General features: G+C 43.1%; 1 protein-coding gene across 6 annotated transcripts; it reads right to left on the reverse strand.

The window, feature by feature from the left end:
- Positions 1-27,422: 27,422 nt before the first annotated feature.
- Positions 27,423-120,934, reverse strand: LOC130297034 (NXPE family member 1-like). Of its 6 annotated transcripts, none has more exons than XM_056549202.1 (7): positions 120,906-120,934; positions 120,118-120,407; positions 77,094-77,196; positions 76,292-77,013; positions 73,518-73,582; positions 70,769-70,990; positions 55,669-57,301 (listed from the first exon to the last, which is right to left on the reverse strand). In XM_056549202.1, the coding sequence occupies exons 2-7, from the start codon at positions 120,120-120,122 to the stop codon at positions 56,766-56,768; spliced, it is 1,653 nt and encodes a 550-aa protein (XP_056405177.1). In that variant the 5' UTR covers positions 120,123-120,407; positions 120,906-120,934; the 3' UTR covers positions 55,669-56,765. The 6 variants fall into 6 exon arrangements, with proteins under 6 accessions (XP_056405175.1, XP_056405179.1, XP_056405180.1 ...); XM_056549201.1 differs by having other exon boundaries at positions 120,112-120,407; XM_056549200.1 differs by lacking the exons at positions 70,769-70,990; positions 73,518-73,582; positions 76,292-77,013; ... (1 more) ...; positions 120,118-120,407; positions 120,906-120,934 and adding exons at positions 27,423-27,971; positions 32,709-32,927; positions 35,462-35,523; positions 38,620-39,332; positions 40,062-40,162 and having other exon boundaries at positions 56,673-56,888.
- Positions 120,935-122,462: the final 1,528 nt, after the last annotated feature.

Genomic DNA, 122,462 nt, shown 5'->3' on the forward strand with positions numbered 1-122,462 from the left:
CATTCAGTAGCTCTGCCTTCTCTTGATCGCCTGTGACAACCTCCCCATTATCATTATTAAGGGGTCCTACATGCTCTGTCCTTGGTTTTTTTGCATTTATATATCTAAAAAAATATTTAGGATTAGTTTTGCTTTCTTTGGCCACCTGTCTCTCATTTTGAATTTTTGCTGTTTTTATTACATTTTTACAGATTTTATTAAGCTCCTTGTACTGTTTAAATGTTATAGCTGACCCATCAGATTTGTATTTTTTGAAGGCTATTTTTTTGTTGTTTATTGCGCTTTTAACATCATGTGTCAGCCATGTAGGATTTAGTTTTAATCGTTTATATTTGTTCCCCTTTGGTATATATTTAGCTGTATAGTTATTTAGAGTTGATTTAAAGATGTCCCATTTACCTTCTGTATCAGTATTTGACAACACCACCCCCCAGTCTATGTCCTGTAGTGCAGCCCTCAGCCCAGGGAAATTTGCCTTTTTAAAGTTATATGTTTTTGCCTTCCCCGCCTGTCTTTGTTTTCTACATTTTAAGTCAAAAGTAACTATATTGTGGTCGCTATTACCAAGGTTTTCCCGCACAGTTACATTACCAACCAGCTCTGCGTTGTTGGAAATGATCAGATCCAACAAGGCATCACTTCTTGTTGGGTCCTCCACAAACTGGCCCATAAAATTATCCTGCAAAAAATTTAGGAATTGTCGCCCCTTTGTAGTTTTAGCCAACCCCGGACCCCAATCTATATCTGGATAGTTAAAATCTCCCATTATTACCACTGTACCTGCCCGGGCGGCCCTCTCTATTTGTTTATGAAGCTGAACTTCTATCTCTTCAGTGATATTAGGGGGTCTGTAGATTACACCAAATACTATTTTTTCAGTATTTCCCTCCTTTTGTAATTCTACCCACAATGATTCCACATCCTCAGAATCATCACACACTATGGCATCGTTCACACTGACTTTCATACCACTTCTTACATACAGACAGACTCCACCACCTTTTCTGTTCATTCTATCCTTGCGAAACAATGTAAACCCCTGCAGATTGACAGCCCAGTCATGCGAGGAGTCCAGCCATGTCTCAGTGACCCCAACTATATCAATATGTTCCTCCAGTATCAAGGCCTCAAGCTCCCCCATTTTATTTGCTAGGCTTCTGGCATTTGTGAACATACACTTTACATTTCCATCCTTTATGTTATTGGGGTTAATGGGATTCAAGGGTGTAAGTTTTATTTTCCTATGAAGCTTATTCCTATTAACTATTCTAACCCCTCCCTCCGCTCCACCCCCAGGTACATTTATAATTCCCACCTCTCTATCTACACTATCTTCCCCCTCTTTGCTGTAGGTTCCCTCCCCCCAAGTCCCTAGTTTAAACACTCCTCCACCCTTCTAGCCATCTTCTCCCCAAGCAAAGCTGCACCCTCCCCATTGAGGTGCAGCCCGTCCCTACGGTAGAGCCGGTAACCGACAGCGAAGTCTGCCCAGTTCTCCATGAACCCAAACCCTTCCTTCCTACACCAGCTTCTGAGCCACTTGTTTACCTCCCTGATCTCCCGCTGCCTCTCTGGTGCGGCTCGTGGTACTGGTTATATTTCAGAAAAGACTACCTTGGAGGTCCTTGCCTTAAGCTTGCGGCCTAAGTCCCTGAAATCATTTTTAAGGACACTCCACCTACCTCTTACTTTGTCATTGGTGCCAATATGTACCATGACTGCTGGGTCCTCTCCAGCCCCGCCCAACAACCTGTCAACCCGATCCGCGATGTGCCGAACTCGTGCGCCAGGCAGACAACACACTGTTCGGCGATCCAGGTCTTTGTGACAGATTGCCCTGTCTGTCCCCCTAATAATTGAGTCCCCCACCACTAGCACCTGTCTGGCCTGCCCTGTACTCCTCTCTCCCTCCTTACTGGAGCAGACACCCCCCTGGCGGTCAGAGGCGGTATCTTGCTGCAGTTCTGCTAGCTCTGTAATGGCATTCCCTCATCTGCCAAGCGGGCAAACTTGTTGGGGTGTGCCAGTTCAGGACTAGCCTCCCTGACACTTTTTCCCCTACCCCTCTTTCTAACTGTAACCCAGCTAACTGCCTGACTGTCCTGCAACTCCGTCCCACTGTCCTCCCCCACCTCTATTCCCGAGAGTGCCTGCTCAGTGAGCAGGAGACTCCTCTCCATGTTGTTAATGCTTCTCATTGTTGCCAGTCGCTCCTCTAGATGCAGGATCTGGGCTTCCAAACGGACAACTAGCACACATCTCGCACAACAATATGCACCCTCAAACTGTTGTTCAAGGATTGCATACATTGAACAGGATGTACATTGGACTGCATTTTCCAACATGGAGGCCATCTAGTTATGGGGATTTCACAAATGTATAGGAAAAAACAGACAGTCAAAATTACACTTAAAATTTTTTGTAGACCTTGCGGGTTCAAAAATTAACACTCACAGCAATCTCAACCTCCTGCTTTCAAACTCCAGTTTTTTAAACTCCTCTTTCACGCCCCCTCTTACACAGCAACACTCAGAAAGAGCAAGCTCTCAATAAGAGTCCCAAGCTAAGATTTATTCCGATGCTTGTTCTTCCCTTGTACATACATATATACAATTGTTTATAGTCTTTTGTGGCTTTTTTTATTTTCTAATAAAGTGTCAATAATTTGCAGTCACATTGCAGTCAGCATATCGCCGGCCGCAGCGATGCCCCGCCTCGGCCAATGATAAACTGAGTGAACTGTCATGTAAGGAGCCTGGGCAAAATGGAAGGTAAAAGTTTTGTGCCACATTTCTCCTTTAAAGCTTGTGTACGGTTATCCATTGCTAATATGTACAGTAACTGTTGTTTTTTGCAAAATAGATGTGGGACCAGGCAAACCCAGAATCCCTGCCTTCATCTCCTCGGCTCCTATGTGTTTGCCCACCTCGTGCTCACATACACAAAGGTCCATGAATATTCATGAGGTAGGCAGGCATATAGGAGCAGATGTGATGGAGGCAAGAAAGCTGGGTATGTCTCTCTCATCCCAATCTGACAAATATTACCAATATTACCAGTATACAAGAAGGAAATATTACCACCATAGATATTACGATTAGTGTTGCTCGCGAATATTCGCAATTCGAATATTATTCGCGAATATCGCATATTCGCGAATTCGCGAATTTCGCGAATATAGCGCTATATATTCGTAATTACGAATATTCGTTTTTTTTTTCACAGTACACATCACAGTGATCATCCCTCTCCGCTTCCAGCTTGTGTGGTGTAAAGAAGGCTGTAATACTACTGTGTGAGACTGGCCCGCGAAAATTCGCATATGCGAAAATTAGCATATGTTAATTTTCGCATATGCGAATTTCCACATATGCTAATTTTCGCATATGCGAATTTCCACATAAGCTAATTTTCGCATGCGTGTATTTTCGCATACGCGAAGATAAAACGAAATTATAACGAATATGCGAATATACGCAAATATATGGCGAATATTCGTCCATATATTCGCGAATATTCGCGAATTCGAATATGGCCTATGCCGCTCAACACTAATTACGATCATACTGTTACTGATAAAATCCTGTATACTAAGACCAATATTACCAATAATACCAGTATACAAGGAGGAATATTACCCCCATACATATTACCATCATACTGTTACTGATTAAATCCTCTATACTGAGACCAAAATTATTATTTTTTTATAATAGTATTATCTTTTAATAACAGCATAATTTTTTTTTTACAATACTGTTACTGATCAAAACCAGTATACTGAGACCAATATTACATAAAACATCAGTATCCCCTTAAGGACGCAGGGGGCGAAATGTATGCATTGCGCATGCTCCTGTTCTATGAGGTTCACTCAGTGCATGTCACAGCTTAATGTACAAGGGAAGAACAAGCATCGAAAAAATGTGCTGTAATTGGATATGCAGATACGTAATAAAATAAGTATCTATAACAATGGGTCAAATTATAGCAGCAAGACATGTATTGCACATATTGTAAAAACAGTAGTGGGCAACTGAGGGTATGAACAATACCTGAATCCCTCAGAAAAAATATTGCACAGCCCAAATATTACAAAGAGTTATAACCAAATGCTGAATGCTATATAGTGCGACATACAAGAGTGCAAACTATGCAGACCAAAAGGATGAAGACAAGTAACTAAGTACAGGGACCAGGACAGCACCACTCTAATGCAAGTTTCGGTACGTCACACCTTCTGGGATGTTTAATTTTAGTTAATAGTAAATTTACCTGTAACAACCAGTATCAGGCAGCTGCTGCCAAGGCAAATAAAATCATGGGGGACATCAATAGGGGCATAGATGCCCACGAAAAGGAAATAATTCTACCGCTGTACAAATCACTAGTCAGACCACACATGGAATACTGTGTACAGTACTGGTCAGACCACACATGGAATACTGTGTACAGTACTGCTCAGACCACACATAGAATACTGTGTACAGTACTGGTCAGACCACACATGGAATACTGTGTACAGTACTGGTCAGACCACACATAGAATACTGTGTACAGTACTGGTCAGACCACACATGGAATACTGTGTACAGTACTGGGCACCAGTGCACAAGAAAGATATAGTGGAGCTGGAGAGGGTTCATAGACGGGCAACCAGAGTAATACGGGGAATGGGAGGGCTACAGTACCCAGAAAGATTATCAGAATTAGGGTTATTTAGTTTAGAAAAAGACGACTTAGGGGAGACCTAATAACTATGTATAAATATATCAGGGGACAGTACAGTGATCTTTTACATGATCTATTTATACCCAGGACTGTATCTATAACAAGGGGGCATCCTCTACGTTTAGAGGAAAGAAGGTTTCTACACCAGCACAGACGGGGGTTCTTTACTGTAAGAGCAGTGAGACTGTGGAATTCTCTACCAGAGAAAGTAGTCATGGCGAACACAATAAAAGAGTTCAAAACAGGCCTGGATGCATTTCTGGAGAATAATAACATTTCAGGTTATGGACACTAGATTCATGGGGATAGAACGTTGATCCAGGGATTTATGCTGACAAAGTAGGCACACCATAAGCAAAGAAAAAATTACTTCAATATACTGTGCATCTGCTTTAGGCAAATTAAGAAATACAGACTCTTTTCCCTTTAGGTTATGTCTACAAGTGCGATTTCCAGCATTTCTGTGTTTTATCTGGAGTGTTTGGAAATGCCAATTTTTCAGTTGCCTTGTAAGAAGTGTAAGAAGGTAATAGTGATGCCAAGCATGAGCTGAACCTACAACTGTATAGCTGTGGGAACAGCTCAGCCCCAACAGTTGCAGGGACAGTATGCAGCACTGAGTAGAGTATGGCTGCATCACTACTGTACTTACCTTCGTAGATGCTAAAATGGTAGTGTTTTTGGGTCAGACCAGACTGAATTTGTTGTCTGTCTGGTCAGACCTTCTGCCTGCACCTTCACTATTCTTCTGACTTGCTGATTTAGTACTTTGCGGCTGTAAAGGTTGCTTGACTTTCTTGTTTCCTGACATTGCCTTTGCCTCGTATCATTGTACCTCTGCCCCATCCTGGTTTTAATTCTAGCCTGTCTGACTTTGCTTTATTTGTCTGTTTGTTAGTTTGCTGCATACCTGTTTTGTGTTCCCTGGTTTCTTGGTTAATGCTTTGTGTCCAGACCTTTATACTGTGTTGTTTGTTTCTTTCACCTCGCTACTCCCTCCACATTAGTAGTGTAGGGATTAGCACCATGGTTAAGCACGGTGACCATGGTTAGCACCCTATTAAGAAGGTGGTCACCCCAAAAGGCTGGGACCGAAAGTGTGAATCAGCTTTGGGCTGCAGGTATCCCTGCCAGACATGAAACAGATACTTAAAAGGTATTTGACCTCATGACATACATTGCATCCTAAAAAAAACAATTTTCTATGAACAGTGAATGGTATTTTCTGCACAGATTTCTGCACAATTAAAAACCATAAAAAAAAATTGTGTAATATCAATAGCTAAAAAATGGGTGATATAGTAAAAACATACATTGGGTTCTGCAGTAGATCTAAAAGATGGCATAAAACTTTGAATCCAAACTGGAAATCAAATATCTATATTAATTAATATAGGGCAATGTAAAAAAAAAAAAAGTTAGAATTTTTTGGAACTAGAAAATCATTAAGAATCTATGTAAATTGGGTTCTATTATAATCCTACTGATGTGAAAAATCAAGGTAACATGTCTGTTTTGACCAAATGGTGAATGTTGTAAAAAAGAAGAAAAAAAAAACTCAGCAAAACAAAATAAAATGCAGAGAAAACAGTTATAAATATGTCTTGCTTGTTAAAGAGACCTTTTTTTGAGGAGAAGGTGGAAAGTCTTACCTAGGAGACAATGTTTGTACCTGTAGGTATTAGTTATCAGCCGCATTTGTTACGGGAGACCATCCAGTGTCCGGAAGTATGGTGTTTCGGTAATCTTGCTACTCCATCTAGCTGTCAATCATGCTCCCCGCTTACGGTTGTGCAATGAAAACTTGGCCAGCTTGCATGGACCTTTAGGGCTGTGGTCTTCAGATCGTGGAGCAGTTGGCGGAGATTGTTGTTTGTCTATGTAGTAGATGATTACTTCAAGCTGGTAGTTGGTATAATAGACATTTAGCTGTAGACTCTATGTTTTCTCTGTATTATTTTCATTTCCTCACTGTGCCAGATGCGCATAGAACTCTTAGCCTCTTCCTCAGTAGCAATAAATGAGCGAACTAGATTTATTCTCTGCCTGCTATTTATCAGAGTTAACAGGATATGACACCTAAGACGTGGACTACAGTTGTACTAGCTTGTGGTTGGAAGGATGAAGCATAAACAGTAGAAGTGTTGTAAGAATAGAATATAGAGACTATTTAACCTCAGACTACACAGGACCTACGTGTACGCCCAGGTGGTGATTGGGGTGCATAAAGCATGCTTACATGCTGAGCATGCTTCATACACGGTAAAACCTGGCTGACATCAGCATCGGGGATATACCGCTAATGCTGGACAACATCAGTGAACTCAATGTATGGCAGTAACCCTTTAGATGCCACGATCAAAGTTTTTTCCGACACCTGATGTGGTTAAAATAACATTACCGATCCTTTGGTAGGGCTGATCAGGATCTCCCCAATCAGTCCGTATGAGGCTGGAGGGTCCCTACCCGTCTCCTCGATCTTATTCTGTAGCCTACTTATACAGGCAGGAGAAGCAGACTGCCAAATATAGACAACAAAAGAGCACTGAAGGCAATGGTAAATGTCCCCCTATGATTCTACTTAAAGTGGTACTACCGTGGAAAACTTTTTTTTTTTAAATCAACTGGTGCCAGAAAGTTAAACAGATTTGTAAATCACTTCTTTTAAAAAATCTTAATCCTTCCAATACTTTTTAGAGGCTGTATACTAAAGAGAAATCCAAAAAAGAAATGCATTTCCTCTGATGTCATGACCACAGTGCTCTCTGCTGACCTCTGCTGTCCATTTTAGGAACTGTCCAGAGAAGCATATGTTTGCTATGGGGATTTTCTCCAGTTCCTAAAATGCAGAGGTCAGCAGAGAGCACTGTGGTCAGGACATCATAGGAAATTCATTTCTTTTTGGATTTCTCTTTAGTATACAGCCCCTAAAAAGTACTGGAAGGATTAAGATTTTTTAATAGAGGTGATTTACAAATCTGTTTAACTTTCTGGCGCCAGTTGATTTAAAAACAAATAAATAAAGTTTTCCACGGTAGTACCCCTTTAAGCACACAGAGTGGCCTGGCTACAACTGGCACTAGTCCACCACTCTTGCTGCCTGCTGGCTACTTGGCCTACCATCTGACTATCACTCCTGCTGTCCGCTGGCTACTACAACTACCACCAGTCCACTACTGCCTGCCGCTTTGTGCATTGGCTTCCCTATATGGACTAAAAAAATAGTTTAAAAATGTTAAAAAGGCCTTTAACCCCTTGGGGACTCAGGGTTTTTCCGTTTTTGCACTTTAGCTTTTTTTTCTCCTCATCTTTTAAAAATCATAAACCTTTCAATTTTACACCTACAGACCCAAATGGTGGCTTATTGCTTGCGCCAACAATTCTACTTTGTACAGTAATGACATCAGTCATTTTACCCAAAAATCTATGGTGAAACAAAAACAAATTATTGTGCGACAAAATGGAAGAAATAACTCCATTTTGTAATTTTGGGGGCTTCTGTTTCTACGCAGTAGATTTTTCAATAAAAATGACACCTTATCATTATTCTGTAGGTCCATACAATTAAAATGATCCCCTACTTATATAGGTTTGATTTTGTCGCACTTCTGTAAAAAATCATAACTACATGCAGGAAAATGTATACATTTAAAATTGTCATTTTCTGACCCCTATAACTTTTTTATTTTTCTGTGTAGGGGGCGATGTCATTTTTCGTGCCATGATGCGAAATTTTTATCGGTACAATTTTTGTTTTGATAGGACTTTTTGATCGCTTTTTATTCATTTTATATATGGTATAAAAAGTGACCAAAAATACACTATTTTGGACTTTGAAATTTTTCTCTGCATATGCCATTGACCGTGCGGTTAATTAACAATATATTTTTATAGTTCGGACATTTACGCATGCAGCGATACTACATTTTTATATTTATTTTTATTTACATGTTTTTTTTTTCTTATAAATGGGAAAAGGGGGGTGGTTTATTAGGGAAGGGGTTAAATCACATTCCTGGACGTCCTACGGCAGCACAGAATGGGGTTAAGTTCGTCCTCCCGAACTTGTCAGAAGAGGTAATCAGCATATAATTAAACAAATTAACATAATTAACAACCCCTCCCACCAGGTATAAGTAGGTACATAGGAACTCAGACCACAGAGTTTTTTTCTTCTGATCTTAGAAGGGGTAATGTTTGGACGGGGTTTTTAACTTATTCCCTGTCTCATTTTGTTTCTTTCAGAGTTAGTATGAAATCCTGGGAGGTACTGTGAAGTCCTCTGCAACAGGCCGATTTATTAGACACTGTGAAGTCTCTATTTTTTTATCTCAAGGGCTACTGTGAAGTGCCCTTTTTTTGTGGACAGCAGGGTTGGAGCGAGATCGCTGATGTTATGGCCCTTCCCTCCTCCAGAAGATCCACGGTGGACGATGGGGTCACAGTTACTGGAATGATTTGCTGGTTACTCATGTTTATCTGCATCCCTAGCTGCAGCAGGATACGGTACAAGGTCCGCCAGCCGGTGAGTCAGCGCTACTCGCGGAGCTTTACTTCCGGCGGCGTTCCACGTGCAGTTGTTTACTGCACACGCAGACCGGAAGTACGTCACATTCAAGCAAGGGGCGGTACGGGCGGTGATTCGCGCCAGAAACCCTTCATAAACTGCTCCCGGCCCGTCCCTGCTGCCGCATACACTGTACTCGGGGCAGCAGGGCTATTGGAGCTTAAAAGTAAGTGCTTGTTTGTAGGTGTGATTAATATTTATGCTGGGCAGATTATTGGGACTACTGTGAAGTGTCCTATTGCGCCTCCTTCTAGGAATACTGTGGGATACCAGGTTACTGTGAAGTACCTAGGTTTTTTGCCTGTTTTTTCCGCTGCCTGTCTTTCCAACATTCAATATGTGCGCTTTATGTGTCAAGTGATCATCTCACTTATAATTTATTATTTGACCTCTTTTTTTCCTCAGATGTCTGAGGATTCTCACACAAGGGTCAAAAAGTCAAGAAAGACGAAACACCGACTGTGTGTATCATGTTCCCAGCCTTTGGCAGACGATATAGAAGGAGACACTTGTGGCATGTGTTCCCCACAACAACATCCAGTTCAAGAGGAAACATTTGGTGACGAGGCTTCTTTATTTTTTTCTTGGTTTAAGAAACGTATTTCTGCCATATTACCCGAGGAAGGTTCCTGTGCAAAAAAACGCAAAATTCAACACAGAACGACCTCTCCTCCTGACTCGGAGGATTCCGGTCCAGGCTCCTCTATTGAATCACAAGATTCTCCGGAAGATTACTATATTTTCCACAAAGACGACATGCATACCCTGATAAAATCAGTGAAGCATGTACTAGAAACAGACCGATCCACTGAAGATAAGCCTCCCAGGGAAAGTCTATATTACTTTCCAGCTTCTAAAGATAGGGTGTTACCCTCTCATCCAGCCATTACTAAATGGTTCAGGTCCAACTGGGATAAGCCTGAAAAGAGAGTGGACGTCGGTTCCAGATTTAGGTCTATATACAAATTGTCTTCTGAGGCTACAGGTTCTTGGTTCAATCCACCTAAAGTGGATTTATCAGTAGCCAAGCTTGTTAAAAAATCGTATTTTCCTTCCGAAGAGTCATCGGTGTTATCCAACCCCATGGATAGAAAGGCGGAGTCTCTATCTAAAAAAGCGTTCTCCACAGGAGCAGCGATTTCAAAGGTAGCGATGGCCTCTGTTCCAGTGGCTAGAGCCCTTCGTGTTTGGATAAGTCAATTATCCAGAGACCTGAGTGATGGAGTTTCCAGGGAGGACATCATCAAGAGAATCCCTGTTATGAAATCCGCGGCAGAATTTCTGTGCGATGCGGGGATATACCGCTAATGCTGGACAACATCAGTGAACTCAATGTATGGCAGTAACCCTTTAGATGCCACGATCAAAGTTTTTTCCGACACCTGATGTGGTTAAAATAACATTACCGATCCTTTGGTAGGGCTGATCAGGATCTCCCCAATCAGTCCGTATGAGGCTGGAGGGTCCCTACCCGTCTCCTCGATCTTATTCTGTAGCCTACTTATACAGGCAGGAGAAGCAGACTGCCAAATATAGACAACAAAAGAGCACTGAAGGCAATGGTAAATGTCCCCCTATGATTCTACTTAAAGTGGTACTACCGTGGAAAACTTTTTTTTTTTAAATCAACTGGTGCCAGAAAGTTAAACAGATTTGTAAATCACTTCTTTTAAAAAATCTTAATCCTTCCAATACTTTTTAGAGGCTGTATACTAAAGAGAAATCCAAAAAAGAAATGCATTTCCTCTGATGTCATGACCACAGTGCTCTCTGCTGACCTCTGCTGTCCATTTTAGGAACTGTCCAGAGAAGCATATGTTTGCTATGGGGATTTTCTCCAGTTCCTAAAATGCAGAGGTCAGCAGAGAGCACTGTGGTCAGGACATCATAGGAAATTCATTTCTTTTTGGATTTCTCTTTAGTATACAGCCCCTAAAAAGTACTGGAAGGATTAAGATTTTTTAATAGAGGTGATTTACAAATCTGTTTAACTTTCTGGCGCCAGTTGATTTAAAAACAAATAAATAAAGTTTTCCACGGTAGTACCCCTTTAAGCACACAGAGTGGCCTGGCTACAACTGGCACTAGTCCACCACTCTTGCTGCCTGCTGGCTACTTGGCCTACCATCTGACTATCACTCCTGCTGTCCGCTGGCTACTACAACTACCACCAGTCCACTACTGCCTGCCGCTTTGTGCATTGGCTTCCCTATATGGACTAAAAAAATAGTTTAAAAATGTTAAAAAGGCCTTTAACCCCTTGGGGACTCAGGGTTTTTCCGTTTTTGCACTTTAGCTTTTTTTTCTCCTCATCTTTTAAAAATCATAAACCTTTCAATTTTACACCTACAGACCCAAATGGTGGCTTATTGCTTGCGCCAACAATTCTACTTTGTACAGTAATGACATCAGTCATTTTACCCAAAAATCTATGGTGAAACAAAAACAAATTATTGTGCGACAAAATGGAAGAAATAACTCCATTTTGTAATTTTGGGGGCTTCTGTTTCTACGCAGTAGATTTTTCAATAAAAATGACACCTTATCATTATTCTGTAGGTCCATACAATTAAAATGATCCCCTACTTATATAGGTTTGATTTTGTCGCACTTCTGTAAAAAATCATAACTACATGCAGGAAAATGTATACATTTAAAATTGTCATTTTCTGACCCCTATAACTTTTTTATTTTTCTGTGTAGGGGGCGATGTCATTTTTCGTGCCATGATGCGAAATTTTTATCGGTACAATTTTTGTTTTGATAGGACTTTTTGATCGCTTTTTATTCATTTTATATATGGTATAAAAAGTGACCAAAAATACACTATTTTGGACTTTGAAATTTTTCTCTGCATATGCCATTGACCGTGCGGTTAATTAACAATATATTTTTATAGTTCGGACATTTACGCATGCAGCGATACTACATTTTTATATTTATTTTTATTTACATGTTTTTTTTTTCTTATAAATGGGAAAAGGGGGGTGGTTTATTAGGGAAGGGGTTAAATCACATTCCTGGACGTCCTACGGCAGCACAGAATGGGGTTAAGTTCGTCCTCCCGAACTTGTCAGAAGAGGTAATCAGCATATAATTAAACAAATTAACATAATTAACAACCCCTCCCACCAGGTATAAGTAGGTACATAGGAACTCAGACCACAGAGTTTTTTTCTTCTGATCTTAGAAGGGGTAATGTTTGGACGGGGTTTTTAACTTATTCCCTGTCTCATTTTGTTTCTTTCAGAGTTAGTATGAAATCCTGGGAGGTACTGTGAAGTCCTCTGCAACAGGCCGATTTATTAGACACTGTGAAGTCTCTATTTTTTTATCTCAAGGGCTACTGTGAAGTGCCCTTTTTTTGTGGACAGCAGGGTTGGAGCGAGATCGCTGATGTTATGGCCCTTCCCTCCTCCAGAAGATCCACGGTGGACGATGGGGTCACAGTTACTGGAATGATTTGCTGGTTACTCATGTTTATCTGCATCCCTAGCTGCAGCAGGATACGGTACAAGGTCCGCCAGCCGGTGAGTCAGCGCTACTCGCGGAGCTTTACTTCCGGCGGCGTTCCACGTGCAGTTGTTTACTGCACACGCAGACCGGAAGTACGTCACATTCAAGCAAGGGGCGGTACGGGCGGTGATTCGCGCCAGAAACCCTTCATAAACTGCTCCCGGCCCGTCCCTGCTGCCGCATACACTGTACTCGGGGCAGCAGGGCTATTGGAGCTTAAAAGTAAGTGCTTGTTTGTAGGTGTGATTAATATTTATGCTGGGCAGATTATTGGGACTACTGTGAAGTGTCCTATTGCGCCTCCTTCTAGGAATACTGTGGGATACCAGGTTACTGTGAAGTACCTAGGTTTTTTGCCTGTTTTTTCCGCTGCCTGTCTTTCCAACATTCAATATGTGCGCTTTATGTGTCAAGTGATCATCTCACTTATAATTTATTATTTGACCTCTTTTTTTCCTCAGATGTCTGAGGATTCTCACACAAGGGTCAAAAAGTCAAGAAAGACGAAACACCGACTGTGTGTATCATGTTCCCAGCCTTTGGCAGACGATATAGAAGGAGACACTTGTGGCATGTGTTCCCCACAACAACATCCAGTTCAAGAGGAAACATTTGGTGACGAGGCTTCTTTATTTTTTTCTTGGTTTAAGAAACGTATTTCTGCCATATTACCCGAGGAAGGTTCCTGTGCAAAAAAACGCAAAATTCAACACAGAACGACCTCTCCTCCTGACTCGGAGGATTCCGGTCCAGGCTCCTCTATTGAATCACAAGATTCTCCGGAAGATTACTATATTTTCCACAAAGACGACATGCATACCCTGATAAAATCAGTGAAGCATGTACTAGAAACAGACCGATCCACTGAAGATAAGCCTCCCAGGGAAAGTCTATATTACTTTCCAGCTTCTAAAGATAGGGTGTTACCCTCTCATCCAGCCATTACTAAATGGTTCAGGTCCAACTGGGATAAGCCTGAAAAGAGAGTGGACGTCGGTTCCAGATTTAGGTCTATATACAAATTGTCTTCTGAGGCTACAGGTTCTTGGTTCAATCCACCTAAAGTGGATTTATCAGTAGCCAAGCTTGTTAAAAAATCGTATTTTCCTTCCGAAGAGTCATCGGTGTTATCCAACCCCATGGATAGAAAGGCGGAGTCTCTATCTAAAAAAGCGTTCTCCACAGGAGCAGCGATTTCAAAGGTAGCGATGGCCTCTGTTCCAGTGGCTAGAGCCCTTCGTGTTTGGATAAGTCAATTATCCAGAGACCTGAGTGATGGAGTTTCCAGGGAGGACATCATCAAGAGAATCCCTGTTATGAAATCCGCGGCAGAATTTCTGTGCGATGCACCACTGGATACAATGCGATTATCAGCTCAGAACATGGCGGAATCTAACTCCATTAGGAGAGCGCTATGGATCAAGAATTGGAGTAAAGGAGATGTAGCAGCAAAGAATAATCTCTGCTCCCTTCCATTCTCTCCAGAGTCTCTTTTCGGACCTAGTCTGAAAAGCATTCTCAAAGATATGAACGATGAGAATGACGCATTTCCAGGTACATCTAAGAAGGACGCATCAAAGGATCGCCCGAAATGGAGAAGATCACCCAAGTTCCAAAGGAGGAATTTTCAGTCGGGCCAATATAACAAGCCTAGATTTAATCGGCAGAGGAAGAACACAGGCTTTAATCCTGCATCTAAGAACAAGCCACCAACCAAAAAGAAGGACTTATGACGCCAGCTTAGTACCCCTAAAAGTTGGTGGAAGATTAGAAGCATTTTTTCCTGCCTGGGCACAGACGACGGAGGACAAGTGGGTACTCTCAGTAGTAGAGAAAGGATATCGTCTCGAGCTTCTCAGTGCTCCTCAGGAGATGTATTTTGTCAACTCGAACCAGGACCAGAACGTACTGTCTCTGGTCAAGGATTTTCTGGAGAAGAATGCTGTCGAGTGGGTACCCCCTCAAGAGCAATCATCAGGAATTTATTCAAGGATTTTCGCAGTACCGAAATCCAACGGCAAATGGAGGTTGGTCATAGACCTCACATACCTGAACAAGTTCATGGCCAGAAGGCATTTCAAGATGGAGACCATCAGGTCAGTACTCCCCATTCTGAATCAGGGGGACTTCATGGCCACATTAGATCTATCGGACGCATATCTACATGTACCAATTCATCCGTCCTACAGGAAATTCCTGAGGTTTGCAGTGTTGGTAGGACACTCAACATGGCACCTCCAGTTCAGGTGCCTCCCCTTCGGTCTGAGCTCAGCACCAAGGGTGTTTACAAAGCTGGTGGTGGTTCTTTCAGCAGCCCTGCGGCTTCAAGGTATGACGATAGTACCATATTTGGACGACTGGTGGATAAAGGCGGGATCACAACCAGAATTGAGTCGGCATGTAAAGCAGACAATAAAGTTTCTAGAACATCATGGATTTATAATCAATCTGAAGAAATCCCACTTAGCCCCATCACAACAAATCATTTTCTTGGGATTCCGAGTGGATTCTCTATCAATGAAAATTTCGATTTCTCAGGAAAGGGAAATGAAGTTGAGGAAGCAAATAAAGTTCCTCATAAGAGCCAGATCAGTGTCCATTCGGTTAGCCATGAAAGTACTAGGCAGCCTCACATCAACAATAAATGCAGTACCTTGGGCGAAGGCCCACATCCGCAGTCTACAGTCAAGAGTTCTGTCGTATTGGAACAGATCGAGGACGGGTTTAGAAACATCCATCTGGATTCCGTCGATCCTCTGCAAAGAACTGAAATGGTGGCTCGCACGAAACAGGTTCTCGGAAGGAAGGTCCTTGCTTCCGGCCCGACAAGTGGTCGTTACAACCGATGCGTCAGCTCATGGATGGGGAGCATTCATTGGGGACCACTGGGCCAGGGGCCTCTGGTCCCATTCAGAGAAAACTCTGTCCTCAAACATGAAAGAACTAAGGGCAGTACGTCTGGCCCTGCTTCATTTTTCCCCCTGCTTGTCAAACAAGGATGTTCTAGTGAGGTCAGACAATCTTCCCACAGTCTTTTACTTGAACAAGCAGGGGGGGACCAGGTGTCATTCATTAATGACGGAGTGTGCCAAAATCTTCAAATGGGCAGAAACCAATATCAAGAACTTGGCGGCTGTACATCTACAGGGGACACTGAATGTCAAGGCAGATCTCCTCAGTGGAAAATCCCTACATCCGGGAGAATGGGAGCTGAATGAAGAAGTCTTCGAGCAGGTGACCAGACGTTTCGGGACACCGGAGATAGATGTATTCGCAACAAGGAAAAATTCCAAACTGCAAAAGTTTTGTTCCCTTTCCAGCCTGGACCACCCGCAGCATGTGGACGGCCTGTCATTCTCTTGGAGAATGAAATTTCTGTATCTATTTCCACCTCCGGCCTTGATACAGAGAACCTTACTGAAGGTCAAGAGAGAGAACCCTCGGGCGATTCTAATTCTTCCATACTGGCCCAGGAGAGCATGGTTCTCCATGATAAGAGAGATATCGGACAACCAATTCTGGCATCTGCCCAAGAGAATGGATCTATTGTCACAACACGGGATCTATCATCAGGATCTAGACCCATTACACCTAACTGCATGGAGGGTGAACTGAGTTTACTTAAGGACAAGGGTCTATCGGGTGAGGTGTTATCGACACTGGAGAAATCAAGCAGACCAGGGACAAAGAAGTGCTACACCAGGGTATGGAATCTATTCAAGTCCATGACCCCTAATAGGGATCCTACAGTCATCGATATCTTGAATTTTTTGCAAAAGGGGTTGAACAAGGGTCTCAAGCAGTCTACACTGAAAGTACAGTTTGCGGCTATAAATTTCTTCTTAGCGGGGAAATTCGCTAAAGACCCTTTGGTTAAGAGATTCTTTAAAGGAGTCAATAATCTATGTCCAAAGGTCAGTAAACCTATACCTTCATGTCTCGCTTCAGACCCATTTGAGCCTATACATTCCATTGATATTAAGTTTCTCACGTGGAAAACCTGTTTCCTGGTAGCCATCGCATCAACTCGAAGAATCAGCGAAATACAGGCCTTGTCTTGCCGGGAACCTTACCTGCGGGACCTGGGGGATGCGTTAGTCCTTCGAACCCTGCCAGGTTTTATTCCTAAGGTTCATTCGGTTAATAACCTGCAACATGAAATTGTCTTGCCGGCTTTGGCGGAAAACCAAGAAGTCTCAAAACTGGATGTGAGGCGATCAGTTCTGGAATATTTGTCTAGAACAGCATCCTTTAGATGCTCGGAGCATCTATTCGTGCAATTTGGGGCCAAGTCTAAGGGCTCGAAAGCAGCCAAACCTACTATTGCCAACTGGATTAAGAAGACGATCAGTTTTTGCTTTCAGAAGGAAGGCTTGGAGCCCCCGAAGGATCTCAAAGCCCACTCAACTAGGGCGACATCTGCATCCTGGGCAGAAGCTTCTCATGTGTCTCTTCTAGAGATTTGCAGAGCTGCAACGTGGGCAACTCCGATGACGTTCATTCAGCACTATCGCCTAGACATATCCAATAGCTCAGCCCTGGGTAAGACGGTGTTGGAAGAAGCGTTTAGGAAGTAATGCCCGCCCTTTTTTGTTTTTTGCTACTTAAATCCCATTCTGTGCTGCCGTAGGACGTCCAGGAATGAATTAAATTTTGCTTACCTGAAAATTTCAATTCCTGGAGTCCGTAGGCAGCACAGAGGACCCTCCCTAAATAAATATTGCTATAAAAATACTCTGTGGTCTGAGTTCCTATGTACCTACTTATACCTGGTGGGAGGGGTTGTTAATTATGTTAATTTGTTTAATTATATGCTGATTACCTCTTCTGACAAGTTCGGGAGGACGAACTTAACCCCATTCTGTGCTGCCTACGGACTCCAGGAATTGAATTTTTTTTTTTTTGCAATGTTATAGCCCCCATAGGTCCGCCCCAAAAGGGCATGGAATGACGTCATAGATAATAAAAAAAATAAAAAAAAAGAAAGGAACATCATAGATAAAAGAAGAAAATTCTTAAAAATATCATGCATGTACAAATACTTATTGAAATGTGAGGGATTGAGCCTCTATCATTATAGTTCTATAGCAGAGATGCGAAGTTAGAGTGAAGGAGTGGACCGAGTGGATGTTCTGGTGATCATCGCGCCGTAGGTTGCCATCTATCTTTGCCTGGTGGTTCACGCTGTAATAACCGGAAAATTTTTCAACTTTACTACTTCAAATAAAAAAACATGGTCACTGGCGTAAACCTAAAAAACTGAGAAGTGCTAACTTTTTTCACTTCATATACCAGAAAAAAAAGCGATAAAATTCTCCCATGAAAACAAAAATAATGCTGATAAAAACTACAGATCACAGCGCAAAAAATGAACCCTCATACAGTCCCATATACGAAAAAATTTAAGTGTTATAGGGTCAGAATAGGACAATTTTTACACACACTTATTTTTTTAAATACATTTATTTTTTCCCATTTAAACTATGTAATATTGGTATCCTTTTAATTGTATGGACCCACAGGATAAACATTACATGGCAGCTTTAGCGTAAAGTACACTACATAAAAACAAACCCTCACTCTAAAAGTTGCAAAAGTGTGTGTGCGTTTTTTTTTTTTTTTATCCCTCCCTCCCCCATGATTTTTTTTTTTTTTTTGCTTTGCCATATATTTTATTGTAAAATAAAAGGTTTCAATGCAAAGTAGAAATTGGTCCCACAAAAAACAAGCCCTCAAGAACTGCATTGTTGCTTTTCCTTTCTCACAAGGCTTAGGTGGGAAGACCGGGCAATATTGTGTACTATTACAGTGATAATATTACAGAAAGTAAACAATAAATAGAAGCTATAAATCACGAAATGAGGATGGTGTAATATAAAAAAAGATTAAAGAGTACCTGTCACTATCTATAAAAAAAATTCCCTAATCCCCTCCCTGCCTTTAAAAAAAAAAATTCTAGCTGTAAAAATGTGTTTTTATTTTATTTTTTTTTACTTACCTTATTGCTCACTATGGCCGAAGCTTCAAACCGAGGAAGAGGGCGTTACCCAGCAGGCACAACATCACTGAAGCCTGCTGGTGGCCTTTTCCACCCTGTTCTCATCTATGCTTCGCTCCCAATCGGGAACGCCCATAGATGAGCGGCCAATAGCACAGCAGGCTGCTCTGGGGTCTCCACCTCCCTGTTTAGTACTGCATATGCTATCCAGGGAGGAGGAGCATAGAAGCATCACAGGACCGGCCCGCTGCGCTTCTGCCAAGACCCGGGACCAATCTATATAAAGAAAATGGTGGGTTTTGTAAAAAAGTAATTTAATAAAATGTCCCAGTATGCCCCAGTGTTCCCCATTATGTCTGATTGGCAGGCAGGGAGTGGGGCTGTGCTTATCAGTGTCCCGGCTGCACTGTCAGAGTTCGAACTCATGCCAGGCCAGCATAAGTCCGAACTCCATAGGAGACTTGCAGCTGGGACATCTAGGGAGAACCCTAGTGGTCATTTCAAAGAAAGCTACAAAAAAATAAAAAATAGACATATTCTTACAGAAATGTAAAAGCTGTTTATTACAATGTAATGAACAACATATGAAAATATTTTTTGGTGACAGGTACTCTTTAAAGCTTACTGATACAGAGTCTGAATAGCGATGAGCAATAAGGACAGAAATAAAAATGGAAATGGAAATGTAACATAATTAAGTACATTTATATTGTTAACCCCTTAAGCACACAGCTAGCTTTATTTTTACATTTTTTTTCCTTGCCTTCTAAGAGGCATAACTCTGCAATATTTTACAATATTTTAGCTTTTTTTAATTCTTTTTTTCCCCCATCTTCACGCAGTACACTGGTAAAACTGACATGTCAAACTTTTTTTTAACAAAAGCAATATGTTTAAAATCGATCTCCAGTTGGTGCGGAGTCAGCCACTGGTCCACCTGTGCGTTCAGGGCCGACAGGAGCGCTGGTGCGGTGTGACTCTCCGCTTTGAGGCAAGTCAACCCCAAGGTGGAGTGACACTGCCGTATCCGGGATGTGGAATAGCACCTGGGGAGCTGGGGGGGGGGGGTCGGTGATGTGGAGCAAGACGCAGAAGTGGAAGAGGACTCGGCCGAGGATGTTATGGAAGAGGATGGAGTAGGAGGAGTAGAGGAGGTGGCCACAGGCCTGCCTGCAAGTCGTGGCGGTGTCACCAACTCCTCTGCAGAGCCACGCATTCCATGCTTGGCAGCCGTGCTAGGGGGTGACTTTGAGACATTGTCTTTTTACGCTCAAACATCTCCTTGACAGACACCTGACTGTGTGCAGACGAGCAGGAACTGCTCAAGGCGAGAGACGGATGGTTGAGAGGGGGCAAGGAGGGCAGCAGTGGTTTACCTGGCTGAAGATGCTGGACCAGGAAGAGGATGGCGGCTTTGACTTTGTGTGCTGCTTGTACTGACGTGTTGATCCCACAGGCGTTTGTGATGTGACATCATGTGCCTTCGCAAAGCAGTTGTGCCTAGGTGGGTGTTGGACTTCCCACAACTCAGTTTCTTCTGGCACCGGTTGCAAATGGCCTCGCTGTTGTCAGAGGCAGACACACAAAAAAAATGCCACACTGCTGAGCTCTGCGATGACGGCATTCTGTTGGTGGCAACAGCATGCGTTAATTGGCGTCCCGTCTGGCTGACCCGGGTGCCGATGCATGCTGTCTGACCGTGCCACTAGCTCCTTGTGACGACCTCCCCCAGCTTCCAACTCGTCTCCTCCTCCTCTCTGTCTCCCCATCTGAACTTTCCCCCTCTTCTTCTCTTCTAGCGGGCACCCACGTGGCATCCACGGACACATCGTCATCATCAACGCCTTCACCGCTATCTGACACCTCAAGAAAGGAAGCAGCAGCGGGTACAACATCATCATCACGTGTGTAATGCTGCCTGACTGAGACATATCCCTGTTAACTACATCCTCTGGCAATAATGGTTGCGCATCACTCATGTCTTCAAACTGATGTGTAAATAACTCCTCTGACAGATCAAGTAAAGCTGCTAGTGTTGGTGGTGGCGGCAGGCGGGCAAGTGGTAGCATCAGAGGTGCCCGAAGCTAAGCTAGAGGAGGAGAAGGACGGTGTGTCAAGGTTTCGAGCGGAAGCTTTAGTAGTAGATTGGGTGTCTTGTGATAGCCAGTCAACTAAGTCCTCAGAACTTTGGGGGTTCAGGGTACGTGGCCTCTGAACACTGGCCATTCTAGGGCCAAAGGGAATACCAGCACCACAACGGCCCCTGCGGGGTGGCCTTCCTCTGCCTGTCATTTTTTTTGGTTAAATTAGCACAAGTGTCACACCTAATGTGATTTGCACTAGGGTGACACAATTTGACCTGCAGGCAAAAAAAATGGCAACTGTGACGTGAAATGACAGTGACGACTGATTTTATTTAACAGGCAAAAAAGGTATTTTTTTAAAAAAAATTTGCACAACTGTCACACCTAATGTGATTTGCACTAGGGTGACACAATTTGCCCTGCAGGCAGGAAAAATGGCAACTGTGACGTGAACTGACAGTGACGACTGATTTTATTTAAGAGCCAAAAAAGGTTTTCTTTTTTATTTGCACAACTGTCACACCTAATGTGATTTGCACTAGTGGGACAATGAGCAAAAAAGCTTGCCAGCGGAGTTCCCTTTTATGCAGTGGTCCCCAACCAGGGTGCCTCCAGCTGTTGCAAAACACACGGACTGATATATTTCAGCCCTTTGAATACTGTAGTAGTTAGTTGCTTTAAAGAAAAAAAGCTTGCCAGCGGAGTTCCCTTTTTAAGCAGTGGTCTCCAACCAGGGTGCCTACAGCTGTTGCAAAACATACTGACTGATATCTTTCAGCCCTTTGAATACTGTAGTAGATAGTTGCTTGAAGGAACTTAAGTTTGATTCTGGAGTACCCCTTTTAACCAGCGGTTCCCTCCCAACCAGGACTGATATCTTTCAGCCCTAAAAAGGGCTTTTTTGGGTGCTGTCCTTAAAGCAGATGTTACACTAGTGCTTTAGGAGTAAACTGGACCCAGAATACACCACCTAGCAGCAACCTAGCTACCGCTTTCCCTATACAGCAGGAGCAGCTTCTCTAACCCTCCACTTCCTAAGCCTGACACATGCTGAATGAGGCTAAAATGGCATCCGTGCAAGAGGTAGGAGGGTCTGGAAGGGAGGGACTGCTGCTGATTGGCTGTAATGTGTCTGCTGACTCTGACTCACAGGGTCAAAGTTTACTGCAATGTTAAAGTATAGGGGGCGGATCGAACTTCACATATGTTCGCCCGGCGATGCGAATGCGAACATGCGAAATTGGCTGGGAACTGTTCGCCGGCGAACAAGTCGCGACATCTCTACTGAATAACAGTTATATTTCACTAACCCAGCACACACCCTATGCGCTTTACAGCAAGGCAAAGTGTTCTACATCCCTATTGAGGCTCTCTGCAGGCCAGAAATAGCAATTCGCCATGAATAAATTTGGACCGAACCATCCGGCGAATTGGCCGAATCGAATTTTGCTAAAATTTGCTCATCTCTAGTTCCGACAATTACGCACGCACCAATACCAAATAAAGGGGGGATTTTTTTAAATATATTTTTGTAAACATTTATTTATTTATTTTTTACAACTTTTTTTGCCTCCCTAGGGGCCTATCATAAGACATCAGTAGATGGCTTACATAGATCAATGTAATGCTATTGCATTACATTGATTAACATCATCAGCACTTGATTGCTAAGGGCTGCCTAAGGAAGCCTTAAATAGTACCTGTCACCAAATAAACCTTTTAATATAGTGTTCCTTTTGAAATTAGCAGAAACTTTCCTATCCACTTGCTTTTAAAATTATCAACAAAAATATGAGCTTGATTGACAGCTGCACAGAAAGCCACACAGACTGACAGCTGAAGGAGAGCCTCACTGTTAGCAACACAGACTGAAACATGCACAGAGCCTGATGTCTTCTATTCATCACAGCACTGCAACCATGTGAGGGTGGAAATGGTCCCCCAGCAGGCTTCAGTGGAGTCATGCCTGCTGGGAAACGCCCACTTTCTCCTGCTGGGAGATTACACTATGGGGGAGATTTATCAAAACCTGTACAGAGGAAAAGCTGCCCAGTTGCCCATAGCAACCAATCAGATCACTTCTTTCATTTTTAACAAGGCCTCTGCAAAATGAAAGAAGCGATCTGATTGGTTGCTATGGGCAACTGGGCAACTTTTCCTCTGCACAGGTTTTGATAAATCTCCCCCTATGTGAGCAAGAATAAAGGTAGGATACATAGCTTTTTAAAGCTCTGACATTTTTTTAAGGGCAGGTGGGGTGTTAGGAGTAGTTAGGGAACATAGCCTGAGTTTGTTGAGAACAGTTTATTTGGTACTTTTTAAGCAATTGCCGATTCACTGGGAAGGGTAAGTTCCCGTTCTTCTACAGCAATCCATCAGCATCCCACAATTACATTGTGGAGCTGTAGATAGGTCCCCTAGACACCAGGGATTACCAGCATGTGATGTTTAAAGGGGTACTCCTGTGGAAAACAATTTATTAATCAACTGATTTGCACAGGTTTGTAAATTACTTCTATGAAACAAATCTTAATCCTTCCAGTACTTATCAGCTGCTATTTACTACAGAGAAAGTTCTTTTCTTTTTGAATTTCTTTTCTGTCTGTCCACAGTGCTCTCTGCTGACACCTCTGTCCATGTCAGGAACTGTCCAGAGCAGGAGAGGTTTGCTATGGTGATTTGCTCCTGCTCTGGACAATTCCTGGCATGAACAGAGGTGCCTGCAAAGAGCACTGTGGTCAGACTGGAAAGGACTACACAACTTCCTCTGTAGTATGCAGCAGCTAATAAGTACTTAAAAGGATTAAGATATTTTTATAGAAGTAATTTACAAATCTGTATAACTTTCTGGCACTCGTTGATTTAAAATAAGTAGTTTTCCATCGGTGTACCCCTTTAAATGCTGTGATCGCTATTGATCATGGCCTTTAACTCCTTAAAGAAATATTCCAGTCCAAAGGATAGGGGATTAGTTATGGATCGCGGGGGGTCCGAGCGCTGGGGCCCCTGGGATCTCCTGGACAGGGCCACAGCAGTCTGCAGGAAGTGAAGTTTCTTCCCCAGTAAAAAGCCCCGGCAGACACGCCCCCTCCATGTATCTCTATTGGGGACATGGAGGGGGCATGTCGGCCGCTGCGCCATGCGGAGACGGAACGCCCCCTTTCCAGCATACTGCCGCGGCCCTGTCCAGGAGATCCTGGGGGCCCCAGCACTCGGACACTCCGCGACCTATAGCTTAAGTTATATTGCACTACAGATGTCATTTAAGGACACAGGGTGTACCTGTGTGCCCTGCGCCCGCTCCCTTTCTATAACATGGGTTCATTAGCGGGCATCACTGATCGGGGTGACACGCACTATTAACCCTTTAGACATGGCGATCAAAGTCGATCGCCGCATCTAAAGTTACAAAAATGCACTCCCGGCAGCTCAGTCGGGCTGAACCGCAGTGTCCCAATCAGCTAGGACGCACAAGGAGGGTCAATTACCTTCCTCCACATCATCTGATCTCCGTATGACTGCTCCGTGCCTGAGATCCCGGCCAGAGCAGTCAAGCGGCGATAACACTGATCAACGATATTCTATGACAGGCTATAACATTGCAACAAAAAAAAGTGGGAAAAAAAGTTAATAAATGTGATTTCACCCCTTCCCTAATAAAAGTTTGAATCATCCCCTTTTCCCATTTAAAAAAAACTGTAAATAAAAAAATATATAAAACATGTGGTATCGCCACATGCATAAATGTCCGAAATATAAAAATATATTGTTAATAAAACCGCACGGTCAATCGCGTATGCACAAAAAAATTTCAAAGTCCAAAATAGCGTATTTTTGGTCACTTTTTATACCTTAAAAAAATGAATAAAAAGCGTCAGATGAATAAAAAGTCAGATCAAAGCAAAAAATTTTATTGATAAAATCTTCAGATCACAGTGCAAAAAATGAGCCCTGATACCGGCCCATACGCAGAAAAATAAAAAAGTTATAGGGGTCAGAGGATAGCAGTTTTAAACGTATAAATTTTTGTGCATGTAGTTATGATTTTTTCTACAAGTAAAACAAAATCAAACCTATATAAGTAGGGGATCATTTTAATCGTATGGACCTACAGAATAAATATATGCTGTCATTTTCACATTTTTCAATCTATTTATATAAAGATATATTACTCTACATGACTATGAATTCATTATTTTATGTTATTTATAGTAAAGGAAAATATTTTATACTAATTTACTGCTCAAAAAAATAAAGGGAACACTTCAGCAACACAATGTAACTCCAAGTCAATGACACATCTGTGAAATCACACTGTCCACTCAGGAACAACACTGATTGACAATCAATTTCACATGCTGTTGTGCAAATGGAACAGACAACAGGTTGAAATTATAGGAAATTAGCAAGACACCCCCAATAAAGGAGCGGTTCTGCAGGTGGTGACCCCAGACCACTTCTCAGTTCCTATGCTTCCTGACTGATGTTTTGGGCACTTTTGAATGCTGGTGGTGCTTTCACTCGAGTGGCAGCATGAGACGGAGTCTACAACCTACACAAGTGGCTCAGGTAGTGCAGCTCATCCAGGATGGCACATCAATGCGAGCGGTGGCAAGAAGGTTTGCTGTGTCTGTCAGCATAGTACCCAGAGCATGGAGGCACTACCAGGAGACAGACCAGTACATCAGGAGACATGGAGGAGGCCGTAGGAGGGCAACAACCCAGCAGCAGAACTGCTACCTCTGCCTTTGTGCAAGGAGGAGCAGGAGGAGCACTGCCAGAGCCCTGCAAAATGACCTCCAGCAGGCCACAAATGTGCATGTGTCCACTCAAACAGTCAGAAACAGACTCCATGAGGGGGGTATGAGGGCCCGATGTTCACAGGTGGGGGTTGTGCTTACAGCCCAACACCGTACAGGACGTTTGGCATTTGCCAGAGAACACCAAGATTGGCAAATTCACCACTGGCGCCGTGTGCTCTTCACAGATGAAAGCAGGTTCACACTGAGCACATGTGACAGACGTGACAGAGTCTGGAGACGCCATGGAGAATGTTCTGCTGCCTGCAACATCCTCCAGCATGACCAATTTGGCGGTGGGTCAGCAATGGTGTTTGGTGGCATTTCTTTGGGGGGCCGCACAGCCCTCCATGTGCCTACCAGAGGTAGCCTGACTACCATTAGATACCGAGATGAGATCGTCAGACCCTTTGTGAGACCATATGCTGGTGCGGTTGGTCCTGGGTTCCTTCTAATGCAAGACAATGCTAGACCTCATGTGGCTGGAGTGTGTCAGCAGTTCCTGCAAGAGGAAGGCATTGATGCTATGGACTGGCCGCCCGTTCCCCAGATCTGAATCTGATTGAGCACATCTGGGACATCATGTCTCGCTCCATCCATAATGTCACGTTGCACCACAGACTGTCCAGGAGTTGGTGGATGGTCTCCTGAGGGCTGTCCTCCCTGACCTGGGCTAAAGCATCCACAGCCTCATCAGGATCATGCCCAGGCGTTGTAGGGAGGTCATATGGGCACACACTCTACTGAGCCTCATTGTGACTTGTATTAAGGACATTACATAAAGTTGGATCAGCCTGTAGTGGGGGTTTCCACTGTGATTTTGAGTGTGACTCCATATCCAGACCTCCATGGGTTGACGCATTTGATTTCCATTCATAATTTTTGTGTGATTGTTGTCAGCACATTCAACAATGTAAAGACGAAAGTATTTCTTACGATTAGTTTATTCATTCAGATCTAGGATGTGTTATCTTAGTGTTCCCTTTATTTTTTTGAGCAGTGTATATATCATATATCAATTATAAGTACAACTTTACAGTTTGTTGGTTATCGGATTGGCCCCTGTGGCAAGATTTGTATCCATCCAGCTAAGCACATATAAGGAAGAATCTGATCTTATTTACCCTCCTTCACTTAGTATTGTGTGTCCTTTTTAAAAATGGAGGCCTTATGTGTATGGGTTAGGTTAGGTGTAGAATGTCACACCTTAGCAAGACCTCCACCTTTAGCCAGATCCATAACAGCTTCCTATATGATAAATAAACCTAGAATTAGATTCTTAGATTTTCCCAAAAAAATGTTTCATTCTTCACCTTTAAGTATGTCTTTCATCCCAGCTACCGATCTGCTTAAAGGGGTACTCCGTCCCTAGACATCTTATCCCCTATCCAGTTTAGAGCGTCGGATGCACGCCGGGGCGCTGGAGGCCCCTGACATCATGGCCGTGCCACACTCATGACGTCATAGCCACGCTCCCTCAATGCAAGTCTATGGGAGTTATGGCCGTCATGCCCCCTCCCATAGACTTGAATTGAGGGGGCATGGCCGTGACATCACGAGCCTCCGCCCGGAATCTCATCGGATGTCTGGGGTGCCGCAGCTGAAATCGCGGGGGTCCGCAATAAGATGTTTAGGGGCGGAGTACCCCTTTAAACCCCAAGATACCAGTTACATCTAACAAAGGATTTATGGTAGAAGACAACTAGCAAAAGATAAACATTAGATGTTTCCTCAGTAAAATTAACAAATATATGTTAGAAACATGTCTATCTGACTCTGGATGACATGTTCTGGAGGATGAACATCATGTGTATTGTAAGCAATGGTCATATCCCAAGCATCAACTACAGCAACAGGAAGATTTCTGAAGACGTCTTTCACTATTACATTTTGGATATAACCATAAAAGTCACTGAATCTCTCTACATCATTACTTTCCTCTCCGATATTTTCGGTTTTGATGATGACTTTTGTATCGGGACTCCTCAAAAAGAGACGATTTAAAGCTTTCTGTACATTAAGAATTCTCTTAATGAAAAGCTGGACTGGGAAAAGTCTGAAGTGTTGACCCAAACATATGGCAATGACAAAATTGGGGCCTCCGGATAGTCGGTCGATCTGCTCATGGACATAAGCATCATCGTTGATCAAGTAGGAAGAATGTGCAACAATTGGATGACTGTGCTTTTTCCATTGTAAATGAATATTTCTTTCTTGATCTACAGCTACCATCAGTGTCTCCATTCCAGCTCTGTGTAGATTGAAGGTCTTGAGACCTGTTGAAAGAGGTAGTACACAGAAATATTACTACAATACTGAAATACTACTGTCAAATTGGAAGAGAAGTATATTGGCTTCGGTACAATGTCAGGGATTTGCCAAAGGCCATGCTGGATTATGATGAATGCAAAAGAAGCAAATGCCTTAGTGCCTCTATTACACTTAAGCTCCCACTATGCTTGTAACATACATTATGGTGCTGTGTTTTTATTTGAAAGCTTTATTGTAATAATTGAGTACTAAGACATTGGGGTTTATTTACTAACGTGATCCTGACTCTTTTTTGTCGGGTTTTGCGCCCAAATTGTGTTGCACGTCCCTTGCGACACAATTTGCGACCAAAAAAAAACCCTCCATTTTACAAGAAAACCCTGAAAAGGGGGCATGGCCACTGGATACAGTGGGCATGGTCCAGACAAAAGGGGCGTGGCCCCGACAGTTTTGGAAAATCCCAACATATTTACTAAGGTTTCCACCGGAAAAGTGGTGTATTTGAGCTGAGAAAAACCCGACAGATCAGAACAGTTTTAAAAAAAAGCAAAATGTAGGGAAACCTTAGTAAATACCTTGGGAAAATACCAGTGGGAAATCAAAACCCACAAAGAAACCTACACTCCACTCTTAGTAAATAAACCCCATTATGCTTGTAACGTACATTATGGTGCTGTGTTTTTATTCGAAAGCTTTATTGTAATAATTGAGTACTAAGATATTTATGGACATTTATCAACGGGTTTAGTCAGGTTTTCTTTACTATAATTGTCGCAAAATTGTCGCAACTGCGACTATGCAATTTTTCCTGCGACATTTTGACTGGAAAGCGAGAAAAGCAAGTTTTCCAAAAATTAACTACGTAGTAATAATTTTAAAATGGACTACGGGTAGTCAGGTGTTTATTAACTGCGACAGTCGCAACTGCGCAAAAAAAAACAACAAGGTTAAAAATTTACTAAATTTACTCCAGCTCAAACATGGAGCAGAAAAAGCTACTACCAAAGTAAAAAGGGAAAAATTGCTTACGTGAAAGAAAATTATCAACAGGCTGAAAGCAGTTGATAAATAAGTCCCACATAAGCAATAAAAAGGTAAGGAAAAAATGACAAAAAAAAAAAGAATACATAAGCAAACATTGATAAATGCCCCTCATAGTGTCTATCTATGACTCTGGAATCATGTACTTTCCAACAAATGGCATGTGATATTTTTGGACATGGATGCAGTGAAGAAGGATGACGGAGCAACAGCTCTCTGCTCCACGATTCCTCTTACAGGCATCACGCAATTTTAGACCTACAGCCCATGGGCCACAAGGATGCTGCTATCTCTACAGTGGCCAGTGGGATCATAAGATGTCATCATGCCTGCCAGAGTTCCCATCTCTACGGCTCATACCCTGCAGGACTGGAGAGATAAAACTGACTATTCATCATAGAAACTAGGACATGGTAGGTTTTGAGGTCACATGTGGCACTATTACTGTATAAGGGCACATGATTAATTATACTAATTATTACTACTGTCAGGAACCGGACTGTAAGGGGGTAGTGGATCCTCTGTGTTAGTGAGGCAATGGCTTGGGCTGTACCAGGGGACCGGTTCTAAGAAGTTACTGGTCTTCACCAGAGCCCGCCGCAAGGCGGGATGGACTTGCTGCTGCGGTAACTCCCAGGTTGTATCCGCCGATAGCGACTCAACCTCACTAACAGCTGAGATAGGGGTAGTACATAAGGACAAGGCAAGGTTGGACGTAGTAAGAGGTCAAGGCAGGCGGCAAAGGTTCGTAGTCAGGGGCAACGGCAAGGGTCTGGATACACAGGCTTGGGAACACACAGAACGCTTTCTCAGGGCACCAGGGCAACAAGATCCGGCAAGGACAGGAAGGGAAAGTGGGTTTTTATAATGTGGGAAGTGATTGGTACTGATTGGGCCAGGCACCAATTAATGGTGCACTGGCCCTTTAAATTTCAGAGAGCCGGAGCGCACACGCCGGGACAGGACAGCAGGAGGACGGGGCAGGTGAGAAGATTGGGATGCGACCCACGGGCGGGCGCGTCCCACTAGGCGGATCGCATCCCCGCCGGTGATGACAGAGCAGCGCTCCCGGTCAGCGGGTCTGACCGGGGCGCTGCACGCTGAAGAATGCCGCGAGCGCTCCGGGGAGGAGCAGGGACCCGGAGCGCTCGGCGTAACAACTATTACCATTACTGTATAGAGGTTTAGGGGTCACTTACTTTATGGGGAAAACAAGGCATTATAACTATCTCTATACCATAATAGTGTCTGTGTGACCCAAAAACAGCAGCATTATTAATGAGTGGGTATACTGTTGGGGCATTCTTTTTCTTTGTAAATCAGATAAAAGTGGGGCATTATTATTGAGTGGGGGCACAGTGGGTGCATTATTAGTAAGGACATCATTACCATATGGTACACTAATACAGTGACCCCCCGACCTACGATGGCCCCGACATATGAGGAAATCGACATACGATGGCCTCTCAGAGGCCATTGCATGTCGATGTCAGCATCGACATACGATGCTTTTTTATGTCGGGGCAATCGCATTAAGTGCTATCCGGCAGCGCCAAATGCTTAAGCTGCTGCCGGATAGCAGCTTTATGTTCCCCGTGTCGTGTCGTATTACTTACCCCTCCACGATGCTCCAGGGTGCCCTCCGGGTCCAGCGCTGGTCTTCCGGTGTCTTCTCGGCCCTCTCCGATGACGTCAATACGCTGCTGCGCACGTCATCCAATAGGAATGGCGTACGCAGTGGCGTAATGACGTCGCTACGCAGGCCCAGTAAGGCCTTGCGCAAGACAGAAGAGGACCGGAGAAGACAGCGGAGAGCCCAGAGGAGGCCGGGGTCACCATCGGGAGTGGCGGGGACACCATATCGAGTGGCGGGGACAGGTGAGTACAGCTTCCTATACTTTACATTACACGAATCCCTCAACATACGATGGATTCGATAAACGATGGCTCGTTTGGAACGAATTACCATCGTATGTTGAGGGACCACTGTACTCTGCAGAGACTAGTCACATTTCAGAAAAGTCTTCATGGCTGTCTGAGTCCGAGAAGAACCGAAGAGAAAAAAAACTACTCTGATCAGAGAAGACGTCACCTCTAAGTCACTGGATGTAACTGTAATCACTTTAACGGGCTGCAGACCTTCTATATAATACTACATGTAAAGTATATACCACTATATGGGCACTATATGGGGTTAATATTGGTTATATTGGTCTTTGCAGAAGACACATTCTCGTGACCAAGATCTTTTTAGATCCAACAATGCACCTGCTCCAAACTCTACCTTTTTAAGTGAATCTGACACATTATTCACCTGAACTAAAACCAATAAACAGGGTTAAAGTGTGGGTGAATCAGATTAAAAAGCAGTATAACAGGTTCTGGAGATCCAGGCTGTATACAGGCATCACTGCTAATATCCCCTGTGCAATGGAGGCGGGAGGCGGTATACGGAGCTTCCCTGCCCCATCCTCTCTGCTCTCATATGCCCGCCCACCTCATAAATATTCATAGATCTTTCACTCATGTGAGCACAAGATGGACGGGCATATGAACAAGGTGTCAGTTTCCCTTAAATTGACAATTATATATTGTCACGTCGGGCAGGGATAGAGTGCAGCCCTGAACTTGCCCACTCCCTCTGTTCCTTCATACTTGTGTACCTGCCCTAGGAAGCGGGTCCTCAACCATGGTGCCGGTCCCTTCGTAAATAAGTGATGGACAGTCACTGGTCAATACAATAAACTACAAAAATTAACAAAGTACATACACTAGCAGCCATGAAAACATATACTTAGAATCCTACACAATTAGTAAATTCAAACATACGAAGAAGAAGCGTGTACAGATCCAGATGTAAGATATCAAAAATATTTTATTTTACATAAATGCAGAAATAGACATACATTGAAAATCACTAAAATAATATGAATACGACTCAGCAGCAACAGAGGCAAAAGAAGAGGAGGCTCTGGTAAGTGTCAGTTGCTAAAGTACATATGGCTATAGCAAAGTATATAATAGGACACCAACAGTGTATGAGTTGCCCAAAGTACAAAAGATATAGTCATTAGAAAACATAACTTAAAGCCCTGATAGAAGTGTTAATAATAGAAAGGGTATCCTAGTGATTAAATCATATAGCGCCAAAGATAGACAACTACACAAACACAAATGTGTAAACAATATTACCAAGTGGACCAGGTTACAGTGTGTGCCAGACCTCCGTCACCCAATGTTTCACCAATGAAGGCTTTTTCCGGGGCGTCAAAAATTGACAAAGGTTGGGAACAGCTGGAGGCACACAAAACTAACAGAAATAAACCTAAAAGACACACACACTGAAGCAAAGTCAGCGAGCCAAGTCAAAGCCATGAGGGAATGGAGTACTGAAACCAAAGAGAGGAAGAGGTCAAGAGCCGAGCCAAATCAGAAACCAGAATTCAGAATACAGACACTATAAACGCTAGTTCTTAGAAGAAAGTTCTTCCACAGGCAAGGCATGACTGAGAAAGACTTCCTTATATATCCCTGTGCAGCTAGCAGGAGGATTCTCATTGGCTCAGCAAGCTGAACCACACCCGGAAACAAAAAACAACAACAGGGATAGAAAGCATTAACCCTACGGGTTCTGGCAGAACCGGTCATCACATATATACTATGCAAATCCATTATGGAATTTATTATGACTTGACAGTTACCTTTAAAGGTATGTACTAGATATGTACTCCATTGTTGTATGGTTGAATCTCCCATGACGTAGATCATTTTGTCACTTAAACATTTGTACTTGTGCTCAAGAGAAGTAAAGTTGGAGATGCTACAAAACACAGGTTTCCATCTATTTTGTAGCACAAAACCACTGGGAAAGGGAGACTCCATTCCAATCTTACAGTGTTCCCGAGTCAATGAGGAGGACACTAGTGGAATGACAAGACAAAAACATCAACGGGCATTCAATGGGACATTAACATCATAGAAATAAATTTACATTAGGTTTTTACATATAGACATATTTTTTAAGATACAGAAGCTGTGGCCAGGCAATTAACACCGGAAGCCCATTGGGTATGGCCAATAGTGAAAGTAGCACCCAAAGAGACTCAATAGAGGAAGGAACAATGATGCTTTACCATGAAGAGAAAGGGTTACCATGGTTATATAGGTTCTCAGGTCTACCATAAGCATTCCTCAGTTGTAGTAAATTGGTAGTAAATAATTCATTGGAATGCTAAATATATGAAGGCATTGTGTGAGTGATTGCAGCTTCAAGTGCAAAAACATTAAATCAAGTATGAGATACAAAATCAAATGGTGGAACAACCAGTCTAAGGAGCATTTCTTTTTTATTTCTTTTTTGTATATCAGCTTCTAGGTTAAAGGGGTTATCCAGACAAAACCTTTTTTTTATATATATCAACTGGCTCCAGAAAGTTAAACAGATTTGTAAATTACTTCTATTAAAAAATCTTAATCCTTTCAGTACTTATGAGCTTCTGAAGTTAAGGTTGTTCTTTTCTGTCTAAGTCCTCTCTGATGACACCTGTCTCAGGAAACGCCCAGTTTAGAAGCAAATCCCCATAGCAAACCTCTTCTAAACTGGGTGTTTCCCGAGAGACGTGTCATCAGAGAGCACTTAGACAGAAAAGAACAACCTTAACTTCAGAAGCTCATAAGTACTGAAAGGATTAAGATTTTTTTAATAGAAGTAATTTACAAATCTGTAACTTTCTGGAGCCAGTTGATATATATAAAAAAGTTTTTGCCTGGAATACCCCTTTAACCCCTTAAGGACCAAGGACGTACCGGTACGTCCTTGGTCCTGCTCTCCCGATATATCGCGGGGTTACACAGTAACCCTGCGTCATATCATGGCCGGCCTGGCGTCATAGTGAAGCCGGGACCCGCCTCTAATAGTGTGCAGCGCCGATCGCGGCGCTGCGCGCTATTAACCCTTTAAAAGTGAAAGTGAAAGTAGCCGGCTAGCTCAGTCGGGCTGTTCGGGATAGCCACAGCTAATCGCGGCATCCCGAACAGCTGACAGGACAGCGGGAGGGCCCCTACCTGCCTCCTCGCTGTCCGATCGCCGAATGACTGCTCAGTGCCTGAGATCCAGGCATGAGCAGTAATGCGGCAGAATCGTTGATCACTGGTTTCTTATGAGAAACCAGTGATCAGCATAGGAGATCAGTGTGTGCAGTGTTATTGGTCCCTATGGGACCTATAACACTGCAAAAAAAAGTGAAAAAAAAAAGCGAATAAAGATCATCTAACTCCTCCCCTATTAAAAGTTTGAATCACCCCCCTTTTCCAATAAAAAAAAAAACACAGTGTAAATAAAAATAAAAATAAACATATATGGTATCACCGCGTGTGGAAATGCCCGAATTATAAAAATATATCATTAATTAAACCTCTCGGTCAATGGCGTGCGCGCAAAAAAATTCCAAAGTCCAAAATAGTGCATTTTTGGTCACTTTTTATATCATTTAAAAATGAATAAAAAGCGATCAATAAGTCCTATCAATGCAAAACTTCAGATCACGGCGCAAAAAATGAGCCCTCATACCGCCCCATACACGGAAAAATAAAAAAGTTATAGGGGTCAGAAGATGACAATTTTAAACGTATTAATTTTCCTGCATGTAGTTATGATTTTTTCCAGAAGTCCGACAAAATCAAACCTATATAAGTAGGGTATCATTTTAATCGTATGGACCTACAGAATAAAGATAAGGTGTCATTTTTACCGAAAAATTTACTACGTAGAAACGGAAGCCCCCAAAAGTTACAAAACTGCGTTTTTTTCAATTTTGTCGCACAATGATTTTTTTTCCCGTTTCACCGTAGATTTTTGGGCAAAATGACTGATGTTATTACAAAGTAGAATTGGTGGCGCAAAAAATAAGCCATCATATGGATTTTTAGGTGCAAAATTGAAAGAGTTATGATTTTTTAAAGGCAAGGAGCAAAAAACGAAAATGCAAAAACGGAAAAAACCCTGGTCCTTAAGGGGTTAAAGGTGTCAAGTGGTAAGAAATGTCTGATCACGAGGGGTCCGACCACTAGGAACCCCTGCAATCTTCCGTATGTGCCCCAACTCTGCGTTGCTAGTGCACGTTTCGTACCCAGCATGTCAGCTGGTTGAAACACGCCTCCTCCATTCATCTCTATTGGAGAGGCAGAGACACAAGAATGCTGCGTCTCCACTTCTCCCATAGAGATGAATTGAGGGGGAGTGTTTGTACCAGCTGATCTGCTGTGTGCGAATCGTCACACACAGCATCTCAGCCAGGGCCGAGTCTGGGTCAGTACGGGAAATTGTGTGATCAGACATTTCTTAGCACTAGACATCTTCTTTAAGGAACACTTGGCAGTCAGATGTTTTTTTAAGTTAACAAAACACAACTTTTTGCTTGAAACAACAACAAAGAAAAATGAAATAGATACTTACTGTTACACTTCTGCACATCAATATATAGAGGGTTCGAGGGAATTTCTATGGCAACGTTTTCTCTGGAGGAAAAAAAAAACGACCATCTAATTATCATAACGCTTTAAAGTTTCTACCTACAAACCCATATTAGGGCTTGTGTTTTGCGCCGCCAATTGTACTTTGTAACAACATAAATAATTTTACCACAAAATTGAAAAAAAAAAAACATAAAAAAAACTATTTTGTAACTTTTGGGGGCTTCCGTTCCTCTTTACTCTGTAGGTCCACAACACTACCAAATATATAAACATTTTTATTTTGTTTTGCTACTTTCCAAATTTTTTTTTTTTTTTTTACCCCTATGACTTTTTTATTTTTCCATTTATTTATTCAATGATCTTACAAAGGGACCAAAAAAATAAGCAATTTGGGGCTTTGGTGTTTTTTTTACATATTTGCCATTAACTGTGCTGTTCAGCTAACATTAGATTTTATTAGTTAGGACATTTACGCACACGGCGATACCACATATGTTTATGTTTATTTTTGATTACATAATTTTATTTAAAAAATGGGAAAAGGAGGATGATATTTTATTAGTTTTATTAGGGAATCGGTTAGTTCACATTTATTTAAAAAAAAAAAAATTTTACCTTTTTTTTTAATTCCCCAGAGGAGACTATTGCATGCAATCTTCAGCTTGTAAGCATTGAACAATACTATACCACTGCACAGCATTGATCAGTGTTATCAGCACTCCATCGTTCCAGACTGCTATGGCTTCCTTCAGCATTGGAGCACCAATAAGATGGTGAGGTGGCAGGTAAGGGCCCTCCTGCCATCCTCTCAGCTGATTGGGACCCCATGGTTTCACTAAGGGTGTCCCAACAGCACTGCTGAGCAGCTGGCATTAGTTTTTTTTTTTACATTTTAGACACTGCAATCAACTTTGATTTTGGCATCTCAAGGGTTAATGTTGGGAATTACACCGATTAGTGATGTCGGATATGGGTCTTGGCTGCTGATAGCCCGCACCATCCCACTGTGACGCACGCTTAGCTTCTAAGAGTGAGTCATAGAACAGGAGCGCTCTGCATCCTTAAAGAGGTATTCCAGGATTTATTTTTTTTATTTGACTATGCTACAGGGGCGGTAAAGTTAGTGTAGTTCATAATATAGTGCCTGTACCTGTGTGTGACGGTTTTCTCACAATTTTTCTGTGATTTTCACTCCAATATTTATTTTTACCAGCATACAAAATGACTGTTGTCTCAGATTTTTCCCAGGTTGCAATGCGACCGAGACCTGACTCACTAGTCAGCTGATGACAGGGAGCCTGTCTGCTTCAATGGGTGGAGCGATCGCTTGGTGGGAGAGAGATCAATCTGCAACTAATGCAACAGCTGTAGGCATCCTGATTGAAAACCACAGGTCTTTTGAATGGATGCAGCTCATTTATGTTTCAATGGGTGGGGTGGCTGATGTGTTGGAGGGAGGAAATGGAATTGTGGGATTTGTAGTCAAAAAAATAAAAGTCAAACTGGAAATACCAGTTCACAAAAAGCTATCCACAGTGTTATGGTAATCTCCCAACATAGCCATTAAGCCCCAAGACAAGCGCAGATCCTTCCTAAGCATGTCCATTACTGTCTGCCAGGTACGTACTAAAATCACCTTATGGTGGAGAACCCCTTTAAAGGTAGGGTCACACATAGCATATATGCAGTGTATTTCACACTGCAAAAAATGCACTGCACAGCACTGCATATTCTCCTATGAGCAGACACACAGGGCTACCTGAAACAGCCCTGTGTATGCACGCTGATATGACTGTGCCCACCTCCAAACCTCACTGCACACACAGGGCTGCCATGGGAATTTTTTTTTTTTTTTTTATGAACTGGTGCCAGAAAGTTAAACAGATTTGTAAATTTTTTCTATTTGAAAATCTTTATCCTTTTCAGTACTTATTAGTATCTGTATGCTTTTTTTGTCTTGTCCACAGTGCTCTCTGCTGATACCTCTGTTCGTGTCAGGAACTGTCCAGAGTAGCACAGGTTTGCTATGGGAATTTTCTCCTGCTCTAGACAGTTCCTGATACGGGCATCAGATGTCAGCAGAGAGCACTGTGGACAAGACAAAAAAGAAATTAAAAAAGAAAATAATTTCCTCTGTAGCATACAGCTGCTAAAAAGTACTGGAAGGGTAAAGAGTTTTTTAATAGCAGTCATTTACAAATCTGTTTAACTTTCTGGCACCAGTTGATTTAAAATAAATAAATAATAATAATAATGTTTTCCACCGGAGTATCCCTTTCAAAAAGGAGGGGGTGGGCACCGGAACAGGAAAAACTGCCAAATGAAAAAACGCAATTTCCGCACAAACGGGGGAAAAAACAGTAAAAAAAAAAAATGTTGGAAAATGCAGTGTCTCTTTTTTTTTTTTAAGGTATTTTCTTCTGGCAAAAAAAACAAGAGGAAAACTTGCTTAAGTCTTGGTTTCCCCTTTTTTGTGGCAGAAATGACACAGAGGTTAGTTGGGAGCCAGTAGGGAACTTTGACGTGGCAAACCCACTTGGTGTTTTTAGCTCTGGCATTTTTTCAATCCTTATTGGTGATTTTTATTTTTTTTAAATGCATGCTTAGACTGGTGTTTTATCACAGAATTTTGATGTGTTTTTTTCCACCCATAGACTTCTATGGGAGGAAAAAACACTGAAACTATAACCCACTATTTAAAAACAAAAATGCCACAAATATTGCATCTTGGGAGTGCAAAATGAGAGTATGGATGTTTTTGTGGCAAAAATGCAAAAAAAAGTTGTATGAATATTAGTTTTTCATTGACAGGCAATGTATTAGGTCATGCCTCTGCCACAACCTAATGCTCACATAGCTATAGCAGGCCTGGGGTCCAAAACGACCAGTTCCACCCATGATCGCATTAGTGGGGAGCAGTTTGTTAAAATCCCTTACATGCCGTGGTTGCTTTTGACTGAGGCATTTAAGGGGTTAAACTTTAACTGACCATCTACATAGATCCTAGAACTAGGGATACAAGCACCTCTAGAAAAAAAAAATTAAAAACAGAGCATACTGGATGACTTCACTTGAACATTGAATATATCGAATATTTCATTTCAAATAAATATTGGAAGAAAAACAACACATTGTTACCTTTTAAGTAGAATCTTTTCAAGTGGTGTAAGGAATGAGAGATCCCTATTGGAGGACTGTAGAAAAGCTAAAGACTCACAGCTCACAGAATCGGGTTTGTAGCAGTAAAAGGCTTCACGGTCTTTCTTATTGCCATATTCACATATGTTTTTATCAAAATTCAGCTTGAATCCACATTCACTTTGGACTTGTTGATCTCCATTCACAAAGGTCCCAGTGAAGTATACAAGACCGTAGTCCTTGTTCCTCGCTCTCCACAGAGCGGCAACCCCTTCACTTGGGTGGTAGAGCACAATAGAAATATAAACTCTCCCCTCCCAAAACAAGGTGAAATGGACATGATAAGTTCCATTGTTAAAATCTTCAACTTTTCCTGATGCTGCTGCTTTGAGATGGGGTGTGGAGATTCTTGCTTTCAAGAAGTCTCCTCCATAGGTTTTCTTGTTACCCAAATAGTCAAACATGTCAATCTGGACAATTAAATTGTCTCCAACACAATAGCCGGACTTTGGATGGATTATGGTTCCTCTGCTTCTCCTGGCACTAGATGCTTTGTCAAGGTCAGTCAAGATCAAGTTAGGAATCATGGCAGATATTCTCTGGAAGATTTCTGAAAGTTGAACGTCATCTTTTGAAGGAGTTATGGTGGTCGTAGGAAAATCGACATGTCTGTAGCTACACAGATTGTGACCTTGACATAATGCTATTTTAATCTGAAAAACAACATGTTGAAGTCATCAGAAAAGTACTGTGTGATATAGATTATTCCCAACTATTTTATGGCTTTACATTTTCTAATTTGTATGGGATTGTGATGGGCCAACCATAGATATCTCCGTCCCTACTGAACCTATCTGAGATTTCGTCATGTTCGCAGGTCATAATATTAATGTTGCTTCTAGCAATCCTAGTAAAGCTGTACTTACTTTTTAGAAGAATTTTATTAGTTTTAATGAATATAAATGGTACACCAAAAACGTATGAAAAGCACGATACAATATATCGGCAAAATCAGCATGAGGGTATCCGATAACAAGGATGACAATGATTCCCAGGTACGTATAAGCAGTAACAAATGCAAAACTTATCGTAAAGAAGCATCTCCACTAACCGTAGGTTATAAAAAGGCAGGAATCAGGAGCACGGAGAGTGGGGAATAGAGAAAGAGGGAAGGAAAGATGAAGAAGAGAAAAAGGGGGTGAAAGTAAGACCGATTATTGTCGGCAACATTTTCTACAGATCCTACGCTCATCTTATTTAGAGGCAGAAGAGCCACTGAAGGTCCACGTTTTACAGCTGTACTACATATCCTAAGGTGTGGTTGTATCATAGACATAGGAAGCAAGCAAGATGTTAGGAACAAAATGTACCCCGATGTTTTCTGAAACAAAACAGGATATGGAACAATGAAGGTAAAAAAAAATAAGGCAACAAAAACATACCTCCAAAAAATGATACCAAACAAAAATAATCACAGTGACTGGTATGATGACTCTCAGAAAGATCTTGTTGAATGCAGAAATCATCTTCTCTGTTATACAACCTGGGAAAAAAAATTAAATCTTGTAATAATCTTAACACACAAAGATTTTTGCTTGTTAGATTTTCTTGGAACTTGAACTATATGCAACATTAAAAGGGTAATCCATTGCCCCAACTTCCGTAACATTTAATTCTGAATTCTGGGTACGGGTTGCAGGGGTTGTGATGTCATGGCCATGCCTCTCGTGACATCACATCACGCCCCTCGTGACGTCATGCCACGCCCCCTCAATGCAAGTCCAGACTTGCATTGAGGGGGCATGGCAGGAAATGACGTCACGTCACGCAGCCTGCACCCCACTCGTGACGTCACGCAGCCTGCACCCAGCGTTCGGAACTAAATGTTCCGGACGCTGGGGCAGTGGAATACCCCTTTAACCCCTTAAGGACCGAGGGTTTTTCCGTTTTTGCATTTTCGTTTTTCCTCCTTGCATTTAAATAATCATAACTCTTTCAATTTTGCACCTAAAAATCCATATGATGGCTTATTTTTTTTGACACCAATTCTACTTTGTAATGACAGCAGTCATTTTGCCCAAAAATCTATGGCCAAATGGGAAAAAAAATCATTGTGAGACAAAATTGGAAAAAAAACGCCGTTTTGTAAATTTTGGGGGCTTCCGTTTCCAGATAGTAAATTTTTCAGTAAAAATGACACCTTATCTTTATTCTGTAGGTCCATACGATTAAAATGATATCCTACTTATATAGGTTTGATTTTGTCGTACTTCTGGAAAAAATCATAACTACATGCAGGAAAATTAATACGTTTAAAATTGTCATCTTCTGACCCCTATAACTTTTAATTTTTGCGCATATGGGGCGGTATGAGGGCTAATTTTTTGCGCCGTGATCTGAAGTTTTTAGCAGTACCATTTTTGCATTGATAGGACTTATTGATCGCTTTTTATTCATTTTTTCATGATATAAAAAGTGACCAAAAATGCACTATTTTGGACTTTGGAATTTTTTTGCGCATACGCCATTGACCGTGCGGTGTAATTAACAATATATTTTTATAATTCGGACATTTCCGCACGCGGCGATACCACATATGTTTATTTTTATTTACACTGTGTTTTTTTTTTATGGGAAAAGGGGGGTGATTCAAACTTTTAATAGGGAAGGGGTTAAATTATATTTATTCACTTTTTTTCACTTTTTTTTTTTGCAGTGTTATAGCTCCCATAGGGACCTATAACACTGTACACACTGATCTTTCATACTGATCATTGTTATCCCATAGGGACCTATAACACTGCACACACTGATCTCTTATACTGATCATTGTTATCCCATAGGGACCTATAACACTGCACACACTGATCTCTTATACTGATCATTGTTATCTCATAGGGACCTATAACACTGCACACACTGATCATTGTTATCCCATAGGGACCTATAACACTGCACACACTGATCTTTTACATTGATCACTGGTTTCTCATAGGAAACCAGTGATCGATGATTCTGCCGCTTGACTGCTCATGCCTGGATCTCAGGCACTCAGCAGTCATTCCGTGATCGGACAGTGAGGAGGCAGGTAGGGGCCCTCCGGCTGTCCTGTAAGCTGTTTGGGATGCCGCGATTTCGCCGCGGCGATCCCGAACAGCCCCCTGAGCTAACCCGCATACTTTCACTTTCAGTTTAGACGTGGCGTTCAACTTTGAACGCCGCGTCTAAAAGGTTAATAGCGTGCGGCACCGCGATCAATGCCGCGTGCTATTAGCCACGGGTCCCGGCCATTGTTAGAGGCCGGGCCCGACCCGCTATGACGCGGGGCCACACCGTGGCCCCGCGTTATAGATTGGGAGCGGACACATGACGTTCCAGTACGTCATGTGTCCTTAAGGAGTTAAGGCTTGGTTTCCACACGTTTTATTCTGGTGTTTTTTGGAAAACAGCCACTGTAGTTTTTGAGCCAAAGCCAGAAGTGTATCCAAAAGAAATAGAAAATATAAAGGAAGGACTGATTCTTCTCCTTCCTACTGGATGCACTTTTGATTTTGGCTGTACCCAGATATGAACTCTCCTTTAGGGCTTTCCCCTATCAATCATTTAACTCATATGGTGCAGAGGGGCAGATGGGCCGATGTAACTGCAGACTCATTTTGCAGTTTATAAGATGAAATAATGTTCATAAAAAGTTGAAAACATTTCTACATACATATATGTTTTTCTCACCTAGACTCAAAATCTCAATGTGAAGCTAATGACCCTAGTGCAAAAAGCCGATATTAAAGGAGTAGTCCAGTGGTGACTCAGTGGTGAACAACTTATCCCGTATCTAAAGGATAGGGGATAAGTTGCAGATCGTGGGGGGTCCGACCGCTGGGGCCCCCTGCGATCTCCTGTACGGAGCCCCGACAGCCCACGGGAAGGGGGAGTGTCGACCTCCGCACGAAGCGGCGGCCGACACGCCCCCTCAATACAACTCTATGGCAGAGCCGAAGCGCTGCCTTCGGCAATCTCCGGCTCTGCCATTGAGATGTATTGAGGGGGCGTGTCGGCCGCCACTTCATGCGGGGGTCGACACCCGCTATCTGGCCGGAGAGCCGGGGCCCTGTACAGAGAGATCGCAGGGGGCCCCAGTGGTCGGACCCCCGCGATCTCAAACTTATCCCCTATCCTTAGGATAGGGGATACGTTTTTCACCACTGGACTACCCCTTTAAGACCCCCAACTAGGACAGGTCAATGAAAGTGCTGTGTTTCCTATGAGGAGAAAAAAATAAAATAAAATAAAATAAAAAAAGACATGCCTGCACATCCACATGTTTTACACTGATCTCTAGTTTTTCAGTAAAGTTTAAAAAACACTAACTCAAAGTAGTAATGCAAATTTTTATCAACTTAATACTTGTTACTTTACGGCTACCTCTTTTAAGTGGGTTTCTAACCTGAAAGGCATAGCACTGAGCAACGATCCCCACCGCCGCAATAGCACAGAAAGAACCCCATTGCTGCCAGATAAACTTTTTATTTGTTCCCAGGCAGAAGATTGAGAAGATTGGTAGTTTCCCTTATACTAGTTACTAGTTAAAAACACCAGTGCCCAATGGGTCAGAGCAAAATGCAAAAGAGAGGGGACAGAATCTACAATGCAAATCAATGAAGGGAAAAAAAAGTCATGGCCACACATCTACAGCTTCTCTGCAAAATTTACAAAAACCAACAGATGGTTGTTAAAAGTAAATATTTTTGCTCAAATTGCATAAGCCCGCTAGCTAGTTCACCGACACCTCATTCAAGTGGATCCCTAAACTAAAAGGTTAGTATTGCAACAAGCCCCCGGTGAAGCGACCAAGCAATCCAGAAACCCAATTGCTGAGAAGCTGTAAATCCACGTGGATGTAGATGTGTGGCCATTACTTTTTCTAAAAATTTGTGGTAAAGGGCTGCATCCTCTTATGGGGCATAGGGACCCACTTAAGCATGAGGTGCAACCATTAGCTTTGCTTAAAGGGGTACTCTGTCCCTAGACATCTTTTGGATAGGGGATAAGATGTCTGATCTCGGTGCCCCAGAAAGCAAACTTCACTCTGTGCTGGATAACTGGTGATGCGGGGCGGAGGCTTATGACGTCACGGCCACGCCTGCTCGTGATGTCATGGCCATGCCCCCTCAATGCAAGTCTATGGGAGGGGGCTTGGGGGATGTCACACCCCCTCCCATAGACTTGCATTGAGGAAGTGTGGCGTGGCCGTGACATCACGTGCCTCCGGCGTTGCACCCGACGCCCTAAATGAACGCTGAGTGCAGCAGGGAGATTGTGTCTAGGGACGGAGTACCCCTTTACTCATTATGTTTAAGTTACAGTTAGGCATATTTAAAAGAATATTACAAGTCAATTGGTGGGGATCCTACCTCTAAGACCCCTACCAATCCCAAGAATGAGGAGAAGAGTGTCCATAGAATAAATGGAACACACTACATGTGCACAGCCAGCCATCCTTTCAATCTCTATGGGGGAAAAGAGAATAAATAGAGAGTTGACCATGGAGGTGAGCGACATTCATTCTCAAGGTTATGTCACCTCCATTCTCAAGATCAGTGAGCACCCCATTGGTGAGACCATGACACTTAAGATGGAAATTCCCTTTAATCCAAGAAGCAAATCACATTGTAGTGTATTATACTTGACACAGAAACATACACACATTTTTTTTTTACCTACATAGAATTAGGTTTTTGTATAGACATATGCAAATCATTCACATAAAAGTCTATCTTACTTTAAAATAAAGAATCGCTCAAATATTTTATCTTTGTGGCAACTCCATCACAGAGGTGTTCCAGTTTAGAGAATCTTATGGTGGGGCTGTGCAGTGACCATCAGCTTTAAAGGGGTACTCCACTGGAAAACATTTTTTTTTTTAAATCAACTGGTGCCAGAAAGTTAAACAGATTTGTAAATTAGTCCTCAGCACACTCCTATATAAAAATAGTATTGGACGGATGTTTGTTGTCTCAGAGAAAAGGAAAAGAATATAGTTATATATTAAACATCAGTTCTTTATTAAAAAATGTTAAGATTAAATAGGATAGATATTTTCATGCACTTACCGCAGGGCCCTGCGGAAGTGCTTTGTGAAAATTCTTACAATATTAGATACCGTGTAGTATACATATATATTCCCAAGTAAAAAATTATAAAATCCATAAAATAATATAAAAATTGCAAGGAATAACGTGGATAGTGATTGTTATTATTCCAATATTGCTAGAATGACTTCTGGAAACATTAAATCCTGAAAAAATATCCTAATAAATGGATATTATCTTTGTGGTTGTCCGTAGCAACCACCTATGAAGTCAATCTAATTACCAAACAAAATTCATTAATCCTGTAAAATTAGATTCTCATAAAAGAAAATGTCCTGCAAAGAAAAATCCTGTATGTGAAAAAGTCCTGTTCCATACACAGGACTTTTTCACATACAGGATTTTTCTTTGCAGGACATTTTCTTTTATGAGAATCTAATTTTACAGGATTAATGAATTTTGTTTGGTAATTAGATTGACTTCATAGGTGGTTGCTACGGACAACCACAAAGATAATATCCATTTATTAGGATAATTTTTCAGGATTTAATGTTTCCAGAAGTCATTCTAGCAATATTGGAATAATAACAATCACTATCCACGTTATTCCTTGCAATTTTTATATTATTTTATGGATTTTATAATTTTTTACTTGGGAATATATATGTATACTACACGGTATCTAATATTGTAAGAATTTTCACAAAGCACTTCCACAGGGCCCTGCGGTAAGTGCATGAAAATATCTATCCTATTTAATCTTCCCATTTTTTAATAAAGAACTGTTGTTTAATATAACTACCGTATTTATCGGCGTATAACACGCAATTTTTAGGCAAAATTTTTTTGCCTAAAGTCTATGTGCGTGTTATACGCCGATACCGCCCCAGGAAAGACAGGGGGAGAGAGGCCGTCGCTGCCCGCTTCTCTCCCCCTGCCTTCCCTGGGGTCTAGAGCCCTGCTGCTGGCCCTTCTCACCCCTGGCTATCGGCGCCGCTGCCCGTTCTGTCCCCCTGACTATCGGTACCGGCGCCGATAGCCAGGGGGAGAGAAGGGGCAGCGGCACCCATTGCCGGCGCCACTGCCCCGTTGCCTCCCCCATCCCCGGTGGCATAATTACCTGGGTCGGGTCCGCGCTGCTGCAGACCTCCGGCGTGCGTCCCCTTCGTCGTTGCTATGCGCTGCACGGCGCGGCGCATGACGTCAGTGCGCCGCGCCGTGCATAGCAACGATGCAGGGGACGCACGCCGGAGGCCTGCAGCAGCGCGGACCCGACTCAGGTAATTATGCCACCGGGGATGGGGGGAGGCAACGGGGCAGCAGTGCCGGCAATGGGTGCCGCTGCCCCTTTTCTCCCCCTGGCTGTCGGCGCCGCTTCTCTCCCCCTGGCTATCGGCGCCGGCAGTGGGGCGCCAGTACCGATAGTCAGGGGGACAGAACGGGCAGCGGCGCCGATAGCCAGGGGGAGAGAAGGGCCAGCAGCAGCGCTCTAGACCCCAGGAAAGGCAGGGGGAGAGAAGCGGGCAGCGACGGCCTCTCTCCCCCTGCCTTTCCTGGAGATGTATCGGGGTATACACGCGCACACACGCACCCTCATTTTACCATGGAGATTTGGGTAAAAAACTTTTTTTACCCAAATATCCTTGGTAAAATGAGGGTGCGTGTTATAGGCCGGTGCGTGGTATACCCCGATAAATACGGTATATTCTTTTCCTTTTCTCTGAGACAACAAACATCCGTCCAATACTATTTTTATATAGGAGTGTGCTGAGGACTGAAACCCTGTCCCTTATAAAACATTTGTTATATTTATTCTCTGTGGGTGAGAATATTCAGTTAACCTCGCACGCCCGACACTGTGAGCTGCACAGATTGTATTTTTTCTCAGATTTGTAAATTACTTCTATTTAAAAATCTTAACCCTTCCAATACTTATCAGTTGCTGTATGCTCCACAGGAAGTTATTTTCCTTTTGAATTTCCTGTCTGTCTGACCACAGTGCTCTCTGCTGACACCTCTGTTCATTTTAGGAACTGTCCGGAGCAGGATAGGTTTGCTATGGGGATTTGCTTGTACTCTGGACAGTTCCTAAAATGGACAGAGGTGTCAGCAGAGAGCACTGTGGTCAGACAGAAAGGAAAGAACTTCCTGTGGAGCATGCAGCAGCTAAGTACTGGAAGGGTTAAGACCTTTAAATACAAAAAACACAAGAAATCCAAAAAAAGAAAAGCATTTCCTCTGATGTCATGACCACAGTGCTCTCTGCTGACCTCTACTGTCCATTTAACTGTTTAACTTTCTGGCAGCAGTTGATAAAAAAAAAACATGTTTTGCAGTGGAGTACCCCTTTAAAAAAAAAAAAACATAGGCTGTCTACGTGTGACTAAGGTTGGTCTGTGTTATGCTGGTATATGTTTTATTTGCAGGAGACAACAGCATGGTAGACTAGACTTTTGTATCCCACAAATAAATAATATACCAAGGTAAAACGGACCGATGTAGTTACCAATAGGTGATATTTGGTCTATTGTAGTCTATGATAGCACCAACGACATGCTAAAGTATACCATACATCAGAATATCTTTTTGACAGCATTGCAAAGAATACACACAGTGAACAAACAAAAGTTGACTTGAATGACTTCTAAGAGAGTTGTTTGTCCAATAATAAATAGAATAAATAGGAAATACATTAATTTCTAATGTACAGATAAACAGCACCACCCACCCAAGTTCCAGTGTTTCAAATGCAAACGTAAAAGAAAAAAAAAGTTCACCTAGGAAAAGTCAGTTCATCCAGAAAATGCCCGCTGCAGCCCAGACAGACATGGAAAGGCGTCTTTAAAGGGGTACTCCTGTGGAAAACTTTTTTTCTTAAATCAACTGGTGCCAGAAAGTTAAACAGATTTGTAAATCACTTCTATTGAAAAATCTTAATTCTTCCAGTACTTTTTAGGGGCTGTATACTAAAGAGAAATCCAAAAAAAGAAAAGCATTTCCTCTGATGTCATGACCACAGTGCTCTCTGCTGACCTCTACTGTCCATTTTAGGAACTGTCCAGAGCAGCATATGTTTGCTATGGGGATTTTCTCCTGCTCTGGACAGTTCCTAAAATGGACAGCAGAGGTCAGCAAAGAGCACTGTGGTCAGGACATAAGAGGAAATGCATTTATTTTTTGGATTTCTCTTTAGTATACATCCCCTAAAAAGTACTGGAAGGATTAAGATTTTTTAATAGAAGTGATTTACAAATCTGTTTAACTTTCCGGCACCAGTTGATTTAAAAAAAAAAAAAATAAATAAAAACACACTTTAAAAATCATACTAAGGCTGGGTTCACACCACAATTTTTCTATACACTTTTTGGATACGGTTTAAAAAAAAAACAAAAAACATATGCAACCGTACAGCAAACCGCGGCCATAGACTTTCCATTCAAAACCGTATGCACCATATTGTATACGGGAGTCTCAGTTTTTCAAACCACACGGTTTTTTACTTTTTTTTTCTGGACAGAAAACCGTATCCTACCATGGTTTTCGGTCCGGGTGAACCCGTGTACGTTTATTTTTTTTTAACATGGGAGTCAATGGGAGCCGTACAGAACTGTATGTGCGTCCGGTTCCATACGGTTTTCACCATCCGGTTTTTGACTTTGCACAGCTTTTTTTTCTTGGAATTTCAATCAAACAAGTGAAACTTTATTCATAATGGAGTGAAAAGTTCAAAACGTATACGTTTTTTTTTTCTTAAAAGACGGATGCAACCGGACATCATTTTGCAAACTGTATACATATAAAACTTTGTAAACACATTTTCATACAGTTTAGTCAGGTTTTGAGGGATCCGTTTTTTTTAATCAGAAACCTGATAAAAAACTGTATTGCAAAAACGTGGTGGGAACCCACCCTAACTTCTGGTATTGGCAAAATCATTTTATGTGGGATGTTAGCTGACCAGACTGGAAACACAAGAGTGTTGCCAGTTAACCCCACAAACCCCAAGGTCTGCAAGATAATACTAAGACGTTCCAACAGTGAGTATACCTTCTGCAGTTGCAGACTTGACGGAGAGAATATTCTGCGCACATTGTATGGTGGTGCTCATTCATGAAAACTGACAAGGTGCAGACAAGTTCATATCGAAAGAATACGAAGGCACTCACCAACTGTAATGTGTCTTCTTCTTTATTGCCAGTGCAAATTCATACAGGTTACGGCGGCTGCATGCCGCTACGAGTGAGTAGACGCCAGTGCGCTCAGAGCGCACTGGCGTCTACTCACTCGTAGCGGCATGCAGCCGCCGTAACCTGTATGAATTTGCACTGGCAATAAAGAAGAAGACACATTACAGTTGGTGAGTGCCTTCGTATTCTTTCGATATGAACTAATACTTATACTAAGTAATAATACGTAGTAAATCAAGAGTGATTCACGCCGAAAAATTTACGGGCGGAAAAAAGGAATTTTATTTTCGGGTGCAATTCGCGCGCAATTTGCACTGAATTGCACGTGGAAATGGGGGAGAAAGAAGTGAAGGGTTTCTCAGCCATTTTCGCACAAATTTTGCGTACATTTCGCGCAAAAACGATGTCAGGCGGAATTTTTTTTAACCATTGACTTCTATTGATTTCTGCTAGCGGATTCCGCTTGAAGAAACATTAAAGTCAATGGGCAGAGGGGATGTGAATTAATTTGGAGCGGAGAATTCAAGAGGAATTACTCGAGTAAATTCCTTTTGAATTACCCTGTGTGACATACTCAAAAAAAAAAAGGAACATATAGGGTACATTCACATGTACAGGATCTGCTGCTGATTTTGTTACCCATTGACTTCAATGAAAGAGCTTTATTCATCATTCAGTCTTCATTACAAGTCATACAATCACAAAAAGCATGAATGGGTGGCAAAAATATGCAGCAAAAACATGCAGCAGATCCTGTAAGTGTGAGCGTACTTATATTGAAGAAAATAAAAATATGACTATGCAATAAAAACATATTGATTAATATGCAATAATATATACCTTAATGGTCTATTCACACGTACAGTATTCTGTGCAGGATTTGATGCGCAGGATTTTCTGCTGCAGATTTCAATGTAAACTGAAGGACTGAACACAGCTTCTAATCCTGGGCATCAAATCTGTGCAGAATACTGTATGAGTGAATAGACCCTAAACGGGTTCATTTTGGCAAAAGAAAGAAATAAAAAAAATTATAATTTCCTTTTTGTAGAAACTATAGCTTATAAAAAAATAAATAAAAAAAAGACCACTAGGGGTCCCTATACCATCCAGAGCATAATCCTGTCTGGCTGCAGCATCATCTTTGTCTGAGCTAAAGCGATGGTATAGACAAAGTCCTGTAAGCGAGGATGGGACTAGCACTCCTTTGTGCTCACTCCTGTTCTATCAGACTGCAGCATGAAAACAAAGAGGAGGGGGTTAAAGAGCAGCCTTGGATGAAGAGACCCAGCACTGCACAGCAGACTCATGGAGGAAGTGAATGCATGGTGAGTGTGGGTGGGCTCAGTGCTTGCCTTGGACACGCCCCTCCCTGAGCAGTGAATAAGGGAGCAGCAGATCACAGAGATTTTTAAGCGAAGTACAGAAGCTCATGGATCGTACCCAGAGAGTGGTGGTCAATGATTCGTACTCTGATTGGTCCCCGGTTATTAGTGGTGTACCCCAAGGTTCTGTACTGGGACCGCTGTTGTTTAATTTATTTATCAATGATATAGAGGATGGTATTAACAGCTCTGTTTCTATCTTTGCAGATGACACCAAGCTTTGTAGCACGGTACAGTCTATAGAGGATGTGTATATAGAGGGGGGGCTGTGTATATAGAGGGGGGGGTACAATCTATAGAGGATGTGCATAAGTTACAAGATGACTTGGATAGACTAAGTGTCTGGGCATCCACTTGGCAAATGAGGTTCAATGTGGATAAATGTAAAGTTATGCATCTGGGTACTAATAACCTGCATGCATCGTATGTCTTAGGGGGGATTAAACTGGCAGAGTCACTGGTAGAGAAGGATCTGGGTGACTTGTAGATCACAGACTACAGAATAGCATGCAATGTCAGGCTGCTGCTTCCAAAGCCAGCAGGATATTGTCATGTATAAAAAGAGGCATGGACTCAAGGGACAGGGACATAATACTCCCCCTTTATAAAGCATTGGTACGGCCTCACCTGGAATATGCTGTTCAGTTTTGGGCACCTGTCCATAAAAGGGACACTGTGGAGCTGGAGAGGGTGCAGAGACGCGCGACTAAACTAATATGGGGCATGGAACATCTTAGCTATGAGGAGCGATTAAAGGAGTTACAATTGTTTAGTCTTGAGAAGAGACGTTTAAGGGGGGATGGGATAAACGTATATAAGTAAATTAATGGCCCATACAAAAAATATGGAGAAAAACTGTTCCAGGTTAAACCCCCCCAAAGGACGAGGGGGCACTCCCTCCATCTGGAGAAGAAAAGGTTTAGTCTAAAGGGGCGACACGCCTTCTTTACCGTGAGGACTGTGAATTTATGGAACGGTCTACCTCAGGAACTGGTCACAGCAGGAACAATTAACAGCTTTAAAACAGGATTAGATACATTCATGGAACAAAATAACATTAATGCTTATGCAGAATTATAAAACTACATCCCTTCCCCTTATCCCCTTACACCCTTCACTTCAATTCCCTGGTTGGACGTATGTCTTTTTTCAACCATACTAACTATGTAACTATGTAACTATGTAAGCTAGACACATTAAAGGGGTACTCCGGTGAAAACCTTTTTTCTTTTAAATCAACTGGTGGCAGAAAGTTAAACAGATGTGTAAATTACTTCTATTAAAAAATCTTAATCCTTCCTGAACTTATCAGCTGCTGAATACTACAGAGGAAATTCTTTTCTTTTTGGAATGCTCTCTGATGACATCACGAGCACAGTTCTCTCTGCTGACGTTATTATAATAATAATAACGCTTTATTTATTGTTGTCCTTAGTGGGATTCGAACCCAAGTCCCCAGCACTGCAAGGCAGCAGTGCTAACCCCTGAGCCACCATGCTGCCCTTAGCATACATCTGCTATGCATGGTTGCTGAAATGGACAGAGATGTCAGCAGAGAGCACTGTGCTCGTGATGTCATCAGTGTTCCAAAAAGAAAGGAATTTCCTCTGTAGCATTCAGCAGCTAATAAGTACTGGAAGGATTAAGATTTTTTAATAGAAGTAATTTACAAATCTGTTTAACTTTCTGCCACCAGTTGATTTAAAAGAGAAAAGGTTTTCACCGGAGTACCCCTTTAAAAGACACTAATTATTTGCATAATCTAGTAGTTAACATATATATATATATATATAAGCATGCTTTGAAGAAATAGACACATAAGACATGATGCTCAGCATGTCCTAAAATTTATAAATATCTAGTGTGCACTGATACTTAAGAAATTGCTAGACCGGGAGGCATACTGGTAGCTCAAATACAAACATGCATTATGGTTTGAAAGGAAGGAACATTACAATATTCAAATGGAAATAAATGATGCCTAAATGAATTAAATATTGTAGAATGACATCCTGTCTTATTGTTTCGGCCATCTGGTAGGTGTGTTCCAAATGTCCTGAACAAAAGACAAGATGTAATTCCACATTATTCAATTTATTGTGCTTTTCCTTTCATAGCATCCGATATGCCACTGGATGCTACGTTCATTTTAGGACACACTGGGGGATATTTATCAAAACCCGTGCAGAGGAAGAGTGGTGCAGTTGCCCATAGCAACCAATCAGATTGCTTCTTTCATTTTCCACAGGCCTCTAAAGAGGCCTGTGGAAAATGAAAGAAGCAATCTGATTGGTTGCTATGGGCAACTGCACCACTCTTCCTCTGCACGGGTTTTGATAAATCTCCCCCACTGAGTATTATGTCTTTTATCTTATATGTCTATTTCTTTAAAGGGGTACTCCGGTGGTCACGTGTTTTTCCGTTTTTGACTTACCCTATTTGTTTTGTTTCATTTCTATTCTTGTTGTTTAGCCGACTCTATTTCCATTCTTTGTTGTCTTTTTATCCCCCACTTTGTTTTCCTATCTTTGCTTCTATTTCCTGTTTCTTGCTGTGCTGAAAACTACAAATCCCAGCATGCCACATGCCTTGCTGATTTGGGGCGGCTCCTTTTTTTTTTGTTCTGCCCTTTACCCACCCTACAATTTTCCCGGGTCGGCCCCCTTATACACAGCACATTAAATATAATCAGCCCTGTTTGGGATACACTGTCATACACACACAAAAGGGACTACAACTCCCAGCATGTGTCATTCACGAGTCTTCAGTATAACACCAGCATGCTGCCTCTGTAGCCTCCTGGGGGTTGTAGTTCACCACACCTCAGTAGGGCATACACCAGTGTTTCCCAACCAGTGTGCCTCCAGCTGTTGCAAAACTACAACTCCCAGCATGCCCTGACAGCCTTTGGGCATGCTAGGAGTTGTAGTTTTGCAACAGCTGGAGGCGCACTGGTTGGGAAACACTGGTGTAACATGATGTGTATGCTAAATAGGCTAGAACAGTGTTTCCCAACCAGTGTGCCTCCAGCTGTTGCAAATCTACAACTCCCAGCATGCCCAAAGTCTGTCCAGGCATGCTGGGAGTTGTAGTTTTACAACAGCTGGAGGCACACTGGTTTGTAAACATTAGCATACACACACACAACAGGGACTACAACTCCCAGCATGTGTCATTCAGGAGTCCCCCCCTCTCCCTTCACACATATAGAGATCATTCCCAGTATGAGATGTCTTCCCCTGGAGTCCATACATCCCCGGCCCGTGCACCTTCTCATCCTCCCCTTCAGATAACACTTATCGTCTCTGTGAGGTCCTTCTCCTGTGCAGACCTGTGTCCATAGAATACAGAGCAGGGGGGAGGGGAGGTGAGGAGGTGAACAGGTAAGCAAAACACATACATGCTGCCAAAACATATAACACATGTATATTGCATAAAAACTAAACTTACAAAGAAGATGCCATATAGTCAAAAAAATTTACCACTGGAGTACCCCTTTAACCCATTAACGACGCAGGACGTATATTTACGTCCTGCGCCGGCTCCCGTGATATGAAGCGGGATCGCGCCGCGATCCTGCATCATATCGCTTCGGTCCCGGCACTCATCAACGGCCGGGACCCGCGGCTAATACCACACATCGCCGATCGCGGCGATGTGCGGTATTAACCCTTTAGAAGCGGCGGTCAAAGCTGACCGCTGCTTCTAAAGTGAAACTGAAAGTGACCCGGCTGCTCAGTCGGGCTATTCGGGACCGCCGCGGCGGGAGGGCCCTTACCTGCCTCCTCGGTGTCCAATCGACGAATGACTGCTCCGTGCCTGAGATCCAGGCAGGAGCAGTCAAGCGCCGATAATGCTGATCACAGGCGTGTTAATACACGCCAGTGATCAGCATAGGAGATCAGTGTGTCCAGTGTTATAGGTCCCTATGGGACCTATAACACTGCAAAAAAAATGTAAAAAAAAAAGTGTTAATAAAGGTCATTTAACCCCTTCCCTAATAAAAGTTTGAATCACCCCCCTTTTCCCATAAAAAAAATAAAACAGTGTAAATAAAAATAAATAAACATATGTGGTATCGCCGCGTGCGTAAATGTCCGAACTATAAAAATATATCATTAATTAAACCGCACGGTCAATGGCGTACGCGCAAAAAAAAATTCCAAGGTCCAAAAAAGCGTATTTTGGTCACTTTTTAAACCATTAACCCCTTAACGACGCAGGACGTATATTTACGTCCTGCGCCGGCTCCCGCGATATGAAGCGGGATCGCGCCGCGATCCCGCATCATATCGCGTGGGTCCCGGCGCTAATGAACGGCCGGGACCCACGGCTAATACCACACATCGACGATCGCGGCGATGTGCGGTATTAACCCTTTAGAAGCGGCGGTCAAAGCTGACCGCCGCTTCTAAAGTGAAACTGAAAGTATCCCGGCTGCTCAGTCGGGCTGTTCGGGACCGCCGCGGTGAAATCGCGGCGTCCCGAACAGCTGATCGGACACCGGGAGGGCTCTTACCTGCCTCCTCGGTGTCCGATCGACGAATGACTGCTCCGTGCCTGAGATCCAGGCAGGAGCAGTCAAGCGCCGATAATGCTGATCACAGGCGTGTTAATACACGCCTGTGATCAGGATGAGAGATCAGTGTGTGCAGTGTTATAGGTCCCTATGGGACCTATAACACTGCAAAAAAAAAGTAAAAAAAAAGTGTTAATAAAGGTCATTTAACCCCTTCCCTAATAAAAGTTTGAATCACCCCCCTTTTCCCATAAAAAAAATAAAACAGTGTAAAAATAAATAAAAATAAACATATGTGGTATCGCCGCGTGCGTAAATGTCCGAACTATAAAAATATATCATTAATTAAGCTGTACGGTCAATGGCGTACGCGCAAAAAAATTCCAAAGTCCAAAAAAGCGTATTTTGGTAACTTTTTATAACATTAAAAAATGAATAAAAAGTGATCAAAATGTCAGATCAAAACAAAAATCATACCAATAAAAACTTCAGATCACGGCGCAAAAAATGAGTCCTCATACCGCCCCGTACATGGAAAAATAAAAAAGTTATAGGGGTCAGAAGATGACATTTTTAAACGTATAAATTTTCCTGCATGTAGTTATGATTTTTTCCAGAAGTGCGACAAAATTAAACCTATATAAGTAGGGTATCATTTTAACCGTATGGACCTACAGAATAATGATAAGGTGTAATTTTTACCGAAATATGCACTGCGTAGAAACGGAAGCCCCAAAAATTTACAAAATGGCATTTTTTTTCGATTTTGTCGCACAATGATTTTTTTTCCGTTTCGCCGTGCATTTTTGGGTAAAATGACTAATGTCACTGCAAAGTAGAATAGTAGAATAGTAAAATAAGCCATAATATGGATTTTTAGGTGGAAAATTGAAAGGGTTATGATTTTTAAAAGGTAAGGAGGAAAAAACGAAAGTGCAAAAACGAAAAAACCCTGAGTCCTTAAGGGGTTAAGGTATATCATTGCATATTGTTCCTTGTGTTTGACAAAGTTTTTATCGTATAGTCCTATTTTTCTTTTCCACATTATATGTACATTTGTCTTTATTATATCTTAGTATTATCTTGCATACCTTGTTGTGCGCGGGGTTAACTGGCCACAGGTGTTTCCGGTCTGTCCAAAAACTCCATCAACATAAAAGGATTCTGCCAACACCAGAGATAAGTACGATTAAAAGGGTACTCTGGCGCTTAGACATCGTATCCCCTATCCAAAGGATAGGGGATAAGATGCCTGATCGCGGGGGTCCCGCCGCTGAAGACCCCCATGTTCTTGCACACCACACCCAGTTAAAATCAGTCCCCGGAGCGTGTTCACTCCGGGTCTGATTACTGCCGATCACGGCCCCCCTCAATGCAATCCTATGGGAGGGGGCGTGACAGCTGCCTAAGATGAGATGTCTAAGCGCCAGAGTACCCCTTTAAGAGTGGGTTTTCAGCTCAAAACGCATCATTCTCTGCGTTCCTCACCAGCCATGTGATGTTTTTTTTGTATGCTGAAATAATTTAAAGCTTTCTTCACAAGTGCGGCGATGTACCTCTAGTTATTTTCTAAATGCAAACCATGCTTCAGGTTTATACAATGTTAGGCCTGGACCCTTCCAGGCCCCAGTAGTCATTAAAAATAAAAAATAAATGAAAAACGACTACAGCACCACCATTTTTCTTTAATTGTGCATAAGCCTTAAAAGGGGTACTTTAAGCGGGGCGTGGCAGTGATGTCACGAGCCTCCGGCGCTGCACCTGATGCTCTAAACGAACGCCAGGTGCAGCAGGGAGATCGTGGGGGTCACCGGCCCTGGGACCCCAAGATAAGACATCTTATCCCCTATACTCTTACCAAACAAAATGTTACCTGTTGGGGAGACCAAACTCTTATAGCTTAAGCGCAACTGAAGATCTGGCGGTCTTGTAGTCTTCTTCCATTTTTCTACATACATTAATTTCATTAACAAATGTAAGAAAGAAAAAGATTGATTTGATTTTTAATGACTTCTTCTGGTGGATGGACGCTATACGATCCATAGGCTGTGGTCATGTCCCAAGCATCGATCACACCAACATTAAGTCCTCTGAAAATGTCCTTCACCAGGAGATATTGGATGTATCCATGGAAATCACTGAATCGTTCAACATCACCATTCATTTCTCTGGTATTTTCTGACTTTATGATGACTTTGGTATCAGGGCTTCTTAAAAACAAATTTTCAATGGCTTTGCGAATATTGAGAACTCTTCTGATGAACAGGTCAAGGGGAAAGGGTCTGAAATGTTGTCCTACAGAAATGACGATGATGGTGTAAGCGCCTCCGCCAATCAGGTCAATTTCATTAGTGATATAGGAATGGTCTTTCATGTTGAAGAAACTCTGAGTTACAAATGGGTGTCCATGCTTCTTCCATTGAATATAAATCTGGTTTGTGAAATCATATCCTAAAATGGTCTTATGCCTGCCAATTCCATGATTATTATAGAGCAAATATGCTGCAAAAAAAGGAAAAAAAAGGGTTTAAAGGAAAGGCAAAAGGTACTTATTGTATTAGATTTAGATATACTTTGAATAATATCATTGTCATTAGTCATAATTAATTAAATGCTATTAAAATAAATAAAAAAAACATGAATAAATGAACATTGATTACCCTAATACATTTTATAAGCCTGTGTTTTTTTAGAGTCCTATCAATATTTTAGTATATTAAAGATAGGCCTACAAATAGGTTACATCTTACATCTTACTAAAAAATATATTTTAAACGTAGATTATCTAAATTGTGTACGTCATATTAAATTCACTAGATTTATGGGCAGGAAAAAAATGAATAAACAAACACCCATTTCGGAAACCTCTGGGTTTCCGGGACTGGGGACGTGATGTCACGCCACGCCCCCTTCATTCAGGTCTATGGGAGGGGGCATGACGGCGGTCACGCCTCCTCCAACTATAGACATGAACGGAGGGGGTGTGGCTTGACGTCACGTCCCCAGTCCCGGAAACCCGGAGGTTTCCGAAACTGGAGATTCAGCACCCGCATAGAAAGCGGGTGCTGCAGGGAGATTGCGGGGGGTCTCAGCAGTTGGCCCCCTGCCATCAGACATCTTATCCCCTATCCTTTGGATAGGGGATAAAATGTTTTTGCCTGGAATACCCCTTAATTCACTATGGAGCTGCCAAAGATAGCAGAGTACACCTTCATAGACAATTTATACTCAAGGATGCACATGTACGCCCTGGTGCGTTAAAGGGGTACTCCGGTGAAAAACTTTTTTTTTAAATCAACTGGTGCCAGAAAGTTAAACAGATTTGTAAATTAACTGAAGCAAAGATGTGATATTCGGCACTGCTATGATAGGCTCTGACGGACAGTCGTGTATGACGCTTATACGGAGAAATAGAAGTAGAAATGTGGTGGTGCGCTGATACTTGGCAAAAGTTCAAATCTTCAAAAGGCAATGAAGGAATAGAATGAATCGGCAACTCACCAGTCTTCTCTTTAGAAAAGGTCCCTTTATTCAAACATACTCACAGCATGAAATGCAATCAGGGAGAGGGATCGGTGCGGGGGGGGGTAAAAGTAGTAGGCTACAGATTCTGTTTCACTCGTTACACGAGCTTCATCCGGCCATAACTACCTGGAACTCTGTGCTGCTTCTTATACAGGTGAGCGGCCAATCAAAAACTTTTCTGGACCGCCCATCTGATCTGACGTACCTGGCGATGCTTCTTAGAGTATCGCCATTGGCTATATGTCGCCATTTTGGAAGTACGTCAGTAGAAGTTAGAAAAAAATAAATACTTGCTAAAAAATGTGTATAAAGTGATACATTTAAAAACAAGGTGCATAGTCTACTTTCTCGTTAAGGCCAAGTGGACCTGCTGCAGCAGTATGTATAATCCAGTAAGTTTCTCTTTGTAGTAAATACTGGTCGATGTTAATCCCTGGTTTGGATTTAACTCTTTCGATCCCGGCAAATTTTTAATTGTCAGTTTTTCCTCTGTGGGCTTCTATCATATGGGTTACAAGTCTAGGTGCTCCTTTAAGTGTGCGGAAGGAATATAGGTGTTCCCTAATTCTTGCGCATAATTGTCTTATAGTTTTCCTGATATAATAGAACCCACAGGGACAAAAAATGACGTAAACCACATATTTTGTTCTACATGTGATGAGTTCTGATACTGTATGCGTTATTGCTCCTATCCTCATTGTTTTAAATTCAGCGTTACTTTTGCAGAAGTTACATGTCCTGCATGCGAAATTACCCTTCGGAGTCAGTTTTTCAAGCCATGTACCCTCTGCATTCTTAGTTTTCTCCTGTTTCTTTAGGATATTTCCTATCGTTTTATTTTTTCTGTACGAGATTAGGGTTTTTTCAACGCTATATCCTTCAATTCTACATCACTTTCAAGTATATGCCAATTACGCCTAATAGCCTGTTCTATGGTTTTATTTAATGGAGTATTCTGGAACGTGAATGTGAAACGTTTCTGATCTGGTAAAATAAATTTCTTCTTATTCTTGTTTTTTAGTAAGCTGACTCTTTCTGTTTCCTTGGCTTTTTTTCTACCTTCTTGTATTAATTTAAGTGGATATTGCCTTTCTCTTAATCGCTGTTGTAGATCATCTGCCTGTTCGTTATACGTACTCTCAGATGCATTATTCCTTTTTAGGCGAATAAATTGTCCATAAGGGACACCCTTCTTTATTGTCGCAGGATGCGAACTATAATAGTGGAGAAGGGTGTTCTTCAACATCTTTTTTCTATAACCTGTACTTACTATTTTATTCTGGTTTACAGTTAATCTAACGTCAAGAAATTCAATTGTAAGATCGCCGAATTGGGACGTAAAAGCTAGATTCATGGTATTAGTATCATTCAAGTATTTAACGAAATTATCGAATTGTAATTCGGTTCCTTCCCAGGCTATTAGTATATCGTCGACATAACGGGCATAACATTTTATGTCCCCGATAAAAGGATTAGTCGACGAATATACGTATTGCCTCTCGAACTCTGCTAGAAAGAGATTGGCGTATGTACAAGACAACGGGGTACCCATCGGGGTCCCGGTGTCCTGTCTATACCACCGATCTCCAAAAGTGAATGTACTATTCGTTAAAATGAAAAATAACACTTCGGTGACGAATCCTGTAAATTCTTCTGATTTTTTAGACCTTTTTAACCCCTCTTTGACAGCCTGTACATCCGTATCATGCGGGATACAGGTGTACAGGCTGATCACATCAATTGAGCACAACTCCCAATCTTGTTCCCAATTTAAATCCTCCATCATCTGTAATAGATGTAATGTATCTTTAACCCCTTAAGGACCGGGGTTTTTTCAGTTTTTGCATTTTTGTTTTTTGCTCCTTGCCTTTAAAAAATCATAACTCTTTCAATTTTGCACCTAAAAATCCATATGATAGCTTTTTTTTTGCGCCAGCAATTCTAATTTGTAATGTCAACAGTCATTTTGCCCAAAAATCTACGGTGAAATGGAAAAAAAAATCATTGTGCGACAAAATTGAAAAAAAAAGCGCAGTTTTGTAACTTTTGGGGGCTTCCGTTTCTACGTAGTACATTTTTCGGAAAAAATGACACCTTATCTTTATTCTGTAGGTCCATACGATTAAAATGATACCCTACTTATATAGGTTTGATTTTTTCGGACTTCTGGAAAAAATCATAACTACATGCAGGAAAATTAATAAGTTTAAAATTGTCATCTTCTGACCCCTATAACTATTTTATTTTTCCGTGTATTGGGCGGTATGAGGGCTCATTTTTTGCGCCGTGATCTGAAGTTTTTAACGGTACCATTTGCATTCATAGGAATTATTGATCGCTTTTTATTCATTTTTAAATTATATAAAAAGTGACCAAAAATGCACTATTTTGGACTTTGGAATTTTTTTGAGCGCACGCCATTGATCGAGCGGTTTAATTAATGATATATTTTTATAATTCGGACATTTCCGCATGCGGTGATACCATATATGTTTATTTTTATTTTTATTTACACTGTGTTTTTTTTTTATGGGAAAAGGGGGGTGATTCAAACTTTTAATAGGGGAGGAGTTAAATGATCTTTATTCACTTTTTTTTTGCAGTATTATAGGTCCCATAGGGACCTATAACACTGCACACACTGATCTTCATCATTGATCACTGGTTTCTCATAGGAAACCAGTGATCGATGATTCTGCCGCTTGACTGCTCATGCCTGGATCTCAGGCACTGAGCAGTCATTCGGCGATCAGACAGCGAGGAGGCAGGTAGGGGCCCTCCCGCTGTCCTGTAAGCTGTTCGGGATGTCGCGATTTCGCCGCGGCTATCCCGAACAGCCCACTGAGTTAACCGGCAACTTTCGCTTTCGGTTTTAGCCGCGCGGCTCAGCCCTGAGCGCGCGGCTAAAGGGTTAATAGCGCGCGGCGCCGCGATCGGCACTGCGCGCTTTTAGGGGCGGGTCCCGGCTTCACTATAACGCCGGGCCCGCCGTGATATGATGCGGGGTTACCGTGTAACCCCGCGTTATATAAGGAGAGCAGGACCAAGGACGTACCGGTACGTCCTTGGTCCTTAAGGGGTTAATATAAGCCGATATTACTTTGAGCATGGGATTTAGGAGCCATTCTAAATAGTGAGATAAATGCTCCGTGACAGATCCCACCTCCGACACGATGGGTCGTCCCGGGGGAAGGGATCTGCCCCTTATGTACTTTGGGCAGGTGGTACCAAGTTGCTGGTCTAGGTGTTTCGGGTATAAGACGCTCAGCATTCTTTTTAGACAGAATGCCCTTTTCTACTGCTGTATGGAGAAAAGATGTTAGTTTGGACAGGATTTTATTCGTGGGGTTGGATTTCAGTGGAGTGTAGGTGGCGGTGTCTTGAAGTTGCCTTTCGGCTTCAGCTAAATACATAGATTTATACATAACGACTACCGCCCCTCCTTTATCTGCCCGAATCACCTGTAAATCCTCTCTATTCTTCAGTGTGGTTAAGGCTGTAATTTCTGCTTTAGATAAATTAATTGGATTCTCTTTGTAGATGATTGATTTAACATCCTGCATCACTGCATTTTGAAAGAGGTCCAGGCTACTTCCCGGGAATATCGGGGGGTTAAACCTGGATTGCTTCCCTTTTGTGAAGCGTGGGTGCTCAACATCCTCTACAGCCATAGGTTCACTGAATTCACTAGCTAACATTTCTAAACAGTCTATCTCTAACTGTGTACACTCTATTGGAAAGAAACCTAGGCCTGTGGTATCCACAGGTAAATCTGCTGTACATTGTTCATGCTCATGGTTTTTTTTATTCGAAAAGAATTTATAGAGATTAATGTCTCTTAATGATTTGGCTAGATCGATCTCAAATGTAACGGGGTTGAATTTTTCTATCAGTCCTTAATTTAAACCTTTCGAGAGGAGAGTGTCCATAGTAGGGTCGAGAGTCTCTGATGTAAGGTTTATGACGTTGGATTCAGTCAGCGTTCGGAAATCATTCATGTTTCGGTTTTTCTCTTTTTCGGATCTCTCGGCTTTCTTTGGTCTTCCCCGTCTTGTATGTTTCTTTGCCCTAAAGGGACTGTTTTGTTTTTATTTTCTAGGGGCTGTTGTTCTTGTTGATTTTTATTAGTGGTCTTGTTCACACTATTAGAAGTCTCGGTGCGTTTTTTGACTGTATATTGCGATGGTCTTCGCTGGTAGGATTTAACTGCATTTTTGGTGGTATTCATTTTATAGTGCCACTGGAATTCTTTGTCTTGATCGTAATCTGCTTTATCTCGCAAGAACTTTTCTCTCTTTTTGTTCTTAATTTCTTCTTGTAATGTGGCTAATTTATTTTGCAACTTAGAATAGAATATTTGTTTCGAATATTCGTTTAGTATATGCGATTTTAACTTTGTTCAAATCTTCGTTAATTTTATCATGTTCAATTCTGCTCCTGGTGAGAACAATGTGTAATAGTTTCATGGAATGCTCGTGATGAGCTTGTTTCCAGATATTTAGAAAGACTGGGTCTTCGTTAAATTGTGCTGGGACTTTCTAAGCTCTAAGTCCTCTTGGTGATCGTTCAGACTAGACGTACGACTGCAATGAGTTGATCGTCCAGAAGACATGGATCTCCTTTTCGGAGAGGTTCGTAATGCGGTTTTCTAGGGACTTAACATCTAGAAGTTCGATGTCGTCCTTGATGTTGCATTCCAGGAAATACCCCCCCGGATCCTCTCTCCCAGTGAGTAATAGATTCTCCAAGGCTGAAAGCATCCCGTCTGATTCCATGTCCATATTTTGTGGCGTGGTTTCGGCCATGCTAGCGTGCTCTGAATACAAAGGAGTCGTGAGCCGAAGATAACTGAAGCAAAGATGTGCTATCCGGCACTGCTATGATAGGCTCTGACGGACAATCGGGTATGACACTTATACGGAGAAATATAAGTAGAGATGTGGTGGTGCGCTGATACTTGGCAAAAGTTCAAATCTTGAAAAGGCAATGAAGGAATAGAATGAATCGGCAACTCACCAGTCTTCTCTTTAGAAAAGGTCCCTTTATTCAAACATACTCACAGCATGAAATGCAATCAGGGAGAGGGATCGGTGCGGGGGGGGGGGTAAAAGTAGTAGGCTACAGATTCTGTTTCACTCGTTACACGAGCTTCATCCGGCCATAACTACCTGGAACTCTGTGCTGCTTCTTATACAGGTGAGCGGCCAATCAAAAACTTTTCTGGACCGCCCATCTGATCTGACGTACCTGGCGATGCTTCTTAGAGTATCGCCATTGGCTATATGTCGCCATTTTGGAAGTACGTCAGTAGAAGTTAGCAAAAAATAAATACTTGATAAAAAATGTGTATAAAGTGATACATTTAAAAACAAGGTGCATAGTCTACTTTCTCGTTAAGGCCAAGTGGACCTGCTGCAGCAGTATGTATAATCCAGTAAGTTTCTCTTTGTAGTAAATACTGGTCGATGTTAATCCCTGGTTTGGATTTAACTCTTTCGATCCTGGCAAATTTTTAATTGTCAGTTTTTCCTCTGTGGGCTTCTATCATATGGGTTACAAGTCTAGGTGCTCCTTTAAGTGTGCGGAAGGAATATAGGTGTTCCCTAATTCTTGCGCATAATTGTCTTATAGTTTTCCCGATATAATAGAACCCACAGGGACAAAAAATGACGTAAACCACATATTTTGTTCTACATGTGATGAGTTCTGATACTGTATGCGTTATTGCTCCTATCCTCATTGTTTTAAATTCAGCGTTAAATTTGCAGAAGTTACATGTCCTGCATGCGAAATTACCCTTCAGAGTCAGTTTTTCAAGCCATGTACCCTCTGCATTCTTAGTTTTCTCCTGCTTCTTTAGGATATTTCCTATCGTTTTATTTTTTCTGTACGAGATTAGGTTTTTTTTCAACGCTATATCCTTCAATTCTACATCACTTTCAAGTATATGCCAATTACGCCTAATAGCCTGTTCTATGGTTTTATTTAATGGAGTATTCTGGAACGTGAATGTGAAACGTTTCTGATCTGGTAAAATAAATTTCTTCTTATTCTTGTTTTTTAGTAAGCTGACTCTTTCTGTTTCCTTGGCTTTTTTTCTACCTTCTTGTATTAATTTAAGTGGATATTGCCTTTCTCTTAAAGCCGAGAGATCTGAAAAAGAGAAAAACCGAAACATGAATGATTTCCGAACGCTGACGGAATCCAACGTCATAAACCTTACATCAGAGACTCTCGACCCTACTATGGACACTCTCCTCTCGAAAGGTTTAAATTACGGACTGATAGAAAAATTCAACCCCGTTACATTTGAGATCGATCTAGCCAAATCATTAAGAGACATTAATCTCTATAAATTCTTTTCGAATAAAAAAACCCATGAGCATGAACAATGTACAGCAGATTTACCTGTGGATACCACAGGCCTAGGTTTCTTTCCAATAGAGTGTACACAGTTAGAGATAGACTGTTTAGAAATGTTAGCTAGTGAATTCAGTGAACCTATGGCTGTAGAGGATGTTGAGCACCCACGCTTCACAAAAGGGAAGCGATCCAGGTTTAACCCCCCGATATTCCCGGGAAGTAGCCTGGACCTCTTTCAAAATGCAGTGATGCAGGATGTTAAATCAATCATCTACAAAGAGAATCCGATTAATTTATCTAAAGCAGAAATTACAGCCTTAACCACACTGAAGAATAGAGAGGATTTACAGGTGATTCGGGCAGATAAAGGAGGGGCGGTAGTCGTTATGTATAAATCTACGTATTTAGCTGAAGCCGAAAGGCAACTTCAAGACACCGCCACCTACACTCCACTGAAATCCAACCCCACGAATAAAATCATGTCCAAACTAACATCTTTTCTCCATACAGCAATAGAAAAGGGCATTCTGTCTAAAAAGAATGCCGAGCATCTTATACCCGAAACACCTAGACCAGCAACTTGGTACCACCTGCCCAAAGTACATAAGGGGCAGATCCCACCCCCGGGACAACCCATCGTGTCAGGGGTGGGATCTGTCACGGAGCATTTATACCACTATTTAGAATGGCTCCTAAATCCCATGCTCAAAGTAATACCGGCTTATATTAAAGATACATTACATCTATTACAGATGATGGAGGATTTAAATTGGGAACAAGATTGGAAGTTGTGCTCAAATGATGTGGTCAGTCTGTACACCCGTATCCCGCATGATACGGGTGTACAGGCTGTCAAAAAGGGGTTAAAAAGGTCTAAAAAATCTGAAGAATTTACAGGATTCGTCACCGAAGCGTTATTTTTCATTTTAACGAATAGTACATTCACTTTTGGAGATCAGTAGTATAGACAGGACACCGGGACCCTGATGGGTACCCCGGTGTCTTGTACATACGCCAATCTCTTTCTAGCAGAGTTCGAGAGGCAATACGTATATTCGTCGACTAATCCTTTTATCGAGCACTTAAAATGTTATGCCCGTTATGTCGACGATATACTAATAGCCTGGGAAGGAACCGAATTACAATTCGATAATTTCGTTAAATATTTGAATGATACTAATACCATGAATCTAGCTTTTACGTCCCAATTCGGCGATCTTACAATTGAATTTCTTGACGTTAGATTAACTGTAAACCAGAATAAAATAGTAAGTACAGGTTATAGAAAAAAGATGGCGAAGAACACCCTTCTCCACTATTATAGTTCGCATCCTGCGACATTAAAGAAGGGTGTCCCTTATGGACAATTTATTCGCCTAAAAAGGAATAATGCATCTGAGAGTACGTATAATGAACAGGCAGATGATCTACAACAGCGATTAAGAGAAAGGCAATATCCACTTAAATTAATACAAGAAGGTAGAAAAAAAGCCACGGAAAAAGAAAGAGTCAGCTTACTAAAACACAAGAATAAGAAGAACTTTATTTTACCAGATCAGAAACGTTTCACATTCACGTTCCAGAATACTCCATTAAATAAAACCATAGAACAGGCTATTAGGCGTAATTGGCATATACTTGAAAGTGATGTAGAATTGAAGGATAAAGCGTTGAAAAAAACCCTAATCTCGTACAGAAAAAAAAAAACGATAGGAAATATCCTAAAGAAACAGGAGAAAACTAAGAATGCAGAGGGTACATGGCTTGAAAAACTGACTCCGAAGGGTAATTTCGCATGCAGGACATGTAACTTCTGCAAAAGTAACGCTGAATTTAAAACAATGAGGATAGGAGCAATAACGCATACAGTATCAGAACTCATCACATGTAGAACAAAATATGTGGTTTACGTCATTTTTTGTCCCTGTGGGTTCTATTATATCAGGAAAACTATAAGACAATTATGCGCAAGAATTAGGGAACACCTATATTCCTTCCGCACACTTAAAGGAGCACCTAGACTTGTAACCCATATGATAGAAGCCCACAGAGGAAAAACTGACAATTTAAAATTTGCCGGGATCGAAAGAGTTAAATCCAAACCAGGGATTAACATCGACCAGTATTTACTACAAAGAGAAATTTACTGAATTATACATATTGCTGCAGCAGGTCCACTTGGCCTTAACGAGAAAGTAGACTATGCACCTTGTTTTTAAATGTATCACTTTATACAAATTTTTTAGCAAGTATTTATTTTTTGCTAACTTCTACTGACGTACTTCCAAAATGTCGACATATAGCCAATGGCGATGCTCTAAGAAGCATCGCCAGTTACGTCATATCAGATGGGCGGTCCAGAAAAGTTTTTGATTGGCCGCTCACCTGTATAAGAAGCAGCACAGAGTTCCAGGTAGTTATGGCAGGATGAAGCTCGTGTAACGAGTGAAACAGAATCTGTCGCCTACTACTTTTACCCCCCCCCCCCCGCACCTATCCCTCTCCCTGATTGCATTTCATGCTGTGAGTATGTTTGAATAAAGGAACCTTTTCTAAAGAGAAGACTGGTGAGTTGCCGATTCATTCTATTGCCTTTTGAAGATTTGTAAATTACTTCTATTAAAAAATCTTAATCCTTCCTGTACTTATTAGCTGTTGAACACTACAGTGGAAATTCTTTTCCGTTTTAAACACAGAGCTCTCTGCTAACATCATGAGCACAGTGCTCTCTGCTGAGATCTCTGTCCATTTTAGGAACTGTCCAGGGTAAAAGGAAATCCCCATAGCAAACATATTCTGTTCTGGACAGTTCCTAAAATGGACAGAGATGTCAGCAGAGAGCACTGTGGTCATGATGTCAGCAGAGAGCTCTGTGTTTCAAACGGAAAAGAATTTCCACTGTAGTGTTCAGCAGCTAATAAGTACAGGAAGGATTAAGATTTTTTAATAGAAGTAATTTACAAATCTATTTAACTTTCTGGCACCAGTTGATTTAAAAAAAAAAAAAAAAAACGTTTTTCACCGGAGTACCCCTTTAAGTCCCAGATGGCAAGAGCGTACAGGTATGCCTTGTGTCATCTAGAGTTGAAGGGAATGTTTCACTTAGATTTTTTTTTCACAGATTAAAGACAGATACTAAAATGTGTTTTTTGTTTTCTAATCTATTTGTATTTTTCATTTTATTTTTATTATTGGGGCATCTGAGCTGCTCTTATCAGTCTTTAGAGATATGCTTTACAGCAAACCCCATGGACATAGGAATAAAAGACTAGCTCAGACCTTCTTCATTTCTATAGTAGAGTTTTATAAACATGCTCTGTGACCTGTACATAATACTAAAACCCAACAAATGTAGAAAAAACAAAGCAGGCTAAAATCTATATATCAAACAAGACAAATAACCATGGTTAAAACCCAGAACATGTGCTCAAAGAGACAAAAACTAAAGTGCATAATACAGATCTAATTACCAGAAGAGAGTTCCAGCAATAACTTTTCCCCAACCAGGGAGAATTAACACAGAATCTGTTCAGACATAAACCTAATTTCTGAACAGGACCCAAAGGAAAAAAATTCAAAAACACAGAAACGGACATTACATATGAGGAGAAAACTGCTGAAAAGTGATCTGTACAGAACTGGAATTTTTATCTTATTATAAGGTTTAAAAGGGGTTGTCCAGTGAAAGAAACAACCAGTGTATGGTGTCAAAAAAGTTCAAGAAATCAACTTCCTAATATAATGTTATTAGCCATATTGCACAGATCTCTCCATATCAGTTGTACTCTCTACCTTACAGCTGTGACATCACGTCACATTCAGAGCCCACATATCCGTTTCCCTTCCATCCTCTTTATTCAGGGAGACACCAGTAACATGAAGGGAGAAGCTCATATTACCGCTCACTAGATTCTAAGGAAAAAGAAGCCTCTCTCAGTCACAGTGGTTTCAGCCAAACAAGGCTCACTGCTGTCTTTTCTGAGAAACGCTTTCTGCTGACTTTAAAGGGGTTATCCAGGAAAAAAACTTCTTTTTATATATCAACTGGCTTCAAAAAGTTAAACAGATTTGTAAATTACTAAAGCAAAGAGAAGGAAAGTATGTCCGCACTCACCAAGCCGTAAATGACAAATATGCTTTATTGAAGTCTTCGGATTTCCAAGTAAAAGCAGTATCAAAAACACCCGGGTGCAGGGAGGGGGAGCTGCTCCTGGCGGGGAGACTGGGAGCGGCTGTCAGGAACAACAGCACCGTTTCGCGTTATCCACGCATCTTCCGGTTCCACCGTTTCGCGTTATCCACGCATCTTCCGGTTCCAAGGAACCGGAAGATGCGTGGATAACGCGAAACGGTGCGGTTGTTCCTGACAGCCGATTCCAGTCTCCCCGCCAGGAGCAGCTCCCCCTCCCTGCACCCGGGTGTTTTTGATACTGCTTTTACTTGGAAATCCGAAGACTTCAATAAAGCATATTTGTCATTTACGGCTTGGTGAGTGCGGACATACTTTCCTTCTCTTTGCTTTAGTATATTCAGGACTGCCTCCTATGTATGTCCGGCACCATATCCAGCCACACACCCGTGATCTTTGATTTGAATGTCTGCATAGTGGTTGTCTAGCAGTGCCCACCCATTCCTTTCTTACATATCAGATTTGTAAATTACTTCTATTAAAAATCTTAATCCTTTCAGTACTTATGAGCTTCTGAAGTTAAGGTTGTTATTTCCTGTCTAAGTGCTCTCTGATGACACGTGTCTCGGGAACTGCCTGGTTTAGAAGCAAATCCCCATAGCAAACCTCTTCTAAACTGGGCGGTTCTCGAGACACGTGTCATCAGAGAGCACTAAGACAGAAAAGAACAACCTTAACTTCAGAAGCTCATAAGTACTGATAGGATTAAGATTTTTTAATAGAAGTAATTTACAAATCTGTTTAACTTTCTGGAGCCAGTTGATATATATATAAAAAAAGTTTTTTTTCCTGGATAGCCCCTTTAAATCTAATGAGCAGAAATATGAGCTCCTCTCTTCAAATTAATGGTCTGGTCCTGAGCAAGCTGGGGGGGAGGGGGGGGGGGAGAGATCAGGGTGGGAGCTGCGCTTTCAGAGAGTGGACGGGGCTTCAGCTGAAATGGAGAGATCTCTGCACTTTGGTACTAATAACATAGTATTTATGCTTTATTATACTTTCTGACACCTTACACAGTTTGTTTCTTTTGCTGGACAATGCCTTTAACGGCTGGGGAAAAAAAATGCATGATTTTAAGATTATTTTATAAACTAGATAGCAAAATGGAAAATTAGAGGAAAAAAATCATAATAATAAAAAAAACAAGTTTAAAATAATAACTTTATTTAAAGGTGAACTGCAGCAAAATTCACTTATCCCCTATCCACAGCGGGGCCCCGGTATTGCCGTGCCATGAGCCAGCTAATGCGCGTAGCGCCCCAATCCATACAGCTCTATAGGAGAGGCGGGAAGGCACGAACGCTGCATCCCTGCATCTCCCATAGAGATACATAGAGGAGGCGTGTTCGCCGCAGTATCATGCTGTGGCCGGCGCGCCTCCTGCACGGGAGAGCCAGAGCCCCATGCAGAAGATCACGGGGGTCCCAGCATTCGGACCCCCCCACACACACACACAATCAGACACTTATCCCCTATCCTGTGAATAGGGAATACGTTTCATTTATTGCAGATTTCCTTTAAACATTAGGCAATTTTCTGAGGACACATGCTCTGAATGACCTCCTTAAAACTTTACCTTGTCTTTCTTTGCTCCCCTGTCCCTGTAATTTTATGTCCCCTGACAACTCCTCCCCACAAAGAGCCCCTGCCCAATTGTTGGTCAGCAGAGCCTGAAGAAGTAAAGAGCATGGCAGAGGGTACATACAGTCTGACATAAAGGACCATAGTTGGCATTGGCGCTGTGCACCTGATTTCCTCCTTCTCCACATCTTATTGGAAGCAGAGGAGCACGACCATTATTGCTGGCCACCAAGTATATATATATATATATATATATATATACACACACACACACATTCATATACACACACACATATACAAAGCACCATACTTACTCTTCATGATTTTCGGGATATACTCAATCCACTGACGAATTGTTGAATCTCCCATCAAATATATCATTTTACCAGCCAAACAGGTTTTAATATTATAAATGGGGTTATAAGTTGTAAGGTTGCAGTATATCGGAAACCATTGGTTGTTCAGGAAATATCCACTGGGGAAAGGGGGGAACATCCCAGTTTGACATGCTGATGTTGACACTTTCATTGGGCAGGCTGAGAAATAAATGCACCAGAATGAAAAAAAAAAAAAAATACACGTATTATTTCCTAAAAGACTATGCTAAGACTATGTTCAGAGATGACAATGGCCCATAGAAGAAAGTAAGAATTAAAATCTAAAGCTGGACATACAATACATATTAGATAGCTGTGGGCCAAATGCCCCTTTGGTTGCCAGCCATCTCTTTTGATTTTCCCATACATATGCTTAATCAGTTCCCATTTTTCAATTGAGAGAGAAAGGTCAGCTACTGTCCGACGCCTCTCGTGGTTGAGGACCAAAAGATTGGGCAGTCGAAATCCAACATATCCGATCCTTCTCTCCCATGACATAATCTGCTGGGGCACAGTCGGGATTCCACCATACACATTACATGATTAGCTAGTCCTGCCGGAATCAATGGCTCCGTCAGCAAAAATCAAAGGTGTATGGCCATAGGGATAACTTACTGCAGTGGCTAGTAAAAATAATAATAATAATTCTTGCAGAGTTAAAGGGGTATTTCGGCTTTACACATCTTATTCCCTATCCAAAGAAATATACTAAGAGATTTATAGTAACGCCACGCCCCCTCGATTCATGTCTATGCAGAATGCCGAGAGCTGCACCGAGATCACGGGGGTCCCCAGCGGGACCCCTACGATCATACATCTTCTCCCCTAGCCTTTGGATAGGGGATAAGATTTATAACGCCGAAATACCAAAATAAAGCTTTTTGAAGACAAATAGGCCGAATTCACACTGAAAATTCCGCTGATAATCCCATGGGCAGCTGCATTGCCATTTCCATAGATGGCAATGCATTTCTGAGTGGATATGCTGAAAGATCTGCTCAGAAAAGCATTGCTGTCTATGGGGACAGCAATGCAGTCTGCACAGAAATTCCCTCTGGAGATTCCACAGTGTGAACCTGGCTTAAAAAGGAGTACTCAAGTGTAGGAACACTTATCTATCTCTATGGGAGAGTTGGATACACAGCGTTCGGGTATCTCTGGCTCTTAGATAGAGATACAAGGAGCTGGCACGTCACAAATGGCGATTTTCTATTTATGCTAATGAGGGCCTCTGGGCATGGGCGGAGCTCCGATCCGAGCTCGGGGCATGATGATGTCATCTTCGCTGAGCGGCCGCTCTGCCCGGCTCATCAATGCTCCTTTGCCCGTGTTAGTGTATGGCACATGCGCCTCTTACTGTGTACTCCCGGAGGAGGCATCCTCCCTGGCTTCTTACTTTTCAAAGATGGCTGCGGCAGTGAAGCCGAGGGGAACGCTGCTTCCAGGAGTACACAGAAAGCGGCGCATTTCATTAACATGGGCGAAGGAGCAGGGAGGGGGGTTATGAATATTGATGAGCCAGGCGGAGCTACGCCCGGGAAAGAGGAGGTAGGCATGCCCCAAACTCAGATAGGAGCTCTGTCCATGCCCCAAGGCCCTCATTAGCATAAATAGACAAACAAGATTTTCGGCGGAATGGCTGGGCGAACCTCTACAATGTGAGTACCATTTTAATCAGCATCAGCTGCACTACAATCCTGTTTGACAGGTTTAGTGCGGGTTACACTACTGACAGATTTTCTTTAATTAAAAATAGTAAACAAATAACTTAATTTGAAAAAAAAAATGCCCCCTCCCCTTACAAAATAGTAACAGCAGGTCTTCTCTTCACAGAACCCACCCCCACCCCACATACCAGGTCCCCCCTCTCCAGTCTCCACATTATAGGTCCCCTCTCTCCAGCTGCACCCCCCCCCACACACACACACATCAAAGGACCCCCCTTTCCAGCTTCCACATAACAGGTCCCCTCTCTCCACCAGCACCCCCCCCCCTCACATCACAGGTCCCCCCTCTCCAGCAAACCCCCCCCCCCCCCACACACATCACAGGTCCCCGCTCTCCAGCCCCCACATCACGGGTCCACCCCCTCTTCAGCCCCCCACATAACAGGTCTCCCTTCTCCAGCAATCCCCCCATCCACATCACAGGTTCCCCCTCTGCAGCAAGCCTGACCCCCAAACTAACCCACATAACAGGACTCCCACCCCCCTACCTCACACATTTGGTTCCCCTTTCCTCTCATCCAGGGCTGCAGCTCTTCCCCGAGCAGCTGCAGTTACTGTGTGCTGACAGGAGGAGAAGCCAGGAGCAGTGAAAAGACAGAGTAGAGGCTGATGTGAGTGTCCTGTCTCCCAGTACAGACTCTGTAGCCTCCGGACCTCCGCTCACTGCATCAGCCTGTCAGGAGTGTCAGGACCTGTGTATGATGCTGCAGCTGCGGTGCACACAGGTCCTGACTTTCCTGACAAATTGACACAGTGACTTGTCGGTACTCAGGCGGCCTGTCCTCCAGACACTGTCGGCCGACAGGGCGGGCGGCCTACCGGGAATTTTCCCGATATCCCGGTAGGCCAGTCTGGCCCTGCTTTTGACAATTAGGAATTAACATGAATATGACCAGCAATCCAAAAAGATATATGATCAGTAATAAAAAAAAGAATAGTAAAAGGATTAAAGAACTTACCTGGACACTCCAGAACGTTAACACTTTCAATTAGTTTAGGAATCTCTACACCATAAGTGAAGGACCTTTATCGGAGCAGAAAAAAATTGTAAGGAAATATTTCAGCCCCATAGTATATATCCAGGTGGACAAAAGCTACACAATGGTAAAAGGAAAAAAAGAAGAAAAAAAAAATTTACCCCATTTTTGCCATTGATTTCAGCAGTGTGTCTGATGTTAGTCTTTTTTTTTTTTCACAAGTCACAATTGAATAGTTGCATTACGCTATGAATGTTGTTGGGCAGGAGTTAAGTATATTTCTGAGATGCGCACTCAAAAGGTACACCTCACTACCAGTATGAGTGGTCCTGTTTTGCACATGGAGCAATGGTGTAAAAATGTTTGCGAGAGTTTTGGAGGGGTAAGCTGTGCATAACTAGCTTGCCCCCTGACTGGTGAGCAGTTAAGGGGTTAAGAAATATACAGGCAAGGTTTTTAGCCCCCTCCCCCATCTGTAAAAACTTGTTGGTAACTATAGTGGTATGTCTCATGGGTGGGGGGGGAAGGAGTGCACCAATCAGGGGTTTAATAGTTTCCCGGGCTTTCAGGGGCCCTCCCCTGGGTATTTATAGCTGTGGTGCCTCCCCTCCCCCCTCAATCTGCCCAGGACCCGGAGTTTTGCCCTCCCTCCCTCCCTTTTTGTATCTCTGTTTATTGTAAGTCACAGCTTGGCGGTAAGAAGACGGTGAAAGCGGGGTCAACCCGGGGTAGACCTCCACACAGGACAGTGTGGCAGCACCTCTCGGGTTGGCAAGAAGCCAATCGGTGTCTTTGTTACAGTTAAATTGTTATTTATATAAGTAATTTTATAAATAAAGCTGTGGCCGATCCCCACCCATAAAAAGTTGAATTGTTGTTGTGTCAGTTATTATTTAATTAATTATTGTATAAAGGGGGAGGGGTAGTTATAGCCGCTAGGAGCTAATTGGGTCTCAACAGTCAAGACGGACCCTAGGCTGCATGCCCGCAGGCTAAGGCTTTCTCCAGAGAATCTGCATTGTCCATGAAAGGTAAATCAAACCTTCCCCCGTGTCAGCAGCAGTCGCAATTCAGTGCTTACTTAGTTTAACTCCTTCCTTGCTGTGTTGTGGCTGTTTCCATTCTGTTCACACAGTATATACTCTAGGGTATTGTCACATGTCTTATTTTGATGCTTATTTTCCTACTCATTAAATTCAATGAGTGGGAATATATGCAGCACCAAATATGCAACTAATTATGGCACATGTAACCCTACAGAGTAGGCCGCAGCATATTTCATCTGCGCATCTGCAGCATATTTCACACTGCAGATGCGCCAACAGCAGTCACAAGAGCGAGCTCCCTGCTGCAGCTGGGCAGCACTGTGTGTCCGTTCGTGGTGGCAGATTTCTACCGCTGCGAGCAGACACACCAAGTTACCCAGCTGCAACACATACTAAACACCTTTAAAAAAAAAATGTGACCAAAAAAAAAAAACACATAAAATCATATTTGATATTGTGGAAACATCCCAACTATTTAAATATAACATTAATTAAACCGCACGGTGAATGGTGGAATGTATGCTTCTGGAAAACTTACATAAAACCTATTTATGCTTTCGCAGCCAAGCCAGACTGCTTGCTTGCATGTTATGCCAGCATTCTTCTAGTCATGGGGTGCAGGCTTTGTGGACTAGTGATCTTGGGGTGATGGGGGGTGTCCTCCTACAATCTCAAGAATAAGACTTCTGAAGCTCCCTGAATGGGGCAGCAGTTTACTTACTCTATCACTTGTCCTTTCATTGTCTATGGAAGAAAGCTGAGTACTGTACTTGGCTATCTTTGGCACACCCAAAGACAAATAGAGCAGTGGTTGAGACAGTATGTGCACTGCCCCTCCATTCGGACAGGAGTTTTGATCGATTCTTGAGACTGTGGAGGGGTTTCCAGCAGTGGGGCCCCCTTGCCCCACAATTAGACACTTAGGGGGGAAATTCATCAAGATCTATGTAGCGGAAAAGTTGACCAGTTTCACAAAGCAACCAATCAATATCTGTGCCTAAACTTGGTAGAAGTATTTCCTCTAAGATCCTCATAAAGCTGTGTATCATTACATTTATGAAAAATATTATGGGTTTGGGCCTACTGGAGGATTTTCTAGTACTCTGGTGGGCCAGCATGACAATACAGAGCATGTGGAGTGCTAACTTGTTAAGATCCACCCCATAAACTACTAGAGGAGGTGCTGGGTCAGGTTAAGACTTATGTCCAGCAACCTAACTATGTATCCAGCGACCAGAGGAAAACCTCACCATTATATAAGTCTATGCACGTTACATCAAGCAAATGATCTACATGCTTAAAGGGGTACTTCGCCCCTAGACATCTTATCCCCTAGCCAAAGGATAGGGGATAAGATGTCTGATTGCGGGGGTCCTGCCAACCTCCCTGTTGCACCCGGCGTTCGTTTAGAGCATCGGGTGCAGCGCCGGAGGCTCGTGATGTCACGTTCACACCCCCTCCCATAGACTTGCATTGAGGGCCGTAATGTCACGAGCCTCCACCCTGCATCGCCAGTCATTCGGCATAGAGCAAAGTCCGCTCCATGCACCGGATGTCTGGTGTGCCACAGCCGAGATCGCGGGGATCCTCAATGGTGGGACCCCCACGATCAGACATCTTATCCCCTATACTTTGGATAAGATGTCTAGGGGTGGAGTACCCCTTAAAAATATGCTTTCTACTTACACTTAAATAGAAAAAAGTATTTACCTCATAAAGAGCTTCTTCTGTTCATCGGTGAAAGAAGTGTAAGGTTTGTTACCACTCTTCAGAGATATGAAAGCCTCACAAGCTACACCGGAAGGTCTCATGCAGTAGAAGGACTCTCCGTACCTTTTATCCACATATTCACATTTTTCTCCCTTTTCATCTAAAGAAAAGTCACATCTTGTGGAAACCGTATTACTGTTGTTGAGGAATAATCCAGTATACGAAATATAGTTGTATTGATGGTTTCTTGCCTTCCATAAAGCGGAGACTCCTTCACTAGGATGGATCAAGAGAATAGATATCTTCACTTGACCTTTCCAAAACAGAGTGAAATACACATTATAGGTCCCATTGTGAAAATCCTCAATTTTCCCTGAAGCTCCAGCAACAAGGTTTGGGGAAAAAATCCGAGCTCGTAAGAAGTCTCCTCCATAAGTCTTCTTTTCTCCCAAGTAGTTATACATATCGACTCGAACTGTTACATTATCTCCAACACAGTAGATAGGTTTATAATTTACAATGGTTGCTGTGCTATTATTGGCACTGGTTGTTTGATTTAGGTATGTGAAGTCCACGTTTGGCATAGACCGATTTACATGATTCAACATCTCACTTATTTGTTGGTCTATCTTTACTGGTTCTTGGGAAATGTTTGGGATTTCAGCATTTCTCCAAGCAGAGAAAATGCTATATCGGTTTTGAAGGTTATTAAAGTTGTTGGGCTGATGAGAAATTAGCATTAGTTACATAGGTATAAATCCTGTTTACACGGTGTGATCTCTTATCTCATTGAAGAACCTACCTTAAGATGAATGATGAAGCTAAACAAGGTGGTAAGAAGTATTGTAAGACCAACAATTATCTTAAATGTTATTTTGTCAGATTTGGACATTCTATTGGTTTTCCTAAAACACAAGAAGTCAAGTCAGTTCTGTTCAGAAACATGTGTAAAATCTTTAAATGGCAATAGTGAAGGCAACATGATATTTTTTTCTATGCCGTGTGAGTGTGGCCAGGTATCTGTGATCCTATAAAAATCTACCCTATTGAAAACATTCCAGAATGGGTTCCCAATAGGATACAATCCCTAAACAACATAGAAATGTTCTGGATATATAGACTTAAAAGGGGTATTCCGGGATCTAAGCTTTTATCCCCGATCCAGATGATAGGGGATAAAATTTCTGATCACGGGGGGCCAGCAGCATTGTATGCGGGGTGGCGTCTCCAGTGTCGGGTATCACGGCCGTTACTCCCCCACCCATGGACATGAATGGGGAGGGCGTGGCGTGACTTTACATCAAGTCTCAAACCCGGAAGTTTCCGACACTGGAGAAGCAGTCCCGCATACAATGCGGGTGCTGCAATGAGATTGCGGGGGGGTCCCATCGGCGGGCCCCCCACGATCAGACTTTATCCCCTATCCTCTGGATAGGGGATAAAAGCTTAGATCCTCGAATAACCCTTCAATACACACCAGCCATCTGGTTTGAATGAAGCCATGGAGGCCATCAGATAAAAAAAAAACAGTCATTTATATATTTTTCTTCTTTTCTTATTATTATTGACATATTTTTTGTATATATACACTGTAATGCATAAATTTAGGTGCACTACTGTGGTACATGTAAACAATGACATTGGCTAACCCACCAAAATGATGTTAAAATTGAGACATTAGCCAGTATATTCTTATATGAAGGACATACCTGAGCCCGCACACCACTGCCAAAGTTTCTCAAGTAGCACGGGGCCCAACACTAAATCTACCTGTGCAGTATGGGCAATACCAGGGGTCAGTGGGCAATTACAGTGGCATTAGGTCTGACTCACAACCTTCTCCCAGTTACCTCCAGTGTGTCTGAGCACACATACAGTGGGAGGCAGGCTATGAGCCCCACCCAAGTTGGCTAATGTGTTGTCGGCCTCACAGGTGAATCTTAATGATGCCTAATGTGGAGTTTATACACCTCCAAATATAGGATTTAACCCCTTAACGACCACGGACGTAAATGTAAATTTGGCGGTACTTCGCGCACCAGGACGTACGTTTATGTCCTGTGTATGACCGCGAGCAACAGAGCGGTGCTCGCGTCATACACTGCAGGTTCCGGCTGCTATCAGTCGGTAATGGCCGACATACGCGATCGCGCGGGTGCCCATTATTAACCCCTCATCTGTGGCAATGCGCATGATAGAATAGATAATCGGATCACCCGCAGCGCTGCCGCGGCGATCAGATCATCTGTAATGGCGGACGGAGGTCCCCTCACCTGCCCCGTCTGGCTCCCAGCGTATCCTGCTCTGGTTTGAGATCGAGCAGACCAGTGCAGGAGATAGCCGATAATACTGATCAGTGCTATGTCCTATGCATAGCACTGAACAGTATTAGCAATCAAATGATTGCTATAGATAGTCCCATATGGGGACATAAAAAGTGTAAAAAAAAAAAGTTGAAAAATGTTAAAAAAAATAAAAAGTAAAAAAAATAAAATAAAAGTGAAAACATTTTCAATTTTTCCCATTTTAGCCCCAAAAAGCGTAATTTTTTTGAATAAACATATTTGGTATTGCCACGTGTGTAAATGTCCAAACTATCAAGGTATAATGTTAATGATCCTGTACGGTGAACGGCATAAATGAAAAAACTTTTTTTTTTTTTTTTAAGTTAAAAAATGGTGCTTTGTCACATTTTATTAAAAAAAATTAATAAAAAAATTATATAAAAGCTTTATATATGAAAATGTGGTAAAGTACAGATGACGGCGCACAAAATAAGCCCTCTTACCGCCCTAAATACAGAAAAATTAAAAAGTTATATGTGGTCAAAAAAGGGCGATTTTAGATTACCGATTTTGTACAAAAAGTTTTAGATTTTTTTTAAGTGGTACAAAAATATAAAAGTATCTAGCCATGGGTATCATTTAAATCGTATTGACCCACAGAATAAAGAACACATGTCATTTTTACCGTAAATTATACAGTGTGAAAACGAAACCCTCCAAAATCTGCATAATTGTGGTTTTCATTTAAATCTCCTCCCCAAAAAAAAATGTGTTTTGAGTTTGCCGTACATTTTATGGTAAAATGAGAGGTTTCATTACAAAGTACAATTGGTCACACAAAAAACAAGCCCTTATATGGGTCTGTAGATGGAAATATAAATGAGTTATGGATTTTAGAAGGCGAGGAGGAAAAAACAAAAACGCAAAAATAAAATTGGCCTGGTCCTTAACCCCTTAAGGACCGGAGGTTTTTCCGTTTTTGCATTTTCGTTTTTTGCTCCTTGCCTTTAAAAAATCATAACTCTTTCAAATTTACACCTAAAAATCCATATGATGGCTTATTTTTTGCGCCACCAATTCTACTTTGTAATGACGTCAGTCATTTTGCCCAAAAATCTATGGTGAAGCGGGAAAAAAAATCATTGTGCGACAAAATTGAAAAAAAAAACGCTGTTTTGTAACTTTTGGGGGCTTCCGTTTCTACGTAGTAAATTTTTCGGTAAAAATGACACCTGATATGTATTCTGTAGGTCCATACGATTAAAATGATACCCTACTTATATAGGTTTGATTTTGTCGGACTTCTGGAAAAAATCATAACTACATGCAGGAAAATTAATACGTTTAAAATTGTTATCTTCTGACCCCTATAACTTTTTTATTTTTCCGTGTATGGGGCGGTATGAGGGCTCATTTTTTGCGCCGTGATCTGAAGTTTTTAACGGTACCATTTTTGCATTGATAGGACTTATTGATCACTTTTTATTCATTTTTAAATGATATAAAAAGTGACCAAAAATGCACTATTTTGGACTTTGGAATTTTTTTGCGTGCACGCCATTGACCGAGCGGTTTAATTAATGATATATTTTTATAATTCGGACATTTCCGCACGCGGTGATACCACATATGTTTATTTTAATTTTTATTTACACTGTGTTTTTTTTTTTATTGGAAAAGGGGGGTGATTCAAACTTTTAATAGGGGAGGAGTTAAATGATCTTTATTCACTTTTTTTTTCACTTTTTTTGTGCAGTGTTATAGGTCCCATAGGGACCTATAACACTGCACACACTGATCTTCTATGTTGATCACTGGTTTCTCATAAGAAACCAGTGATCAACGATTCTGCCGGATGACTGCTCATGCCTGGATCTCAGGCACTGAGCAGTCATTCGGCGATCGGACAGCGAGGAGGCAGGTAGGGGCCCTCCCGCTGTCCTGTCAGCTGTTCGGGATGCCACGATTAGCCGCGGCTATCCCGAACAGCCCGACTGAGCTAGCCGGGAACTTTCACTTTCACTTTTAGCCGCGCGACTCAGCTTTGAGCGCGCGGCTAAAGGGTTAATAGCGCGCGGCGCCGCGATCGGCGCTGCGCGCTATTAGAGGCGGGTCCCGGCTTCACTATGACGCCGGGCCCGCCATGATATGACGCGGGGTTACTGTGTAACCCCGCGTTATATCAGAAGAGCAGGACCAAGGACGTACCGGTACGTCCTTGGTCCTTAAGGGGTTAAGGTGAAAATGGGCTTGGTCATTAAGGGGTTAAACAACAAGAAGAAAAAAATGTGGCCTCAAAAGCAGGAGGTGTTCAACCCCAAATGCGGTTGTGCATTTATACTGGGGGAGCAGATCCTGCCCTTGTAGTTCGTTGCTAAGGGTGATCCACAGCATAAAATGCAGACAATGGAGGATGCCTGCAGCGGACTACAAGTGCCACAATGGCGTCCTTCACCAGATAAACGGTGTGGATGTGTAACGTATAGAGTAATACATAAATGTAGGTGCACTACTGTGGTAGATGTAACAATGACATTGGCTAATCCCTCAACACTGATGTTAAAATTGAGACATTCGCCAGTGTATCCTTATATTAAGGACACACCAGAGCCCGCACACCAACGCTAACGTTTCTCAAGTGGCACGGGACCTAACACTAAACCTACCTGTGCCCAGGGCCGCCATCAGGGGGTACAGCCAGTACTCCAGTAAGGGGCCCGGGCTCCCAGGAGGCCCGTGCCCCTGCTGTACCCCCCCAGCAGCGGGCGCAGCACAGAAAGGCTGGACTGATGGTGGGACCTCCAGCCTGAGAGGGGGCCTGCTGCTGCAGCACCACTTTCTTTTAAAATATTCAGCCTGCAGGACTTTAATGTCAGTGCAGGGGCCGCACTGACTCTATGGGAGGAGAGAGAGATGCTCCTCCCCTTCCCCCCACACTCCCCTGCGTGCAGGCTGCAGCCCTATTGGAGCAGGGCCATGCTTTGCTTCCTGCTCCACCGAGGATTCCAACACCCACCCGCGCTGAGGCCGCCCATCAATAAGGTAACTTTCTAGGGGGAAAGAGGGAAGAGGACAAATTACTGTTTAGGGGTCAGTGGGTGATTTCTCAATGTTTCCTGAACAGGGTGCCCCCAGCTGTTGCAAAACTACAACTCCCAACAGGCTGTCCAGGCATGCTGGGAGATGTAATTTTGCAACAGCTGGAGGCTATCTATCTATCTATCTATCTATCTCACATCTATCTATATATATCTCACATCTATCTATCTCATATCTATCTATCTCATATCTATCTATCCATCTATCTATCTCATATCTATCTCATATCTATATATCTCATATCTATCTCATATCTATCTATCTCATATCTATCTCATATCTATCTATCTCATATCTATCTCATATCTATCTATCTCATATCTATATATCTATCTTTCATATCTATCTATCTATCTGCGAGCTAAGTGCCTCACTATTTCATAGTTTCACATTTGCATCTATTACACCATAGCAGAAGCACCTATGGTCTATGCATATGGACCAGGGGTGCCATGACAGCCGGCAGAGGTTCACCCCCTCCCCACCCCTGGCTCTGGGTTGAATCAGAGGTCAGCGTGGGGTGTGGGGTAAATATTTTCAAATTGCCCCCATAGGATTGGCCCCCAGAAGCCAGGGGAGGGGAATGTGGGTCTCACACTATTGCAAGACGTGCTGGTGCTGTTGGTGTCCCCTCAGACTCAGGAATCACTACAGGCAGACAAAAAAACGTCCCCTCCCACCCTCCCCTTTTTTACCTGTTTACCTGTAACCTTACCTGTTGTTGTCACGGCTTTATTTGGCGGCAACTCAAGGCCAGAAAAAAAGTTGGGGAGTTAGGCTGGGTTCACACTACGTTTTCTCCCATACGGGAGCGCATACGGCAGGGGGGAGCTAAAAGCTCGCGCTCCCGTACGTCACCGTATGCGCTCCCGTATGTCATTCATTTCAATGAGCCGGACGAAGTGAAACGTTCGGTCCGGTCGGCTCATTTTTGCGCCGTATGCGCTTTTACAACCGGACCTAAAACCGTGGTTGACCACAGTTTTAGGTCCGGTTGTAAAAGCGCATATGGCGCAAAAATGAGCCGACCGGACCGAACGTTTCACTCCGTCCGGCTCATTGAAATGAATGACATACGGGAGCGCATACGAAGGCATACGGGAGCGCGAGGTTTTAGCTTCCCCCTGCCGTATGCGCTCCCGTATGGGAGAAAACGTAGTGTGAACCCAGCCTTAGACCTAGAGGTGGTACCCCACGGGTTCACCTTTCAGGCAGAGACTCGTGTTATACTGGGTTGGAGCTTCGTGCTCGCAGTTTCCTGCAGTAGGCATATGGTTTAAGTTTTACAATAAAATTTTATAACAATAAAGCTGTGGCCTTTACAACCCCACAAGTTGTCATGCGATTTTATTCGGGGGGAGAAGGTCAGGCCACAGTAAGGTTTTATTTAGAAGGTTGATGCAGGTAGGCTGTCATGTATAGCTCTCCATGTTTTATCTGCATGTTCATGTTTCACCTATATCCTTGTGCTGGCAGTGTGCTGCTGTATTCTCCTGTTGCTGTATATCTAGCCTAGTAGCGTGCACCTGTAGGCCAGGTCCATATAATAGTTTGGTATCAACTAAAGTGCTGGCTGACTTATTCTTTGTCTGTATCTATCTATCTCTATCTATCTATCTATCTATCTCATATCTATCTATCTATCTCATATCTATCCATCTATCTCATATCTATCTATCTATCTCATATCTATCTATCATATCTATATATCTATCTAATATCTATCTATCTCATATCTATCCATCTATCTATATCCATCTATCTATCTACCTACCTACCTATCTATCTCATATCTATCCATCTATCTATGTATCTATATCTATCTATCTACCTACCTATCTATCTAATTCTATCTATCTATCTATCTATCTCATATCTATCTCATATCTATCTATCTATCTCATATCTATCTATCTATCTCATATCTATCTATCTCATATCTATCTATCTATCTCATCTCTCTCTCTCTCTCTCTCTCAGTGTTTCCTGACCAAGGGGCATCCAGCTGTTGTAAAACTATAACTCCCAGCATGACTTTGGCTGTCATTGCATGCTGGGAGTTATAGTTTGGAAACAGCTGGAGACAACACACTCATCTATCTGGAGGCATGATCTACCTAGGGACACTATCTACTGGGGGCATTACATACCTAGGGCACTACCTATTGAGGAACCTACCTACTAAGAGCATTATCTACCTGGGGGGGCACTATGTACTGGGCACATTACCTACCTGGGAGCACTACCTACCTTGGGGCATTGCCTACTGTCTACCCGTTTACTTACAACCTACCTGAAGGCATCACCTACAACCTACCCACTGGGGGCATAACCTACTACCTACCTACTAGGGCATTACCGACCTAATGGGGACATCTACTTTATAGGGAGAATTCCCTACCTACCTACTGGGGCCACTATCTGATAGGAGTGTAGAAATTACCCACCTACCCCCCACCACCACCACCCCCCAATCCCTCTATCCTTTCCCCCAACACACATACTTACTCCCTTATACTATACAGGGCACCAAGGGAGGAATTATTTGGGTAACTTGGGTAGTGAGCAGATGGAGAATGTGCTGAAAATGTGTGGAGCCTAATATGTTTGTTGTCTGGCAGATAATGTGGAGACAAGTCATGATTTGAAGAAGACTTCATGACAGACTAAGCAAGAAAGAGAAGAAAAGGAAAGAGAGAGAACGCCTCCAAGAAGATGCCTCCTGTGAGTCAGTAGTCAGTCAGCGCTTGTGTAGAGCCGGGGGTCAACACTCTATGGGTTTTGTATGGGGAGATATTGGTATATGTTCAGTGATAATTATACAGTCACTATGTGGTGGCAATGGTAGTGGTCATGGTGTGGCAGTATTATTCTCACTTGTATACTGGTATTATTGGTAATATTGGTCTCAGTAAACAGGATTTGGTCAGTACAGTATGATGGTAATATGTACGGCGGTAACATTCCTCCTTGTATACTGGTATTATTGGTAATATTGGTCAGTATACAGGGAATGGTCAGTAACAGTATGATGGTAATATGTATGGCGGTAATATGCCTCCTTGTATACTGGTATTATTGGTAATTTTGGTCAGTATACAGGGCTTGGTCAGTAACAGTATGATGGTAATATGTATGGCGGTAATATTCCTCCTTGTATACTTTTATTATTGGTAATATTGGTCAGTATACAGGGCTTGGTCAATAACAGTGTGATGGTAAAATGTATGGCGGTAATATGCCTCCTTGTATACTGGTATTATTGGTAATATTGGTCAGTATACAGGGCTTGGTCAGTAACAGTCTGGTGGTAATATGTATGATGGTAATATTCTTTCTTTCTTCCTTATTAAAGGATAACTACGGGATGTAATAACTAATGTAACAACTAAGGATAGGGGATAAGTGTTAGATCACGGGGGTCCGACCGCTGGGGCCCCCCGCAATCTCCCGAACGGCGCCCCAGCTCTCTGCATGAAACCAGCCTTTTTGACCACCGCATGAAGTTGCAGCCGACAAGCCCCCTCCATGCAGCTCTATGGGAGAGCAGGAGCTCTGCTTTCTGCAATCTCCGGCTCTTCCATAGAACTGCATGGATAGGGGATAAGTTGTTACATCCCGGAGTTATCCTTTAAACTAAAAGGCTCTTATTTTTCTCGTCCTGTGTTTTAAAATATTTTTTTCATAGACAATGGGGAAGATAGCAGGCGGGCCACGGGGGTGGGGGCCCAGCCCTTGAGCTGTGTAAGGGGCCCCAAAATTTCTGATGGCAGCCCTGCCTGCGCCGTATGGGCAATACCACAGGCCAGTGGGCAATTGCAGCGACATTAGGTCCAACTCACAACCTGCTCCCAGTTACCTCCAGTGTGGCTGAGCACACATACAATGGGAGGAGGGAGGCAGGCTAAAAATTATTTTAGTTTTTGTTTTATAAACTACTGTCACAGAAATAGTTAATTGCTCACCGGGGTCTTCTATCACATAGGTCACTTATCTAGGAATGTGGAAGCTGATACAATGTGACACCATTTCCACTCTATCCTAGTTCAACAACTTATACTAAATAAAGCCTCTTACAGACCATACAGTCTATATCAAATATAGCTAGCACCATCTAGTGGAGCCCATGAGCATGACCGAGGATTGTAGGTCCAGATAGTAAATCAACCAAGAGTACTAAAAACATTAACTGCAAGCATTACCCTAAATAAAGATTATTCACCATATATAAAATACATATAATACCGATGTATAATACATATATAAAAATTATAAATACAACAATGATCTTTAAAATATTTGCAATATCCTACAACTGGATTTGAACCTAGGACCCCAAGGAGAACTTGCACATACAAAAAAAAAAAGGATTATTTATGACTTACACCACAGCCATTCTTTCATCAAAGTTTTGGTAGGAACTTATCCTTATAGGTCTAATAAACAATTGTTTTAAAAAGATAAAAAAACAGCAGAGATACAATGTTACAATACGATACAATATTACACAGTTGCTTAACCCCTCAAGGACTTATTTTTACGTTTTCATTTTTACCTCCTCCGCCTTCAAAAAATCATAACTCTTTTATATTTTCATCCACCGACTAGTATGAGGGCTTGTTTTTTGCGCGACCAGTTGTCCGTTGTAATGCCATCACTCACTTTACCATAAAATGTATTATGCAACCAAAAAAATACTATTTGTGTGGGGGAAATTAAAAAGAAAACCGCAATTTAGCAAATTTTGAAAGGTTTCGTTTTCACACTGTACAATTTATGGTAAAAATGACATGTGTTCTTTATTCTTTGGGTCAATACGATTAAAATGATACCCATGATAACATACTTTTCTATTACTGTTGCGCTTAAAAAAAATGGCAAACTGTTTAACCAAATTAGTACGTTTAAAATCCCCCTATTTTGAAGACCTATAACTTTTTCATCTTTCCGTATAAGCGGCGATATGAGGGCTCTTTTTTTGCGCCATGATCTGTAATTTTTATTGATACCACATTTGCTTATATAAAACTTTTAATACTTTTTTTATAAATTGTTTTTGGAATTAAATGTCATCAAAAAGCAGCTATTTTGGACTTTTTTTTTCTTACGTTCACGCCGTTCACCATATGGTATCATTATCATTTTATTTTAATAGTTGGGATATTTACGCACGCGGCGATACCAAATATATATATAAAATATATATATATATTTTTTTTACTTTTATTTTTACACTTTAATAGTCCCCATAGGGGACTATTTATAGCAATCATTCGATTGCTAATACTGTTCAGTGCTATGCATAGGACATAGCACTGATCAGCATTATCGGTCATCTTCTGCTCTGGTCTGCTCGATCTCAGATCAGAGCAGAAGACCCATGGAAGGCAGCGGAGGCAGGTGAGGGGACTTCCGGTTGCCATGCTGGATGATCGGATCGCCACGGCAGCGCTGTGGGCGATCTGATCATCCATTCAAAGTACCGCGATGCTGCAGATGCCGTGATCTGTATTGATCACGGCATCTGAGGGGTTAATGGCGGACATCCGCGCGATCGCGGATGTCTGCCACTACGGGCGGGTCCTTGGCTGCTATCAGCAGCTGGGACCTGCCGCGCATGACGTGAGCACCGCTCTGATGCCTGCGATTATGCATAGGACTTAAATGTACCAGAAATGGTGCCAGAAAGTTAAACATATTTGCAAATGACTTTACAAATCCTTCCAGTACTTATCAGCTGCTGTATGCTCCACAGGAAGTTGTATAGTTCTTCTCTGTCTGACCACAGTGCTCTCTGCTGACACCTCTGTCCATGTCCGGAACTGTCCAGAGCAGGAGAAAATCCCCATAGCAAACCTATCCTGCTCTGGACAGTTCCTGACATGGACAGAGGTGTCAGCAGAGAGCATTGTTTTTGTTAATGACAAGTACACTTTAAGGTCTATGCTTTATGGGTGGATTCACAAACAATCTATTTAAACATATTAACGATTTCCTGATATTTTGCATGTGCAAAGATAGCAAAAATAGATGTGCACAAAGTTCTGAACAGATGAATAGTGGATCCCCAAAAATATTTCATCTGGTGGGCTCAATAGTACAGGGATTGGTGGTGGGGGTTATTAGTCTAACTACAGTGTGGGGGACATAAGAGGGATCGCTACTGTTTGGGAGCACAAAAGGGGCCTAAGTAAAGAGTAATAGAGATGAGCGAACTTACAGTAAATTCAGTTCGTCACGAACTTCTCGGCTCGGCAGTTGATGACTTTTCCTGCATAAATTAGTTCAGCTTTTCGGTGCTCCGGTGGGCTGGAAAAGGTGGATACATTCCTAGGAAAGAGTCTCCTAGGACTGTATCCACCTTTTCCAGCCCACCGGAGCACCGGAAAGCTGAACTAATTTATGCAGGAAAAGTCATCAACTGCCGAGCCGAGAAGTTCGTGACAAGTTGAATTTACTGTAAGTTCGCTCATCTCTAAAGAGTAATTGAAAAAAAAGAGTCCTTACTCCAAACTAAAGTGTGTGGGGACAATAAGGGTCTAGCTACAGTGTAAGAACACAAAAGTGGACTACCTTAAGTGTGGGGACACAAAAGGGTGTTGACTACAGTATGGGGGGCACAAATGAGGCCTAAGTACAGTGTGGGGCATAAAGGGCCTAACTAAAGTGTGGGGGCATAAAAAGGGGTTACACTACAGTGTGTATGTGGGGGGGGGGAGCACACAAAAGGCCTACATACAGTGTGGAAGCATGACGAGGGGCTGCTTGGGGTTTTATTGGGCACTACCTAACTACTGTGTAAGGGCACAAAGACTGGGTTTGGACTGCACTGGAATCACATATATGGTCTGCAGAGCTCTGGCGCAGGGCTGGACTATATGGTCATCATTATATGGTGGTAATATTGACCCTTGTATTGTGTTTATTTAGTAATAGTATGGTGGTTATGTCGGGTGGTGGTAATAAAAACAAACACATACAATTAGGGGGGAATTCAGATGCAAGAAAAGTGATACCCCTTTATAATAGTGTAGCCTCAGATTTTTGCTACACATTTTGAACAGCGTAGCCTCATTTTAAGGGCACTAATCTGCGTCCTGCTTTTCAGATGCTCACTCCTTAGTGATATGATCTGAATAAGTGACATGCCAATTTCAGTGGGTGCTCAAAAAACACTCTGAAAAACCGCTGGGAAAAAAGGCTCACAAAGTCACATGATTTCTGTGACATGAATCATGTGACTGAAGGGTTTCTATTTAAAAGGGTTATTCCACCTCGTTTATGGGTTACCTGGTTCCTCCGGCCTGTTTGCATCGGCCAGAGGGGGTCGGAAAAGCCAAGATCGTCCGAAGCAAGGAAGTTATGAGTTGACTTTAATGGAAGTTACACAAATGGCATAGTCCCACAAGGACCCGCTGCTTACGTAGCTCCAGGGGTTACGCCGTGTGAGGCACTCCCATTGAAATCAATAGGAGTTATGCAAATTGTGTAATTTCCCTGCTTCAGCCACTTTCGCCTTTTCTGACCACCTCTCCCTACTGCCAATAGGTCGGTGGAGCCGTAAAACCGTAAACATGGTAGGATAACCCCTTTAACTGGTTAACGACTAAGGACGTGTATACACGTCCTTGTGCCATTAAGGGAGTATGGCGCGAGCTCCCAACTCGAGCCCGCATCATACCAGCCAATCCTCAGCTGGTTCTTGTAGCTGAGGGCAGGCATTAATAGCCAACATGCGGCGATCACCGCGGGCGGCTATTAACCCTTTAGATCCCCGCTGTCAAAGCCGGCAGCGGCATCTAAAGGTACCTTTAATTGCTCCCTGGTGGTCCAGTGGGGTGGATCACCCCCCGCAGCGCGATGGCGGAGGGCAATCCACTTCTGAGGTAGCCAAAGGGCTTACCTCTCCTCCTGTGTCAGCTCCTGTACTGTGAATGATAAAGTCTGGCAGGACCATGCTTTATCAATCGAGTGCAGAGCACACAGATCAATGTGGTTTTATGGAACCACATTGATCTGTACGAGGAATCAAATGATTCCTCCTAAAAGTCCCTTAAGGGGACTAAAGGTGTAAAAAAATAAAATAAAATAAAATTTAAACAGACCCATTAACTCTTTCCTTATTAAAAGTTTAAATCACCCCCTCTTCCCAAATTCCATATAAAAATATATAAACATAATAAAAATAAGTATATGTGGTATCACCGCATGCTTAAATGTCCGAACCACGGAAAAAGGGTAGAAGAGGACAATTTTAAACATAATTTTGGTTCATGCAGTAAATTTTTTTAATAGTAAAAATAAAGAAAACCTATATAAAATTGGGCATCATTGTAACCGTATGGACCTACAGATTAAATATATGGTGTCATTTTTACCGAAAAAAGTATGGTGTTTTTCCAGAAACGCTATGTGTGTGAATATTCGCAATTCGAATTTTAGTACCGAATATTGCAAATATGGCACTATATATTTGCAATTACGAATATTCGTTTTTTTTTACACAGTACACATTACAATGATCACCAATCATCCCTCTCTGCTCTTCGCATATGCACATATTCACGAATATAGAGCCCTCCAACCTGCGGACCTCCAGGTGTTGCAATAGTACAACTACCAGCATGCCTGGATAGCCGTTGGCTGTCGGTGCATGCTGGGAGTTATAGTTTTGCAACATCTGGAGGTCCGCAGGTTGGAGAACACTGCACTAGTGCATTAACTCAGATTTTTTGGCCCGTGGAACCCAATAGGCCCGTTGTGGTCTATGGGGATCTTACGGTATGTAAAACTGGAAGATAAGCAGGAGGGTCTCGGCAGTACAGTGTATGGGAGACCGTGCACTGGTTCCAGTCCCGGGGTGGGACGGAGTGTTACTGTGTTGTAGTTTACCTTTTTTACTCGTGATTGACAAATGTAGGTCAATTGGTAATTAAGAAAGCCTTTGAACCGTGGGAACTATGTCAATTGGCAATTAAGTGTTTGAACCGTGGGAACTAGGCTAATGGGGTACCAAATATGGGTATTGGGGTTAATTGAAACTGGATGTAATGTGTTAGGCTGGGTATTCATCAAAATCGTCCAGAGGAAAAGTTTCTGAGTTGCCCAGAGCAACCAATCAGATCGCTTCCTTCATTTTTCAGAGTCCTTTTCAAAAATGAAAGAAGCAATCTGATTGGTTGCTATGGGCAACTCAGAAACTTTTCCTCTGGACAGGTTTTGATAAATCTCCCTCATAGGGGGAGATTTATCAAAACCTGTGCAAAGGAAAAGTTGTCCCGTTGCCCATAGGAACCAATCAGATCGCTTCTTTCATTTAGCAGAGGCCTTGTGAAAAATGAAAGAAGTGATCTGATTGGTTGCTATGGGCAACAGCAGATTTTCCAGGAAAGTAAACTTAAACCACAACACTGTGAAACTCCATCCCACCCTGGGACTCAAACCACCACACGGTTTCCCATACACTGTACAGCCGAGTCCCTCTTGCTTATCTTCCAGTTTTACATACCATGAGATCCCCATAGACTACAATGGGCCTTTTGGTTTCAACAGCCAAAAAATCACAGAGTTAATGCACTAGCCCACAAGTTCCCTATAAAGAAGGGAGGGCTCAATATTCGTGAATATTTTCGCATATGCGCATAAAAAAGCAAATATAACGAAGATGCGAATTTCGCTAATATATGACGAATATTCGTCTATATATTCGCGAAATATCGCAAATTCGAATATGGTCTATGCGGCTCATCACTATGTGACACTAGCTTTACTAAAAATTACAGCTATGTCCATCTATTTCCTTCTTATAGGAGTTGCAATAATATCCAGTCTAGACATCCACTTAATATGGTTAAAAAAAAAAAAAAAGCCCATATGATCATAAATAAAGAAAAATAAATGAAAAAAGAACAAGAAAATAGTTACAGAAGTTACAGTGAGAGCCAAAACAAAATTGAGGAACAGATTTAGAAATAAGATATAGGACGGAAGAATCTGTATTCACTTACATGCAGGCGGGGAAACTTTTTGGATGCCCAAAGCAGGGTGCTTATGAATGACAGTATTCTTTGACTTTTTTAAATTTTTTTAAAGCAGTATACATTGCCTAAAATATATATGAATACAAGACTATTTACACCTCACGGCCACAGTGTTTTGTTGGTGTCACAGTTTAGTTGTTTCGTTTCTTTTGTCCTCACTTTCTAACTTATATAGTAACCTTTTTTTTGTCTTCAAAAGAGCAATATTGGGGCTTATTTGACAAGTTGCCATTTTTTATGGCATGTAATTTAACAAAAACATTAAAAAACGTAAAAGTAAACAATAAAATACAGTTTTTTTAGAATTCAGTTTATACGTATTTATTCTACTGTAAAAGAACATATTAACTACAATTACAGCGATACCAAGTTTTTATTATATTTAACTATAAAATAAAACAACTTTTTACACAGACTTGCTTTTTTTTTCTTTATGTTTTTTAAGCTTTTTTTTTTTTTACATATACTATACCATTTTACCTGCTCGATAGTCATGTTTCAGGAAAATTATCAAATAACACAGGGGCTTAAAAACCACTGATAACCACCTACATGCCACAGTCACTATTGTCTGCAGCACTAAGGGGGTTAAATGGCAGGGATCATAGTTATCTCTGATCCTGGTTCTTGCCAGCAGGTGTTAGCTGTAATGTTTAGCTGGAATTCCCTTTTTTTGGAGCGGGCTCAGCTTTTAAAGAATACCTATCATGATCTAATTAAATTTTATAATCCTCCCAGTCCACTGCCCCCAATATGATAACCCCCCCCACTGCCTTTATTTTTATTATATTTTAGTTTTCAACCTTGATATTGCTCTGTATTTTCTGCTCAGTCAGATTTATAGACTGGGAAGGGGTGTTCCCCAGCAGGCGTGACATCATCTGAATCCATACAGGGGAGAACTTCCTCCCTCACTCTGTTACACACAGCCCAGAGCAGTTCAGTGTGTGCAGCTGTCAGGTGTGTCCCTTTTGAGCTCTCCAGGACTTCCAGAGTACAGAGGCAGCATTTTCCATCCGCCTTTCCCAGGAGTGTGGCAGGCTCCTAGGGAGGTCCTTCCTGCATGGAGCCCCGGGAGTCCCGGGCCTCTACTTCCCGTTCCAGGCTGGCGGGGAGTGGAGAGAAGCTATCTACAGCCAGTCTTCCGGCCTGTGGAAGAAAATCTAGCAGGGATCGCAGTAATGTGGGCCCTGCTCCCCAGGCAACGGCGAGTAGTGGAAAGGCCACTAGAGGCAATAAGGCCAAGAAAAGCCTGCAGACGGTCGAGATGTGGGGCAACCGAGACCCGAAAGAGTCTATGGAAATCTACTGCTCCAGGATGACAGCTCGGTTTACAGAGTATGACCGCTGTGGGAAAGAGCTAAGGGCTGCCAGGGAGGATTTGCGCCTGGCCCAGAACTTGGCTGACAGGGGTCCCAAGAAGAAAGACCCGAGCTGAGGGTGAGAATAAAAGCCCGCAAAGCAGAGATTGAGGCATTGGAAGAGAGGAGGAAGGTCCTTTTGGAAGGCAGTGGACTGTTAAAAGAAAAACTGCAAAATGGGGACAGATTCACCGCCATGAAATCCCCAGATAAGGAGGTGGTGGATGATGGGGAGAGTAGTGGCGGTGAGGAGGAGGAGGTGGAGGAGCAGTCGCAGGTAGTCAGAGAGGCTGAGGTGAGGGTGGAGAGTATGGTGTTGGACAGTGGGACCCCAGCTGCCTGTGTCACCCCTAACCCCCCCCCCCCCTCAGTGAAGACCACCTTGCTGCTGCCCAAATGGTGGCCTTACCTGTGACATCCGATGAGAGCGAGGAGGACAGTGATGGCGGGATGCTCCGGGCCATCATCCTGCAGGAATCCCCCACTCACTTCCAGACCTTTTCCTTTGGTGAGGATCTGGGCCCTGAAGGAGGAAGAAAGAAAGGGCAGAAGAGCAAAAAAAGGAAAATGGGAGAAGTTACCCAGTTTGTTTTTTGTCCTTTCCAGCAGTCTGGGCTGGCTGAGAAGTCGGTTCAAGCTGCTGGGCCCACCACTCTGCAAGACCCCGCTTCTGAGGTGGAGCGGGGCCAGCACGGGGGGTACAGTGTGGAATCCAAGATGGCAGAGGGAGATGCTGAGAAGCCCTCCTGTCCTGTCGGTAGGGAAGGGCAGGACAGGTCTAAAGTGGGGGGCGGTCCCCTGGGCATTGCTGGTGCTGCAGGGCACTCCCCTGTGAGGGGGGGGGAGTGTCCAGGCATCAGCTGGACAGTCCATGCGGTCGTTCAATGCAAGTGCAGACATAATGGAAACGTCCCCTGTGGGGAAGGGGATTTCCTGCACGTCACATGGTGTAGGAGGAGGGGCGGCCCTGCTCACGGAAGTGACGTCGGAAAACAGAGATGGTGACATCAGTGGCAGAGATGTGATGTCAGAGGCAGAGTTAGTGACATCGGCACCAGCAGTCTGTCTCAAGCCAGCAACCTTACAATATATCCTGGCCAGCTCAGTCAAAAGTAAGTGTGAAAGAGCTACTACACTAAAAGGGTTTAGTAATACCTGTGTGAATGATGAGAGTGGTAGTGCTGTGGTTGAGAGGTGTGGTAGTACAGTGAATGGGAGGAGTGGTAGTGCTGTGAATGAGGGTAGTGCTGTGAATGGGAGGAGTGCTAGTGCTGTGGATGAGAGGAGTGGTAGAGCTGTTGATGGGAGGAGTGCTAGTGCTGTAGATGGGGGGAGTGGTAGTGCTGTTGAGGAGAGGAGTGCTAGTGCTGTGGATGGGAGGAGTGGTAGTGCTGTGAATGGAAGGAGTGTCAGGGCTGTGGATGAGAGGAGTGGTAGTGGTGTGGATGAGAGGAGTGGTAGTGGTGTGGATGAGAGGAGTGGTAGTGCTGTGAATGGGAGGAGGGGAAGTGCTGTGGATGAGAGGAGTGGTGCTGTGAATGGGAGGAGTGGTAGTGGTGCAGATGGGAGGAGTGGTAGTGCTGTGAATGAGAGGAGTGGTAGTGCTGTGAATGAGAGGAGTGGTAGTGCTGTGGATGAGAGGAGTGGTAGTGGTATGAATAGGAGGAGTGTTATGGATGGGAGGAATGATTGTGATGTTAGTGCTGGTGGCTCTGGTGTGTCGGGGTCTGGTCCGGCTGCCCCCCCAGTCGCCAGGAGTTATGCAAGTGTGGCGGCTGGGGGTTCGGGAAGTTCAGTGAGTTCTTTACCTTTGAAATCCGGAAATGGTCACTTGCAGCGGCGCCTCCTGGAGGCGCTTAGGAGAGGAGAGAGGACGCTCCAGGTAGAGGGAAAGGAGGTGGACCTGTCTTTTTGGGTGGAGAGACATGGTCTTGGAGCGTTCCGAGAAAAAGATGGGGAGATCGTATGGTCCCTCCATACACCCGGGCAGGAGGCAGGCCGCAGGAATGTGACCCGTCTGGTGTGGACTGGCAAAGATACATGCCCCCCAAGGGGCAAGGTGGTGGAGCTTCTTCTCCAGATGGGTTTCAGGGCTAGGGACATCTTTGCCCTGATCCACCTGTCCGGCTCCTCTGAGTTTGACGTCAGCTTTGTTAGGCCAGAGGGACTTGATCTTTTCTGGTCTAATTATGAGCTGATGAAGAACGAGCCCGGATAGCGGGATTTTGCTGTAAAAGCGGTATCCCGCCAAAGCATGCTGAAGAAGGTGACCGTATTAACCCGTAATGAGTCACATTCATGCTACGATATCATGACCTGGCTGGGCAGGTATGGGAAGGTGACGGACGTCCACCGAAAGAATTTTGATGAACACGGGATCTGGTCTGGGGCCTGGACGTTTTCCGTCCGTCTCAGGCGTTCAGGGAACACAGTCACCCACATCCCTTCAGCCACCTTCCTTGGACGCGACAGGATTCAGATCTTCTACCAAGGGCAGCCGAAGCTGTGTCACAGGTGTGGTGACCCCAACCATTTTAGTGCAAACTGCACTCAGCAGATATGCGCCCTCTGCTGTGGGGTGGGTCACCTGGCAGCCACCTGTGGGCAGATTAGGTGTAACTTGTGTGGTGACTTAGGTCACCCTTTCAGCCGGTGTCCGCGCTCCTTTTCCTATGCTGTGACCGCTCCTGCTGGGGAGAGCCTGTCGGTTGCCTCAGTGGGGGGGGGACCAGCCATGGAGAAGGGGCACCAAAACCAGTGAGGGAGAAGCACAAGACCCCCTCTCAGCTGAGGCGAGAGGGGAAGCGCAGGTTGGAGAGGGTCCAGGAGAATTCCCAGGTGCCAGGGGTAGCTCTGGGTCCCTCTCCGGGCACGGGCTCGGTTGGTCAGCAATCTGAGGTTTTGGGTGAGACTGAGTTGGATGAGGAGGTCGGGAGAATTCGCAAAGAGGAGGGTGAGATTGCCCTCTCCTCCAGTTCTTCCCAATACGAAACAGTGGATGATGAGGAGGAGGGAGGGCATAAACTAAATGGTGACCGTAAAAAGAAGAAGAAGAAGAGGAGGAGATACAAGGGAAAAAGTAAGGAGGTTCTGTCCTCCTCTTCTGTTACAGCCCCAGACCTGAAAAGTAACATCCCAGTCTCCGACCCTCTGATCGTCCTCTCGAATCGGTATGAGGCCCTCGGGGATACTATCTCGCCTCCTCCTCTTGAGGGAGAGGAAGAGGGGCGGGAGGTGGTGCAGCCTCCAGGGGGCGCCGAGCCTTCTACCCCTGAGGTGGTTTCCTCAGGGGGGAAGGCAACTCTGGATTCCAAAGGTAAAGATCCTGGGATGGATTTATCCCAGAGCCTTAAAAGGACTCAGATGGGGGTGGGGGAAAGGAGAGGAAGAAGGTGTAAGGGATAGTAGGCCATCTAACTCAATCACCCATGATGGCGGCACTCTCCCCATTGACGCTGGCATCTATTAACTGTGCCAGTATTAAGTCGGATATGGCTAGATTCGCAGCCTTTGATTTTCTTGGCTGTGTTGAAGCTGACATTTTCCTTTTACAAGAGACCAGGTTGTCAGATCTAGCCTCTCTGGTTAAAGCCAGAAGAGAGTGGAGGTGCGGTCCCTCCCACTGGTCTCTTGCGGCTGAGCCGTATAGTGGGGTGGCAGTCCTTTTTACTGCTCCGGTTAAATGCAGACGGGTTATTGAGTTAGAAATGGGGAGGTGCCTGATCTTAGATGTCTTCATGAAGGGACAGGAGCTCCGGCTTATTAACATCTATGCCCCACAAACCAGGTGGGGCCGTAAGGATCTTTTTATGAAGATTAAGCCCTTTCTTTTTACGAATCGGCAAGTGGTTTTTGGAGGGGACTTCAATAATGTCACGAGGTCCCAAGATAGGAGAGGTTCCAATAATCTGCTGACTTATGACTGTGTGGCCCTCAATAATATAGTTAGGGAAGCTCGCCTAGAGGATGCCCACATCCGGAGCCCCTCAGGCCACACGGGTTTCACCTTTCATCGAGGTAGCTGCAGGTCTAGGTTAGACAGGTTTTATTTGAAGGAGGAAGCCGTCTTTTCCGCAGTGTCCATGGTTGAGGTGGAGTTCTCTGATCACTGTATGATTTTGTTTTCCTTGAATGTTTCAGAGACCCCCCGGATGGGTAAAGGTTATTGGAAGCTGAATTCGTCCCTCCTGGAGGAAGCGGAGGTAAGACAGTCCTTTGAGGATTTTCTTCAGAGTCAGGTACCTTTACTGGATCTATGTAGTAATAAGCTGGAGTGGTGGGAGATATTCAAGAAGCGGGTTGCGGGGTTCTTCCGCCAGCTCTCGAGCCTCAGGTCCCTGAACAGGTATCGCCTGTATCAGGGTCTAAGGAGGAAACTCGAGCTTCTCGTCTCGACTGGAGGTAGCCGAGAGGATATGTCCAGAGTGAAGTCCTTGCTGATGAGGTGTCAGTATGATAGGCACGCATCTTTGGTTTTTGAGAGGGATTACGGAAGGTACCGCTCGCCCGACCCTTACAGAAACTGCAAGATGTCAGTGAGTAGTAAAGTCATTTCAGGACTGATTGATAGTGCAGGATCTCTGAATCGGTCCAGATCATGGATCTTGGAGGTTGTCAGATCCTTCTACTTGCACCTCTTGGGAAGGAAGGATCTGGATCGGGATGTGATGTCAGGTTTCCTGGCTGAAGCCATTCCTGAGCCAGGGGTAGACCCCTCTCTTGGCGTTTTGGCAGGGAAGATCAGGGAAGAGGAAGTGAGACTGGCGATCGAGGGGCTTGCCCCTAAGAAGTCGCCAGGTCCGGATGGCTTAACATCTGAGTGGTACAGGACCTTTAAGGAGTCTTTAGCTCCCCTCTTGACTGAGGTATTCAATGAGTGTCTCTCCTCGGGCACTCTACCAAAGTCAATGAGGAGGTCAGCCCTGATTCTTCTCTCAAAGGGTAAAGATCCCAGCCGTATTGAGAATTGGAGGCCCATAGCTCTTCTCAATACGGACAGGAAGCTTCTGGCTAATATACTGTTTAATCGGTTGGTGAAGTTTGCACCCCGGCTCCTTTCGGAGGCCCAGCACTGCACTGTTCCAGGCCGAAGCACCTTAAGTGCTGTCCTTAGTGTCAGGGAGGCAGTGGAGCGGAGTAGTGCAGGTCTCTGGAAGGGGTACTTGCTGTCCTTGGATCAGGCCAAAGCATTTGATCGGGTGAACCATGAGTACCTCTGGTCCGTCCTCCTGAGATGTGGCTTACCAAGTACTTTTGTTAATTGGCTTAAGATCTTGTATGCAGGGGCAGAGAGTTTCCCTCTGGTGAACGGTTGGTCTGGCCGCTCTTTTGAGGTGGGATCCGGAGTCCGTCAGGGTTGTCCTTTGAGCCCGCTATTATATGTGTTAGCGATCGATCCCTTCCTTAGGAGGTTGAGTCGCGGACCATTGGCGGGAGTCGGGATGAGTCTGGCGGAGCCGGCTGTCACCCAGAGAGTGGTGACGAACGCTGATGATGTCACTATTTTCGTCACCTCGAGGGAGGAGGTCGATGTGGTAATGTCGGAGGTGGACCACTACTCGGAGGCATCCGGGTCCAAGATCAATCGGGATAAGTGTGAGAGTCTCTGGCTGGGAGGGGGGGATACCACGTTTGATCTCCTGGACACCCTTCCAGGGCCCCAAGAATCAGCAAAAGTCTTAGGCATCACATTTGGCCAGGATGATTATCCCACCAAAAACTGGGATGGTAAGCTCCAGGATGCCACTCAGAGGGTGAACCAGTGGAAGGTTTGGTCTTTGACCCTCAGGGAAAGGGTACACCTGATCAAATCGTACCTGCTCCCCTTGTTTATCTATCTGGGCAGTGTATGTATCTTACCAGAGGCTTACTACACTAGGATCTACAGCCTGTTTTTCCAGATGTTATGGGGAAACAGGATGAACCTAGTCAAGAAGGAGGTTACGTACCGCACGAGGAGACTAGGGGGTTTATCTATGGTAAACCCTGTGGTGTTCTTTACGAACACCTTCTTGAAAGCTAACATTGGAAAGAAAGGGCTCCTCCGTGGGTTATCTCCTGCAGGGAATGGTTTCGGCCTTTCTTCCAGGAATGGGAGAAAGGAGGGCGAGTGAAGGACCTCCATACGCCCCATGGATATCTTCCGGCTTACGCTACCCCGACTCTGAAGGCGATACGTCGGTGGGGTCTGGGAGTGTGGGAGATCAGGACCCAGTCAAGGCAGTTCCTTGACAAACGGGTTCTGTTGACCCACTTCCAGAAGCCTCTGGCGCTCAGTGACTGCCCAGGTCGGGATCTGAGTGTGGGATTGTATCTTTTGAACATGAAAAGGATCCCCCAGAAGTTTTGGGACTTGGCCTGGCGCTGCTTTCAGGGGAAGCTATATGTGAGGGACAATCTGAAGTACAGGAACTCTGATGACTGGGGATGTCCCTGAGAAGAGTGCAGGGACACGCTGGAAAGCATGGACCACTTCCTGCTTCATTGTCCCTTTAATATAGGGGTTTACAACAGGGTGGGTGCTTCCATCGGCTGGAGTCAACTTGCCAGCCTTACCTATCCAGAGTGGGCTTATGGGGCATTCAGGACTCTGGGTGGCCGAGACCGGGGCACTTTATTCTTAGTTAGTTTAGTGGTTAGGTACTACACGTGGAACGCACAGTGTTTAGTGTCGACCCAACAGAAAATCCTCTCCGAGGTGGAGGTCTGTAGGAATATCACCGGTGACCTCGGGAAGATCAGGTCTTTGGAGTATGGCAGTCTTGGTACCAGTAGGGCTTCTCTCCTATGGAGAGGGTTTTCTTTTGATATGCCCTAGGTATTAGGCCTTAAGGGCCAAGTACCTTTATTTTGATTAGGGGCAGTGATATAGGGACAGGGTTAGGGTAAGTGTAGGGTTAGTTTAATGAAGAGATAGCGATAGAGTGAGAGATAGGGTAGAGTTAGGGAGAGAGTTCAAATTCATATCAGGATTGTCATCCTCCAATCCTGGTGGTGGGCTAATGCATGGACACCATAGATTTTTGTTTTGTTTAGAACGTGGAGGTTGATAAAGGGCTTACAGGCACTGAACTTGGGCTTTATAAAGGGTTTGCATTGTTTTGTAGTATTTTATGTTTTTGTTATGTTGTTCTGTATAGGTAGGTGGTTGGGTCTTAGTTAGGTTGGGTGGGGGACTTTGGGTTGGGCAAGAAAGGACTCATGTTCGGACTTAATGTTGTTTTTGGGTGCCTGGTGTGGGTCAGTAAGACAAGACTTTGCTGTTCAAAACCATATCGGACTCTGACCCTCATCCAGGTGGGGGTGGTGTGGGTGATGGGTATAGTTATAATTCATTTAGTGAAGTAGGTTATTGTCACTTATTATTTTATTGTGTGTATATATTGTATATATTGTGTGTATATTGTATATATAATCTTAATGGGGGTATAGTTATGGCAGTCGGACCAGCTTAAGCTGTTATGGAGAGAAGGGAAAATGGAGGGGGGGGAATGGGGGAAAAAAATTGTAAATAACATTTGTCCACGTCCAGATTTATTTCTGTTATAGCAAAGTAAGCTATATTTCTGTGTGTTGGTGTGTAGTGTGTTTGTGGGTAGCGTGGTTTATATATATTTATAAAAAAAATAAAAAAAATAAATTAAGATTATTTCTGTTATAGCGAAGTAAGCTTTATTTCTGTTATTTATGCTAGGGGAAAAAAATGTAGTATAGTTTAGTATATGTGCATTGGTGTGTAGCTAGGTAAGTTGTGTGTTTGGGGGTAGTGTGATCCATATATTTTTTTTATTTTTATTTATTTATTTTTTATTATTATTATTTTTTTAAAGTTTAGTTTAGTATAACATTTGTGTTGGTGTATAGCTAGGTGTGAGATGAGCTATGATTGGCTAAGGCTGCACACACACATCACTCAGCACTCAAGACTGCATTTCCTGATTTTGGACTTCTGCCCGGCCAGCAGAAGTCCAAAGTCTGTGCAAGATATGGGAGGGAAATGTGCTCTGGACAAGTAGTGGCACCTTGCTGACACCTAGTGACAGCATTTTTAAACGCAAATAAAACATAGAAAACGTAATTTTTTTTAAAACAAATTACATTAGAAAGATTTTTTATTTACCATAAGGAGTGCAATAGCAAAAATGTGTTTTAATGAGAGTGCCCATTTAATATCAGATTATAGGAGCAGAGGTAAAGAGGTAGCATTGCAATGGTACACTAAGGGGGGATGTCCTGTGTACACAAGATAGCGGATAAGTGGCGGAATGTGCGAGTCCTACTTCTGGGACCCACAATCTCTGTAACAGGGCTCCAGCTCTCCCTGCTGAATGGAGCAGTGTGTTGGTACATGCTTTATTCATTGTATTTGGGAACGCTGAAGAAACAGCCGAGTACAGTGCTTGGGTTCCTGCAGCACTCCTATAAACAATAAATGGAGCATGTATTCAGCAGGGAGAGTCCCCATTTTAGAGTTCAGTGGGAGGACAGGGCTGGAATTACCCTTTAAACGATTACTCCAGTGAAAAACTTTTTTTTTTAAATCAACTGGTGCCAGAAAGTTAAACCGATTTGTAAATTACTTCTATTAAAAAAAATATGAATCCTTCCAGTACTTATTAGCTGCTGAATACTACAGAGGAAATTCTTTCCCGTTTGAAACACAGAGCTGTCTGCTGACATCACGAGCACAGTGCTCTCTGCTGACATCTCTGTCCATATTAGGAACTGTCCAGAGTAAGAGAAAATCCCCATAGGAAACATATGCTGCTCTGGACAGTTCCTAAAATGGACAGAGATGTCAGCAGAGAGCACTGTGTTTCCACAAGATAAGAATTTCCACTGCAATATTCAGCAGCTAATAAGTACTGGAAGGATTAAGATTTTTTTTAATAGATGTTATTTACAAATCTGTTTAACTTTCTGGCACCAGTTAAATAAAAAATAAAAAAAAGTTTTCCCCTTTAACTAACTTACAGACTATATGAGAGGATATCAGGAGACAGCATTTTTTAACACTCTTTACTGCATTTTTTGTGTGTAAAGTGGAGGTATAAATCAGGGGAATGCTCCACATATACACACAATGGGGGGGTATTTATCAAAGCTGTCTATTATCAAACTACGTTAGGCTGGTCTATCGTGTACCTACCGTATTTTTCGCCATATAAGACGCACTTTTTCTTCCCCAAAACTGGGGGGGGGGGGGGGGAAGTTGGTGCGTCTTATACGGCGAATACCTGCGGCCATCAACGTCCGGGACCCGCGGCTAATACAGGACATCACCGATCTCGGTGATGCCCTGTATTAACCCTTCAGACGCTGCGATCAAAGCTGACCGCCGCGTCTGAAGCAAAAATGACACTAACCCGGCTGCTCATTCGGGCTGTTCGGGACCGCCACGGTGAAATCGCGGTGTCCCGAACAGCTTACAGGACACCGGGAGGGAACTTACCTGCCTCCTCGGTGTTTACTCCGTGCCGGGATCCCCTGCATGGCCGGCGCTCTCCTTCGACGTCATCCAATAGGAGCGGCGTGCGTAGCGACGTGGTGACGGCAACGGAGAGCGTGGATCCTGGGGAGAAAGATGTCCGGAGCGACGGGGACGCGGCGACAGCGATGGAGCGACATCCAGGGCAGCGGTGACGGGTCCGGAGCGGCGGGGACAGGTGAGTATTACCTCCTATCCAGTGGTCTTCAACCTGCGGGCCTCCAGATGTTGCAAAACTACAACTCCCAGCATGCCCGGACAGCCAACGGCTGTCCGGGCATGCTGGGAGTTGTAGTTTTGCAACATCTGGAGGTCCGCAGGTTGAAGATCACTGTTGGGTGCAGAATCTTGTTTTTGTAGATTTTGCACCTTTAAAATAGGGTGCGTCTTATATGCCGGTGCGTCCTATAGGGCGAGAAATACGGTAATTAATAAAAAGTCGCACGGCTCTTGATAAATTCTGCGCATAGACTTCGGGATCTATGGTTTAGACTGGATTTAAACCTGCTACAGTATGGTCTGACATTTCAGCGTATTTTCGGCGAAAGGTCGCAATTGATAAATTCAGCACCAATGCTGAAAACAGCCTAGAGTGCATAATGTACTAAAAATCCTCTAAAGAAAAAGTGTCGCACTTATTTAGACTGCGACTTTCTGTACGACAATTTTAGACGAAAAAGACCAGTCTAAGGCTAAGTCTCCACTTGGTTTTTTGCACTGCGTTTTTAGGGATTAAAAAAACGCCTGAAAAATCGCCAGTGCAAGTGACGTCATCATGTGTTTTTTTTTCTTGCGTCTTTTCTGGCGTTTTTTTTCATTTGTGTGGAAATTGCACCTTGGCGTTTTTTTTTTGGTACCCAAAATTTCTTGGGTACCAAAAAAAAAAAAAAAGGATGCAGCAGTGATGGAAAATTTTTTATTAAACGCAATGTATATATTTTATAACCCAATTTTTATTATTTTTTAATAAAGTGTGTGTTTCACTTTTTTTTTAAATACATTTTTTACATTTTTTATGTAGTACTACTACTCCCAGCATGGAACAGACTGTTCTATACGGGTCTATACATCGCTCGCCTCTCTGCACTATACTCCGGCCACTGATGTCAACAGAAATTCATATTTCCCACCCTGAGCTGTGATTGGCCGGATGGTTGCAGCCAATCACAGCTCTGAGGAAAAGATGAATGAATGAGTGGCCGGTCCGGAGTATAGTGCAGAGCAGGGATACGAGCGATGTATACAGCCGCTCCATCTCTGCTATAGACAGGACGATCACATCGGGTGTCAGTAGTGACATCCACTGTGATGTGTCCTTAAGCAGGCACTACTACTCCCAACATGGAGCACACTCTGCCTCATGCTGGGAGCTGTAGTACCTGTATTAATAGACAGATCGCAGCGAGTGTAACTTCTGACACCCACTTTGATCTGTCTATTAATGCAGGTACTACAGCTCCCAGCATGAGGCAGAGTGTGCTCCATGTTGGGAGTAGTATTACCTGCAGTTATGGAAAGATCACAGCGGGTATTACTCCTGACACCCGCTGTGATCCTCCTGTATAATGTATAGATGCAGCGGCCGCTCTCCTATGGTCCCCTGCACGGCCGTATATATACACATATTCCTATTTCTCACAGAGAGCTGTGATTGGCTGGAACCATCTGGCCAATCACAGCTCTGCGGGAAATATGAATATGTGTATATATACGTCAGTGCAGGGGACCATAGAAGAGCGGCCGCCGCATCTATATATTATACAGAAAGATTGCAGCGGGCGATCTGTCTATTAGTACAGGTAGTACTACTCCCATCATGGAACAGTGTGTTCCATGCTGGGATTAGTAGTACTAACTAAAAAAAATGTAAAAAATAAAGCAAAAAAGTGAAAAAACACACACACACAATACATTTTTATAATTGTCGGCTACATTTGTATTTCCCCACACACATAAATTGATCCCTGTTTAAAAAGTAATAGTTTTTTTTTTTCAATAATATACATTTCGTTAGATACAATTTTTTCCTTCACTACTGTATATTTAAAAAAAAAAAATGTTAATGGTACCCTACGAAATTTTATTAAAAACAGCTATCTACATCACTTTTTTGGATCGCTAAAGTCCAAAAAAGATTAAAAACCGCCTGCAAAAACGCCAAAGTTAAAATCCACATAGCGTTTTTCTTGGCGTTTTCTCACTCCCATAGACTTCTATTGGAGCAAAATGCCGCGATTTTGACAAAAAAAAACGCCGGTTTGAGGGAACTACAGCGTTTTTTTAAAAACGCCAAAGAGCGGAAAAAAACGCAGAAAAAGTGAAAAAAAACGCCAAAAGGATTAAAAAAACGCCAAAGTGAAAAAACACAAAGTGGAATTCGAAATTTGCGATTTCTCATTGACTTACAGCTAACATCTGGCCGCAGCGTTTTTTGACCCAAAAAAACGCCATGCGGCAGAATTGGCGTTTTTCTTTGCGTTTTGCAAAAAAAAAAAAAAAAACAAGTGGAAACTTAGCATAAATCCTTTGATAACCCCCCCCCCCCCCCAATGTGCAGTATTTTTCCCTTTTTATAGAAAAGTATGTAAGAGTACACTTTCCCATCTAGTGATTAAACAGAAACCTCAATTAAAAATACCCAAAACAGAAGCCACAATAACACCCCCCTTGGTCTCTGTTGGGTAGTGGGGGGTTATGATTACATTTACCATTTGCATTAGAGATTTAGAAAATGCATACAGCAAGCGTGCAACATGGTGAGGGGGGAAAAAAAGCTCAATTCTCTTCTAGAACTCTATATATGTATGTAGAGAAACCAAAGAGGTATCAGGCACTGCTAGCGTAACGCTGTCCCCAATTAGAAGTCTGTTACCCAGGTATGAGACTACGTGGGATGTCCTCGTTGGTGCAGTATACGATAGTAACTCTTCACAAGGAAATAAAAGTCACACTCACCCGAGTATCCTCAGACATCCATAGATTCTTTATTCCAACGTAGTGCAATGACAGAAAGGAAACAATGTTCAATGGCGGGGAGAGAGAGCTGCACACTCTCAGACAGGGGGCACACCACTGAAGGCAACTAGTTTCACGTCAACTGCGGACGCTTCTTCCAACCAAGGTCTGAAGACACTCGGGTGAGTGTAACTTTTATTTCCTTGTGACCCGTCTCTTCTAGACTTCATTCATGAAACAAGTTAGTGTATCCTGGTAAAGTTCCTTACCATAGGGAAAACTCATGGGTGTGTCCTGTCATTTGTCATGAAGGTGCTGTGTTGTAGTTAAACACTTCTAGCGTGAGAAATCTGCAGTATGTTCCACTACCCTTCACCTTTAATGGGTCCGCCATCAATCTGCAAATATGCCACTATTGTGGATATTCAGTAGACCCATTAAAGTAAATGACTGCGTAACTCGCAGGGAATGTCCCGCAGTGATTTCCCATGTGAACTTATTCTTATCTGCAAAATTACCAGAGGTAGTCACTAAATACCTTCCCCGTTCACAATAAATTATTTCCCACATGCTTTATTTTAAATTATACACAAAAAACACACATATAAAACGCTTAGTAAAGTAAAAGTAAAGTAAAGTTTAATTAATGATATATTTTTATAGTTCGGACATTTACGCACGCGGCGATACCACATATGTTTATTTTTATTTACACGGTTTTATTTTTTTATGGGAAAAGGGGGGTGATTCTAACTTTTATTATGGAAGGGGTTAAATGACCTTTATTAACACTTTTTTTTTGCAGCGTTATAGGTCCTATAGGGACCTATAACACTGCACACACTGATCTCTTATACTGATCATTGTTATCCCATAGGGACCTATAACACTGCACACACTGATCTCTCATCCTGATCACAGGCATGTATTAACACGCCTGTGATCAGTGTTATCGGTGCTTGACTGCTCCTGCCTGGATCTCAGGCACGGAGCAGTCATTCGTCGATCGGACACCGAGGAGGCAGGTAAGGGCCCTCCCGGTGTCCGATCAGCTGTTCGGGATGCTGTTCGAACAGCCCGACTGAGCAGCCGGGTCACTTTCAGTTTCACTTTAGAAGCGGCGGTCAGCTTTGACCGCCGCTTCTAAAGGGTTAATACCGCACATCACCGCGATCGCCGATGTGTGGTATTAGCCGCGGGTCCCGGCCGTTGATGAGCACCGGGACCGCCGCGATATGATGCAGGATCGCGGCGCGATCCCGCTTCATATCGCGGGAGCCGGCGCAGGACGTAAATATACGTCCTGCGTCGTTAAGGGCAACTGGGCAACTTTTCTTTTGGACGGGTTTTATGTGTATTCACTTGTTTAATATGACTGCACATGTGAAGGTGATGGTAAAAATGGTAACTTTATCCTGGTAACTTTACCGCACATCGCCGCGATCGGCGATGTGTGGTATTAGCCGCAGGTCCCGGCCGTTGATGAGCGTTGGGACCGACGAGATGTGCGACCCCGCTTCATATGGCGGGAGCCGGCGCAGGACGTAAATATACGTCCTGCGTCGTTAAAGGGTTAAAGTGTACCCGTCAGATCGAACAAACTATTTTTTTTTAAATATATCACTCGGTCCCTAATCCTGACCATGTACATCTTATGTGTCTAGCACCTTTATTTTTTTTATAACACTTTTAATTTAGCTCACTAGTCTGAATTCCTCTCAAAGGGAGTGGGCGTGGCATCACTGTGCAGGTCTCCGCCCCCTCCCTCAGTATGCTGTCTGCTCACATCTCCCCTAGCATTAGCAAAACTACAACTCCCAGCTTGTCCTCACTGACAGTAGCGGGACACAAGCCGACAGTGGGAGGAGTTTTCCCTGCGCTCACAGCTGTCAATCAAGGAAGTGTGTCCATGACATAGGTGATGACTCATGGATATAGCAGGACTAGTATGTGTCCAAGCAGGCAGGGGGGGCAGTTGTTTGACTGGCTTTTTCAGTATGAAATACTGAAAATTTTCTAATGAACACAATTTAAAAAAAAAAAAAATGATTGGTTTTCCTTGCTTTACAATATATTAAAAAGTTTTTGTATCTGACAGTGCCCATTTAAGCAGGGTGGAATATTTGCGGAATGTTTACTTGGAAAATATGGGCGGACACTCCGCTAATAGCTGGTGCCGGCAGAACATGCCAGTGCTAGGACGCCATCTCCATAGATGGCTATGCATTCCCAAACAGATTCCGCTGCTGTCCATTCTTTCCACAGAAGTCAGAATTCTCGCAGCAGATGTTTCCGCCACGGAAATTCCACTGCATGCATGGTGCAACAGAATCCCATTGGGATTTCCATTGTTCTCTATCTTTATGCTGCTGTCAGAACAATTTTTTTTTCCCCCTTATTTCCCTTTTTGGATATGTCAGCCTCCCATGGGTATACCACAAAGGAAATGGAAAACCAAGTACAGATGATGTAAAAACCATGTCAACAGTCTCTTCCTTATTACTGCACTGCTCAATATTGAGCGTTCCTTTCCGATCTACAAGCTGAAGGCAGAGGTTTTCTATATGTTTCAGTCCTCCCCCATAACAGAAAAGCTTCTGATAAAGGTGGAACTCCAGTGGAAAACAAATGCTTACAAATCAACTGGTACCAGAAACTTATACTTCAGGGGTACTCCGGCGCTAAGACATCTTATCCCCTTTCCAAAGGATAGGGGATAAGATGCCTGATTGTGGGAATCCCGCCACTGGGGACTCCCATGATCTTGCATGCAGCACCCCGTTACAATCAGTCCCCGGAGCACGTTCACTCCGGGTCTGATTACTTGCGATCACGGGGGCCGGAGCATTGTGACGTCACGGCCCTGCCCTCTTGTGACGTCACGCTCCGCTCCCTCACTGCAAGCCTATAGGCTTGCAGCGAGGGGGCGGAGCGTGACGTCATACGGGGGCAGGGCCATGACATCACAATGCTCCGGCCCCCGTGATTGCCAGTAATCAGAATCCGACCCCCGCAATCAGGCATCTTATCCCCTCTCCTTTGGATAGGGGATAAGATGTCTTAGCGCCGGAGTACCTCTTTAAATAGAAGTAATTTACAAATATGTTTAACTTTTACACTTCCATTGCACAAAGCTACTAAATGCCAGCTGAATTAGAAACAGCCTGATCTCCGGAAAGACTGCACCTATATATGTGAGTGACCCCATTTTAACAGCTATTCACCTGCACTATAAGGCTGGGTTCACACCACGTTTTGTTAAATACGGTTCCCGTATACGGCTGGGAGGAGGGGTGGGCGGGGCTTAATCGCGGCGCCCGCACTCAGCCGTATTCGGGAACAGTATTTAATGTATGTCTATGAGCCGACTGGAGTGAACCGCAGCCTCCGGTCGGCTTCGTTTTCGGCCGTATGCGGTTTCCCGACCGCAGGCAAAAACGTGGTCGACCACGTTTTTGCCTGCGGTCGGGAAACCGCATACGGCCGAAAGAGCAGCCGACCGAAGGCTGCGGTTCACTCCGGTCGGCTCATAGACATACATTAAATACGGTTCCCGAATACGGCTGAGTGCGGGCGCCACGATTAAGCCCCGCCCCCTCCTCCCAGCCGTATAGGGAAACCGTATTTAACAAAACGTGGTGTGAACCCAGCCTAACCCAGTATATTGCATTTAGTACGGGCTAAATAGCCTTCAGTTTCTCTTTAACTTTTAATAAATTCTGCCCATTCCGCCGGCATTAAAGTGCAACTGTCATGAACTTTTACTGCAATAACCTGCACACAGCGCGTGTACTGTGTTCAGGTGGTTTGTATAACAACCTTTCTACCTAATAGTTCCCGGCTTTTATTACCCTAAAAAAGGCTTTTTTTGGAAGCCACGGACAGTCGGGTAGGCGTGGCGCGAGGTCCGCGATGCCCCGCCGCAAGCCACGCCCAACGACTGTAATTCAGCGCTGGGACTATGTGTGATTGACACACAGGTCCCAGCGCATGCGCCGTTCATTTCTTCTAACGTGCATGCCGCTGAGTATAATGGTTGTGATCGCTCACTCCCCCAGCGAGCACTCGTTCCCTCCGCCGTCTTTCTACTCAGGGCGCACTGCGCAGGTGCCCTGAATAGAAAGACTGCAGCGGGAGCGAGCACTCGCTGGAGGAGCAAGCGATCGCAACCATTATACTCAGCGGCACACACGTTAGAAGAAATTAACGGCGCATGCGCTGGGACCTGTGTCCCAGAGTCCCAGAGTCCCAGCGCTGAATTACAGTAGGTGGGCGTGGCTGGCGGCGGGGCATCGCGGACCTCGCGCCACGCCTACCCGACTGTCCGTGGCTTTCATAAAAAGCCTTTTTTAGGGTAATAAAAGCCCGGAACTGTAAGGTAGAAAGGTTGTTAAACAAACCACCTGGACACAGTACACGCGCTGTTGTGCAGGTTATTGCAGTAAAAGTTCATGACAATTGCGCATTAAAGGAGTAATCCGGTGGTAAACTATTTTTTTTTTATCCTATGGTGCCATAAAGTTAAACAAATTTGTAAATTACTTCTATTTAAAAATCAAATCATAATCCTTCCAGTACTTATCAGCTGCTGTATGCTCCACAGGAAGTTCTTTTCTTTTTACATTTTTTGTCTGACCACAGTAACGCCTTCTTTACCGTGAGGACTGTGAATTTATGGAACGGTCTACCTCAGGAACTGGTCACAGCAGGAACAATTAACAGCTTTAAAACAGGATTAGATACATTCCTGGAACAAAATAAGATTAATGCTTATGAAGAAATATAAAATCTCATCCCTTCCCCAATATCGCGCCACACCCCTACCCCTTAATTCCCTGGTTGAACTTGATGGACATATGTCTTTTTTCGACCGTACTAACTATGTAACTATGTAACTATGTAACTATGTAACTATGTAACTATGTAACAGTGCTCCCGGCAGACACCACTGTCTATTTTAGGAACTGTCCAGAGTAAGAGAAAATTCCCATAGCAAAAAGTCTCCTGCTCTGGACAGTTCCTGATACGGGCATCAGGTGTCAGCAGAGAGCACTGTGGACAAGACAAAAAAGAAATTCAAAAAGGAAAGAATTTCCTCTGTAACATACAGCATCTAAAAAGTACTCAAAGGATTAAGATTTTTTAATATAAGTAATTTACAAATCTGTTTAACTTTCTGGCACCAGTTGATTTAAAAAAAAAAATAATAATAATTCCACCGGAGTACCCCTTTAATCCAGTGCCAAACCAATGGAGAGTTGATTAGAACTCACATGCTTGAAACATTTCTGGTGAAGAAAAAGTTCAAAATGGAAACCCTCTTTTTTGATAGTACTCAAAAAGGACAACATTGTGTCAAACATAGACCTATTTACATGTGCCCATATTTCCCAGTCTGCACCTGGATTCATTACAAAGATCACGGGGGTCCTTTTACTTCCCTTTCAGTCCCACCGTAACAATTACTAGTACAGTTCAGTCCTAGTGCAGTCAAACATCTTCTCTATGGTTCTTCTGTCAACAAACAAGGTTGTACAAAGAGTCTTAAAGGGGTACTCCACTAGCCAACAAGTAAGTGTTCCGTATGCTGTTTTCGTCCTGCGGGGGTCGGCCAAGCCCCTCGTAACATCACATCCATCACACCCCCTCCCATAGACTTGCATTGAGGTTGCGTGACCATGATGTCTTGAGGGGCGTGACCGAGCCCCGCAGGGTGAAAACACCGTTCGGAACACTTACTTACGAAAGCTGGCCAGTGGAGTACCCCTTTAACTTAACCAAGGAGTCAACCACGTGGATTACCCCATCCTCAAAGATACTGAAAGTCCTGCTCACATACAGACCACGGCTTCCGGAAAAATAAAGTCTCAATCACGCAGAGTTTTCTCTAAATACAAAAGAGATAAGCACCCTAGTCCCCGACACTATGGCAAAAAAGGAGAACAAGGGCCGTAATTTCTGTTCTATATTTCAATTCCCACAAGCCACAGAGACAGATGGTCTGGTAGTTCTTGACTTACGATAAAAACCTAAGACATTCAGGAAGGATTAAATTATTTCCTTTAACACAAGGGTCCAAAAAGGGCACATAGAAGCCAACCAGCAAAGCTACCCAGCCATATTGGTAAAAACAAAGGTCGACAGTAAGAAAACTGTGCAATCCTGCTTTTTTAGAGCTATCCACACATAAAACAATGATGCCATTGAAACCCTATACCACAACAAAGCTAGCAAGACCTGGACAAATTCCTTAAAGTGTACCTGTCACCATCAAAAACTTTTTATATAAAGTAGCAATCATCCTGCTGTGTGAACCAGGGGCATGTCATAGAACCTCAGTGCACAGAGCCCTGCTTGTCCTCACTGTACAGAGCCCTGCTTGTCCTCAGTGTACAGATCCCTGCTTGTCCTCAGTGTACAGAGCCCTGCTTGTCCTCAGTGTACAGAGCCCCGCTTGTCCTCAGTGTACAGAGCCCCGCTTGTCCTCAGTGTACAGAGCCCCGCTTGTCCTCAGTGTACAGAGCCCCGCTTGTCCTCAGTGTACAGAGCCCTGCTTGTCCTCAGTGTACAGAGCCCTGCATGTCCTCGGTGTACAGAGCCCTGCTTGTCCTCAGTGTACAGAGCCCTGCATGTCCTCGGTGTACAGAGCCCTGCTTGTCCTAAGTGCGCAGAGCCTTACTTGTCCACCCACACTTCCCGTATTTGGACTCCTCATAGAGACACACAGACAATAGGTGTAGGGACACCATTATACACATTTTAAACCAATGTATATTACAAATATATATTTAATGGTATTATCTTCATTATATACTGTAAAAAGTTTTTGTTGACAGGTATACTTTAAAAAGTAGTACCCCAAGCTGGCAGACATAAAATGCTATCAAGTGACTATTCTGATCCTAACCTTGACATTGAGTTAGAAGGAGATAACAGGCTAGATCCATCAAGAATCTGATACCGTGTTTCTCCGAAAATAAGAGCGGGTCTTATATTAATTTTAGTCACAAAAAACACACTGGGTCTTATTTTCAGGGTAGGGCTTATTTATTTATGGAGGGGCTGTAGCAGTGTGGAGGATACCGCACCCCCCCATCTTTCACACTGCCAGAGCCCCCCATCCTCCCACAGCCCCCATCCACCACACTGCTATACAGCCCCCCATCCTCCACACTCCCGCAGCCCTCCATCCTCCACACTCCTGCAGCCCCCCAATCCTCCGCACTCCTGCAGCCCCCCATCCTCCACACTGCTACAGCCCCCCATCCTCCCCTTCCCCCGTCGTCCTCCACACTCCTACAGTGCCCCCCATCCCTCTGCCATAATAAACCAGCACTTCACCACCTTTATAGCGTCCGCAACTGAAGCTGCAGCTCTCAGCGGCAGCGGCTTGATCTCCTTCTGCTGCTTACCGGTAGCAGCCAGGGCAGGGACACGCCCCTGATGTCGGGCGTGCATACGCGCAGACGTTTTAAAGCTACAGGGTAGCTGCCCCAGCTCATTTAACTTGCCAAGGGACCAGCCAAAGGTGGGGGCGGGGGTCCACATCGCATTACTGGTGGCCGAGGTCCGCCAGTTGAGTACCCCTGGCCCTAGGTCTTATTTTTGGGGTAGGACTTATTGCAGCCCACCCCGATACTCCAGCTAGGGCTTATTTTCAGGGTAGGGTGTTCTCAAGAACCTCTAAAAATTCTTAGACCAAGTTCGTCCATCTGGGGTTTTTCCAAGGAATATATTGATTATATTGAAAATGTGGCCAGGCTGGCTAGGAAAGGGTTTAAAACAAAATTTACTCACTTTCCCTGTTCCCTTGCCGTTCTGATAGAGCCAAGTCCCATTGCGCAGCATTTCTTGGTTTCAACACAAGGAAGTGTGGTCACCGAAGTGGCCACTGACTGGATGAGTAGGCACTTTCTTGTCTCAAGACCAAGGCCAGAAAACTCTGTGCAGCGGCACCAAGCTCAATGTAATGGCAGCGGGGGTGCTGCTTGCAAAGCATTACCTTACAGCTACCATGGCTCTCTTGTCTAGTTTACTTGGCCTGGAGACAGCCAGCAAGATCATCATTAAAGGGGTACTCTGACCCTAGACATCTTATCCCTTATCCAAAGGATAGGGGATAAGATGTCTGATCGCGGCGGTCCCGCTGCTTGGGACCCCCGCAATCTCGGCTGCGGCACCCCAGACATCCTGTGCACGGAGCGAATTTTGCTGGATGACTGGTGATGCAGGACGGAGGCTCGTGACCTCACAGACGCAACCGCTCGTGACGTCACGGCCATGCCCCCTCAATGAAAGTCTATGGGAAGGGGAGTGGCCGTGACGTCAAGAACGGGTGCAGCTGTGACATCACGAGCCTCCGGCGTTGCACCTGACGCTCAAAATGAACACCGGGTGCAAGAGGGAGATTGTGGGGGTCCCCAGCGGCGGGACCCCCATGATCAGACATCCTATCCCCTATGGATAGGGGAAAAGATGTCTAGGGGCAGAGTACCCCTTTAAATGAGTTTACACGGCCCAAGGGCCAAACTAGCTAACCCTTCTTTAGGTGTAATGGGTGGTCTCCTAAGCTATGTGAACAAAGTTACGCAAGAGAAATGTGGTAGCCCTTTGGGGGTGTTGGTAATGTGGGTATTGTTTCGGTAAATGAGGGGTTAATGTTAACCCTTTAGTTTGTGACGCCAGGCTGAGGGCTAGTATTCTGAGGTAATTCTCCGGCCTATCGCCGCCCTTCCCAGTAACGATAGGTGCATGTAATAAAATGACTGAAGATCGACAAAGTAGTTGAACTTTAACTTGAAGAACTTTACTTAGATGATTGCGGTACATCCAATGAACATTAACAGTCTCATGCAAACAGTCTCTATATATCTCAATGACTGACAATTGTTGCGGACCTTGCATGAAATTAAAGTCTATGAATTTAGGGTAATTATTGCAGATCCGTCCAGATTTAGGGGATAGATAAGGTCCGGTGATCCTGCAGAGTGCTTAGCGATTGATACACTCGCGATCCTATATAGATCAGCCGTTGCAGCAAGGCTCAGGCCTAACTCACTGCGATAGACAGCTGCGCAGATCCTGCTCGTTTGACAGCCCGGGAACAAGAGAGAGAACAATGGCCGCCGCTCCCTTATATGGGCAGGGGGCGGGGCGAATCTGATTGGTCTGAACATCTGTCATTCACTGTTACACAGTGTGCTGGGATTGACTACGTCACAAGGACCTCCAAAGGTCCTCAAGCAGAAATACCATAGAGTTCACCTAACCATGTGACCCGCAGGTCCTGCTACGCTATAGACAAGTAATTAACTATTTATAGGCATTGATATAATATTTACATGCTTCCTAAGTAAACTATTAGCGCAATAACTATCTAGATGAGAGGTGACCAGGGGTGAACTAGACAATGGGGACCCCGATGTCCTAGGGACTCTGGCTAAGGGGACCCACACACGCAGGTACCGGATAGGATACGGTACTGAGACACCACAGAAACAGATACCATTTCCCTTGAAGGCTTTACAGTCCTATTTTTTTCAAGAGATTGCAGCCAGCAGTCAGATAACAAGATGGATCCTAAAAGCCTTAAGATACAGACTCAGAATAAAAAGGATCCGGGTTTAGGTTGCTGTTCCCATTTACTCTATCCTGTTTGGTATAAAACTAACAATAAGAAATCCAGATGACCTACTGTAAACAATGAAGGGGTAGGGTTGCCACCTTTCTTGCAAAAAAAATAACGGGCATGCTAATTTGCATAATTAATTATATATGCGTGACATCACAGGAGGATAAACATATGTGGGGGAATTTAGTCCTATTCTGACCCCTATGACTTTTTTATTTCTCCTTATACGGACCTGTATTAGGGCTCATTTTTTGCGCCCCGGTCTGTAGTATTTAACAGTACCATTTTTGTTTCGATGTGACTTTTTGATGTTTTTAATAAAAAAATAAAAAAATTATAAATAATTCAATAGTTGCAGTTAGTTACTAACTGCAACTCCCAGCATGCCCTGATACAGCCTGTGGCTCAGCAGCTGCCCCGAACGAAAACTACAACTCCCAGCACTACTATAGAGTAGTATATAGTACAGGTCAGTGTTTCCTCCAGCTGTTGCAAAAGTACAACTCCCGGCATGCCCGGACAGCCATTGGCTGTCTGGGCATGCTGGGAGTTGTAGTTTTGCAACAGCTGGAGGCGCTCTCTGGTTGGGAAACACTGGTATAGAATATGGTGCAACATTCCGGGAGTTAGAGGCAGGGTAGGCCAAAATACCGGTAGGGTAGGCCAAAATACCGGCAGGGTAGGCCAAAATACCGGCAGGGTGGCGACCCTATGTAAGGGATAAAACTAGAATACAAATCATGCGCTTCCCTTCTTGGTTATCCATCCATGTTCAAACTCCATTTCCCTAAATACTATTTATCCTTTGATGTTTTTATGTTTCCAGGGCCAATAAAGGCTAATTTACTCTCAGTTCCCTTATTCCAGTTATCAAATGCAAAAGAAAAGAACTTCAGGATCGCTTCTAATACTGTTATATGCCCCTTCTGGGGGGAGGGGGGGTGCAGATGGTTATGCACCAAGGGGACCAATGTGAAAGGGGGAGTCCTCAATAGGCATCAGATATTTTTTTTTTGTTTTGTTTTTGAATTCGACAATAAAAGTTGTTGACTTTTAGAAGTTGGTTGGCTCCGTGAATAATTTGGATTCCTTGAATTCTGGAAGCCATGCTGGATCAGAGGGGAGTTTCCTTCCCTCCAGTGAAGTAATAAATGGAAAGTGGGATGTGTGGTATAAAGCCTGGTGTTTGCTACAACATTTTTTTATAACGTTCTTTTTCTAGCTAAAATCCCACAGTTGGGAGCAAGGTTTATGCAGCAGACCCTTTTCGCCCTCCTCCATCCTACTTCCGCTCAGGCTGCGCACACACACATCAACATTTCCTGACTTGGCAAAAGTCCAAAGTCTATATATAAAAGCAAAATGTCCAGCGCGAATGTGAAGGAACTGGATGTTTATTCCAATAGCCAAAAAGACAAGGAGAACATGACAAGGTGACGCGTTTCGGTCCTAAGGCTGGACCTTAGTCATACACTAGTATACAGTGAGTACAAACCTTATATAGGTGGCCCCTCAAACAACGACCAGTAATCCGGCCGCATCTGAATAGGGTCCTCCTCCTTTTTCCGTGACGTGGGGGTGATAGGTAAAACCCGGAGAAAAGATAAGAAGGTGAGGAGGAAAAAGCGGAGACAAAGAAGGAACCAAGGGAATAAAAATGGAAAAACGAGAAGAGAAAAGAAAAAGAAAAAGCGGGGAAGAAAAGAAAAAAAGAGAAGGAAAAAAGAGAAAAAGAAGAAAAGGAAAAGAAAAGAAAGGAGAAAAGGAATGAGGACCATGGGTAGTCACCCTCACGTAACAGAAAAAGGTTACAATCTTAGACAATACAAAAATATATAAAAGCAGTAAATGTTTATTACATATAAGTGAAATAATAATAATAATAAAACACATAATCATATTCTAAGACAGCTCCCCAAAGGGAGAGAAATGATGAAAGGAATGAGCTATGTTTGAGGTTTCATATGGAAAAAATGTTAAACGGTAAACAGTAGATTAGATGGTATTCATATTTTTTGTATAATAAATAAAAAGATACATAATGTAATAATATAGTATATACCAATCACTTTCTCACAAGAGAAAGACCACTGTATCCTATGAAACCATAACATAGATACTCTTACAGGATCAGCAAGTACCCTAATCTATCTAGGACACTGAAACCGGCCAAGGAAAAGGGGGAGAAAAAAAGGGGAGAAAAACTGGGGGGAGGGGGGGGGGGGGAAGGAGGAAAGAAAGCCTGTAATAGAATAGTCATGGGCATCATGATTGAGAGGAACAAGGGAAAATAAAGGAGAATAACAACACCGATTTGATGGAGAGAACAAAAATAGATCAAAACATAAACTTAAATATAGGGTACCCATATAAATGCATAAATAAGTGTTATGTTAAGGCGAGCAGGAGGAACAAAGCTAGATGAATCTCAACCAACATGCCTAATAGTGGAGAATGGTGTCCATCCTTTTATTAAGGCCCCGAGGGACGCGACTGTCCAATCTCAAAATCCAATAGACCTCTCGGTCCAGGAGTTTGAGCTTGACATTGCCACCCCTCACAGGTGGGCTAACTCGTTCCAACCCCTGTAGCATAAGGGATGACGTATTGCCGGCATGTACCTCGGCTATGTGCCTGGAGACCATAGAAATATGTCTTGATAGGGATAGGGGATAAGATGTCTGATCGCGGGGGTCCCGCCGCTGGGGATCCCTGCAATCTCTCATGCAGCACCCACCTGTCTAAGCTCCCCTCCCATAGACTTGCATTAAGGGGGTGGGGCATGGCGCCACAAGGGGGCGGAGTTGTGACATCATGATACTCCGACCCCGGGGTTGTGAGTCTTCAAACACGGAGCGATCATCGCTTTGTGCAGCTCACACAGGTGGGTGCTGCATGAGTGATTGCGGGGATCCCCAGCAGTGGGACCCCCGGGATCAGACATCTTATCCCCTATCCTTTGGATAGGAGATAAGATGTCTTAGGGCCGGAGTACCCCTATAAGGCTAAAAATCTAGCCAATACAGCTGACTGGGAATATGGCCTTCGGGTGGGCAAAGACTACTGAAAAGTAGAAACATTAAAGGGGTATTCCAGGATTTGTTTTATATTTATTTACAAGATGTAAATAAAAATAAAAAACACATATTAGGTATTGCCAAGGGCAAACATTTCCAAACTACTAATATATAAAAGAAAGTAAAAAGAAGATAATAAACGCACGAATTTCTGAGTTTTGCTCACATCACATAGCAGAACATTTTTTTTAATAAAAATCCCATCTACTTCAAAAAGGAACAGATAAAAACGAGAGCTGATGGTTAAAATAATAATCCCTCATACGCCTCAATAGATGAGAAAAAAAATATTTATAGGAGTCAGAATATAATGATTTTAACTATATTTATTAAAGAAAAAATGTAAGTCATATAAATTAGGTATCTGTGTAATCGTATCAACACAATAATTAAAGGTAATATGTCAGTTTTACCTTAAAGTGCACGGCGCAAAAATTAATATTGGCTCTGTCCTCAATGGGGGTCTTTTTGAGTTTTTTTTTTTTTTTTTTAACTCTTAGCATACCATAGCTCGACTTGTATCATCCAAAGCTTTCTCAATACATGTTCAGGTCATAATAGGTTAGAGTAAGGGTACTTTCACACGGGCGGATTACCTGCGGATTTTCCGCTGTGTAAAATCCGCAGCGGATTTAGCTACCATTGACTTCAATGGGTCCGAAGAAAAATCAGTAAATCTGTCTCTATTGCGAATTTTCCGCTGACCCATTCAATGGCAGCTAAATCTGCTGCGGATTTTCCTCAGCAGACATGCAGCGGAAAATCCACGGGTAATCTGCCCGTGTGAACGGTATTCTTATAATGTTTTAAAAGGTGGGGACCCAAATAATAAGTTGAGAAGGAGTCCCGAAATCACTTTAAAGTGTCTTCTTTGCGAGATAGATATGAGATGGATAGATATGAGATAGATAGATATGATATGAGATATATAGATAGATAGATAGATAGATGAGATAGATAAATAGATAGATTGATATGAGATAGATATGAGATAGATAGATATGAGATAGATAGATAGATATGAGATAGATAGATATTAGATAGATATGAGATAGATATGAGATAGATATGAGATAGATAGATAGATAGATAGATATGAGATAGATAGATATGAGATAGATAGATATGAGATAGATAGATAGATAGATATGAGATAGATAGATAGATAGATATGAGATAGATAGATAGATATGAGATAGATAGATAGATAGATATGAGATAGATAGATAGATAGATATGAGATAGATAGATAGATAGATAGATAGATAGATAGATAGATATGAGATAGATAGATATGAGATAGATAGATATGAGATAGATAGATAGATATGAGATAGATAGATATGAGATAGATAGATATGAGATAGATAGATATGAGATAGATAGATAGATAGATAGATATGAGATAGATAGATAGATATGAGATAGATAGATAGATATGAGATAGATAGATATGAGATAGATATGAGATAGATAGATAGATATGAGATAGATAAATAGATAGATTGATATGAGATAGATATGAGATAGATAGATATGAGATAGATAGATAGATATGAGATAGAAAGATATGAGATAGATAGATATGAGATAGATAGATAGATAGATATGCGATAGATAGATATGAGATAAATAGATATGAGATAGATAGATAGATATGAGATAGATAGATAGATATGAGATAGATAGATAGATAGATATGAGATAGATAGATATGAGATAGATAGATAGATATGAGATAGATAGATAGATAGATAGATATGAGATAGATAGATAGATATGAGATAGATAGATAGATATGAGATAGATAGATAGAAAGAAAGATAGATATGAGATTGATAGATAGATAGATATGCATGTATAATTTTAAAGAGAAGAGACTGACCTGCACCTCATGGGTCTGTGTTGACATAGCAGTGCCGAATGCAGAACGCTGGACTCCTGTGTCAGTATCACTGCAGTCGCAGAAGCCCAAACAACATACGTTTTAGAAATGCAGCTCTTATCTGAAGGCCCCACATGGAGAACTAAGAGTTACACCCTTGTCAAAACAAATGCTTATTTTCCAGGCAGGTTATTTCCAGATTTGGGTCAATTTGCCAAGAGTTGTAGCTGGACTTTCTTTCAGAAAGAATCTGTTTACTGTCCTTGTAAGGACTGGTTAGTGCGTTCCCCTTCCCCCTAAAAAAAAAAACAAAATGTAAAAAAAAAAACGGATGAGCAGATACTTCTGCAAGCGGACAGCCAGGAAATGATCATTCTTCCTACCCAGCTACTATGATATGGCAGGAACACTGTCCACTATACTATTGACCACATGGTGCACATAATACAGTGGTCTCAAAATGTGACCCTCCAGATGTTGTAAAACTTCAACTCCCTGCATGCCCGGACAGCCAACGGCTGTACGGGCATGCTGGGAGTTGAAGTTTTGCAACATCTGGAGGGCTACAATTTGAGACCACTGATATAAAATATACATATGTGTGTGTATATATATATAAATATATATATATATATATATATATATATATGTGTGTGTGTGTGTAAAGGTTGCAGCAACACTCTTGGTCAAAAAATAGAGGCTCTTAGCGCACTTTTTGATCAAAACGCGTCCCCCCATCCACCACGCGGAGGTAGCCTCTTGTCGGATGGGACTCTAACACTCATAACACTCACCTCTGCTGGGCATACGGCCTCTGACTGCATAACATGCAGGATCCACTATCAATTTAAAAACCTCCAAAAACAGGGAGGGGTGCACAGCTAGAGAGGGTGCCACTCCCCCTAACTTGCATAGCAAAAACACAAAAAAGAAAAATAGACAGCACTACTACCTAATACACGGGTGCACGCTGCTGTGGCAAAAACTAAGTATACAAAAAAAATCTATATGTATGTATATATATACTGTATCTCTCTCTCTCTCTCTAAATATTTATATATTATTATTTTTTTTTTTTTTTATTATTATTATTTTTTTTTTTATGTAAAACTGTAAACAGTTTCAGACATAACTGTTGGCTGTCCGGGCATGCTGGAAGTTGACGTTTTGCAACATCTGGAGGGCCACAATTTGAGACCACTGACAAAATATACATAGGGCCATATAAATATATATATATATATATATATATATATATAGATATACACACACACACACACACATTTTTTATGTAAAGCTATACACAAGAGTTTCAGACATTACTGTGGACCAGTGGCGTCACTAGGGGGGGCCAGAGGGGGCCATGGCCCCCCCTAGATCAGGCTGTGCCCCCTCTTGTGCCCCCCCCCCCCCCCAATTTAAAATAAATAGGGCTGTCCTGATACTAGTATCGGGGCCAGGGGCGGACTTCCCGGCTGGGTAAAGAGCCCGCTGCAGCTGCTGGGGATATCCCTGCGCTGCTTCTGGTCTGCGTATCATTAGCAGAGACAGGCAGGGCAGGGATGAAGGTACCTGATGATGGCTCCGCCCCCAGCACTGGAGAGGGCGGGGCCGAGAGCTGACAGGCCTCCGGGACACAGAGCAGCTTCATGTGAGGTGAGTGATGTCCCGTGTCCTCCCTCTCTCCCCCCTGATCAGCAGTATATCCTGGGGCTGGGTCATGTGTATAGTAGAAGTCCAGAGGGGTCACTTTCCCCCCTCCTGTGTCCACAGGTCACATTATCAGAGCAATTTTTGGGAAAAATTGCGGCAAAATTGCTCGGTTTTACCGCGATTTTTCGTGAATCGCGGTAAAGCCGCGCAATTTTTGCCGCGATTTTTCCATAAATTGTTCTGGTAATGTGACCTGTTGGAGACCTGTGGACACTGGAGGAGGGAAAGTGACCCCTCTGGAAGGACAACATGTGAACATACTGCTAGTTTATCATTAACCACTTAAGGGTACATTCACATGTACAGGATCTGCTGCATATTTTTGCTGCATATTTTGTGCAGCTGATTTTGCAACCCATTAGCTTCAATAGGTAGCAAAATCGGCTGCAGAAAATATACAGCAGATCCTGTACGTGTGAACGTACCCTTAGGGCTCATTCAGGGGTGGATCCACCGACAATGGACCCTACAGTGCTGCCTCCATCTGTGCCTGCTCATACCGGTAATCCTCCACTACGAGCAGACACACTTTGATGTGTATATGATATGATGGTAGTGTCCAAAAGTTTTAACACCTTAAGGACCAAGCTTTTTTCCGTTTTTGCACTTTTGTTTTTTCTTCCTTACCTTTTAAAAAT

The sequence above is a fragment of the Hyla sarda genome, chromosome 12 (genome assembly GCF_029499605.1).
Source record: "Hyla sarda isolate aHylSar1 chromosome 12, aHylSar1.hap1, whole genome shotgun sequence".
Taxonomy (NCBI): Eukaryota; Metazoa; Chordata; class Amphibia; order Anura; family Hylidae; genus Hyla; species Hyla sarda.

What these genes read in the sequence shown, in the direction of transcription:
- LOC130297034 (XM_056549200.1), bottom strand. Translation starts at nt 56,766, where the DNA reads ATGAAATTAATGTATGTAGAAAAATGGAAGAAGACTACAAGACCGCCA. An exon ending in TTTGGTATCATTTTTTGGAG is followed by an intron (nt 39,333 to 40,061) that starts GTATGTTTTTGT and finishes GTTGTTTTTCAG; the next exon opens with ATTAAAATAGCATTATGTCA. An exon ending in GAAAAGATTCTACTTAAAAG is followed by an intron (nt 35,524 to 38,619) that starts GTAACAATGTGT and finishes TTTTTCCTCCAG; the next exon opens with AGAAAACGTTGCCATAGAAA.